Raw genomic sequence first — 144,179 nt, 5'->3', positions numbered from 1 at the left:
TTGTAAGACTAGAATCGATGGAAGTAATAATTTAATTAGATTGGTGAAATGCACGTTATTTGTAGGTCGTGTTTAAGCGAAAATCATCGTTGTCCAAAATGCAAAGCTTTAATTATTCATTATACAAATTTAAATGGTAAAATGAGGTTTACCAAGAGTGGAGTTTGTTTAAAGTGTAATAAAACTAAAGCTGAAGATGGAATTGATATGTGTAGGATAGATCCTTGTAATCATTTGGAGTGTACCGACTGCGTTAAAGACGCAACGCATTGTCCTTTTTGCGAGCGTAGAATTTGTTACTATAGAAATTTAACAACTAGGGAGATTACTGGCGGAGCGCCTACAGAAAAAGAAAAAGAAGAAAAAGCACGAAAGTATAAAGAAGAAGCTGGAAAAGTAATGAAATTCTGGGCTAAAAAAATGTTAGATAAAAGTATGAAACCGCTTAACGAACAAATGGGGCAAGGTATGAGACTGCTAATGGCGCAAAACTGTAAAACAAAAGCAGACTTAGAATTGTACAAAGAATATAAACAGAAGCTTCTGAATCGTATAGATTAATAACGATTTGCGGGGAATATAAAAAAAGACTAATTTTTGTTTTATTGTGTTAATTAATTAACGTATAAAAACGTTATTTTAATGTGTTTTTTTTATTTTGTATATATATATATATATATATATATGTGTGTGTGTTTGTGTGTGTGAATATATATATGCTAACCTTTGCTAAAGAAATAATAAATCTAAATAACTTTAACTATGTCGGCTAGTGTTTTAAAAGACGAGTTAATTTTAATTAAAGAAAAACCGAATGAATGCTACAAATGTGGGGAAGTTGATTTTACTGTCGCAACAGATGGCTATGTCGGTGTAGTCTTTAGGTGGCATGTTTGGCGAGAGGTTATTATTCGAAAAATGATGCGAGAAGATGCTCTATACGAAATTTACGGAACCGTCACGCACTTACCTTTATGTTGGGATTGTAACCTAAAATATACCTATTTTCAGCGCAAGAGCGAAGATATCATAAATAATAGAAACAAAATTTTGACGGAGAATCCTCATATAAAGTTATACAGCGCTTCGTTCGTAGGTACTGTCACTTAGCGCAACCACTTAACGACGTATAACGTTAACACCGATTTATTCGATTTAAACTATTTTAACTCGCAAACCAGATGTTACGGGCAATTAGTAAATGAACTGATTGAAAGGGAAAGACACTTTTTGTCTTATTGTGTACCGCAATATACTTTACTAAAAAAAATCAAAAAGTCAAAATACCACAAGGAAATTTTATTATACGAAGTTTTTATTTTTAAGACGATCAATTATAAAAGAAGAAAAAACGATGGACGTAAACACTACAAACTTATGGTTGATATGGGTAGTTTGCGCGAATGCTTGCGCGAAGGCCTTGTGGAATAATTCATCAACAACAACCTTCAAATATAGCGTAAACTCTGCGGTTTACCGTACTAAAAAAGTTGAACGGCTAGGAGGTTGTTCGAGTTTACCAGCGTGTTGCGCGCAACAAAATAACTCTTGTGTAGCATTTCCAATTCTAGACAATGGAGAATATTCTTCGAAACCTTGTTTTTGTGATTCAGCGTGTAACCTGTATAATGATTGTTGTTCTGACTTTTTAGAAGTTTGTAATCCTAGAGATTGTGTTATGAGCAAATGGTCGTACTGGTCTGTTTGTAACAAGTTATGCGGTACTGGTAGACAACATAGAACTAGAACCGTTTTAAGAAATTCATTATTCGGAGGTAAACCATGAGAAAAAACTCGACAATTAAGAGGTTGTGTCGGAATGAAGTGTGATAGAACTTACACGATTGAAGAGGCTATAATTATACAAAACTTTAAAACAAATTCAACGGATTATAGCTATTTGCTCAGTACTTTAAATGCTAAATCTACTAAAAATGCTTGGCAAAATAACAACCTTATAGAAGAAACAGCTCCTTACGCTTCTGTGTTTAAGGTTTCTGAATCTTGTTTTTCTAAAAACGATAACATACAGAAAGGAGAGTTGGTTTGTGTCAAATGTCGAAAACTCTCAATGGTATCCAGTTTAAAACGCTGCGTTGGAGACGGAGAAATGCACAAGACTACTAAATATAAGAATTTTGGTTACGCCGGAAAATGCAGAGGATCGTGGGTTTTATTAGCTAGAACAAATTCTTGTGAACAGTTTAAACATAAATTTTATTTTATTTAAGCTTGTATTGTTAAAAAAATTGTTTAATATGTATTTGTAAAAATAAACTATTTACCATTTAACATTATTTTGTCGCTTGTTTTATTATTACGTTTCATGTTTTTAGATATATATAACCAGTTTGAAAAATATGGCCCAAAGTGAAGAAATAATAAAAAACTTTAATTCTTTGATCAACACTAAATCCTATTCATTTAACCACATTATTAATGATTTACCGGATAACACTAAAAAACAGATAGAGTTATTATCAATCATCAACGAATTCGCTACAGCTTCACAACCGCCGCCTATACAAACAAGGAAAACATTAACTCGACTCTCATTACAAACGTATGAAGAATATCAGCGTGACTGCGTACGAGTGTTGGTGTTAAGACAATCTTTAGAAAATGATGAGACAAATTTTAAAGTAAAAGGGTCGCTCTGTACTACTAATCACGATAATTTAAAAATTAACGGAAAACGTTTTTCTTCTGTACAAAGCTATGTTGATAGTATAGTTAGCGAATTTGATAACCGGGTGAATACTAACATCAATACTGGAACTTTAGTTATAACAGACAATGAAAATTGTGACTCTTTGGTTAGTAAAACTGTTCACTCTAACACAGAAATTGAAAATTTAAAGGTTACAGATTGTATGCTGAACCACATTAAGAAAACAAACTCCAAATATAAGTACAAACCAAAAAAAAACAGCAGACGTTTTAAAAGTTAACAGTTATTTTGTGGACGAACGAAAATGCGAAGCGATGGAAAAAGCATACTACAAAGCTTTTGTAGCTAAAATAAAAAATGGTTTATACGATGAATTATATAAAGCTTTGCATTGTTATAACGCTGGTGAATCGTTTGAGTTTGTAGTTCATATAAATCCAGTCAACTTAAATTATGGAAAACTAAAAAAAAGTGTAGGTTTAGCTTTTGAACATAAATTTATTACCAGCGGACAACCGTTTATAGACATCTTGTCCAGACGTCAATTTAAATCGCTGTATATTAACAATAATGCTTTAGGTAAGGCGCTGACTCGAGTTAAAACTGATATTATAAATAAATAAATAAATCCCTCTACTGTAAACGTTACAACCATACCTAATGAATATTTTAGTCCTACTACTACTGTTACAAGAATTATTTCTGATCCTAGAAGAGAAGAAGAAGAAACGAACGAAGAAGAAGAAACCGCTTGTGCGACTAAATCTAGTAAAAGTAAAAAAAAACAATTTAAAAAATGCAGTATCCAGCTTTTTACAGGAAATTAAATCGTCGTCACACCAGTCCTACGATGAACAAAATGAAACACCGGTTGTGCTTAAATCGTTTACGCAAAACCGCAGAAAAGGTACTAAGAGAAAATCCAGTACCTTAATACAGTCTTCGTCTAAGCCAACAAATGAAAAAAAGGACGAACAAAACGATTATATTTCGAAAACTAAACGTTCTCGCACAAACGATTTAGATTTACCGAAAGATGTACCAGAGTCATTGATGAATAAAGTAACCGACTGGTTTAGTCGACAATTTAATTAACAAATTAACGTTTTTTTACAAAAAATAGAAACTATACTTTATAAATTAACGGGTTTTTATGTTAATTTTAAAAAAAGTAGTATTTATGTTTTAATATTTTAGCAACATATTCACTGCGAGTTTTTCTCTTTACTCTTGCACACACAAACCAACAATGTCTGACAAAAGCGGAGAAGTACCTTCACTGAAAGTTGAAGCTCTTAAACAGTCTGTAGGCATATACGACTCCGATTATGTAGGATACGTATGCAAAAAGGAAGATGTTTTTAGCGTTTCCAACATTGTAAATTTCAAAATGTATACGACTGTAATGTTTCCAGGCTGCACTTCAGTTATGTACGTACCGGTCGCTACCTTACTACCAAAATGGGTAAAGTCGACTATGTTGGGCCTGATTGATAAACCGGGACAATCGTTTAAAACTGGACAGAAAAATAAGAAGAAACAAGTTAACAACAATATATGTCCCTACACGATAATCATTAGTAAAGATGATTTAACGCCTGAATACGAAAAAATAATGGGACAAGATACTATTGCTATGCAATCTGATTTAGAGAAAACATTAATTCAGCACTTAAATGGGGATTTTGTAAATCCAAGAGAACAGTACACGACTAAAAAACCATCTCCTAGCTCAAAGTATATTACTCGAGTACTAGGTGACGATGAAGTTATGTTACTATACGTTACTTATTTAGGTTTTTGGTCTTTGGTAATTGATAAAAAAACATTTAGGTTTAACAAGGACCCTTTTTACTTGGACGGACGAGAGAAAGACTTTCCTAACCAAATCGCGTGTCATCTGCCAATCAACGTTTCGGCTATGTTATGTTCGGCTAGTAAACCTTCAAAAAACGAACAACAAGACGGCGCTTCGCGCAACGAAGAACTCCTTTTAACCGCTAACGACGACATAGTTAGGTTTTTAATAACCCACGAACGAATGTGTTTTACGTTAAGCGATAGTATAAACAGCCTATCGGACCAAAAAATGGCGGAGCTTTGTTATAACGCCAACATGTGTATAGGCGTAAACGGAGTTGACCATGGAGATATTGAAGCTAATTTAAACGAACTAGGTATCAACATAAATTATAGGCTGAAAAATTGTATGATCAATCGCCCAATAAATATAGACCTGTATCTAAAAACGGCACCAGGTGGCAAAGAAGCTGTACCTACTTCGGTTAATGATAACGGTATATGCGTGGCTATGATGATGGCTGGAATGGTGTTTTCTCCTAAAACGGCGGTGAATGTTGGTGTTCCTAAAAAAATCGAAGCTCCTTCTTGGAAAAATAACAAAAGCTTGGTCACCGTACACAATTCAATACCAGGCGGTTCGGCTTCTGTTTTACTAAAACACACCGCTTGTAACGACGTGAAAATGGCGGGTTGGCTTTTATACTTACTTTATTTAGTCACCGACAAAGTGAGAACATCTATATATACACGTTGCGCGAAATGTAAACGCGATAATATCAAACTATGCTTTGAGACTCTTATGACCAAAGCAGCTCCCGGCTTTAAAAAAGAAACAAAAGATAACAATGCACCCTACCAACCTGTAGGAATGCTTTTTCTGTCAAACATGAACACTTCTGGTTCGTTTGCTGGGTGTTCAAAGGCTATAGTCGAAGAGTCTAAAAGGGTAAAATGACTGGAAAAGAGTACATGGATTCTTTGTACTCTGGAAAAATCACAGACGCCTACACCCTATGCGTAAACTCGTGCAACCTAGTGTTGGGTATGAATAAAGACATGACTTTTGTTAATATAGTCAGAAAGTTTTGCGAAAACGTAATTTTTTTTAAAGAATATACCGTCAGAAATATAAACGTTCCTACGTACGAAGACATAGACGGGAACAAATTGGAAGCCATGTGGACTGGTAAGTTTAATCCAGAATCACAGATGTTAGGACCTCTATGCTCGTTTCTAGAGAGATCGTCCATGTGTCGACGACTGCAAGCATGCGTAACAAAATACAACGATTCTGTGAGCGGACAGGAGGTTTTTCCTATTTTGCTCGATCCAGTATCCACAAAATACTTCACCATGAGAGTTAAGCCTATGAGCAATATGGCTAAAGAAGTGAAATGCTCAATTTTCAAATTCAACATGAAGCCTAAGCACGAGACAAATTCTCTTCAATCCGAAGATTCTGATGATGAATCTTCGGCCGAAGAAAACTGGATTACTTTAGGCACGCCAAAATTAATTCAAATGGATCTTGAAATAGCGAAGGAACGTTTGAGCGAAGTTTTCGAAAAACAAAAGTTTTTAATGGCTATATTACCCGATAAAGACAAACACGAAGTATACGCGAGCATGGACACAAAAAGTGGAAGAATAAAGTCAAATAGTCATTCAAACTCCGAAGAGTCGGCGGTTAGTACTCACGTTCAACAACTGGCGGATAAAATAGTCATCATGTTAAAAAAAATACGCAAAAGACCTAGGTTGTAAGGATATTTTTAAAACTTATAACGAAACCTTATCTATTGGCATGTGTAATTTTATAAGAGGCAGCGAGTTGTTTAACTTGACCAATTTATCGTCGGGAGTGGATTTGTCTACTCCCAAAAGACTGTTAGACGCCTTGTCCTGCTGTACTGTCATGAACATGTCTGGCTTAAAACCTGAGTGGAATGAAATGTTTAAGAGCAAAATAGCGAACTACGTTCATTATAACAAACTGACAGGCAACATTTGTTCAGACGCAAAATACAGCCACTTAATATACGCGGACAATGGTATGTACGACGTGGATATGGTTGAAACGCACGGTTTACTGTCTTACACGAGAGTAAACACTTCGTTTTACTCCGTGTTAGGTAGTGACGGTGAAGAGAATGTTTACGTTTCGACTGTAAACAACTACAACAATACGCTCGATTATATGTGGTACAATATCGGTTCTAAGATCGAGAGGCATAACAATTGCAAATATATAAAAGGCGCTATATTTGCTGGCCCACTGACCGAACCCGTAAAATACACGAAGGACACTGGCAAAATCAGGGATAGTATTCAAGATTTTTCGAACGAAGTCCATCGCGGTAAGAGCGTATTGGAAATAGTTAACAAAATATTTCAGGGAATGCACAGTACAGATCTATTTGACCACATAAATGAGATAATGTCTTACGATGAATGCGAAGTGGACGAAAATGGTGAAATAATCCAGCAAATTTTGACCGAAATAAATGATGAATATATTACCGCTTTAGCGAAAAAAGTTACAGATTGCCGATCTGCTAGATTTTGATTCTGTATCTTATGCGCTAAAAGTTATATTGTTAAAACAAAGTCCCGAAGACGAATTATACAAAAAGACAATGGCTATAGCTGAAGAAGAGTCTTTAAAATATGCCGAAGATGGACAAAATAATTTTGAAGATATATTTGACGAGTTTTTAGACGAAAACTCTGCAGAGCATTATAATAAAAGAGGTAGTACTGTGTCAACGAACGAAAGCGAAAATGAGATGTCATCTGATGAGGATCAACTAATTGAAGCTAATGAAAGTGAACCAGAGTCAAGGAGCACCGGTGAGGATAAAGACGACGAAGAAGAAGAACATGCAAGTACATCTGTTAAACGTAAATCGGGGAATCACGAAGAAAAATCTAATAAGAGTGGTAAACGCTCTAGAGTGAATGTGATGTGAACTATATAAAAAAAAACGGACTAAAACTAAATTTAACCTATAATTTTACTATAATTAACCAATAGTTACAAGAGGTGTTTTCTTAATATTTCACAATACTTATGTATATACTTTTATGTAAATTGATAAAAATAAAAGATTGTACAACTTTTAAAATTTTGTTTTGTTTTAATTGTTTATTAGAGTAACAGGTTGGTAAAAGATGTAACTGCTAATGTTGTTAATATATATCAAAACTAGTATAGCGGTGAACCAGTAAAAGAATAATTACATCCACCACCAGTAATGGTCAGATTACAACCACCATCAGTAGTGATACTGCGACGAAAGACGTAAACTCTCTAGTTAGAAAAGTAAACGTTTCGATGATGGACAGATCGTCAGCCCCACCTTTATTTTCGGTCATCGGTAAATGTTGTAATTTGTTTGTAGCATTAACGTTAATAATATGTTATATTTAGACTAATAAAAAAAACGAAAACTATAGATTTCGCTTTATATTTATTCTTTTATTTAACGGAAACATTTTTAGCGAAACGACTGGTTTTTTTAGGTTTTTAATATAATGTTAGTAGCAAACAAATTCAATTTATTACATCCGACACTAGTCCAACAGCACCATTGAATAGTGATACTTCAACGAAAGATGCATTCGATTTTAGTTAAACTAGTAAACGTTTCGACGGTACCCTAAAGTTCATCAGCATCGGCCTCATCTCTATTTTCGAACATCAACAACAAAATTCGCCATTTGTTCGTAGTTTTATCAACATTGATGATGACTTTGTAAAATATGATGCATTTTAGAATAAAACTCGCAAAAATAAAATATACGTGTTTTGATTTTTGTTATATTTTATTATTTTTCCTTTAAGTTATAACAGTTTTTTACATTTCACAGCTTATAAAACTACAGAAACAAATCGTTTTTAAAATTTTTCGACAACTGCGCTAGTCAATAAATCCAAGTTAGTTTTCAGGCGACTGATCTCAGAGTTTTTTTTCTTTTATCGTTTGTCTTAGCGTATTGATTTCCGCTAAACAGTTCGCGATCGTAGTTTTTTGCTTGAGTCTGTGTTTACGCGAAGCCCTTTTGTTTTGTTCTCTTCGGATTAATAGTCTGGCAGTCTCATCCTGAGACGCGACATCCTGGTTGTTTTCGGTAAACTCCACGTTCAGTTCAGGTTTTCCATCGCTTTGTCTTTTACATTTAATAAACGACGACAACTTCGATTTAATTTCGAAGTTGCATGACATAAGGTTTTCGCATTCCATCGGGGTTTCAGGTTCGTTAGGCTTTTCGCATTCATTACAGTTTTCACATTCATTCGGCTTTTCGCATTCATTACAGTTTTCACCTTCATTCAGCTTTTCGCATTCATTAGAGTTTTCAACTTCATTCAGCGTTTCACCTTCATTTAGCTTTTCACCTTCATTCGGCTTTTCACATTCATTCAGCTTTTTACCTTCATTCGGCTTTTCGCATTTATTAGGATTTGCATTTCCGAGTAATAAAGACGAGCCAAAACTTTGTATATATCGCTCGATTTTACTTCGTCCATCGCAATCATCATCATCATAATCGGAGGTGGCGCTGTCAGTCAAATCATCGTCAATTATTTCGTCAACATGCTCGACAGCCTCGTCCACCGTTGTCGGTAGGCTCATGCTATGGCTCTTTTTTTTGTTCCTTTTATACAATAATTATTTCGTAAAAAAACGGCTTTGTCATCTTATTTATATTCCAGCTTCGTTTTAACGTTATAAAAGGTTAAATACGTAACAAAAAACGCAGAAAGTTGAATATTTTATTTTTTTAACGAGCTTTAAATAATCCAATGAAAACGCTATAGCAAACAAACTCGTACATAGAACATTCACCGGAAAACAGTTTTTAGTTTTTTATAACATAGAACATTCACCAGCAAAACAGTTTTTAGTTTTTTATAACGAAATAAAAATTTTAGTAGTCATACACACACACACTCAATCTTCATCACCATCACGCACATCGTTCGATAGTCTAGCGCCAGCAGCAGCCAGACACGTGAAGATTTCTTCGTGCCCACGATCTTTAGCGAAATCTAAACAGGTGTAACCGCTATAAGTCTTCGCGTTGATCTCGCACACTTTGGATTTCAATAAATGTCGAACCAAATCTATTCTCCCGTCAACGCAAGCCTGGTGAAGAATCGTCCGACCAGTTTTACCATCAGGCACATTCACCGCGTAAGGGCTGATCGCCAACAGTAGTTTAACCATATTCATATTACCTACGATAGTCGCGGAATGAAGGGCCGTTAAGCCATCGTAGTTTCTAATCTTACATTCGCTAGGTAAGCTCGTATCGCGAAACGTTTTAGAATTGAACTTTGCCCCGACGAAAGGTCTCAGTAGAGCTCTCGCGCAATCCACAAATCCCAATCTCGCCACCAAATGAAAAGCCGTTTCGCCGTTCTCATTTTGCGTAGTAACGGTCACCCGCGAACCGTACGTTACCAGACTACCCACAATAACCGACTGATTGGTAACGATAGCCAAATGCATAGGCGTTTGACCGCTATTGTTTTTTACGTTTAAAAACTCTGGTGCTACCGATTCTATGATACTCAAAGCCTCAGCCTCGTTCCTAAACACTATAGCCGCGTGAAGGTAAGTGTCTCCGAACTCGTCCCTATATAACTCGCCGTTTTCATCCAGCATACTAAAACTCATTTTTAAATTCGTTCCCTTACGGGGTTCGTCCTTTTTTTTTGGTTTGGTTTTCTTCTTTTCTGATTTTTAACTAAAAAATTATTATCGAGCGTAGTTTCATGTATTCTAAAAATATTATGTCCTTTTTGGTTGTTTCTTCTTCTTTTTTTTTTGATTTATAACTAAACAATGATTATCGAGTGTACATCGCAGTGTTGGTTTTTTGTCCTTTTTGTTTTTTTGGTTTTTAACTAAAATTATTATCGAGAGTTTGTCCTTTTTGGTTTTTTGTTGTTCTTTTTTGATTTTTAACTAAAGAATTATTACCCAGCGTAGTTTCATGTTTTCATGGTAAATGTAGTTTTATGGTTTCATGGTAAATTATTATCGAGAGTAGTTTCATAATTTCATTTCACGGTTTCATGGAAAATTATTATCGAGCGTAGTTGAACGGTAATGTACATACACCGAAAAACGTTCTAACCGAAAATGCGGGTCGGAAATATTGTTTAAAAGTGAAGTTGACAGTAAACTCGTTTAATTGATTCTAGATATTATAAACTTTTAAACGATAGTGCGTGTATATATATATATATATATATATATATATATATATATATATATATATATATATATATTAGCCGGACAGTTTTTGTAAAAAAACGATAAACTACGTTAATTAAATACATAACCGAACACAAAATTGTCGTAAACCTCGCGGTTATTCGGCAAAACCGATTGAAATAATTAAACCCTTATGAAATTCATCCGGAGAACCAACCAGATAATTGAACTCTTATGAAATTCATCCGGAGAACCAGCCAAATAATTGAACTCTTATGACATTCATCCGGTGAACCAGCCAGTCTTCTTTATTTTACTAGCATTCATTTTTCACCGAAACTAAGTTTTTGTTACTATAAATAGAAATCGTTTCATTTTCAGAAAATGGGTCTTATAATAATCGACGCAACCAACCAAAAACGCGCAGCCAAATTTTTTAACGTTCGTGTGTTTAATGGTTTTCCAATAATAAACGTATTTAGCTCATTTATTTAGGATTTCCAGTTAAAACCTATATTTAGTAACAAACCATTGAACTGCAAAAACTGCATCTTAGCGGCAAACCTTCGGCAAATAGTTTTCGGTTCACCGGCTGAATGATACTTTCTGTAAACTCGTTCACCGTAAAATATGAAAACGTAGAAAATAAACTTGTTCATTCAGCATTTTATCGATTTTCTATTAAAATCTATATTTAGTAACATTGAACTGCAAAAACTACATCTTAGCGGTAAACCTTCAGCAAATAGTTTTTCGGTTCACCGGCTGAATGATACTAGCTGTACAAATTTAGTTTTCAGTTCATCTGCTGAATGATACTAGCTGAACAAATTTAGTTTTCAGTTCATCGGTTGAATTATACTAGCTGTACAAATTTTTTAAACTGGTTCACCGTAAAATATAGAAACGTAGATAACCAAACCCGTTCATTCAGCATTTATCGATTTTCTATTAAAATCTATATTTAGTAACATTGACTGCAAACCCGGAAGTAACTCGAACAAAACCAGGGTTTTTAAGTTTTTTTAGGTTCACCGGCTGAATGATACTAGAGGTAATAAGGCTTAACACGTTCACCGGCTGAATGATACTAGATGTAATAAGGCTTAACACGTTCGCCGAAAAATGGATACACAATATTAGCGAAGTGTAAAAGATTTTCTCGTTTCACACACAATTTATATTTTTTCTTAATTTCAAACTATATATATCGTAACGCGCAAGTACTCCTCATTTTAGTTAGTTTCGGCGCTTTTTTACTATGAAGTAAGTATGAATTTTTAGATGAACGGCTAGGAAGGTCTAACTTCTGGTTCCTCCATATTCGTATACATGGCGTAGGTCTATAAAAAGTAGAAAAAGAAGTAGAAGTAGTAGAAATGCAAACACCCGAATTGGAAAAAATAAGAAATAAGGTATACGTTTTCAAATTTTTTATTTTATGTACAAATCGAAAAATCATTTTAACACAAACAACCACTCGCTTCATTTATACAAAAACTAAAATCTTGATTATATACGATAATGACTAGTTTTATACACTCAAAAATGTTTCACGTATTTACAAAAATCAGCTGCCATTTTGCTAAGAGCTATCTTGTTTTTACAAAAATCAAAATAGATTATCTTAAAAAGTTTCATATTATTCGTTGAATATACAAATGAGACAAACAAACACACACTCGCGTTTTTTTGATACAAAAAAAAATAATGAACTTAAAATTAACTAAAAATTGTTTTTTTTTTTAATAATGTATGGAATGAACTTAATGATGAATATTTTATATACAAAAACATGAATCCAAACATGAATAACTTAAAATTAACTAAAAATTGGGGTTTTTTTATGAATAATGTATGGAATGAACTTAAAATGAATAATTATATACAAAAACATGAATCCAAACATGAATACAACATGAATCCAAACATGAATACAATTAGGTGATAAATTTTAAAACTCGTTGGTTTTGTTAAAAAGCATTTTTGTATGATTTCATAGCAGAACCAATAAATTAGCTTAAATTTGAGGTAATAGTTGTAGTATAACAATATGCTGTTAGTTCTAGTAGTAGATAGTTGTCGGTAAATCTTGTAGTAGTAGATATATATAGCGTTAATTTCTTGTAGTAGTAGAATTATATGTCGTTAAATTATTTTAGTAGTAGATATATATAGCGTTAAATTCTTTTAGTAGTAGATATATATAGCGTTAAATTCTTGTAGTAGTAGAATTATATGGTAGTAATTCTTGTAGTAATTATAAGCAGAATGTTAGCTTTTTTTTCATTCGTCGTTGTAATGGTACAGGAGGTTGTTTTTGTGTCAATAGTTTACAACAAATGATCGAAACACTTTTTTCATCGTAGTTGAAGTATGAAAGATTATGCGATGAATATGAAGATTTATATACATATATACATCTTGATTTTGTTCCATGTATCAGCAGCAGTTTTTGTGTGGTTTTCATTTCGACGGAGAACAGTATGTGTAGAAATCTTCATTTTTACCAAAAACAATTTAACGTCCTTTTTAATCAGATTTGGTTTTAATGAAAAATTGGTGTACGTTTTGCGTAAAATATGTTAAAACTGGCGGCAATATAATTCATCAGTTATACGAAAAATGATCGCTGATATTCGTATAATTCATCATTTATACGAAAAATCATCGCTGCTATTCGTTGTTGCGCCGCATTTAGCCGTCGAATGGATGTTCTTTTTTTTAAAAACTTATAAAAGGAATCTTCTTCATTTTACGACATAAGGGAATGAAGAGCTTACGCCCTTCATGTTCTGTAAAAAAAAGTTAACTGATAAATTGTAATAAGCTTTTGCTTTATATACTAATAGTCTTAAATTAACGTTTATTAACGTTAATTTCAAAAGTTTTGGTTATCATTAACGTTAATAGCGTTAATTCCATAGATATTTATTTTATTATTTTTTTTGGTCGAACATACGAACAAAAATCATTTTTTAGTGCACGCGAGATATTTTTCGTTAGTTAAAAACTAGTCTTTAACGATTTTAAACGTTAAAAACATAAAAAGTTTTTTGAAAAGTATATTTGTAGTTCGTTGAATCGTTAGATGGTAAAAAGTTAGAGTTATTATATAAATACAGCGTTTTTTCATAATTTTTCTGATGAATAAAAGAGTAATTTAATTGTAGTACAAGCTTCATCAGTTGAATGGTAACAAATAAAGAAATAACAAGTTTTGTGTCTCTCAAATTTCTAACAATTTTAGTTCCGTTGATGCTGGTGACGACGACGTTAACTCGAGGTATATTTGTTCGTATTGACGAATACCTAATTTCTGCAAAACAGAAAATGCCCTACACGCATCGATTAAGTCCCATTCTTCTTTATCCTTTTGGCAATACGGGTAGTATATAATAGTTTCAGCGTCCGACGAATCAGATTTATCCGACGAATCAGACATATAATCCAAATCCTGGCTATCGGTTTTTCCGTTCACGAACCATTGAGCGCACGAATGGCACATCTGATTACCGTAATCCTCATAGTCGGCACACTCCTTACACAGAAAAAACGTGTCATTACTATCAGGACCGTAATATAAGCCTGTAAACGGAACATCTGGTTTGATGTCTTTGAGCGTCCGCAAAGTGTCACCAGACATCTTGCTGGGTATGGTCGTAATGGTGGTCGACGAGTTGAAAAACTGAGCCACCGTCCCAACGATAGTCTCACAAGCCGTTTCTTCGCATTCAGTTAGTTCGCAGGGTGACGGGTAAACCAAACCCGATTTATTTTCAATTAATGCTGAAAACGATTCCGAGTGTATTTCGTATTCACCGTATGATGAGGATGATGAATCTGTAATAATAATAATCGGTTCATCAGGATTTATGTTTAGTTCGAGACAAACGTCTTTTCTAGTCTTAAAGTTGAGAACTGGTTCGTAGAACGCCGCCAAATATCTGTAGTATTCTAACGGTTGAGGTCCGGTGCATTGTTCCGTACGTTTTAGTATAAAATAAAGCGTGTCCATCGTTACTGTATGTTTTGTTGCTAAGTTACTGCGGCTTTAGTGTTAAAAGAAAAACGATATATATAATTTCAAGAATAAAAAAAGAGATTAACGTTTAGTATAGTTAACTGCAATGAGTTTTACAACGCCAATATTAAATAGCGAACCTTTTTGATGAATAAAAACACACCAAAAACACTTTATAGTCTAAATAACAAAAAATAGAAAAATAAAGCTATAAAATGCATAGCAAATTGTTTGTGATCGGCTCAAAAGTGGCGGAGTCGAATGTTTCGAACTTTGTTACTCAATTGAATGAAGCGATTCAAGCGCTTTCTAAGACTGAAAAACATAGATTTACTGTTTACCAATGTAACGAAATGACTCCCGTAGACGAGATCGATCGTCACTTGAAGAACGCCGATTTTGTATTCTACGTCGTATCGGAAACAGCTAGACAAGATGTTTGGCCGCTGGTCAAAAAATACGCTAAAGAACACACGAATGAAAACGTGATGGAATTCGTACATTACGAGTTTAGCCTAATTCCTACGCCGCCAGAGTTATTGTCAAAGTCGGGTTTAGGGTTAGGGTTAGGGTTAGGGTTTTGCACGGGAATATGCAGTCCGAAACGGGAATATGCAGTCCGAAACGGGAAAATGCAGATTTAGGCCCTTTAGAGTTGGCAACCAGCTGCCAATTGGCAGCCAGTTTACAGTTGGCATCCGGCTGAAAATTGGCAGCTGGGAATTGGCAGCCAGTTGACAGTATACAGCCGCTTTGGCAGCCGCCTTGTGAACGGCTGCCAGCTGGCAATTGGCAGCCAGCTAACAGTTGGCAACCAGCTGTTAACAGCTAACAGTTGGCAGCCAGCTGGCAATTGGCAGCCGGCTGACAATTGGCAGCTGGCAATTGGCAGCCAGTTGACAGTATACAGCCGCTTTGGCAGCCGCCTAGTGAACGTCTGCCAGCTGGCAATTGGCAGCCAGCTAACAGTTGGCAACCAGCAGTTAACAGCTAACAGTTGGCAGCCAGCTGGCAATTGGCAGCCGGCTGACAATTGGCAGCTGGCAATTGGCAGCCAGTTGACAGTATACAGCCGCTTTGGCAGCCGCGTTGTGAACGGCTGCCAGCTGGCAATTGGCAGCCAGCTAACAGTTGGCAACCAGCTGTTAACAGCTAACAGTTGGCAGCCAGCTGGCAATTGGCAGCCGGCTGACAATTGGCAGATGGCAATTGGCAGCCATTTGACAGTATACAGCCGCTTTGGCAGCCGCCTTGTGAACGGCTGCCAGCTGGCAATTGGCAGCCAGCCAACAGTTGGCAACCAGCTGTTAACAGCTAACAGTTGGCAGCCGGCTGCCAATTGGCAGCTGGCAATTGGCAGCCAGTTAACAGTATACAGCCGCTTTGGCAGCCGCCTTGTGAACGGCTGCCAGCTGGCAATTGACAGCCAGCTAACAGTTGGCAACCAGCTGTTAACAGCTAACAGTTGGCAGCCGGCTGCCAATTGGCAGCTGGCAATTGGCAGCCAGTTAACAGTATACAGCCGCTTTGGCAGCCGCCTTGTGAACGGCTGCCAGCTGGCAATTGACAGCCAGCTAACAGTTGGCAGACAGCTGGTAGCCTGTTAACAGCTAACAGTTGGCAGCCAGCTGGCAATTGGCAGCCAGCTAACAGTTGGCAGGCAGGCAATTTATTCTAAAAGCAAAATACACCTAGGGTTAGGCTAGGGTTACGGACATAGATTTTGTAAAAAAAAAGTGTATCCAGCGTACATTCCAAAATCATCGTTAGACATTAGTGAACATATTTGTATAGTGTACTTAACTAATGTTTGGCAAAAAAAAAAACGATTTTTTTTTAACATGCTTGCCTCCTGTGGTTTATTCTGTCTGTCTGTCTGTCTGTCTGTCTGCCTGTTAGGGTTAGGGGTTAGGGTTAGGGGTTAGGGTTAGGGTTAGGGCTGTGGTTACTGGTATTTTAGGTGATGAAATAAACAGTCAACGATTCTTATGTCGCTCCTTCGATCTTCGATTGGAAAACATTACATCTTTGGGTATATAAAACAACACAAATGTCTACAACTTGGAAACAGTTTATTTTAAAGTGTGCGTATTCTAGAATGTGAACCATTTAACAGATACTATTTCGATTACATAAAAACAAATCACATTATATCAAATTGCACTTAGGGGCCACCTAGTGAAGTTGCCGTCGCGTTTCCAGGTCCAACAAAGGGAGCCCGGCTTCGGCACGGGCTCTTGGTCTATCTTTGTATTTCGAAACAAATGTTTGCCTGCGCCATGTAGGGGTCGAAGTGTATATAAGGGCGACCAGATACACATGCGGTTTAGACGGTTAGCTATTTACGTACTGAGGTTCTTATTCATTTTATTGCGACAAAACGTGCATATATGTTGAATGCAGCGGCGTGTGATCGCTGACGACTGGCGGCTCACTCAGGGACGCCCTGGGCATTATTGTTTGCTACTCTTCATTGACACGAGCGTACATCTACAGTGATACGAAACAGAATTGAGATATCTCTTTTTGTTATCGAGATAACACTACTTCCGGTACGATGGCCCGCCACTTTGGCGCGCCGGATGTAGTTTTTTATGGTAGATTGAACGGGTGAACTACCGTGTACCTGTGTGGGGAGCTCCGCGCGGCGGCCAAACGATATTGAAGTCCAAGAATTGATCTCCAAATTTTTACAGCGGAGAATTATACAGTAAAAATGAAAATAAAAATGAACAAGAGGTAAAGGAGTTAAGGCTGGTGAGTGTTTAGTGGTAAGTTTTCACGCAGAATTGAAATCCGAAATCCGTTTTTCGATATCTGTATTCCTTCTACCCGAACCGCTGGGGTCCGGGGTGGCAGAAAAGCTGTGCCTTTTCGCTCTGAACATTATTATTTTTATTTTTATTTAAGATATGGCAAAAAGGACCTCAGATTTGTATTTAGAGCACTAATTTACCCCATAATTCATATATTATAGTCGGTATTTTAGTAGAAATTTATTTTTACCCCGAAATGTGACCCTTTAAAAATGCTTTTAACCTTTATAACTTTTTGAATAATTTAGATATCGAAAAACGGTTTTCAGATTCGTACTCAGGGCACTGATTTACTCTAGAAATCATATTAAAAGTCGGTATTGTAGTCCGAATATTGAATCCCAAAATTTTGGCAGAGCCCCTTTAATATACTTTAAACCTGAATAACTTTGTTAATATTTGAGATATCGAGAAACGGTTTTCAGATTCTTTTTCAGCGCACAAACTTACACAACGTATCAAACTATCGGGCGATACTAAAATCCAAAAATTTTAACCCAGAATTTCACCAAATATATCTACCATATCTCCAAATAGGTCTGTGGTTACTGGTATTTTAGGTGATGAAATAAACAGTCAACGATTCTTAAGTCGCTCCTTCGATCTTGTTAATCGATTGGAAAACATGACATCTTTGGGTATATAAAAGAACACAATGTCTACAACTAGGAAATAGTTTATTTCAAAGTGTGCGTGTTCCAGAAAGTGAACCATTTAACAGATACTGTTCCGATTACATATAAACAAATCAAATAACATCAAATTGCACTAAGGCGCCACCTAGTGAAGCTGCTGGAGCTCACAAGCCCGCTCCACGTTCCTCGCTACGTTCACTGTGTTCACTGCCTGTGAGGGCCCGGAACCGAGGTCGTAATAACGCCTCTCCGTTTCGCTGCTATGCCTGAGCTGGCGCGCGACCGCATCCCGCATGTCCGGCCGGAAGTCTGCCATTAGGGTGGCGAAGCGTTTCCTATTTTTCGTACTGCTGAAATCCCCGTACGCAGCCTGGCAGCCAGTCTCGCGCCACGCTTCTCGTAACTCGTACCCCACCCTACTGCTAGGAAATGGCCGTCCGGTGCTCGACACGAAGGGGTGGGTGGCCGTGGGTGTACTCTCACGGACGTAACGACACAGTGCCAGTGCTGCCAGGTGCCACCGCTCAAGTGCCGGTATAAGAAAACTCCCCAGATTGGCCGTCTTGTGGTTAGCGACGGCAATCACGTAGTAGACGGTGCCGTCCACGGCCACCTCCCGTCTGGCCGCCTCTATCTCCTCGATCGTCAAACCCTCCAAGACGCCGCTTCGCGCCCCAGAGGCGAGTAGGAAGTTTGACATAATGTATCTTCGGGCGCGGTTTACATTGGCCGGCCCGACTCCGTCAAGCACCGCGCGGTCTATTGTCGCCGTGTTCGTGCTGTGTTCGTAGAACACACTCAGGTTTCCGGGAGCCACGACTTGTTCTCTGTCCTTTGCGGCTAGTGTCAGCCTACGTCTGACCTTCTGCTTGTTGAGCGATCGCTTGGTACCCTCGAGCGAGGCGTTGATCGCGGCGAGGCGCTCGGCGGTCAGGCGACCCAGGTAGTGGAGGCAGCTGGCGAACAATAGTAGTATGGTCAGCCGGCTCGTGAGCGTTCCCGGCGCTAGCCCCTCACTTTCGCAGTGATCAAGGTAGTCCTCAACGTTGTGCCGGCTCAGCGCGACCTCACCGGGGATGCCCTCCCCACAGTAGTCAAGGAACTTCTGCGTAGTCCGTGCGTACTGTTCGGCTATATCGGCTGTCCGCTGCCCCCCGGCGCGACGCTGGAGGTGCCGGCGGAACTCAAGTGCGTCCGCGCCCAGCTGCACACGAGGACGGCCGGGTGTCGCGCCTTGCTCATCGCGGTCCGGGCTGGATCCTGAGGTTGCGGCGTCCCCTTCCGCTCCAATGACTGGCTTGTCAGTACTGTCTCTAGGGCGGCCGTCTGTAGTCGCAACGGTCAGCTCATCGTGCTGGTCCTCGGATCGGTCGGCCACCTCGGCGGGCATTGGTCGCCCGTCCTGGACCATCTCCATGTCTGGCATCTCGTACCTGCCGACCGGCTGCGCATGGAGCCGGCGTATATCATCAGTGTCGAGCGCGTGCTGCCTCCGAAGGTGAGCGGTAATGAACCGTGTCACGGCTCCGCAGCCGTCCACCAGGCATATCTTGTACAGGCGGCCCCGGTAAGCCGTGCGCCCTTGGATGTTGCCGATGTTGGCGACGATCTTCACCTGCAGCTCGGTTAGCCTGTAACCGTGTTGACTTCTTACATGTGCCCTTAGACGCTGCACGATGCTCGTGCAGAGTGGGCATCTCTTCATGTTTCTATGTCCTGGCATTGTTTGTGATATGAACAAGTTCAGTGTGTGAATAGTCAAGATAAACTGTGGCTGTCTCAGCGGCAGTGTCCGATTATATACGAACGCCCTAAATTGACTGGCATTGCTCATGAACAGTGGCACATGCCAGTAGGGGCCCATTGTACCCACACCGAGCGAGGTGCTAAATGACACCTTATTGGCAGGCAGTGGCCTGTGTGGGGAAGGGTCGTTCGCACCTCGCGTGTCCGCCTCAGAGGCGTGAAAATCTAGACCGACAGGCCCTTGCGCCAGCACTGACATCCTGGTGCTCAATAATTACGTGTTGTTATTTTTTCTCAGTAACATTGTACACGGTGAATGGTTGGTACAACACCGAGAGATAACATGATTTTGTCGTGCATTGTAAACATAAGACGCTAAACTTCAGAACGCCCTTCGAGCCCAGACCCCGGGACAGTCCAAGCTACGGGGCTAGCGCGGTCGGTTCGTTAAGGTATCGTCGAGCCCTATCCAACAGTACTTCAATCGCCCGGATCGGCCCACTGGCTGCTGAGGAACGGTCGTTCATAATTTATCCAGCCACACCCCCACCCACCCCCACCCCCCAGCCTCCGTCTCGGCGACTTATTACCTCCCTTTGATTATTTTGGTTCAGGGTTTATCTCATTTTCCAGTTATTTGTCAAAACGCTACGAGAACAGTGTCATTTTTACATTTCAAAACAAATGGTGTGCCTGCGCCATGTATGAGGCGAAGTGTATATAAGGGCGACCAGATTCACATTCGGTTTGGACGGTTAGCTATTTACGTACTGAGGTTCTTATTCATTTTATTGCGACAAAACGTGCATATATGTTGAATGCAGCGGCGTGTGATCGCCGACGACCGGCGGCTCACTCAGGGACGCCCTGGGCATTATTGTTTGCCACTCTTCATTGACACGAGCGTACATCTACAGTGATACGAAACATAAGATTAACACGGTGGTCATTAGCGTTTCAGCGCGCGACTGGCGCGCACGGGCACAGGAACGCTTAGAACACGCTTGCCCAAGCACTGTTAGCTGGGGGACACGTTAATGGCTCTCTTTCTTTATATGAGCATTTAAATCTGTCGCATTCCAGTATACGGGCAGTAGCATGCGCATTCATTTGAATGTTATAAACGCCGCCGTCTGCCGCCCCCACCTCGCCTCTCGGCTACATGCACTTTAGAAATACGGTTTTTCGAGAACATCTTAACTGGGGACCCGTCTACCTAGCTGTGTGCAAGGTTTTGTAGGTGTACACGGAATAATAACGTTTTAGTGCTCAAACATTATGTCTTAATACGGCTTTCTTTCAGCAAACTGCTTATGTTGACATTCACCAGCATGCATGGACAGAGGATACCCAGCACACCCGTGCTAAGTTAAAATTATTTCTCTGCTATGGTTACACGGGCAGTACATAGGCCTTCATTGTCTCGAAGTTTCCACACCCTGTTCGCAATAATGAATTTTAAATGAATTAATGAAACCAACACGCGCATACTATGTTATAACCCGTATGACACACGGCCGCCATCCTGCCGTCGACCCCACCTCCCGTGCGGGTACTTGGGCTTTAGAGATGAAGTTTCACGAGCACAACGTAACGGGGGACACGTTTACCTAGCTGTGTGCAAGGTTTCGTACCTGTATTCGGAATAATAACAGTTTAGTGCTCAATACTTATGTCTAAATACGTCTTTTTCCCAGCAAATTGTTCCTGTTGACAATCACCATCGTGCTTCGCCCGACGATCCCCAGCACACCCGGGGACCAAGTTGGAATTATTTCTGTACCGTGTTAACACGGGCAGGACATTTGCCTTCATTGACCCGAAGTTTCCACGCCCTGTTCGCAACAATGATTTTTTAAGGAATTAATGAAATCAACACGCGCATTCATGTCTATGTTATAACCCGTCATTGCGAATGTAATTTAAGATCGGGGCGAACGAGCTACCGTTGTAAGGTCTCGGCGAGCTGCGTCCATAGCCGTCAAGTTCGCGGCCGGGCTCGAGCCCGGTACCCGCGGACGGACGGGTACCTGCTCGAACGCGATACCTTGACTGCTAACAGAGTTGCTATTGTATGATTTTTAGGGCATGCAGAACACAAATCTGAAATCAGAATCGTGATATCAGATTCGGTTCTCAAGATGGAGCGACATCCGGTTTGCCGCCAGCCAGCTTGCAGCGCCGGAAATTGATTTTTTTGGTAGATATTGACCAAAGACCATTAACAGCGGAGTGCCAGGTGCATCTGCTAGTGAATATATGAACACGCAAAGCTCTCGGGTCAATTTACGGGCCGTTTTACCTGTGGTGATATTATGTTATGACAAAATTACCCGATATATAGCCGAGGAAACACCCATTTGTTTGAGTTATAACCATGCCCTAGACGGACATGTGAAAATCAATGCAATAAACGACGTGTGTCCGCCTGTCTGGGACCAAAAGTGCCATGCGGGCCGAGTTTCACATGTAATTAAAGAAGCGTCCTGGTTTGAAATTTGTCTCGTACCTTTAGTTTTTGTGCAATGCTTTTGAAATTTCCTCATTATCTAGTTTATTCTATACCTGTTTTAACACAAAAAGAATTATGGACATATACTTGTTCGTTCGCCCGTACGAGGTCGTGGGGCGATACAGGCGAGAGAAATGTGCTCTCTATAGAGTCCGCGCGATATGTTTTTTGGTAATCACTATTTTGTCTTAAGAGGTATCATATTAAAACTTGGACAGGCGCCTAGGGAAAAAAAACCGCGTCGAACGGTGTACGACACTTTGGTGTTTCCAAGTGCGTTCGTCCGTACGTGGGCGAATGGCCATTTTTGGGTGGCTAAAAACAACAACATATTAATCCATTTGTTCATTCTGTGAGATTTTCTTTAGAAAAAAGTTACTCGCCAGGTTTCGGGGTACTCTGAAAAGGAATCTGAAAACAGAATTGAGATATCTCTTTTTGTTATCGAGATAACACTACTTCCGGTACGATGGCCCGCCACTTTGGCGCGCCGGATGTAGTTTTTTTATGGTAGATTGAACGGGTGAACTACCGTGTACCTGTGTGGGGAGCTCCGCGCGGCGCCCAAATCAACCCGTGTGTGCACGCTGCGCTCATTAGCGCGCGCGCGCCGGGCACCGGGGACGCCTCCGTGCCGGGGCTCCCCTTTCATTTTTTTATATATGAGCTCACAAAGTGCTGTGAACCAAACGGGCTAACTTACTGGTAGTTTAACCTGTGGAGATATATTCTGACAAAAATACCTAGAATATATTCAAGGAAACCACCATATATGTTAGGTATTAGAGAAACTTAACATATATAGTTTAAACTAAACTAAACTCTATATGTTAGGTATCTCTATTACCCTCTAAATGTTTTGCTTTATTGTGGCAATTACTGAATAGAGGCGCTTTGCTTTTTGGGGGCAATTGCTGAATAGGGGCGCTTTGCTTTTCAGGGGCAATTGCTGAATACGGGCGCTTTGCTTTTTGGGGGCAATTGCTGAAAAAGGGCACTTTGCTTTATAGGGGCAATTGCTAAATAGGGGCGCTTTGCTTTTTGGGGGCAATTGCTAAATAGGGGCGCTTTGATTTATAGAGGCAATTGCTAAATAGGGGCGCTTTGCTTTTTGGGGGCAATTGCTGAATATATGCACTTTGCGCTAAAGTGGCAAATGCTGAATAGCGGCCTTTTGCTTAACAGTGTCGTTGTTGAATAGTGGCATTTTGCAAATTGGTGGCCTTTGGCGCAGTCGACCTGCTTCAGAGAGGGTTAGGGTTAGGGTTAGGGTTAGGGTTAGGGTATAGGCAAAATGACGAAATGGGCCACTTGAAATGGGCCACCCTGACCCATTTGAATATCTTTGAATATTTTTAACTGCATGAAGACGAACATTTGGAAGATAAGTTATAGAACAAAAGTTGTGTAGAATTACCGCTTCAACAAAGTGGAGTCAAGTGTTGCGGTCCTGGACTTCCGGTTGGCTCGACACTGAGGTTCAAAAAGGTTCGAACCTGAATTTTAACTGTTTGAGAGAATAGTATAATAGTATAATATCTTCAAACATGAATAACGGCACTAAGACGTAGATTTGGAAGATAAGATATAGAACAAAAGTTGCTTAGAATTGCCATTGCAACAAAATAGCTTCAAGAGTTTGCGCCCCAGACTTCCGGTTGCTTCACTTGGGGTGCCAGCAAGATTCGAACCTGGGTACATGAATAACTGCATTAAGACGTAGATTTGGAAGATAAGTTATGAACAAAAGTGGCTTAGAACTGGCGTTGCATTTTTTTACATGCATTGCACAAAAGTCTAGAGTAGGTGGTCGTGCTGTGGGTGGTGTGTTAATATGTGTAAAAAACTGCTTTGCGAAATATGTAAAACAGGTTTGTAATGAATTTACCCATGGCGTAATACTTGTTTTAGATAAGGCATTATTTTCTTTTGACAAAAATGTTCTGTATGCTAGTATATACATTCCACCAGAGAACTCTGCAGTGTACGAAACTTGTAGAACCTCAGTTCGTCAGCAATTAGAAGATATTTTGAGTGAATTTGACTTATGTAACCATGAACTATTCGTAAGTGGAGATTTTAATGCTCGTACTTCTGATAGTGCTGACTATACTGTATGCAATGAAAAATATATCCCCGAATTTAGTGACCTTATTGATATTCTTGATGGGGATATTGGTAATGATAGAGTGTCACAGAATACAATAGTCAATAAGGTCGGTCGTGAGTTTATAGAATTTTGTAAAACTTATGGGTGTTACATATTAAATGGCCGTTTTGGAAATAAAAGTGGAGACTTTACATTTATTTCACAGAATGGAAGGAGCATTATTGACTATTTTATTGCAACTAAATGTATTTTAGATTCTGTTGGCAGTTTTGATATAAGGTTAAGATCGGAAAGTTGTCATTTGCCTCTAGGTGTTAGCGTCAAGGTGCGAACTGAGTCTCAAGGCAGCGATAAACATGCAAGTGAAAAGTGTTATTACAAAATAGATGATGCAAGTCTTTATAGTGATATTTTAAGTGTAAACGTACTAAATGGATGTTTTAATAATGTTGATAAATTGTTAAATGATCCTGAATCCTGTGTTGATAGTATAGTGTTTGAGCTAGAAAATGCAATACCAGAGAGTAGCAATATATTTAAAAAAGTAAAACGATGTCAAAGCGAGAAAAAATATAAGACATGGTATAATGGTGCATGTCGTGCTGCCAAGCTGCATGCCAGAAGGTGTCTTCGTGATGTTCGAACTTCAAGATCAGATGATAAGCTACAGATTTGTATTGGAAGTAAACTACAGTACAAACGCATCTGCAAACAAACAAGATTTGAGTTTAATAAACAAAGCCTTTATTCCTTAGAATCAAACCTTAATAATTCCAGGTCGTTTTGGCAAGACATCAAATGTTATCTTGGGTAACCACGAATGGAACCCACAATACCACTTGATGACTGGTATACACATTTTAGCAACCTTTTGTCAGATAATACAAATGATGACCAGATTGATAACGTTGAACTAGAAGCTAACGAACACAGTTTGGACGATACTCAGGAGACTATTTTGAACTCCGAAATAACTGATACTGAAGTCAGAGATGGTATTAAATCATTAAATGTAAATAAATCTGTTGGAGGTAGATTGTTACCAAAACACTTAGCATATGGTCTGAATGCACTACAACCCTTTATCATAAGAGTTTTTAACAGGCTTTTTGAACAAGGTATCTTTCCTGAGCAGTGAACTGTGTCTGTTATTGTTCCTATACATAAGAAAGGTGACGTTAATTGTACAAATAACTACAGAGGAATTAATAGATGTTTTGAGCAAAGTTTATATTTCTATTCTGACAAAGCGCCTAACATTTTATACCGAAGTATACGACAAAATATGTGAAAGTCAAAGTGGTTTTAGAGCTGGTTATTCAACAATTGATAACGCCTATATATTATATTCTATAGTAACAAAATATCTGAGTATGACAAGAAAGTCTTTATATGTTGCATTTATTGACTTTCAAAAAGCTTTTGACTCAATCGATCACAGACTTTTATATCATGTTTTGCAAAAGAATGATGTTCATGGAAATATTTTTAAAGCCATACAGTCTATATACAATCATGTCAAAGCATATGTTAAAACTAGCTCTGGAATTACAGGTGTATTTGAATGTCCGATTGGATTACGACAAGGCTGTAATTTAAGTCCAAAATTTTTGTTATGTTTATAAATGAACTGTATACAATGCTTTGTGCTGAAGATATACGTGGTGTGCAGTTATTTCCTGATAAAGTTGAGGTTTTTCTTTTAATGTTTGCTGATGACATAGCGCTGATTGCAGATACTGTCATAGGATTACAAAAACAGCTTAACGTTCTACAAAATTATTGTCAAATGTACAAAATTAATGTTAATATTGCAAAAAAAAGGCGGTGGTGTTTAAAAGAGGTGGGAGATTAGCAAGCAGAGAACAGTGGACGTATAGAGGCAATAAGCTTGAGGTTGTTAGCTTTTTCACATATGTGGGCATTAATTTTACCAATCGTCTTTCACTGTATAAAATGGCAGAATCTACCTCTGCTAAAGCAAAAAAGGCCGTGCTTTGTCTTTTCAATTCACTGCACCAGTTTCCATGTTTGCCATTTAAAACGTTCTTCAAGCTCTTCGACTCTAAGATTTCCACTATTTTGTTATATGTATATATTACGCCAAAAACGTCACATATTACGTAATATATTATTGTCGACCGTTTTGACAAAAAATATTCCCTTAGTTTTAATTAGATAAAAAATGAACAGCATATATATGGTCAGCGGTATTCGGTGTGTCATTTTTTTATTTATAAACATTAACGTAATCTGAATAGACGTTTATTGTTGACGTTTATGGCTTTTTTAAATGACGTTAATTAACATTTTCTACGTCAAAATTTAATAACCCCAAAAAATTGTTAGACTGCATATTCCCGTTTTTCTTGAAATAAGTTGTTATAGTTTTTTGTTTTAAAGATATCAAAAAACGGTTTACATCTATGAATTCGTCATAATTATGTGTATTATATATATTATTTTTATTATTCTATATCATTTAAAAATATTTTTTTTTTAACCCCAAAGTCGGACTGCATTTTCCCGAAACCCAAACCCTAAGTATTTCAGATGCAAAAACACGAAATAAAAGCATTAAATTTAGGTTCTTTGTACTTTGCATTAATAATAAACACTATTTAAGTTATATTCTATAACATTTTGTTAGAAAAATGTGCTTTTGACCAAAGATTTTCAATTTTTTTATTTATACTATTTATATCACATATATATATAAGGGGGTATATAATAGTAAGGTATTATATCTTTCTTATTCATCAAGGGTTAACATTAAAACTTTGCTACTTTATAGATATTTGTATTCTGAAGACTGTACAAGCGTTTAAAAAATTATCAGACTGTTCATCCGTCCGTACGTGAACGATATTTCGACTATAGGCGCTATTTTAAGCCTAAAAAAACATTAATCTCATGGTAAAGTGCTTATTTATTTCTTATTCATCGAGGGTTAGCATTAAAACTTTGCTACCTGATAGATATTTGTATTCTGAAGACTGTACAAGCGTTTAAAAAATTATCAGACTGTTCATCCGTCCGTACGTGAACGATATTTCGACAATAGGCGCTATTTTAAGCCTAAAAAAACCATTAATCTCATGGTAAAGTGCTTATTTATTTCTTATTCATCGAGGGTTAGCATTAAAACTTTGCTACTTGATAGATATTTGTATTCTGAAGACCGTACAAGCGTTTAAAAAATTATCAGACTGTTCGTCCGTCCGTACGTGAACGATATTTCGACTATAGGCGCTATTTTAAGCCTTAAAAGCATTAATATCATGGTAAAGTGCTTATTTATTTCTTATTCATCGAGGGTTAGCATTAAAATTTTGCTACTTGATAGATATTTGTATTCTGAAGACCGTGCAAGCGTTTAAAAAATTATCAGACTTTTCGTCCGTCCGTACGTGAACGATATTTCGACTATAGGCGCTATTTTAAGCCTTAAAAAGCATTAATATCATGGTAAAGTGCTTATTTATTTCTTATTCATCGAGGGTTAGCATTAAAACTTTGCTACTTGATAGATATTTGTATTCTGAAGACCGTACAAGCGTTTAAAAAAATATCAGACTGTTTGTCCGTCCGTACGTGAACGATATTTCGACTATAGGCGCTATTTTAAGCCTTAAAAAAACATTAATATCATGGTAAAGTGCTTATTTATTTCTTATTCATCAAGGGTTAGCATTAAAACTTTGCTACTTGATAGATATTTGTATTCTGAAGACCGTGCAAGCGTTTAAAAAATTATCAGACTTTTCGTCCGTCCGTACGTGAACAATATTTCGACTATAGGCGCTATTTTAAGCCTTAAAAAACATTAATATCACGGTAAAGTGCTTATTTATTTCTTATTCGTCCAGTTATAATATTGAAACTTACCAGTTCAATAGATATTTATATTCTAAAGACAAACGACGCATTGAAATTATTATACGGCTGTTCGTCCGTGTGAACGTAAACGATAATATGGCTATACTAGCGTGTTTAAGCCTTACAAAACATTAATATCATGGTAAAGTGCTTATTTATTTCTTATTGGTCAAGTTATAATATTGAAACATACCAGTTTAATAGATATTTATATTCTAAAGACAAACGAAGCATTGAAAACATTATACGGCTGTTCGTCCGTGTGTACGTAAACGATAATATGGCTATAATAGCGTGTTTAAGCCTTACAAAACATTAATATCATGGCAAAGTGCTTATTTATTTCTTATTGGTCAAGTTGTAATATTGAAACTTACCAGTTTAATAGATATTTATATTCCAAAGACAAACGAAGCATTGAAAACATTATACGACTGTTTGTCTGTCTGTACGTGAACGATAATACGACTTTAGGGCTATTTTTCAGCCTTACGAAACATTCATATTATGGTTAAGTGCTTATAATTGTTTTATTCGTTTAGTTATAATATTTAAAAATACCGTTTAATTATGTATTTACATTCCAAATACAATGAGAGTATTGAAACATTATACGACTGTTCGTCTGTCTGTACGTGAACGATAATACGACTGTAGGCGTTATTTTTAAGCCTTACAAAACATTTATATTATAGTAAAGTCCTTATTAATTTCTTATACGTCAAGTTATAATATTGAAACTTACCGTTTTATAAGATATTTTTATTCCAAAGACAATGCAAGTATTGAAAATAGTATACGACTGTTCGTATGTCTGTACGTTAACGATAATACGACTTTAGGACCTATTTTACGCCTTATAAAACATATAAATGGTAAAGCGCTTATTATTTTCTTATTAGTCAATATATCATATTCAAACTTACCGTTTTATTAGATATTTACATTTCAAAGACAATGCAAGTATTGAAAATATTATACGACTGTTCGTCTGTCTGTACGTGAATGATAATTTGATTTTAGGCTCTATTTTAAGTCTTATAAGGTCTCATACAGAGGAGATTTTTTTTTACTCTATGTCTATATTGAAATAGTTAGGGTTGCAAAAGTGGGAATATGCAGTCCGGCAAAGAAAATCAATTTATGCTATATAGGGCTGTTTCTCATGGCTGTATTTGATTTATAATATGTAAATCAATTAGATATGTATGTATTTGTATCAATACCATTTAAAAAATAACTGTTTAGGGGTTTTATTACTGTTTAAGTGTCGGACTGCATATTCCCGATTTCATTACCCCAAGTATTTCAATATAGACATATAGTAAAAAAAAATAAACCTGTAATAATTCCTGAAATGACATTGAATATTCAATGCAACCTGTATTTCTGTGCAGAGGAATGCTATATCTGTCAGCAATGTGAAAGGCATACTTATAGGCATGTCTTCAAAGTCTAAATTGGTCATTTAATATTTGTTGGTTTTATGAAAATTTGATACATCTTCATAGTATTTGACTGTTAAAAAGTATTTCAGACTTATCTCTGTCATTCAATGTGTTATAACTGGTAAGCACTAGTCCCAATCAACATTTATTCCAAGTTTTAACAAGATTAGTCATGTTTTAATAAAGTTATAAAACAAATGAAGTGGTAAGATGTACCGGTTTGATGAAAAATTCATAAAACTTCATAGTAATTGAGAGTTAAAAAATATTTTAACCTTATCCTTGTCATTGAATGTGTTATAACTAGTAAGCAGTAGTTCCAATGAACATTTATTCCAAGTTTTACCCAGATTGGATATAGTTTAACAAAGTTAGGATATTTTTTAAGTGTTAAAATATACCGGTTTGATTTAAAATTCATAAGTTTTCATAGAAATTCAAAGAAAAAAAATATTTAAAACTTATCCAAGTTATTTTAAGAGTTACTAATAGTAAGAACTACATCCAATCAAGACTATTTCCAAGTTTCAACCAGATTGGACATAATTTAACAAAGTTAGGATTTTTTTTAAGTGTTAAGATGTACCGGCTTGAGGAAAAATGCATATATTGTCATTGTAATTCAAAGATAAAAATTATTTGAAACTTATCCAAGTTATTTTCAATGTTACTAATAGTAAGAACTAGTTCCAATGAAGGTTATTTCCAAGTTTCAACAAGATTAGACATTATTTAACAAAGTTAGGATTTTTTTTAAGTGTTAAGATGTACCGGCTTGATGAAAAATGCATATATTGTCATTGTAATTCAAAGATAAAAATTATTTGAAACTTATCCAAGTTATTTTCAGTGTTACTAATAGTAAGAACAAGTTCCAATGAAGGTTATTTCCAAGTTTCAAGCAGATTAGACATTATTTAACAAAGTTAGGATTTTTTTTAAGTGTTAAGATGTACCGGCTTGATGAAAAATGCATATATTGTCATTGTAATTCAAAGATAAAAATTATTTGAAACTTATCCAAGTTATTTTCAGTGTTACTAATAGTAAGATCTACATCCAATCAAGACTATTTCCAAGTTTCAAGCAGATTGGACATTGTTTAACAAAGTTAGGATTTTTTTCAAGTGTTAAGATATACCGGTTTGATGAAAAATTCATATATTGCCATTGTAATTCAAAGATAAAAATTATTTGAAACTTATGCAAGTTATTTTCTGGGTTACTTATAGTAAGAACTAGTCCCAATGAAGGTTATTTCCAAGTTTTAACCAGATTGGACATTGTTTAACAAAGTAATAAAAAAATAAGTGCTTAGATGTACCAATTTGAAGGAAAATTAATAAATCTTCATAGTTTTAAAGAGTTAAAAATATTTCCGGCTTATTATTATGTTGTTACCAGTAGGAAATACCATTTAAATGTATTAAAACATATGGCAGATGCTTATTTTTAAAGATTTTGAGGTCTTAAACAAAGTAGATTTTTTTACTCTATGTCTATATTGAAATAGTTAGGGTTTCAAGAATGGGAATATGCAGTCCGGTAAAGAAAATCAATTTTATGCTATTTAGGGCCGTTTCTGATGGCTACATTTGTTATACAATACGTAAATCAATTAGATATGTATGTATTTGTATCAATATGATTAAAAAATACCTTGTTAGGGGTTTTATTACTGTTTAAGTGTGGGACTGCATATTCCCGATTTCATTACCCTAAGTATTTTAATATATACATAGAGTAACGGCGAAGGAAATCACTATTTATGACCGTTTTTAATGTGATATTTAATATGTAATTGAATGAGTGTGCAATAATTAAGATATTGATATACTTTCATTAGCCTTATGTTGAGTATTTAAGCTTAAAACAACGTTTTATTCAGTTGGCGCCAAGTCTATTTTTAGTTCGCGCATTTCGCGCACCTGCTGGTGTTTTTACCAATATTGTGGCCAGGTTGTGGTCATTTCGACCTATAATAGTTCGTAGTAGTAAGAAATAAATTATATTCTATAACCTTCCATAGTTGTTTTACCTCAAAATCATTAAAATTGGACAAAAAACAATGTTTTTCGTTTTCGCGCCAAGTGTTATACTTTGGGTACTGAAATCGGGAATGTGCAGTCCGAGAATAAAACTTAATTTTCTTCATAAATTCCATATTTTACGTACATAGAAACTTGTATAAATATATTTAGAGATAGAATTAACATGTAAACGGTGGAAGATATAAGACTTAATGACAGATGTAGTCATAAAACGGATTTTATTGTCGGACTGCATATTCCCGTTTTCAGTAACCTAACTATTGCATAACCCAGATACAAAAAAAATACATTTCCAATGGTTAAATCATGAATGCGAGTATTTATTTGAATTCAGATACATTATATATCCCTACATTCTAAATTTAATTTACTAATATTTATTTTTAAACGAGTATTTTAACTTTGTACTTTTCCCCTATAGTAATATATAGTAAAGACGTTAACAAGTACCACTATGAAAACCTAATTTATTTTTCGAGTTGAGCAATGAACTTTATTTAATTTTAAAGAATGATATGTTGCAAATATTTTTAAGTATAGACTTTTCTTAATTCCGTCCCAAATTTTTTTAATCACTGATCCAAATACCCCACCTGAAATGTATATTGACATAAATATAGCACCATTTTACCCCTATGTTTTGCATTAAAATTATATTTCAGCATAACTTTTTTATGTTAATGTGGTTTAAATCATCAGTATCTACGATCATGTGAAGTTATATTAAAATAAATGCAGAAATAAAAAAAATATAATGATTTTTTCTAATTATTTACCCCAACCCTATGTAAAATCATGACTTTGAACAACCGGTTTGCAACGATATTATAACGTACAAAATTTTTGTTTATATTTTTAAATACAGCTTTCAAATATGAACAAAACAAATGGGGGTTGTGAGCTAAAATTTCAAGAAATAAAAAAACTGTGCTCTTTTATCCGAAATGTGTACTGAATCTCTGGAAAATCCGGATTTCGGATGTTCAGCAAAAAAATGAACATTTTTTTATATTGTGTTTATTTGATATATATCATTCAACTTAGTATAAAAATGTGTGTTTTATGTCAAAAAATTATTCACTAACTAATAAAAATAAAAAAAAATATTTGCATCCTAAGTCGAAAAACTTACGATTTAGGTCCTAAGTTTGGGGGGATGGAAAGTGTCTTAAACGAAAAGACTCAACTGTAAAATTTTCAGAATCCCTACAGAATAGTACAGACTTGAAGTAATTGTTATAATACCTTTTAAATTACTTTGCAAAAAAAAGATTTTTAACCCCCAAGTATTGTTGCAATTATAGTGTGTTTTTTTAAAATTCGAATAACTTTTTTATTTTTTATTTTTTTGAAATATTTTTCATATATATGGATAGAAAACGTTAAATTCTTTTAAAATATGTGTTTAAAAATTAATTATTGTTAAAAAAAGTACCAAACCCTCGAAAAATGCCCGGACTGCATATTCCCGTTGGTGGCCCAAAATGGAAAAAATTGGATTTTGACCTTGACCTTGACCTTACAGGGGTGAAAGTGACATGGTCTTGTAGGTCTCGTCATTCCGCATCCATAGGTACCAAAACCTTCCATATCCATCAAGGAATAAAAAAGTAAGAGCTTTTAAGTCGGTTTGAGTTGCTACAAGTAGGTTCGTGGGGATATCCCAAGACCAACCGATTTTTTGACAAATTTCAAATCTTTCTCCTAACTTTTTTATGTTTGTTATAGTAACTGTTATAGTTAGACATAAGATGTAAGCCTAAAAAAAACGGCCATAGTCGTACAGAACGCCAGAAAGGACTAACTTTTTAACGGGAATATGCAGTCCCGAAGTAGACTTGGAATATCTCGGTAAAAAGTTAGTCCTTTCGGGAATTTGTGATAATTATGGGTAGAGGGCCACTAACTACAGCTTATGTGTGAATTTTATCACTCAAATCCTAACAATAAATTTTATATTAATTTTTTAATCTCGGACTGCATATTCCCGTGGTGAACTATAATTAGGGCTGTAGTTAGGCCTTATGTACGGCTGACAGTTGACAGCCAGCTAACAGCTGGCAGCCAGCTGGCAGCCTGTTAACAGCTAACAGTTGGCAGCCAGCTGGCAATTGACAGCCAGCTAACAGTTGGCAGCCACTTTAAACTTAGCCATGAAGAGCCTAGCTCGACCTTTGGCAGCCGCCTTGTGTACGGCTGCCAGCTGGCAATTGACAGCCAGCTAACAGTTGGTAGCCAGCTGGCAGCCTGTTAACAGCTAACAGTTGGCAGCCAGCTGGCAATTGACAGCCAGCTAACAGTTGGCAGCCACTTTATACTTAGCCATGAAGAGCCTAGCTCGACCTTTGGCAGCCGCCTTGTGTACGGCTGCCAGCTGGCAATTGGCAGCCAGCTAACAGTTGGCAGCCAGCTGGCAGCCTGTTAACAGCTAACAGTTGGCAGCCAGCTGGCAATTGACAGCCAGCTAACAGTTGGCAGCCAGGCAATTTATTTTAAAAGCAAAATACACCTAGGGTTAGGCTAGGGTTACGGACATAGATTTTATAAAAAAAAAAAAAGTGCATCCAGCGTACATTCCAAAATCATCGTAGGACATTAGTGAACATATTTGTATAGTATACTTAACTCATGTTTGGCAAAACACTTAAAAAAAAAAAAAAAAAAAAAAAAAAAAAAAAAAAACGATTTTTTTTTTAACATGATTGCCTCCTGTGGTTTATTCTGTCTGTCTGTCTGTCTGTCTGTCTGTCTGTCTGTCTGTCTGTCTGTCTGTCTGTCTGTCTGTCTGTCAGGCTGTCTGTCAGGCTGTCTGCAAAGCTGTGATAGGACATGGCTCAGTGTTTGTCAATTTGCTCTACAATGGCATTTGATGAATAGCGGCATTTGTTCAATGGTGGCCTTTGCGAAACAGGGGCAATTTGCTTAACGGTGGCCTTGGCGAAACAGGGGCATTCTGCTCAATGGTGGCCTTTGCGAAACAGGGGCAATTTGCTTGATGAGGACGCTATAGGGCTGTGGTTAGGCCTTATGTGCGGCTGACAGTTGACAGCCAGCTAACAGCTGGCAGCCAGCTGGCAGCCTGTTAACAGCTAACAGTTGGCAGCCAGCTGGCAATTGACAGCCAGCTAACAGTTGGCAGCCACTTTAAACTTAGCCATGAAGAGCCTAGCTCGACCTTTGGCAGCCGCCTTGTGTACGGCTGCCAGCTGGCAATTGACAGCCAGCTAACAGTTGGTAGCCAGCTGGCAGCCTGTTAACAGCTAACAGTTGGCAGCCAGCTGGCAATTGACAGCCAGCTAACAGTTGGCAGCCACTTTATACTTAGCCATGAAGAGCCTAGCTCGACCTTTGGCAGCCGCCTTGTGTACGGCTGCCAGCTGGCAATTGGCAGCCAGCTAACAGTTGGCAGCCAGCTGGCAGCCTGTTAACAGCTAACAGTTGGCAGCCAGCTGGCAATTGACAGCCAGCTAACAGTTGGCAGCCAGGCAATTTATTTTAAAAGCAAAATACACCTAGGGTTAGGCTAGGCTTACGGACATAGATTTTATAAAAAAAAAAAAAGTGCATCCAGCGTACATTCCAAAATCATCGTAGGACATTAGTGAACATATTTGTATAGTATACTTAACTCATGTTTGGCAAAACACTTAAAAAAAAAAAAAAAAAAAAAAAAAAAAAAAAAAAACGATTTTTTTTTTAACATGATTGCCTCCTGTGGTTTATTCTGTCTGTCTGTCTGTCTGTCTGTCTGTCTGTCTGTCTGTCTGTCTGTCTGTCTGTCTGTCTGTCTGTCAGGCTGTCTGTCAGGCTGTCTGCAAAGCTGTGATAGGACATGGCTCAGTGTTTGTCAATTTGCTCTACAATGGCATTTGATGAATAGCGGCATTTGTTCAATGGTGGCCTTTGCGAAACAGGGGCAATTTGCTTAACGGTGGCCTTGGCGAAACAGGGGCATTCTGCTCAATGGTGGCCTTTGCGAAACAGGGGCAATCTGCTTGATGAGGACGCTATAGGGCTGTGGTTAGGCCTTATGTGCGGCTGACAGTTGACAGCCAGCTAACAGTTGGCAGCCAGCTGGCAGCCTGTTAACAGCTAACAGTTGGCAGCCAGCTGGCAATTGACAGCCAGCTAACAGTTGGCAGCCACTTTAAACTTAGCCATGAAGAGCCTAGCTCGACCTTTGGCAGCCGCCTTGTGTACGGCTGCCAGCTGGCAATTGACAGCCAGCTAACAGTTGGCAGCCAGCTGGCAGCCTGTTAACAGCTAACAGTTGGCAGCCAGCTGGCAATTGACAGCCAGCTAACAGTTGGCAGCCACTTTATACTTAGCCATGAAGAGCCTAGCTCGACCTTTGGCAGCCGCCTTGTGTACGGCTGCCAGCTGGCAATTGGCAGCCAGCTAACAGTTGGCAGCCAGCTGGCAGCCTGTTAACAGCTAACAGTTGGCAGCCAGCTGGCAATTGACAGCCAGCTAACAGTTGGCAGGCAGGCAATTTATTTTAAAAGCAAAATACACCTAGGGTTAGGCTAGGCTTACGGACATAGATTTTATAAAAAAAAAAAAAGTGCATCCAGCGTACATTCCAAAATCATCGTAGGACATTAGTGAACATATTTGTATAGTATACTTAACTCATGTTTGGCAAAACACTATATGTTTAGAGTTATTGCCCTTTGTTAATTTTCAAGCTTAAATTTTGTCCGGGGCATTTCTCAAAAACTATAAGAGTTATCAACTTGAAACTTTATAGATAGATAGATTTTATTGAAGGGGATCGCAGTGCACAAGTTTATAAATGAATAAAATGCCAATCTAACAGCTATAATGTCGACAGTAAATAATTCGTCAGGGGACACATCCGACTCGCGGAGTTCTAGTTCATATTTACAATGATTAATGCACCAGTCATTTGTAACCACGCCCCCCCCCCCCAGGTCCGGGGAATAGCAGGGACTTTGACTTTCGGTCCAGCCAACCCCGATGGTAAAATCCCCACCAAATGCCCCCTCACCCCAGGGACCCTAGGTAAGGCCCATTCCCCGCTATATTTTTGCCAACACAAAACCACCACATTCACCCGGCACTGCTGGGCCACCTGGAAGGTAAAAACAAGGCCCATTTCCCGGCTATCCCCGGTAAACCCCCGGACCTAACGGGGCCGTGGCTACAATTGACTGGTGTATTTATAAACAAAGCTGCACTCTCACAGATTGAACGTTTTTGACAAGTTTTTTATTTTTTGCCTTGGAATGAAACAATTTTGCGCAAATCTAAGGAAACCAGTTAAATAAGACTGCTGACAAAAAATAAGATCGCATAATTTTTAATTTAAGTTCAAAAATTGATGTTCTATGCATTTTTCTTACACCGTTAGTAACAGATTAAGCTAAAACATTAATTTTTGAACGGAAATATGAAAATCTACCATCTGATTTTTTGTCAGCAATCCTATATTATTGGTTTGCAGATATTTACCCCAAAATATGCTCTTTCCAAGACAAAAAATAAAAAAAGTTGTAAAAATGGTATATCTGTGAGAGTGCAGCTTTAAATATACAGTACCACTTATTAATAATATTAAATAGCAACGATAAGTAAAACATGAATTGAATCGAAAATAATCGATTTGACATGTTTGATATCGGATTTGAATCGAATCAAGCTTTTAGTGAATTGTTGCAGCTCTACTAATAATTGTGTTTTATAACATGCTGATTGACCATAACTTGCTTTGTTCCTGAAGTTAAATAGTGAACAGAGGGGAGGAGGTCCTTGAGAGGACCCCTTGATAAAAATAGAAAATCATGACGTCACAACAAGTTTGCATATGGGCGTAAATATAAATGAACGATCGGGGAAATAACAAAATAATATTGGATTCATTTGAAATTGTGCAAGACTTGTACACAGTAACAGAAAGTTCAATTTGGATACTGACTATTAATACATGCATTGCAGGCTAGAATACTAGTGGACGTTTATTCATCCCTTAAACTATAATGAGTCATTGAAACATGTAAATATCTACTGTGTATGTGCATTGAGGCAGTATTTATTTACTACGATGTTGAATAATTTTATAAATGGCATTGTTACGATTTTTATGTCCCGTGGAAGCCTGTTTACTACCATATTTGAATGTCTATTCGAAAATGGTATGTACCATAATACCAAACTAGTATATTTTTCTACTAGTACTAGTATCAGCAGAGATAATGACCCTACATCTAGTCTATGCAAAAACCAAAAAAAAAATACTTACAATCCAAAAAATGTTAATTGACTGAATTCTGTACCTTATGGTATTATTATAAGTACCTTGCATGTAGGGTTTTAAAGAGTTTGGAAGGGGCTGCACCCTGTCCTTTTTTTTGAAGAAACCTTCTGCCCTTATTGAGGCCAACATGGGCACCCTTCTGCCTTCATAGAATTAAATGCTTAAGACTGTCAACCATTTCTCTTGCACAACAAAATTCCTTCCATTTTCTGTTGAAAACATAATGTTCATAATGTTCAGTCCAATACATTGCGCCTGTCTTTCCCTTTGCATCTTTTCCTTCTTTTGAAGCCAATCAGATTGCATGGTAAAATAACCATTGGCAATATATTATACAAATAAATGGAACTCAACTCAACTCAGTTCTGAATTTAATTAAGTTTGATTATGGATTGGCAAAGTTCTATAAAATCTCTGAAAATAATTGAATTCATTTTTGTATTAATCAATAAGTGAAAATATTACCGCCAAGTGCAAATGTTTTGAAATGTATTGGTGTTTTTTTATGCTCCCCTTTGAAGAAAAGGGTGTATATTGCTGTGCACATGCCGGTCGGTCAGTCAGTTGGTCCGTCGGTAAACAAAAGCTTGTCCAAGTGATAACTTGACAATTCCTTGACCTATTGTCATCAAACATGACATGAAGGTTTGGCCTGACCAGTAAATGACCCCTATTAATTTAAGGGGTCATCAGTTCAAATGTCAAGGTCAGAGTGACCTTTAATTGGGAAAAACTATCAAAGCTTGTCAGAGTGATAACTCAATAATGCCTGGACCTATTGTCATCAAACTTGTCATCAAGGCTGGGCAGTGACCTTGAACACAAAATAGACAATTTCTGGACGTATGGTCATCAAACTTGACATGAAGGATTCGCCTGACCAGTTGATGACCCCTGTTGATTTTAGGGGACCATAAGGTCAAAGGTCAAGTCACAGTGACCTTGAATGCAAAAGGGTTGTTCGAGTGATAATTTGACAATGCCTGCAACCATGGCCCTCAAACTTGACATTTAGGTTGTGGGTGACCAGAAGATGATTGTATGGATTTTGAGGTCATAGAGTTAAAGGTCAAGGTCACAATTCATATTGGTCATTAAAATTACATTACATTTATATATTTTCTGCTGCTAAGAGGATACAAGTTTATCTGCAAATACCAGTCATCATCTGAACATGATTAAAAACTGTACCTACTATACCCACACTTTGAATTATCATAATTTCAAAACTGCCTCAAAGGCATCCAATGTCAATGACAAATCAGCTGTCATTTCGGTCCATGCATATTTCGTTCAATTGTCCAAATATTCTTGACAACATGGCGCTCATGGGGGGCCATAGTGTTTGACAAACATCTTTTGTAAAGCTAAGTATTTGTGACCCAAATCCAATGGCACCAATTTGCTCTTTGTGTTATTTAAATCTCATGAATAATTTTGTGCTGTGTAATCAGGGGGTCCAACGTGAAATGTGTTCGCCGAATTTTAAGTGAGGGAAATTGTGTGAAGCCGAATAAAATGGCGGCGTTGAACTGAATTTTGGTGTTTCAAGGATGTATTTTCACCTGGTAAGTAAGTTATATCACCTTTCTCGCAATATAAATACCCCTACCCGGAGACCACACGTGTAAGCGTCTCTCGGTTTTTTAACCTATGTCTCTAGAGGCATTTACAAAAAAGTTTTTGAATGTATAAGCTGAACGATTGATTGTTTACAAAGTGAAAATAGAAAATTGCGTGACTTGAAACTGTGTTTTCGGCCCAAGTTTACCATTCTTGTACCTGTTTTAGCTAATTGTTATTGAATATTTGCATTATTCATCTTTTCGACCGCTACTGCACTTACATGGGTATTATACGGCCGATTTTTTCATGTTTAAACACCTTTTATGTTGGGCGACGAAGTTTTATGCAGATTTTGTGTGAAGCAGAATCAGAATAAGCGTGCATTTTCACAGATTAAACAGTTTGACAACTTTTTATGTAAGTCCTGGAACGAGCCATTTTTGTGAAAATCCATGGAAGCCCGCTATATAAGACTGCCGATAAAAATTATATTTAAATTCAAAAATATTTATGCATTTTTTTTTAAATCGTTAGTAACGGTTTAAGCTATAAAACCTTATTATTTATATTTCTGCGATCTGATCTTTGATTAACAATCTTTTAATATCAGTTTACTATTAGTCTTATGCAAATAATTGTACCAAGACACAAAATGAAAAAAAAAGTTGTAAAAACAGAATATCTGTGTGAGTGCAACGTTAATAGCGTTCTTAAGACACATTTTAATATTATTAATAAAAGAAAATGTGGTACCCAATAAGAACATGCCACGTGTTTTTAATGCAAAATTACACACCAGATACACCTGTGTACTATTTTAGCAAGATTGTAAACTCTAAAATTCACCATTTTACACTGACCGAAGATAAATTTATCGTATGGGAAGACCCCACAGCCTCTTTTAATTAGACGATGTTGAGGGTATAAACACTTCACTGCGGTCAATAACTTAAGTTTACTGAAATACGTGTACCAATGTTAAGGTAGTCTTAAAGGGTCTAGAATAAATAGTTGAGTGGGTTATACATTTGCGTGAAATTCCACTATCTATAATCCTGCGTTGATAAGAATACCATATACTCTTAACAAATTATTTTAGACCAGGTTAAACAACATAAATATCAGTACATTTCAGTGAAAGTAAGTCATTGTGCTTTATTATTATTTTTATATCATATTATTTATTTCATACATATATTTTGTTATTTAGCGTTGTACCCAAAGATCCATTGCAAGACAACTGCCGGGGTAGGTGGGGTTGGGTATTATGGTATGGGTAGACTTAAACTGCTTTAAAACGTATTTCCGTTGGTAAGATAAAATTAGACTGATAACATTGCATTCATTGTATTTGCTGTATTGCGGGACATTCGTGTTACATCAAGAGTTCTTACATTTATTAACCGAGTAATAATTTGATTTCCGAGTTCATATAGATGAATTGCTGGAATACTATACAAGTAATTTTGCATAACAAATACACGGTTCGTTCAAATTTCCTTTTGTTATAATTATTAACCCTTTACTTCATGTAAACCTAAGCCATTTCAGGCTGCCAGTGTATGGTTTATCAGTTCATATCAGTATCCCTACTTCATAGGAGATTATTGATATTATTGGAATTTTAACCCTCATGTATTACAAACCTATACTAAGTCTTAGTATTTCTTTTGGTTTAATCAATAAGTCATGACATGTAAAGTTTATAGAGATTTAAATTTCCAATCCAGTCATATAAATTTTATTTTGTTATCTAAATTATTTACGCATGATATTCATAAATAAGCAGAAAAATATGTCAAATTTGATGAAAATTAATTTTTATTTCACTTTTATTTATCAAACATAACACAAAATATTATATAAACAACATGTTTTTATAATTCATTTAATGCAACCTGAATTGAAACAAAGATGGACAGAATTAAAAAATAATTCACAACAAAGAAGCACGGTATATTTATATATATGAAACAGAAGAAAAAAAAGTTGATCAACAGTCACAGTACGTATAACTTTCGGTTATTAAACAATGCAATGAACAAATAAAGTTATTATTCAACTACTAAATGAGGCCTGCATGTTGTTGTTTTCTAAATTTATATTGTTTATTGCATGTCCAGGTATTGTCATTTGGGTTTGATTTTAAAAATCCTCATTTCTCGTATCCTTGGGTGTGTGACGCTGAGGTCCGAATTCGCCATCTCGATGTCGTACTCAAACTAATTTTAATCGAAGCCAGAATGTTCTGATTCGTCAGACAAACACTGAAATATAAATGACATTATTCAGGAATGTTGTTTTAAACAGCTGATCGATGTTAAATTGGGTCATGTCAAAGTTTAACAATAGGGATAGTCATTATTTTATAACACATTTGTACTTACTTTCAATTTGTAGAAGCAGATGCACATTTTTATGACCGGATTAGCGAAACAGAAGTGGCACATATGTCCCATATAATGATTTATGGCCTTTGTTTATACAAGCCAGATGATTTTTTGTTTATCCAACATGGCCGACATTTTGACACGTTTTCGAACCATGACCTGTGACGTCAGGCGCGTGATCAATAAAATATAGTTGTATTATTGGTAGTTAATTATAATTTGCAGTATTGTGTAAATTTCCACGAGGAAAACGAGACAGGAATGCCCACAAACCTGCGCAGTCAACGTTTTACCCATCTTTGATACCAGTGACCTTAATTCGCGATTTTCCGAAATTCTTTAAATAGTAACATAGTTTTTTTTTTAGTGCATTGTATTTATCGATGTTTATACTTCATGAATATGAATTCATAGCGAATAAACAAGCATCAGGTATGAAAATAAATGCCCCTACATTACGATTACTTAGGATTACGTATCTATTAGCTATGGATAAAATGTTAAGATCCATATCTATGAAGCTATTGATAGATAAGTAAAATTGCGTATCTATGAAGTAAAGGGTTAACATGTGTTACCGCTCATGTCTTAATTAAACTGATTCAGCTTCACACAAAATCTGCATAAAACTTCGTCGCCCAACATAAAAGGTGTTTAAACATGAAAAAATCGGCCGTATAATACCCATGTAAGTGCAGATAAATAATGCAAATATTCAATAATAAATAGCTAAAACAGGTACAAGAATGGTAAACTTGTGCCGAAAACACAGTTTCAAGTCTCGCAATTTTCTAATTTCACTTTGTAAACAATCAAACGTTCAGCATATACATTCAATAACTTTTTTGTAAATTCCTCTAGAAACATAGGTTAAAAAACCGAGAGACGCTTACACGTGTGGTCTGCGGGTAGGCGTATTTATATTGTGAGAAAGGTGATATAACTAACTTTCCAGGTGAAAATACATCCTTGAAACACCGAAATTCAGTTCAACGCCGCCATTTTATTCGGCTTCACACAATTTCCCTCACTTAAAATTCGGCGAACTTATTTCACGTTGGACCCCCTGGTAATATTATCTCTTTTCTTAAGTTGAATTGAAATACCCCTGGAAGAATTCTTAAAGTGGAAATGGTTGTTATCGTCCAACTTCCTTGTTCTTGTCCCATTTAACTGTCAACTTGTTTCATATTTAATTTGAAAGTAGATAAAGGTACTTGTAAATCTTAGTTGTTTGTAACTTAACTCACTAATGGGAAGAAATATAAGAATTGATACATGGTCAGTAAAATGATAATGCATTAAAAAAAATCTAGAAGCTTTATAGGTCAATATTTTTAAACTAGTTTGACTGGTTATTTTATTTGGTTAATTAACCCTAGCCTAATAACGAAATAAATGAAAAATAGGCTTCCAAGCTGACCAAACAACCGCTATCATTGTGATCTGTGTGTTATATGATTAGTTAAGAGCTTGAATTTGGTGTAAATGCAACAATTTGTATCTTAATACCTGTATAATTAATCAATTGATATTGGTAGCTGGCACCATGACCCAAACAGAGTTGGACTGTGATGTTAAAGGGAACGCCATTGATGAGGAAGAGAATGTTGGGGCAGTTGACACAGACTCATTTCTGCCAGTTCCAGAAACTGAACTCAAAGGTGTAAAAGGTGAGGTACAGACAATGACAGTTTACATAACACTGCAGATATATATTGAGGTACAGACAATGACAGTTTACATAACACTGCAGATATATATATAACCCTAACCCTGCAGATATATATGGGCAGATTCAGTCTTTATATACGTTCAATTTTGATGTAGACACTAGCTCGAGTATGTAGACACTAGCTCGAGTATGTAGACACTAGCTCGAGTATATAGACACTAGCTCGAGTATGTAGACACTAGCTCGAGTATGTAGACACTAGCTCGAGTATTTAAACACTAGCTCGAGTATGTAGACACTAGCTCGAGTATGTAGACCCTAGCTCGAGTATGTAGACACTAGCTCGAGTATTTAGACACTAGCTCGAGTATGTAGACACTAGCTCAAGTATTTAGACACTAGCTCGAGTATGTAGACACTAGCTCGAGTATGTAGACACTAGTTCGAGTATGTAGACACTAGCTCGAGTATGTAGACACTAGCTCGAGTATTTAGACACTAGCTCGAGTATGTAGACACTAGCTCGAGTTTGTAGACACTAGCTGGAGAATGTAGACACTAGCTCGAGTATTTAGACACTAGCTCAAGTATTTAGACACTAGCTCGAGTATGTAGACACTAGCTCGAGTATTTAGACACTAGCTCGAGTATTTAGACACCCGTGCAGAAATTACCAAGACATTCCTGAGAATTTCCTGGGAATTTCCTGAGAAAAAATCCTGAGAAAATCCCAGGAAATTCCTGGTTTCCTGGGACCCAGGCACGGTATTGGAACAGGAATTTTCCAGGAACTCCAGGATTGAAATTTCTTCAAAAAAATCCTGGGTCCAGGATTTTTTCAGGATTTACCCAGGATCTCTGAGAATTTCTTGGGACCAGGAAATTCCTGAGAATTTCTTGGGACCAGGAATTCCTGGGAAATTCTTAAGGACCAGGAATTTCTTTTGAGAGGGTAGTTTTTTTCTTGTCCATATTTTATCTATAGTTTCATTAAAAGAAAACCACAACTTCAATTTCATTCAACTTCTTATTGAATAATATTTACAAACAAACGATGATTTCAATTTTGTTATTTGCTGGGTAAGTTCCTTTGGCATATGATCTCAAGGCATAAGCCAGTCGCAATTTAGATGACACTTGTGTTCACACCGAACCTTTTGTGCTCCACATCTGAAAAAAATATGAAAATTTCTATATTTTATAATTTCTTAAAATAGGCCACATCAAATTAGAGAAATTGGTCAAAGGTCATTGTTAGATTCTACGTTAAATTTCATTTGTGTTATATCCAATTCAATTTATGCAGATAAATAAAAGGTACTGACTTAAAACAAAGGTTTAAACTACATATTTACATAAAAAGGGTTCCTATAATTCGATATTAGCATATTCATGCTCAAACTTTGGTAGTGCTAAACTGCATTTTACATGCACAAAAAATTTAAACTTTCAATTTGCAATTGCATTAAAGAATTGCCCTAATATGCTTATTGCCATGATCTATTATAAGTTAATTATATCAGGAATGTAATTGTTATTATATGATTAATAGATCTACTGCTTCACATTCTAGTTTGAAAACTAAAAACTAAATTCAATAACAGATATTCATCAACCTACCATGTGGTTGAGCAGAGATTGCCATTAATGTTCTTTAGCTTTCCAACTTTCCCATCATATCTTGTTTGATCACAAGATCCTCATCTTTGCCACAGACACAACATTGGTCATCTATAATATTAAAATAATAAAATAATGCATATATACTCACCAACATGATCATTAGTAATAAATGAATGATAGCTCAATTGTAAAATTGTAAAACTAATTTAAAGAGAATATTAAGTTACATGCAGCTTATACTTTCATGTTATAGCACTTGTGCATATATTCATATATTAACACACAAGACTTCAAAACATCACAACATTGTGTTAATGGAGGTAAAACAGAGCATAACATGTAATGTTTAAATCAGATAATGAATTGCAAAAACATTAACTTAATCACTAACCATATTGTTTTTATGCTCTTTTTACTGTGTAATAGTATTAAAGTTACATGTTGAAACTGTTCTTACCTTTTAAATAATTAGGAAAAAGTTTTATCCATCCAAAATATGAAAAGCTTCAGAAACCACCATGTTTACTTTCTTCTCCATATATTTGAATTTCCTACACAAATGAATGTTAACCTGATGCTGATTGGCCAAGATAAATCTCTGCCGGAAGCTTTCTGCCTGACCTTTCAATGGGCTGATAAGCCCAGGATGTGAAACACCTGGACTCATGAAGAGTGAAAAAATTCTTGAACACAGCAATAATAAATCTTTCAGCAGTATACTTTCTGTTAATTTAAATATAAATGTTAATTGCCATAAATGTATGATGGAACAAAATGCATCATGATTTTATTTAGGAATAATAGTCAATAAAAAACAGTAACATGTATTATATTTTTATAAATATATATATATATTATAGTTTGAAATGATTTTGGCAGTATTCTAAATTAGTTATTAGTTATATATTAATATTAATTGTATTCATTAGAGTATTTCTGAACGAAACCTTCTTTTTGAATTATGCCTGCTATTGCAGGAAAAACAGGAATTTTACTTTTAAATGTTTCCTAGCTACCAGGATAAACAAGGAATTTTGTTTTGTTGCTGAATTTTTGACAATTTAACTAAATTCCTGACTTTCAGGATAGTTTGAATGTAAAATTCCTGGTGTTGACTGATAAATTCCTGGTTATCTTATTTTCTAAAAGAAAAGTCCTGGAATATCTTGGAATTGTCCTGGTCCTTGTGGCTGGGTAACTAAAAATTCCTGGTGTGCCTGGAATACCAGGATACTGGCTCCAGGAATCATGAGATTCTCAGGAAATTCCCAGGATTTTGGGAAGACCAGGATAAATTTCTGCACGGGCACTAGCTCGAGTATGTAGACACTAGCTCGAGTATGTAGGAGTATGTAGACACTAGCTCGAGTATGTAGACACTAGCTCAAGTATTTAGACACTAGCTCGAGTATTTAGACACTAGCTCGAGTATTTAGACACTAGCTCGAGTATGTAGACACTAGCTCGAGTATGTAGACACTAGGTCGAGTATTTAGACACTAGCTCAAGTATTTAGACACTAGCTCGAGTATGTAGACACTAGCTAGAGTATTTAGACACTAGCTCGAGTATTTAGACACTAGCTCGAGTATTTAGACACTAGCTTGAGTATGTAGACACTAGCTCGAGTATGTAGACACTAGCTCGAGTATTTAGACACTAGCTCGAGTATTTAGACACTAGCTCGAGTATTTATTAAACAATTGAAATTAAATAATCTTTTAGTATTTTGATATAAACGCTTACTTTTTTTCTTTTGTTTTTCTAATAAACATAGAAAACAGTGCTAATCAATCAGTTAGACAAAGGCTGTTTGCAGCATTTTGAGTATTTTGACCTGTTTATTGTTTTCCCAGATGAAAATATGTATATCACAAGTTTTATATATGCATTTGTTGTTAAAGACTGACATTGGTACACCTCGTATTCATAAAGCACCTTAAGTCATATCATAACATTTTCTTAAGTTAAGTATCTCACTCATCATTTGCTATAATTACGTCATTATATCTGTAATAATTTATAATCATTGATCTGATTCAAAATGTATACTTTCATGGAAAAATCACTTATACCTTTTTTATTTAGGAAATTGACTTTTAGTTAAGAAATGTTTTATGAATACCTGAATGGGGATAACAACTTTTGACTGACACTATTGACCCAGGTTAACCTTTCAGTGATCAGCTGCAATGGCCAGAAAATGTTGATTATTTTTTCTCTAGAGACTTTTTATTATTTTTATTATTTCCAAGGAATCAGTCAGATAGCCTATTAAAAGTTTGGGTTGGTGAGACTATATCAGCACTTTCTACACAGAAGCCTTTAGGATTGTTAATCAAAACTGGTTCTCCAGAAGAACCAATGTCAGTCTTTAAACTTGGTTTTTGTCATAGTCGCAGGCCCCAATTTCTTGAAAATTCATAAGCTTAACATGCTTTAGTAGCTTATATCAATTAGGCAAAGTACATTCTTTGGAATTTGATTAATAAAAAAAAGTTTAGTGTGATTATCATAATGATAATTTCCATCTAAAACATAAAAAATTACTTAAAGAAATAAATATTACACAAATTATTGAAAGACAACTACAGTGAGCTTAGCTTAATCCTGTTATAAGAGACTAGGGAAGTTTTGGGAAGTTGGGGCCAGGTGATGTTCTAATTAATCTAATGGTCTATTGTTACACATATGGATTTAAGTTTTAATTATTATAAACAGCACTGAGACTGTCTCTTGTTAGTCGTTATCTAGTCAGCCACAGAAAGGTTTGATAGATTTTTGTTTTCAATTTTTGAGAACAGTTTCTATAATCATGGTTTTAATCACTTGTTTCAATTTTCTTTTCTGGAATGGCATTTATCAGCAGAAAACAGTATGTTTTTTCAAATTATAAAAAAATGCAATATGGATTTTGGCATATTGTTGAAGTCTTTCCAGGAACCATAACTCTGGATTCAGTATTTTTAGTTATTGCCCGTTGTTAATTTTCATACTTAACTTTTGTCCTTAACATAACATGAAAAGTTTATATTATTCGCAGGGTTCTAAAAAAATTTGGTTGAACTATCATATATAGTAAATTAACTGACCATTTTTTAAGTTTATATATAATTAAATATAAGATTTTAGTGGTCAAACAGGAACCTGTTAAATAAGATATATTTTTCCTAAGCTTAACTCTTTTAAGAGAACTCAGGGGACATTGGTTTGGTTACAGCAAAATCTATGTGATAAATGTCCTAACAATATTTTTATTGAAGCGCAATTTACATCAAAAACAGGGTTATGCCTGATATTAACAAACTAAACCTTACAATCCTCATTGAAAGTGTGCCGAGGTGATCAAACGAGTGGGTTTACATGTTAGTGATGAATTGTTATGCGGCCATAGTCATTCAAGTTTGTTTTACAGACCTGCTATCCACTGTGCCAGATGATGAAGAGGCAGTTGACTACAAACAATTAGATCTCTGTCATCGACTCCGAGTTGATCATCTCTTCAGGAGACGATTTATCCATTCATTTTGGCTGTTCTGGTCATGTTTTGGACTGGTAAATTATTGTTTAAACTTAATTGTCATGAAAGTTTTTTGGAGGCTATATTGGGAGGATAACTTATACAAGTTAAATTGTGCCATTTGTCCAGAACCTATGGAGGGAAAAAGTTGATGCATACTAACAGAATTGAACAGACATCGACAAAAGGTTTTTGCCTGTGGTTTGTCCATCACCCAGGTAACTGACTCAAGTTCCATCACCCAGGTAACAGACTCAAGTTCCATCACCCAGGTAACAGACTCAAGTTCCACCACCCAGGTAACAGACTCAAGTTCCATCACCCAGGTAACAGACTCAAGTTCCATCACCCAGGTAACACTCTCAAGTTCCATCACTCAGGTAACAGACTAAAGTTCCATCACCCAGGTAACATACTCAAGTTCCATCACCCAGGTAACAAACTAAAGTTTCATCAACCAGGTAACAGACTCAAGTTCCATCAGCCAGGTACCAGACTCAAGTTCCATCACCCAGGTAACAGACTCAAGTTCCATCACCCAGGTAACAGACTCAAGTTCCATCAGCCAGGTAACAGACTCAAGTTCCATCAGCCAGGTAACAGACTCAAGTTCCACCAGCCAGGTAACAGACTCAAGTTCCATCAGCCAGGTAACAGACTCAAGTTCCATCAGCCAGGTAACAGACTCAAGTTCCATCAGCCAAGTAACAGACTCAAGTTCCATCACCCAAGTAACAGACTCAAGTTCCATCAGCCAAGTAACAGACTCAAGTTCCATCAGCCAGGTAACAGACTCAAGTTCCATCAGCCAAGTAACAGACTCAAGTTCCATCAGCCAAGTAACAGACTCAAGTTCCATCAGCCAGGTAACAGACTCAAGTTTATTCAGCCAGGTAACAGACTCAAGTTCCATCACCCAGGTAACATACTCAAGTTAATTCAGCCAGGTAACATACTCAAGTTCCATCAGCCAGGTAACAGACTCAAGTTCCATCACCCAGGTAACAGACTCAAGTTCCATCACCCAGGTAACAGACTCAAGTTCCACCACCCAGGTAACAGACTCAAGTTCCATCACCCAGGTAACAGACTCAAGTTCCATCACCCAGGTAACACTCTCAAGTTCCATCACTCAGGTAACAGACTAAAGTTCCATCACCCAGGTAACATACTCAAGTTCCATCACCCAGGTAACAAACTAAAGTTTCATCAACCAGGTAACAGACTCAAGTTCCATCAGCCAGGTACCAGACTCAAGTTCCATCACCCAGGTAACAGACTCAAGTTCCATCACCCAGGTAACAGACTCAAGTTCCATCAGCCAGGTAACAGACTCAAGTTCCATCAGCCAGGTAACAGACTCAAGTTCCACCAGCCAGGTAACAGACTCAAGTTCCATCAGCCAGGTAACAGACTCAAGTTCCATCAGCCAGGTAACAGACTCAAGTTCCATCAGCCAAGTAACAGACTCAAGTTCCATCACCCAAGTAACAGACTCAAGTTCCATCAGCCAAGTAACAGACTCAAGTTCCATCAGCCAGGTAACAGACTCAAGTTCCATCAGCCAAGTAACAGACTCAAGTTCCATCAGCCAAGTAACAGACTCAAGTTCCATCAGCCAGGTAACAGACTCAAGTTTATTCAGCCAGGTAACAGACTCAAGTTCCATCACCCAGGTAACATACTCAAGTTAATTCAGCCAGGTAACATACTCAAGTTCCATCAGCCAGTTAACAGACTCAAGTTCCATCAGCCAGGTAACAGACTCAAGTTCCATCACCCAGGTAACTGACTCAAGTTCCATCACCGAGGTAACAGACTCAAGTTGATTCACCCAGGTAACAGACTCAAGTTCCATCAGCCAGGTAACACACTCAAGTTCCATCAGCCAGGTAACAGACTCAAGTTCCATCAGCCAGGTAACAAACTCAAGTTCCATCAGCCAGGTAACAGACTCAAGTTCCACCACTCAGGTAACATACTCAAGTTCCATCAGCCAGGTAACAGACTCAAGTTCCATCAGCCAGGTAACATACTCAAGTTCCATCAGCCAGGTAACATACTCAAGTTCCATCACCCAGGTAACAGACTCAAGTTCCATCCCAGGTAACAGACTCAAGTTCCATCAGCCAGGTAACAGACTCAAGTTCCATCAGCCAGGTAACTGACTCAAGTTCCATCACCCAGGTAACATACTCAAGTTCCATCAGCCAGGTAACAGACTCAAGTTCCATCAGCCAGATAACAGACTCAAGTTCCATCAGCCAGGTAACATACTCAAGTTCCATCACCCAGGTAACAGACTCAAGTTCCATCACCCAGGTAACTGACTCAAGTTCCATCAGCCAGGTAACAGACTCAAGTTGATTCACCCAGGTAACAGACTCAAGTTCCATCAGCCAGGTAACACACTCAAGTTCTATCAGCCAGGTAACAGACTCAAGTTCCATCAGCCAGGTAACAGACTCAAGTTCCATCAGCCAGGTAACAGACTCAAGTTTCATCAGCCAGGTAACAGACTCAAGTTCCATCACCCAGGTAACAGACTCAATTTGATTCAGCCAGGTAACAGACTCAAGTTCTATCACCCAGGTAACAGACTCAAGTTTATTCAGCCAGGTAACAGACTCAAGTTCCACCACCCAGGTAATAGACTCAAGTTCCACCACCCAGGTAACAGACTCAAGTTCATTGAGCCAGGTAACAGACTCAAGTTCCACCACCCAGGTAACAGACTCAAGTTCCACCTCCCAGGTAACAGACTCAAGTTCTACCACCCAAGTAACAGACTCAAGTTCCATCAGCCAGGTAACAGACTCAAGTTCCATCAGCCAGGTAACAGACTCAAGTTGACTCACCCAGGTAACATACTCAAGTTCCATCAGCCAGGTAACACACTCAAGTTTTATCAGCCAGGTAACAGACTCAAGTTCCATCAGCCAGGTAACATACTCAAGTTCCATCAGGCAGGTAGCAGACTCAAGTTCCATCAGCCAGGTAACAGACTCAAGTTCCACCACTCAGGTAACATACTCAAGTTCCATCAGCCAGGTAACAGACTCAAGTTCCATCAGCCAGGTAACAGACTCAAGTTCCACCACTCAGGTAACATACTCAAGTTCCATCAGCCAGGTACCAGACTCAAGTTCCATCACCCAGGTAACAGACTCAAGTTCCATCAGCCAAGTAACAGACTCAAGTTCCATCACCCAGTTAACATACTCAAGTTCCATCACCCAGGTAACAGACTCAAGTTCCATCACATAGGTAACAGACCCAAGTTCCATCAGCCAGGTAACAGACTCAAGTTCCATCAGCCAGGTAGCATGCTCAAGTTCCATCAGCCAGGTAACAGACTCAAGTTCCATCACCCAGGTAACAGATTCAAGTTGATTCAGCCAGGTAACAGACTCAAGTTATATCACCTAGGTAACAGACTCATGTTCATTTAGCCAGGTAACAGACTCAAGTTCCACCACCCAGGTAACAGACTCAAGTTCCACCACCCAGGTAACAGACTCAAGTTCCACCACCCAGGTAACAGACTCAAGTTCATTGAGCCAGGTAACAGACTCAAGTTCCATCAGCCAGGTAACAGACTCAAGTTCCACCACCCAGGTAACAGACTCAAGTTCCACCTCCCAGGTAACAGACTCAAGTTCCATCACCCAGGTAACATACTCAATTTCCATTAGCCAGGTAACAGACTCAAGTTCCACCACCCAGGTAACATGTTTAAGTTCCATCAGCCAGGTAACAGACTCAAGTTCCATCAGCCAGGTAACAGACTCAATTTCCATCAACCAGGTAACAAACTCAAGTTCCATCAGCCAGGTAACAGACTCAAGTTCCACCACCCAGGTAGCAGACTCAAGTTCCATCAGCCAGGTAACAGACTCAAGTTCCATCACCCAGGTAACATACTCAAGTTCCACCACCCAGGTAACATACTCAAGTTCCATCAGCCAGGTAACAGATTTATATTCCATCACCTAGGTAACAGACTCAAGTTCCTTCACCCAGGTAATAGATTCAAGTGTGAGTCATATCAGTGTAGAGCATCTTTAACTGATAACTAAAATATTTTTTTTTTCTGACAGGGCTGGATGGTTGGACTGTATGGTCCGTCATTTGCTGATTTGCGCCAGATTGTAAACCAGGACCTTGAAGCTGGTTCCTGGCTTTTCACCACTGCTGGTATTGGCTACCTGGTTGGCTCCTTGCTTGGAGGTATGTGATTGATGTAGTGCTTTCAACTTTTTAGCTCGACTATTCGAAGAATATGGAGAGCTATACTACTCACCCAAGCGTCGGCTTCGGCGTTGGCGTCGGCGTTGGCGTCACACCTTGGTTAAGGTTTTGCATGTAAGCAACTTTAAGTCATTATCTAAGTAAACACATCATGTATAGCATTGAAACTTTAGATATGTATTCCTAACTATCTAACCTACTAAATCAATGAAGTTAGATAACTCTATTTTGCATTTAATGCAAATAAAGGGCCATTATTATTTGACTAAGCAATTCTGGTTAAAGTTTTGCATGTAAGCACATATAGGTTAATTTCCCAGCAACTACTTGATCTATTGCATTAAGACTTTATACAATGGTACGCAACCATCCAACCTACTTAATTAACCAAGTTAGATAACTCTAGTTTGCATTTAATGCAAATAATGGGCCTTTATTATTTGACTTAGAAATTCTGGTTAAGGTTTTGCATGTAAGCACACATAGGTTAATTTCTCAGCAACTACTTGATCTATTGCATTAAGACTTTAGACAATGGTACTCAACCATCCAACCTACTTAATTAATCAAGTTAGATAACTCTAGTTTGCATTTAATGCAAATAAGTGCCCTTTATTATTCAACTTAAAAATCCTGGTTAAGGTTTTGCATGTAACCACATTTAAGTCAATATCTCATTAAATACATCATGTATTGCATTGAAACTTTAGATATGTATTCCCAACTATCTAACCTACTAATTTAATGAAGTTAGATAACACTTTTTGGAATATAATGCAAATTATGGGCCTTTATTATTTGACTTAGAAATTCTGGTTAATGTTTTGCATGTAAGCACACATAGGTTAGTATCTCAGCAACTTCTTGATGTATTGAGACTTTATACAATGGTATTCAACCATCCAATCTACTTAAATAACCAAGTAAGATATCTCTAATTTGCATTTAATTCAAATTATGGCCCTCTTTTTATTCGACAATTAAATTCAAATACATCATGTATTGCATTGAAACTTTATACACAGGCTCCCAACCATTCAACCTTCTTAATTAATCAGGAAAGATAACTCTATCTTGCATATTATTTAATTTTTGTCCCTTTATTATACGACTTAGAAATTATGGTTAACGTTTTGCATGTTAGGACATATATAGGTTAATATCTCAGCAACTACTTCATGTATTGCATTGAAACTTTATGCAATGGTACTCAACCACCCAACATACTTGAATATCCAAGTTTGATAACTGTATTTTGCAAATAATGGCCCTTTATTATTGGACTTAGAAATTCTGGTTTAAATTTTGCTTGTAACCACATTTATGATAATATCTCAGCAAATACATCATGTATTGCATTGAAATCTAATCTAAGTTTACAGTGATCCATATTTCGCCAAAACGTTTCAATCCTTACACTGAAAAGCGGCGGAATAGACGAGCGCGCTGTCTCTGTGACAGCTCTTGTTTGTAAAATAAATTATGTTATTTTGCCATTTTGAAAGAAGGCTAGGCTAGATTTTATGGACCAGTGCTCTTTTTGAAGGATGCATTGACTCAATTCAATGCATTTTTATATGCAAATGATCAAAATCAAATTAGTTGTTCATGATTTTACTGCATATTTACACAATTTCATTTCTTATCTGGAACTATTTTCAAACTTTATAAATCTTAAAGATAATGAGATTGAACACTGAAGTGAACTGAGTGAGTAACCTGTGATATTATTAACAGTGTGTGTATACCACGTGATAAATTGTGTCATAAAGGATAAACAGCTGGCGACTGACTAAACAGCTGGCGACAGACCAAAGAGCAGCTTGGTGACAAACCAATCAGCAGGTGGTGACAGAATATATATTGGTGACATTCTTAACTCCTGGTGACAGACTAAACAACTGTTGGAAGACCAATCAGCAGCTGGTGATAGACTAAAGAGCTGGTGAAAGACTAAAGAGCTGGTGACAGACAAACAGCAGCTTGGTGACAGACTTGAGAATTGGTGACATACTAAACTCCTGATGACAGACTAAACAGCTGGTTGCAGACCAATCAGCAGCTGGTGATAGACTTAACAGCTGGAGACAGATTAAACAGTTTGTGACAGACCAAACATCAGCTTGGTCACAGACTCAACAACTGGTGACAAACTAAACTCCAGTTGACAGACTAAATAGCTAGTGGCTGACCAATCAACAGCTTGGTGACAGACAAATTAGCAGCTGGTGACACTGCCAGACCGATCAGAAGCTGGTGACAAACTAAACTCCTGGTGACAGACTAAACAGTTGGTGAAAGACTGAACAGCTGGTGACAGAACAATCAGCAGCTTGGCGACAGACTTGAGAATTGGTTACATACTAAACTCCTGATGACATGCTAAACAGCTGGTTGCAGACCAATCAGCAGCTGGTGATAGACTTAACAGCTGGAGACAGATTTAACAGCTGGTGAAAGACCGCTCAGAAGCTGGTGACAGACCGATCAGAAGCTGGTGACGGACCGATCAGCATCTGATGACAGACAGATTAGCATCTGGTGACAGACCGATCAGAAGCTGGTGACAGACCGTTCAGCATCTGGTGACAGACCGATCAGAAGCTGCTGACAGACCGATCAGCATTTCGTGCCAGACAGATCAGAAGCTGGTGACAGACCGATCAGAAGCTGTTGACAGACCGATCATCATCTGATGACAGACTGATTAGAAGCTGTTGACAGACCGATCAGAAGCTGGTGACAGACAGATCAGAAGCTGCTGACAGACTGATCAGAAGCTGGTGACAGACCGATTAGAAGCTGCTGACAGCCCGATCAGAAGCTGGTGCAGACCGACCAGAAGCTGGTGACAGACCAAACAGCAGCTTGGTGAAAAACTGAACAGCAGGTGACAGACAGATCAGAAGCTGTTGACAGACCGATCAGCATCTGGTGACAGACCGATCAGAAGCTGCTGACAGACCGATCAGAAGCTGCTGACAGACCAATCAGCAGCTGGTGACAGACCAAACAGCAGCTTGGTGAAAGACTGAACAGCTGGTGACAGACAGATCAGAAGCTGGTGACAGACCAATCAGAAGCTGGTGACAGACCAAACAGCAGCTTGGTGAAAGACTGAACAGCTGGTGACAGGTCGATCAGAAGCTGGTGACAGACTGATCAGAAGCTGGTGACAGGCCGATCAGAAGCTGGTGACAGACCAAACAGCAGCTGGTAACAGATGGATCAGCAGCTGGTGACAGGTCGATCAGAAGCTGGTGACAGACGAAACAACAGCTGGTGACAGACCGTTCAGCAACCATGTGACAGACCAATCAGAAGCTGTTGACAGACCGATCAGAAGCTGGTGACAGACCAATCAGCAGCTGGTGACAGACCAATCAGAAGCTGGTGACAGACCAACCAACAGCTTGATGAAAGACTGATTGGCTTGTGACTGACCAATGAGAAGCTGGTGACAGACCCGATCAGCATCTGGTGACAGACCGATCAGAAGCTGTTGACAGACCGATCAGAAGCTGCTGACAGACCGATCAGAAGCTGCTGACAGACCGATCAGAAGCTGCTGACAGACCGATCAGAAGCTGGTATTAGACCAAACAGCAGCTTGGTGAGACACTGTACAGCAGGTGACAGACAGATCAGAAGCTGTTGACAGACCAATCAGCATCTGGTGACAGACCGATCAGAAGCTGTTGACAGATCGATCAGAAGCTGTTGACAGACCGATCAGCATCAGGTGACAGACTGATCAGAAGCTGCTCACACACCGATCAGAAGCTGCTGACAGACCAATCAGCAGCTGGTGACAGACCAAACAGCAGCTTGGTGAAAGACTGAACAGCTGGTGACAGACAGATCAGAAGATGTTGACAGACCGATTAGCATCTGGTGACAGACCGATGAGAAGCTGCTTACAGACCGATCAGAAGCTGCTGGCAGACCGATCAGCAGCTGATGAAAGATCAAACAGTAGCTTGGTGAAAGACTGAACAGCTGGTGACAGACCGATCAGAAGTTGTTGACAGACCGATCAGCAGCTTGTGACAGACCAAACAGCAGCTTGGTGAAAGACTGAACAGCTGGTGACAGACCCATCAGAAGCTGCTGACAGACCGATCAGCAGCTTGTGACAGACCAAACAGCAGCTTGGTGAAAGACTGAACAGCTGGTGACAAACAGATCAGAAGCTGGTGACAGACCGATCAGCATTTGGTGCAAGACATATCAGAAGCTGGTAACAGGTCGATCAGAAGCTGGTGACAGACTGATCAGAAGCTGGTGACAGGCCGATCAGAAACTGGTGACAGACCAAACAGCAGCTGGTAACAGACCGATCAGAAGCTGGTGACATACCGATCAGCATTTGGTGCAAGACATATCAGAAGCTGGTGACAGGTCGATCAGAAGCTGGTGACAGACTGATCAGAAGCTGGTGACAGGCCGATCAGAAGCTGGTGACAGACCAAACAGCAGCTGGTAACAGACCAATCAGAAGCTGGTGACATACCGATCAGCAGCTGGTGACAGGTCGATCAGAAGCTGGTGACAGATGAAACAACAGCTGGTGACAGACCGTTCAGCAACCTGGTGACAGACCTATCAGAAGCTGTTGACGGACCTATCAAAAGCTGGTGACAGACCAATCAGCAGCTGGTGACATACCAATCAGAAGCTGGTGACAGGCCAACCAACAGCTTGATGAAAGACTGATCAGCTGGTGACAGACCAATCAGAAGCTGGTGACAGACCTATCATAAGCTGGTGACAGACCAATCAGCAGCTGGTGACAGGCTAAAAAGTTAGTGAAATACTAAACAGCTGGTGACAGACCAATCAGCAGCTGGTGACAGACTAAAGAGCTGGTGACAGATCAAACAGCAGCTTGGTGACAGACTGATCAGAAGCTGGTGACAAACTTAACTCCTGGTGACAGACTAAACAGCTGGTGGCAGACCAATCAGCAGCTGGTGATAGAGTAAACAGCTGGTAAAAGACTAAACAGCTGGTGACAGATCAAACAGCAGCTTGGTGACAGACCAATCAGCAGCTGGTGACATACCAAACAGTGTTATGCATCAAGAACATTATAACTTCATGGAAGCATTTCCATAATGGTCAGAATTATATAATGATTTTCATGGGGATTTATCGTCCTTGAAATGTTTGTTGATAATTACAAGGATGACAAAATTAATGCATAGCATCTAGTTGGCGCAATAAATCAGAAGGAAAACGTGCATGTAGATAACCAGGTTTTTTTTAGCTCACCTGTCACGTAGTGACAAGGTGAGCTTTTGTGATCACTCTTCGTCCGTCCGTCCGTCCGTCCGTCCGTCCGTCCGTCCGTCCGTCCGTCCGTTCACAATTGCTTGTGAACACAATAGAGGTCACAATTTTGACCTAATCTTTATGAAACTTGGTCAGACTGATCATCTCTATAAAATCTAGGTCAAGTTCGATATTGGGTCATCTGGGGTCAAAAACTAGGTCACTAGGTCAATTAGTATAAAAACCTTGTGAACACAATAGAGGTCACAATTTTAGCCTAATCTCAATGCAACTTGGTCAGAATGGTCATCTCTATAAAATCTAGGTCAAGTTCGATATTGGGTCATCCGCGGTCAATAATTAGGTCACTAGGTCAATTAGTAGAAAAACCTTGTGAACACAATAGAGGTCACAATTTTAGCCTAATCTCAATGCAACCTGGTCAGAATGATCATCTCTATAAAATGTAGGTCAAGTTCGATATTGGGTCATCCGCGGTCAACAACTAGGTCACTAGGTCAATTAGTACAAAAACCTTGTGAACACAATAGAGGTCACAATTTTAGCCTAATCTCAATGCAACTTGGTCAGAATAATCATCTCTATAAAATCTAGGTCAAGTTCGATATTGGGTCATCCGCAGTCAATAACTAGGTCACTAGGTCAATTATTAGAAAAACCTTGTGAACACAACAGAGGTCACAATTTTGACCTAATCTTTATGAAACTTGGTCAGACTGATCATCTCTATGAAATCTAGGTCAAGTTCGATATTGGGTCATCTGGGGTCAAAAACTAGGTCAGTAGGTCAATTAGTAGAAATACCTTGTGAACACATAAGAGGTCACAATTTTAGCCTAATCTCAATGCAACTTGGTCAGAATGATCATCTCTATAAAATCTAGGTCAAGTTCGATATTGGGTCATCCGCGGTCAATAACTAGGTCACTAGGTCAATTAGTAGAAAAACCTTGTGAACACAATAGAGGTCACAATTTTAGCCTAATCTCAATGCAAATTGGTCAGAATGATCATCGCTGTAAAATGTAGGTCAAGTTTGATATTGGGTCATTCACGGTCAATAACTAGGTCACTAGGTCAATTAGTACAAAAACCTTGTGAACACAATAGAGGTCACAATTTTAGCCTAATCTCAATGCAACTTGGTCAGAATGATCATCTCTATAAAATCTAGGTCAAGTTCGATATTGGGTCATCCGCAGTCAATAACTAGGTCACTAGGTCAATTAGTACAAAAACCTTGTGAACACAATAGAGGTCACAATTTTAGGCTAATCTTAATGCAACTTGGTCAGAATGATCATCTCTATAAAATCTGGGTCAAGTTCGATATTGGGTCATACGCAGTCAATAACTAGGTCACTAGGTCAATTATTAGAAAAACCTTGTGAACAAAATAGAGGTCACAATTTTAGCCTTATCTTAATGAAACTTGGTCAGAATGATCATCTTAACATAAGCTAGGTCAAGGTCCATATTGGATCAACCCAGGTCAAAAACTAGGTCACTAGGTCAATTAGTAGAAAAACCTTGTGAACACAATAGAGGTCACAATTTTAGGCTTAACTCAATTCAACTTGGTCAGAATGATCATCTCTAGAAAAATATAGGTCAAGTTCGATATTGGGTCATTCGCGGTCAATAACTAGGTCACTAGGTCAATTAGTATAAAAACCTTGTGAACACAATAGAGGTCACAACTTAAGCCTAATCTAAATGTAACTTGGTCAGAATGATCATCTCTATAAAATCTAGGTCAAGTTCGATATTGGGTCATTTACCGTCAATAACTAGGTCAATAGGTCAATTAGTAGAAAAACCTTGTGAACACAATAGAGGTCACAATTTTAGCTTAATGTTAATGCAACTTGGTCAGAATGATCATCTCTAGAACAATATAGGTCAAGTTCCACATTGGGTCATCCGCGGTCAATAACTAGGTCACTAGGTCAGATAGTAAAAAAACCTTGTGAACACAATAGAGGTCACAATTTTAGCCTAATCTTAATGAAACTTGGTCAGAATGATCATCTTAACATAAGCTAGGTCAAGTTCCATATTGGGTCAACCCAGGTCAAAAACTAGGTCACTAGGTAAATTATAGGTCAGAATGTTCACTTTATTTAGCAAAGCTACAGGTGAGCGATACAGGGCCATCATGGCCCTCTTGTTTAAAAGATAACATGGCTGGCATCAGTGACTTTTTGGTGCAATATATTGCCTTCTAATGGCTGTTTCCCCTTGCTAAAAAATGTCCATTTTGTGGGGTTTTTTCCGCATTTGATAAATGTAGACTACATTAATGAATAAAAAAGCAATACATTTCTTGAAAATAAACACATTTTTACTTGACAATACTAACTCTTTCACACGTTATGTATGCATAAAAAAGAAATAATGTATATTTGACATTATATTAGCTATTTTTGCCTGATTTTGTATTTTTCTCAAAGTCAGCATTTTTCCCAATTTGCAAGGAACAGGCGGTTAAAAAATAATTAAAAAATAATCATGTATGTCCGAAAGACATTATGGTTGATAATATTGTTACAATAGTTTAAGAGTGGAATTATAGATATTCTGGTTTTCCCCCAAAAAATTATACCAAAAATATACATACGTTTGACTTCAGAAATAATAGAGTCAATGGTCTAATACATGAATTTCAATAGCATGAAATTCACCTTTTATTTGTACCGGCATGTTATGTGAATCGCGGGCTTTATATAGACTTTATCAGCCTTACTGATGATAGCTTGTTTCTGGTCCATATCTTAGTGATACAAGGTCAGATTGAAAATGATTTCGTATTTCAACATTTGGGGTCAAATTCAATGATTCATCTAGTTACATGATTATTTAATATAGGTAACACAAATAGTTCTTAGTACTTGTTAATACAGTTTTTATGAAATTACATGAATAAGTGTTTGTTAATTGAAAGTGTTCTACAAGTTCCACTGATTGATACTTTGATCACTCTGCCAAGCATTATCATTATGTGCAACAAGTTAAATATTTTGATATACAGTGGGCACAAATGTGATATTTATATTTAAAGCATGTGTTTTCTCTTTAAAAGCAGTGAAACTGTCGCTGCTATATGAAAAACAAGTACCATGGAGAACCGATAAAATGTACAAGCAGTATTTGTGTGATAAATGTACTAACAATATCATTGAGCTGCCATTTATACCCAAAATGAGATTTAGCAACTAGAATTTTACGTTCTTAAGAGGGCTTAAAAGTGTCAGCCTTATTTAAGTGACCCCCTACCCCTCAAATCAGTGTACAGTACACAATTTGTGTGTATTGCCTCTGCGATGTATCAGATCTCAATTCTATATGTTCTGCTGTGCAGTACTGAAGGTTTTATTATAAAAGTGAATAAAACATCTTGTCTTATAGACAAGGACATCTCTTATGTTGTAAGTTGACTGCCCAACTTTTACATGTAAGTAATTTTGTTGTAAAGACAAAGTTTTTCGTCATTTCTTCAACAATTTATTATTTTGTCTACTGAATTTCCTTTTTCTGATGCATTCTTTTTGTTTTATATTTTTTGTATTTTACAAGGGATGTGATTTGTTCACTGACTTGTGGTTGTCAATGGACTCAAAAAAGGGTTTATTTTTTATGGGGTTAGAGGTGCTGATTAAAAACTTAACTGGTGGTTTTGGGTAACTTCTAAAAATGCTTTTTTTGCTTCTTGAGGAGAGGGCATTGCTCCGTTCGACCCCTATTGGGAGCCTATAAAAAGCAGCCCCAAAAGCCCAACAAATTGGTTTCAGCCATTCGCCTTTGGATGTGAGGTCAATCAAATTTAAGTTAATATTCCTTCATTGTTTTTCATTTTATCTAGTTGCCGAAATCATCGAAAGCTTGCATGTTCATTTTACTTTTCAGTGAATTTTTACGATGGTTTTGAAGGATGTGTTTTTTCTCCTTCATTAACATGTTTTTGAAAGTAAACTTCTTAATCTACATATAATAATCAATAATGTTTACCTTTTACCAAAGCTTCATAAAAAATCTAAGGTCTGCCAGTGCATGTCCTAGAAGCAAAAAGATAAGGAGCCCTATGATTTCAGGAATGTTAAGCAGTATGTAGTTTGTGTGTAGCTGCATCTTGTAAGTCAAGAGTGATGACCCTTGACTTATGTTTAAGAAATAACCATAGCATGCATTATTTTTTCATGTGAAACTCCATAATAGTGTGAGCTACTGTCATGAAGGTTTATCAGAATGGTAAGTTGTGCACCAGAGATTCTGTTAAATGTGATGAAGCCCAGATACAGCATAGTTACTGACCCTTGTTTAAATTATTACAAAGCGGTGTTTGGAGAAAATTTTCTTTTGAACATTTATGGATGAAATCATTTCAATTTTTATTTTGGTGAAACGGTTTTACAGTTTTTATTTCAGCATACATTTGAGGACTTAAGCCACATAGTATTGACACTATTCTTTTTATACAATAATAGTTATGAAAATAAAGGGATGATATATTGTGTAAAAAACTAATATCTAATGTGTTTTGGGAATCAATACCATTGTGCCTACATGTTTGTTTGTTAAAAGTTTGCTGTATAATCTATTATGTCTCTGACAATGACTGACCCAACATTCCAGAAATGCTCTCTAGGATTGTAGCATCTGTTTGCAATGCTCATGTTGTAAGAAATCCTTTAAAGAAAGAGATGTTAGTTGTAATGGGACCATATTTCCATGTTTCAGGGATCCTATTTGACCGCTTTAACAAGCTGCTGATCATAGGGGTTTCCTGCGTCACAATGGCGGTGTTCACTGGGTTCCAGCCGTGGTGTAGATCATACCCACTCATGCTTGCACTACGATTCCTGTCAGGCCTCGGAGGAGGGGGCCTTGATACTGGTAAATTCTATACTAAAAGTGTAGTTCGATATTCTAAGGTAGACTGTGCTTTTCAAGATAAAAGACAGGTTAATTTCAAACATTTTGTTGCAATGGCTTCTCATTTGGCATACAAAAGTTTTAAAGCTGCACTCTCACAGATTTACCGCTTGACAACTTTTTATTTTTGTCTCGGAATGAGAAGATTTTAATGGTAAGTATCTGCAAGCCACTGATATAAAAATATATGACTGCTGAAAAAAGATCAGGCACAAATTTCTCGAAACTTTTAAGTCCCTTATAACAGGATTAGGCTAATCTCACTATTTTTGTTGTTCTATAGAATATGTTATATTTACTTCTTCAAGAATTTTAGAAATTATGTATGAATAACCTGTATGATTATCAGAATATACCATTTTTATGCCCCCGAAGGTGGGCATATTAAAATCGCACCGTCCGTCTGTCCGTGTGTCCAGCTCAATAACTCGTGTCTGGGCTGTAATTTTCCCTTGTATGGACAGATTTTAAAATAACTTGCCACATGTGTTCCACATACAAAGACGATGCGTCACATGCAAGACCCATGTTCCTATCTCTAAGGTCAAGATCACACTTAGTGTTTATTCACAATGGAATGCTGAATATAAGGTCATAAGAGAATAGGTTGTCAAATATGGGTAGTATGTTTTATGTTCAGAGGCAATTTAAAATAACTTGCCATATATATTTGACATGTAAAGGCAAGATCAACTTTTCATGTACTGACCTTGTTCATAGGTCAATGTCACATTCGGGGGCATTTGTCACATATTGTGACAGCTCTTGTTTAAAGCTGCAGCAATGATATTTTGAACATGTGTACAGATTTGCAAATTAACATCAATGTGGTCCTCGGATGACCTTAACTTTGACTTTTGACCAACTTTTTTATTTTTAGAGCTACAGAAATTTTGACAATGAATACAGTTTTGAATGCATTTTTTTCGTCAGATGACCTTTACTTGGCATATATTAAAATACAATAGTTAATGCAACTAATCTGCTTACAACACATTCTGTCCTCAGATGTTGAACGTGCAACGTTTTCAGGTAATCCAAACACAAAACGTGAACTATATGTTTGTTGCCTTTTACCCATATATACATGCTCTGGATTGAAAATGATCACAAGAGCCATGCCAGTAGAGCATAGGCCCTTTTTGGCCTCTTCTTTTTAAGTTTTCAGATAATGCTCATCCTGAAAATATTTCCACTGACAACATAATTCTTATTTCTTCTACCAGGTGCCAATGCTGACATGGTCTCTATATGGGATGAGGAAGGTCGGCCTTACATGCAGGCGATGCACGCATCGTTTGGGGCTGGTGGTATCGTCGCGCCACTTGTGATAGAGCCATTTCTCTCGGAAAAGATACTGGAAAATGTCACCAATGGCAATACTTCAGGTTAACATCTTTTGTCGAAGAAAACAGTCAGTGTTACAACCTTGATGTTGGTTTTGTTAGTGTCAATGCTCTTGTACAATTTGCCCACAGTGGAAAACATTCTAATTTTAAATTAGATGAATTTTTCTACTGAAAGAATAATATACAATCATTTATGTTAATTCTGCTGTGCTCTTGGGATCTATAGCAATTTTTGCTGATTTAAAGGTAACACAGTTCATGTGGTCATTCTCTTCCATACTTTTTTCATTTTAACCTATAAGAACAGTCATTTTTGATTGCATAGCTTCGTTTCACGAAAAAGTGTTCAGGGATGTGATTTGTCCGTGGATCTGATTGCTCCAGGGTCCATTTTTATGAAACCCGTGAATCTGGAAAAAAATGGGGTGGGGGGGGGTACAAGTCTCTGAGCTTTTTACCCGTTACTGCCTGGGTTACATCTAGAGCCAATGCTACACATCTTCTTATTGGTTCAAGCCTTTCATCTAGTCCAATCAAATGGCTTTTGATACTGAGAAGCCAAAACAATACACACTTTATGTATTTTGTAACAGAATGGAAAAAACAATCAAGTGGCGTCAGCCTTTAGCGGCCCAAAAACCCTTCCCTGAAATGCCTACCAGGTCAATCATATCCCTGAAGTTGATGTCATAGATGATGTGCAATGAAACTGTACACATTTGCAGTTCTCATAACTATGTATCAATTACAGAGCTAGTGACAGTGTATGGAGAGACCAACATCCACTCTGCCTTTCTGATAAGCCTTGCTGTTATCCTCACTGGCGCTCTACCATTCTTCTACATGTACTTCCGAATCTGCTGCTGCGGCATCAGTCACAAGATGGCGGCCAAGAAAATTGACCATAAGCGTCCTGCGAAATTACCGGTGGGATTAAAGATTGCATTGTGCATTCTTTTGTGTGCATGTATGATGTCTTATTGCGCTGTTGAGGACACATTTGCAGGTTTTCTAGCCACCTTTTGTGTAGACTATTTACAGTGGGATAAAAGTACAAGCAGCTATGCTACCAGCCTTTACTGGGGCGCTTTTACTGTAGGTAGATTTACAGGAATTATTTTGATTAGGTTTTTAAGACCAGTACAATTACTTTGTGGGTATTTGATATGCCTGATTCTGGCATTCATCGGCTTGTTCATAGCATCTATAACCATGACTGAACCAGCTGTCTGGGTGTTTATACCGGCACCTGGATTTTTTATGTCTGTAATTTTCCCATGTATATTTACTTGGACCGAAGAAAGTATTCTCGAAGTGACAGGAAAGATATCCTCAATGTTTCTCATATCAGCCTCCACAGGGACGCTCTTGAACCCGCTATTCGTCGGATATTTAATGAAAAACATTGCGCCTATATCTTTCCTTTACGTTTTATTGGTAGAAAGTTTCCTTTGTTTTTCACTGTTTATAGTCATTTATTGTCTACTCAAAGTTTACATTAAGACAGGCTCAAGATCTCAGACCTTCGAGATAGTTATTCCTCCTCCAGAGGAAATGACAACACTTAGTGTTCAAGAAAATCCATAACAAAACTATTCCCTTTTTTGTGTCCTTTAAAAAGTTTTTTATATGATTTACTATTATGTAAATGACTGCATATACAGGTATATGGGTGATACATTTGTTCAGGTTTTGTTACACAATGCTAGTCTGTATTTTTTTGATGACATAAAACATATCTTTGTGAAAAGTACACAATTGAATTATGATTGAAATTGTGGTATAATGCAGAGGCATATCGTTACCTAATGTCTCGGTAATAGGGATTCAGCTGCAGATTACTATGAGTTCATTGCACACTGCTCTTGTGGGCGATCAATTGCACTCTTCTGACTTCTTTGGATTGAATGTTTGATGTAATGAAATAGTTTCTGAGTTTTATAAGCAGAAGGATTTTTGGTGGTGTAAATAAATTATTTAACATGATGCAAAATATGGTGCTTAATATTCATCAGTGTTTTTTTCAACATTTTTTTTTCTTTATTCACAACCCAAAAAGTATATTTTTGTACTAAAATTGACTATAATTTTTTATCCAAAAAGAGAACAACACTTATTAAATAACAACAAGTCAAGTAGTACAAACATGTTAAGATAGAAGTTTTATTCTCTTAAAATTTTGCTCTAATTCTTTGTTTGATATACAATAAATGTTAAATAAACATATCTAAGCATTTCATTGCTTGGGCCCTTGGCCCAATTCACACAAAATGAAAAATCAATGTGTATGTCTTTGAAAGGAAGTTTCAATTTCACCATTTATTGGGTTTTGTTAACTATATTTGTATTGAACACTTTGTTTAAGGTCACACAGAATCTTATTTACCACCTTTGTGATTTGATTGGAACATGTAGGGTAATTATTATTTTTATCACATGAATAGCTATACTAAAGATTTGAAGATCATTCTCATTAGGCCGTTGGCTACAGTACACCCCTTACCAAGAAATTATGCTATGACAGTCACTGGTTAAGATAATACATTGTTTAAGTGTTAGACAGCACTAATTCGTCATATAATGTCATTTATCAAATTCATATACAGAAGTGTGAATAGTTTAAACTCTTGATTTCAGAAATGTATACGAGTCAGCAGTGTTGTATACCAATGATTGAGCAGTTTTGTGTAGGACTTATGAAGTATACATAGGGTTGTTTCTTGAAGCTTTGTATTGAATACTTCAATGTACATATATAGCAAAATATTTTCTCACACCAGACTCCATACCAAATTGCCTTCTGAAACATAAAGTTAATACTAGTATCAGGAGATCTCCTGCAGCTTGTCAACTACACGGTTGTTTTTCTTAACTTGACATGATTTTGATTGGTCGTTTTGCAACCAACCAGGTATTGCTTAACCTCAGTTCATGTCCTTATGGCCAAGTGCCTCTTACACATGGCCCTTTCCCATAATTCAGCACGGTATTAAGAATGTGGTGCGATGAATTCGCTTCCATATGCTTACGCAGATCATCCATACAATAATGCCTTACAACAAGTACTTACCCCATACAACCCACATTCCTTTATGGCCCCTGTTGGCAGGAAGTTGTGCTGTCTCTTACCCCTAAACACATGAACTCCTACTTGAAATCTATTGGATCTTTACATGTTAAATGTTTAAATATATTTAATAGTGTTAAATATTTATATATAATCCTGTAGTATGTATCCATTATCAATATTTTTACTCTCATGTAAAACATGCTATCATGGGTATTGCATAAAATCATCATAATTGTAATATAAATTAAACCTACAAGCCCTCCTGCCCTTGGCCAGCAGTAACGCGTGTTTGGCGTTAGATCATCGCTGGCTATCAGCGGTTTTGCTAATACTTGCAAAATCATAAACTTCCTACTCTGCTTTCGGCGTTGATGCCCCTTTACTCTACACCATCAAAGGCTACGAAAGGCTATCCATGGGGGCAGCATCCGAGTCAGCAATTCTACCATATGCCATGACCTTGTCGGATACCAACCCGAGAAAAGACTTACTTCCTGATGCAACATCGAGATGGGGTTGCCCGTTTGCAGCCTACTAATATTGTGGTACCCCTTTTTAAGTGCTACTTCTTGTTTAAATAAGCATGCCAACAACAAATAGTCAGTGTATAAACACTACATTTTAAAGCAAAACACATAATTTCAATCGCATAATTAGTATTTAACAAGACAATATCTATTTTTTTGGTTCTACAAAATATTCATTGCTCACATTCACATCTTCCATTCATATTCAATACACTTCTCCCCTGCTGCTGCCCTAGCCACTTGTGCCTTCTTTTTGCTCTCTTCGTAGTGGTCAATAAGTCAAGTGAATGATGTCTTGCTGATCTTCAGCCTTGTCAGCAGACTTGACAATGAAACTCCTTTATAACAATGATTCCTACCAAAAGATCTAAGAAAACGTCTTGAAACAAGAAATAAATCATTTTTTTATTAAAGTGAAATAAAATAGCCCTAGTCCTAAAAATTACAAGATAAAACACAAATATAATACTGCCAACCCTGAATTGTCTCATATCGAGGATGGACATGTTACAAGTTGCAGCTGTTCTCCTTGATCATTCCCGCTCACGCAACCTGTATATGATGGCGTGTCCTGTAAGAAAGCAGATCCTGGTGCTCCTTTAAGGAGAGTAGTTCGCTCTCTTTAGTTTGCGCTTCAGAACAGGCTTTACTTTAATTTCAAGGTTTGTGTGATTATACAATTTTCATTTGGGCTCTTATACACAGTTGTCATTGGCTCAGTCAGCAAGTCTGGGCTTCCGTGAAGGTTTTACGTTTAAAGTGGGTGTTATGTTCCAGTTGTTTTTGAAAACAGTGATTTGAGTAGTCAAAATGTTATATTATATTTAAGATGCACTCTTACTCCCAAAAAAGATTTACCACGATTAATATTATTGTTTTAATATACCAAAACAGATGGATAAATGTCGAAAACAATGGTTTTAATTATGGATACCGCGTTTAATTTGAAAGAAAGATGCAGAAAACACGGTATTTCTACCTTATGGAACGATAGTATATCGCAGTAAATCCTTTAGCATTCACCAATAATTTAATATTTTGGCGTTTTCTGCTATTAAAAACACTGCTACAATCTTGTCATCAGTAATTAATATTTTCCTTAAATGCATTATTTAGTAAGTAGTTTAAGGTTTATCACTCAAAATTTATGTTTGTTATACATGTGTATGTATTGATTTTGAATAAGAGTGTCAAACAGCCAGAATATTTTAACAATTATTAAAACTAAAAATTAACAGAAATATTTAGAAATAATTCCGATTATTTCAGAAGTAGTATAAAGCAAAGAGATAAACGACACTTGGAAATATTCAAAGTATACTTTTAAACAATTGTAACAAGTTAAAAAGTAGCAATAATCTAGACAAATGGCTATGGCAAGACAGGGTTCTCAAAAATGAATGATTTGAGGAGCAAAAGTGTCCAGCTTATACTCCGAAACATACTGTTTTAGAACTTATTTGTTTCTTTATCATTGCTTTTAATATGTTCAATGCCATGGATGCCGGATCCCTTGACTTTCAGTATTTCCACGTTATCCAGTGTTGCACCCCAGACATCTGATGGTATGTCATACTGTTGCGCACAAGGATAACTGCATATTTTGGGGTACTTGATAACCTGCATTGGTTTTGTTCGATCCGATACTGAAAGTTTAACAAACTAGATTTATAATATTTATTATTATCTTTTTCATTGATGTAAATAATAATAAAAAACACATGCACTGTAAAAATTAAACTGTTGACTTTGTAGTGCTGGTTAAGGAAGGACTAAATCTTTCGAATCTTCCTAACCAGTCTGTCACACCGGTCTTTAGCATCGACATCACAACAAGGACGCTCCAATCTCCCTAACCTGTCTGCCACACCGGTCTTTAGCATCGACATCACAACAAAGACGTTCCAATCTCCCTAACCTGTCTGTCACACCGGTCTTTAGCATCGACATCACAACAAAGACGTTCCAATCTCCCTAACCTGTCTGCCACACCGGTCTTTAGCATCGACATCACAACAAAGACGTTCCAATCTCCCTAACCTGTCTGTCACACCGGTCTTTAGCATCGACATCACAACAAAGACGTTCCAATTTCACTAACCTGTCTGCCACACCGGTCTTTAGCATCGACATAACAACAAAAACGCTTCAATTTCCCCAACCTGTCTGCGTCATACAGGTCGTAAGCGTCGACATTACAATAAAGAAGTTCCAATCTTTCCAATCTGTCTATCACACTGGTCGTAACCTCACAACATGGATGTTCCAATCTTCCCACGGGACGTATTGATTTATAGTGTTCCTCTATGGGTGCCGTTGTGGTCCATTCCGCTGCATGTATCAGCTTGTCTCCGCTTACGTCCAGCAAATGGCTTTGATGAACGTCCGTTCGTAGACGCTGCATTTATGTTTCTTCCTGTCTGTTTACCTGTATCAGTCTGTACAAATTTACTACCTGATGAAATATATTCACTACCCGTATTTCCTTTTTATCTGTATGTTTTGTTTCCACTGTTCAGGATTTCTTTTCTTTTTTATGGCTTGAAACTGTTTTCTTTGGACTTTGATAAGCTGCAAGTTTATGTGGTGCTGTTTGATGTAGTCATCTTCAATATGATCAGGCAATGTTGGTGATTCTGTTGACATGTCATCGTGTGCCTCCTTCCCCAAAGTATTGCCCACCCTATCTACGGCAATATCATGTGCATATTGTTTTGTTGCATAGTGCTGTTCTCTTATTGCCATGTATACCTTTTCAAATGCGATTTCCGGCCAATAACTGGTGTAGATAATGAATTGGAGAATATACGAACAGCACATTTGTAGTAATTTGCCAAAGGCAAAATATCACCTACGCTGAAATTCAATTGCCCACTGGTTTTTAACTTTTCACTTGATTTGTGATTTTGCTTAAACAGAATGAAATATAATGCTGTTTTCCGACATAAAGTTACACAGATTTGTATATGTTTCTGATACATCATAATCAGTAATTAATTTATTTCCACTCTCTCTCTGAGTGCACTGAAAAAGCAGTTTCCATCTCCACGTACGTTAACTCGCTTAAGGTCGTTGCTTGCAAGCAAATTATCCAGTCGTGATATGTGTGACCATCGTACAATTGCTTACACTGTATGTATATTTTTACTTATACGCATTGCTCTTTCCAAGGTGCTTGAATCACTTGTCTTTTTGAGTCTCTTATTTTGGAAGAGTTTGATTCTATTCATTAGTTATTGATGTACATCTCTCTGTGTTTTATCGCGTCTCTCTTTTATTCCAGTTTTAATCTACTTGGTTTTGGTTTGTTCTGGAATTATCTTCCATGCCTTTTCTCGCTGAAATCTGCGTTTTCCTGTTTGTTTATTTTTTCCTAATACAATCTCGTTTTCTGATTCAGTGGACATTATAAAGGACAATGGTGAAAATGCTATATTATGACCTATTAAAATCCATTAATAATGGCCTCATTGTTTTAATAAATAAGTATTTAAGAAAATGAAATATTTCAAAAGCATGATATTTTTGTTTTAGATAATGTAAGGAATTAGTATAGTGTTTTTACAAACGGTTTTTTAGCTCGACTATTCAAAGAATAGGTGGGCTATACTACTCGCCCCAGCGTCGGCGTCGGCGTCCGGTTAAAGTTTTAGGGCAAGTTGGGATTTTCACTTATAAGTCCAATACCCTACATTTAATTGACTTCATACTTCACACAGTTGTTCAGGGCCATCACATGATGAGGTAAGATAACTCCATATTATTCTTTACACAGATTATGGCCCCTGATTGACTATGGAACTTAGGTTAAAGTTTTAGGGCAAGTTGGAATATTTATTAATAACTTCTATATCCTTTGTTTAATTGACTTAATACTTCACACAGTTGTTCAGGACCATCACACAATGAGGTTACATAACTCCATATTATCCTAAATACAAGTTATGGCCCCTGATTGACTTAGGTTAAAGTTTTAGGGCAAGTTGGGATTTTCACTTAAAACTCCAATACAATTCATTCAATTGACTGAATACTTCACACAGATGTTCAGAGCCATCACATAATGAGGTTAGATAACTCCATATTATCTTTTATACAAATTATGGCCCCAGATTGACTATGGAACTTAGGTTAAAGTTTTAGGGCGGGTTGGGATATTGTTTAATAACTTCTATACCCTTCATTCAATTGACTTAATACTTCACACAATTGTTCAGGACCATCACACAATGAGGTTACATAACTCCATATCCTTAATACAAGTTATGGCCCCTGATTGACTTAGGTTAAAGTTTTAGGCAAGTAAAAGTTAAGGGCAAGTTGGGATTTTAATAAAAAAACTTCTATACCGTTCATTAAATTCACTTAATTAAATTCAAAGTTATTTATGACCATCTTACTACAAGAAACGTAACTCCGTTTTAAGCCTTAATACAAATTATGGCCCTTGATTTTTTTTATTTTTATTTTTTTTAAATTTCCTTTGAAAGGCATATTTGTATATTCTTAACCACATTTTCATAACGGGAAATCAAGTTATTTGAATGACTTGCGTCTTTGTTTGGGCGGGCTTGTGGGAGGGCAGCATCAAAGTCACCTTATGTATCGAATAATTTTAGTTGGGTTTGACATAAAGAGACCAAACTTGGTATTATTTCATCGTTATTGTATTCTAAATCAAAGCGGCGTAGTCGAGCGCGCTGTCTTACGACGGCTCTTGTTTATTGCTGTCGTATCTTTTAGCCTTCCAAATGGATGAAGAACTTAAATCAGCATAATAATATCACACATATATATACATATATGTACACGTGACAGAGCAATTGCTCATTTATTTTTTAAATAAATAAATGCAACAATACATCATAAGAAGCTTACATGAAGCAATTAAGATTGAAGACAACTATATTCTTATATAGTATAAAATAATGTAATACTTGTTTGAAATTCACCATTACAATAGAACTAACAACTTAAAAAATGCTAGGCTATAAAAGATGGCATAAAATTTAGATTAACAATAAGAAAATAAAATACTAGCATTATAATGTAAAAGTTCATGATGTTATAACAACAACAGAACAAAAAATAAATGTTTCATATACGTGTGTATATATATATATATATATATATATATATATATATATATATATATATATATATATATATATATATATATATATATATATATATATATATATAAATGGAAAAAAACAACAACAAATGAATTGACATTTTTAAGAGTGGTCATAAACAGTTAAAAAAATATGAGCATGGACTAGAGCATAAATCACTAACAAATCAACATTGTACTGAAAAAAACAACAATTATTGTTTATTTGAAGAAGGTACTTCAGTTTTTAGCTCGACTATTCGAAGAATAGGTGGGCTATACTACTCGCGTCGGCATCGGGGTCGGCGTCCGTTTAAAGTTTTAGGGCAAGTTGGGATTTTCACTTATAAGTCCAATACCCTACATTCAATTGACTTGTGAAGAAATGTTCACCCTTGGAGGCCATAAATCTATGGGTTAAATTGGCCTCTCTAAAATAAGGAATGCTGATACATGAATGCATGTCCAATTTACATTTCAGTGAATGCATGTCCAATTTACATTTCAGAGTTAAATTAGAAAGGCAAACTGGGTCTACAAAAAATCACATAGCTATTTGATGCATTTTTAATTAGTGTAAATGTTATATGTATGAACACAATTTACAGCAATATACTGATCAACATCCAATGAATTAGTTTCTTGGTTATAGCAACATTTAATTGAACATATGTGGTAATATTGAAAGAAAAAGAACATTAACATGCATACAATCTTTCATGATACATTTTATTATAAAAGAGACTCACTCAAAATGTTTAACTTTCAGCATTAGTTTTAAGTTATTTGATTAACTTGTAAGAACAGACCGTAATCAGTCCAGCAGACACATTTTTATAAGCTCGACCTTTGTAAGAATAAAGAGGGCTATACTACTCGCCACAACGTCGACAAGTTGGGATTTTCACTTATAAGTCCAATACCCTTCATTCAATTGACCTAATACTTCACACAGTTGTTCAGGGCAATCACATAATGAGGTTAGTTAACTCTATATTATCCTTTATACAAATTATGGCCCCTGATTGACTATGGAACTTAGGTTAAAGTTTTAGGGCAGGTTGGGATATTTATTAATAACTTCTATACCCTTTGTTCAATTGACTTAATACTTCACACAGTTGTACAGGACCATCACACAATGAGGTTACATAACTCCATAATATCCTTAATACAAGTTAAGGCCTATGATTGAGGTTCAAGTTTTAGGGCAGGTTAAAGTTTTAGGGCAAGTTGAGATTTTCCCTTATAAGTCCAATACCCTTCGTTCAATTGACTTAATACTTCACGCAGTCGTTCAGGGCCATCACATAATGAGGTTAGATAACTTCATTTTATATTTTATACAAATTATGACCCCTGATTGAATATGGAACTTAGGTTAAAGTTTTAAGGCAGGTTGGGATATTTATTGATTACTTATATACCCTTCATTTAATTGTCTTTATACTTCACACTGTTGCTCAGGACCATCACACAATGAGGTTACATAACTCTCTATTATCCTTAATACAAGTAATGGCCCCTGATTGACCAAGTTTTAGGGCAAGTTGGGATTTTAATAAAAAAAAACTTCTATGCCTTTCAGTCAATGCACTTACTACTTCGCAATATTATTGACGACCATCTTACAACAAGTAACATAACTCCATTTTAGCCCTAAATACAAATTATTGCCCTTGAATGTTTATTTTTTTTTTTTTTATTTTAACTTGCTTTGAAAGGCATATTTTTAACCACATTTTCATAAATGGAAAACAAGTTATTTCAATGACTTGCGTCATTGTTTGGACGGGCTGGTGTTAGGGCAGCGTCAAAGTCGTCTTATGTATCGAATAATTTTAGCTGGGTTTGACATAAAGAGACCAAACTTGGTATATACAAAGAGTTTATGGAGACCTTTTATGGGAATGTGTTTGAGGCCCCTAGGATCAAGGTCAAGGTTACTATTAATAGAAAAAGGTTGGTATTGAATAACTTAAGTTAGGGTCTTCATATTGTTACCAAATTTGATATATAGGAAGAGTTTATAGAGACCTTTCCTGAGATTGTGTTTTGGGCCCCGAGAGTTATGGTTTAGGTCAAGGTCAAAATAGAAATATGGTAAGTACTGAATAACTCAAGTAAGGGTTGACATAGTGTGACCAAACTTGGTATATAGGACAAGTTTATGCAGAGCTTTCATGGATTGCCTTTTGGCCCCTTGTGGTCAAGGTCACTGTCACTAAAAATGGATTATTGTTTTAGTTATGGTTGACATACTGTGACCAAACTTGATATGTAGGAAGAGTTTATGGAGGTCGTCCATGGGATTGGGGCCCTTAGGATCAAGATCACTGTTACAAAAAATAGAAGAAAGAGTCGAAACTAAATCTCTTCTGCCAATCATTAAAAACCTGGTTTTGCACATTGCGATTCTTGTTCACTTTTCAATTTGATTGTTTTATTGCTTTTGACAGGCACATCTTACATCGTTATTGTATTCACTTCTAAGTCAACGCGGCGTAGTCTTACGACAGCTCTTGTTAAATTTTGTAAATCGTATTGCAAAACAGTTCGTTAAATTGTTTTACTGTACATATTTTAACTCAGTAAGCTGAAATATATGCTGCTTCAATCACGAAGCCAATTTTTTTTCTAAATCACTTTTTCATGAGATAAATTTTCAATTAGATATGTCTTATTCAAGTCTGAATAAGTACCTTTACTTTAAGTTTGTTGAAACGAATATACATTTGCGTCATTATAATATGTAAATGATATATTGTTGTTAAACTACTGTTAATACATTATGTTACTTTTAAATGCTACAAACTAGTGTATATTCAGTGTCATGTTAACATGTTAATTCTGATATCACACTATTGTCAGCAGGATGTCCGTCCGTTTTCCCTCTTCGAGATGTCGTGGCAAACCACTGCAGCTACCTGGGTGACAATATTCAAAGCAACCGAAATTAAAATGAATATTATATGCATATAATGTGTAGTAAGAATTGCACGGAACTCAATACAATGATTGTTTATTACATATTTATAATTTCTAAACCTACATCCTACATCCAACGTACATTCTGGTAGATTTGGTGTGCGCAAATTTTATTTTAATCGGCAATTCGTTGTCAATGGGTGTTTATACATATATGTCTGACATATATGTCTGACATATATGTCTGCCGCTCATGATTCTCAAAGTCTGAATAAAAAGTTCACGCGAATGCCAATTTACTATGTTAATGAAATGAATTCAGCTAAGAAATGAGGTAGTTCGTAAGGCAAACTGCCTTATTTTCTTTGCATATACGTGTTATCATAAAGGTATTATTTATATGATTTTAAAACTGAATACCTAGGCGTTGAAGAAGCCTGTGGTCTGAGTTTTCGCCTACTTCCTCTCTGTGGTGCTTTATCCTGTCTCCTTTTGCCACCTTTCTTCAGTCTAAGAGCTAGCACTTCAGGATCTGCGTGGTGATCACGTGCGTGTCTGGACCAAGATCAAATTATCTGACTCCTGTATCGGTTTGAACCAGACTGCCAGAAAGTAGAAAATTTGGCATTTGTTTTAAATGGCCACCAGCAGTCAAATAGTAATCCAAGAGACATCGGTCATTCTTAGACATGTTTTCAATGGCACTTATTGGTGGCATCCAAAGCTGTGGGTTTCTGTAATCCTCAAACGACTTTGCATTCAGTGACAGTATCGGAAACTGCCTTATATCATCATATCTAAATACTTAAGGTGTTAACTTTTTAGATTTTAAAACTTTCAGTTTTGTGCAGTCCGGTTCGGACTAATATGGTTTGGCAAGCATTCATTTCTGAACTCGGGAAATGAAGGCGCTAGTCTGTCTTTTTTCGAGATTCTTCTCTTTTTTCCCGTTATATTTTAGTCTGATTAGCAAGTTTTCAGACATTCGTTTTATTGTGACTCACATTGTTAATTTAACTTTTTGCTGCAGCAGTTTTGGCCCTACAACATCACTTATATCGGGTTTGTCTGTTTTAGAAACGTTGCACAATCCTTCCTGTGCACCATACTTTAAAAGAAAAATCCCCTCCCATTTTCATCAATGACAATTGAGAGATCTTTTAAAATAGGGCTATTGAATATCATCTTGACAAATGTTGTTTTTAGATCTGAAAGAACAATAAGCATTATATAAATACAGCCAACTATTTGATGATGATGATGATGATGATGATGATGATGATGATGATTCCTTCAATTAAATTCTATAAGGACACACATTTACAATTGTATTTAAACGCTAAAAGTGCTCTTAAAAGTACTAGATAATAATACATAATTATTTGTATTGTATTAGGATAGTACATGAATTGAAATATATATTTAAATAAAACAATGATTACGTACCTTTTTATACTGGGTCCAAAATGAAAATAAATCACATTTACATACTTAATTTGACCGTTCACTTTCTAGAATCCTAAATCAATGGCCATTAATTATTTGAATGTAAGGTTAATGCATGCACTATATAAATCACTTGGCAGCAGTTCATTTTCACCTTTCAATGTTTTTGTTTTAAATTACTAACATGCTCTTGAAGAGTATTTGAATTGCTATCAAAAGTCATGGAAAACAACATGGTACAAAAATGTGACGTGATCTTCAATTTGAATTATATACCTGTACTATTTTCCCTGTTACTGTTGAAGGGGATGTCCCAGCAATTGCCTCATTAAAGGGTCTTGTTGAGATCTTGATTTCTTTTGGAGTTGCTGCGCTGCATCTTTAACATTGTCTGGCATAATAATATCCATACAAGGACGAATATTTGTTGTTCCTGGACAAAAAACTATGCAAAATAAAAACTACTGTAGTAAGACAAACCAGAATGGCGGTGCTCAAGATTTTCTTAGAATTCCTCTCAACAGAAGGCTTGTTTCGGCTGGAAACTGGATAATCTTAGGCACCTGGTACACCCTAAGCAACGCACAGTCTGAAGAATCGCCAACCAGGCAGGAAAAGTATGACTGCTTAGTGTTTTGAGCATTAGTGTATGACTGGACACTTTCCACTTGCAGCACTTGTACTGCCATTGTTATCTACATGTAGGCATCTTGAGGCATTTTCAAGGCCTCCTTAACAGAGGTGACTTGAAGGCTTTCCATTTCCTGAAAAACAATTTAAGTGAGAAGTTGTAAATGGAAATGTTAAATAGAGCAGCAGACATGTATTCATATATCATAATGTATCACATATATTTTCTGTGCCTGTTCTTTTGAAACAATCGTTGACTAGCTTTTTAGCAGTTCTGCTTTGGCATTTGCAACAAACTTAATGCTCTTGATACAGAGGAATGTTTGGTATTCTGGAAATAACAGACCAATTGTTAATGTCAGGCTCACTATGACACACTTTATGAACATTATAACTATATTCATTGTACATGATTTGCAAAGTCATCAACTCTTGCATACTTTTTTCTGAACGTGTTGTGCTGAGGAAGTGTGAAAAAATATTAATATATTGCTCCTAATATTTTTCAAATTGATCTAATAGTTCTTTTTTCTTCGTTTCATCAAGTTCTCTAACAGACTAGATACTATCAATAACTTGGGTGAAATTGTTTATTTTTTCATAATAAAAACTGCGTTTTCGCTCGAAGAGTTCATCTGCAGCTGGTGTTAGTTTTCGAATCCTCGTCCCGAGTTGTTGAGTGCCTTCACTCTCGATGGGGTGCTCTAGTCCCTCTTTCCCGTCGTCAGACATTGTTAAAAGATAGTTGTCTATTGTACAGTCAGATGTTAAAAAGTTAGTTTGGCCGACGCATCAAATACAAACTGAAAGTACACAAATATGTGGCATGTTGAATACTAGTACAGAAATAGTCAACCTGTTTCTTTTCTTTAATGATATGCACATCGGGTTGTTATTTTCTGCAATGGCTTTATTATGGTTATTTTTAGTTTATTCGAGGTGTGGAAGGAAAATAGTTCTTTCAACACCTTAATGACACTTGGGTTGCTAAGCTAATTTGCCACCACCTTTGGGAAAGTCCTGTTCAGCGACCACATGTTGGACATGTCACAAATCTCGTGACATAAAACACATGGTGCTGTAGTGAACGGTCTATTGATAGAGTGTAGGTAGAATGTTTGTTGGGTAAAAGAATAATTTATAATTGTTAAGTTTTGTCGGAATTAAAAATATGTATTATTCAGGTAATTTTATATAGGATTTATGTATGATTTTGAAAAGCATTTTGTTATGTCATTACTTTACGAGTATGCCCTTTATGTTTTATTTATTTAACTGCAATAAAACATTCCATTTGGTTTCATCAAATGTACACATGTTGTTTTTTTGTCGATATTGCATGTAGAATTATGCTACCATTGTCTGTGTTTACTGTACGAAATAGTTCAAGTTTGCATCTAGATAGCATTGTTTTGTGTTGAAGTACATGTACCTTAGATGTTGAGCACTATTGCTGTTTTTGTAGAATATCAATCACTTTTTATTTTTAAATACGATTTATTCACTTTGAAAATGCACGTAGTATGATTCTCTTTGCCATGATTGTATTAGTTTATGTAATACATTAAATGTACCTAAACCATTACCACATGAGTACCACGCTCCCTGTATATCTTTGTTGACCATGTGATTTGTATTGTAGAAAAGTGAATTTATTTTTGTATTCTTTTTGTGAAATAGAAATATAATATATGGTTCGTTTTATTTATGATATATGTATACTTGTATATATCATGTTTGCTAAATAATAATTATGATAAGAATGAGCTTGTGCCAATCCTACAAATTGTTTTCATTAAATCTAAAAAACAAACATTTTACTTGTGTTTTACTTCATAAGGAAGTTTAATGTTTTATCGCACTGAAATGCTTGTCAGCAGGATTTTTCAATGAAAATTACTGGCTATTAGATGGGCAAAACCTGGCCGCCTGTTGTACGGCGGGCGGGAGCTGCCATAAATAATTTTGCGTTTGAAGTTTTTATTCCATGTTACAAAGTCAATATCTTTTCATCCAATTTGTATAAAACATTGACACAAAACTAGACTCTGCATAGTGTCTTTAACACTTGTAAATATGGGTCAACTCAGGTCAAGCACAAGGTCACTATGTCTAATCTTATGAAATGTTTTCCCATGTCATAAAATCATTTCTTTTTTACCCAAACGTTATGATTCCGTGTTAAAATTCTTAAGAATATGGTTCACCTAAGATCAAAGACTAGTTAGTAAGGTCAAATATTAGAAATTAGTTACCAAATGTCATAATTAAAACAAATCATGAAACTTTTATATTGTTTTTGTTTGCAGGATAGCTTGGGCACGTCAAAGTAAAATATAATTTTAACCAAGAGAATGCTGTTGTTTTTTTCTGCAAGATATTTAAAATAATATCTTGATTTGACATTTGGTCGGTTTACATACATACTCGTACATGCTTCATACTGGCACATACGTCATTCACCCGTCAGCACCACAGTCAATGATTTATTTTCCGTCAGCACCACAGTCAATGATTTATTTTCCGTCAGCACCACAGTCAATGATTTATTTTCCGGATCTATAATTTGCTTCTTTAGTGTGTCATCTAGGGTCAAAAACTAAGGTCCCTTGGACTTAAGGAAAGTTGATGTATGCATAAAATGTTCATTCTCCCCACACAAATGGCAGTTCCTGTTGGTATTCATGAAATTTAAACAGGTTATTTGTTTGAACGATTTCTCTGGTAAAAACAGATACGGATTTTCTTGGTTAAAAGGCTAGGTCACTTGTTTAGAATTACGTCGTCAAATTAAAAATCCGGCTTAAATGCGGCATTGGGTGAAAACAGTGTGTATGTGATTTCACTGCTCTATGTTCAAGGATATAAATTGTGGCAAACTTTGTGGGAACCCATTGAAATTCCTTTTTCGAAATCATTATTGGCTTCAATTATCCATTGCACAAAGAAATGAAACTTAAACCAAACAACTCTTTTGGCCTCAAATGTGATACCAGTTAATTGGAAATAACAGCTGATTCATAAGGATATTCTATTGATTTTATCAACATCGCGGTATAAAACTCGGGTTTCCTTTACCAATTTAGGGGTTTGAATATAATTTCAGAGAATTTTAGTGGTTCTTCTAATAATGGTGATGGCAGAAAGAACCAAGATTTTTTATGTCAAGAAAACACTCAAGATATTGTCCTGGATATCGGCAGTAGCGGAATCGGCAAGGCCAATACAATCGTCAAGTAGTCTGTGTACGCTTGATTGTATTTATGAAGTAAAGGTCAAGTAAAATTATGAGTCACGCGGTCATACAGTTCACTACATCCAATGCTTGATCATGGATCTCATCTAGTCTAAAATAACACCTTCCACACGGGATTCATTTTATTCCTAAAGATTTCACTTATAAAACATCGTAAAAATCCGTCCAAGTCAATAATTTTCTCTAGATTTTCAACATCTTTAGGCTTGCCTTTTTCTCAAATTAAGTCTTGTTAAAATCCTGCCAACTTGTATGTGCACAAATGTTTTCAACGAAAAGATACATAATATTTATACATGTGTATGTAGATTAAACGCCAAAGTTACTGTAAATGTCAATTTTAAGTATTCTTGTAGTTTTGGTCGTCCTGCTTGTACCTTTGCCATTCATTGTTGCAAAGTAATCTTCCTTTTTCCTATTGATTTCCTTCAAAAACGTTTGTACATAACAATGCTTATATGAAAACCTACAGAAACAAGCTCAGTAGCCAAAGGTTTAAACATAAACTCTGTTTAATGACACAGGGTAAAAAAAATCACAAACAAGAAACACAGAACAACAGCACAACACACCATCAACAACGTTTTGCATATATACTTTATAAAAACTAGGTGTGTTTATAATAAGTGTGTTTATAAAAACTAGGTGTGTTAACGATCAGTAAAATAAACTTTTTTTAAACCCGTTTGCGTGCACAGCCTCACTCTTATCCCAACAATCCTGAACAAGTAAAAACGTAAATCTTATCAAAGAGGAATCTTAATAATTAAAGAAATTATAATAAACTAATAGGTAAACGCCAAATATGTTTGAAATTATGAACATCACACACAGTCTGCCTTAGCAAATAAAAGGTTTTAAACTGTGTAGAAAGCTTCTTTGTACTAAAATCGGGAGCAAACAAAGAAATGTTGTAAAAAATAAAAAGGACTTGTATTAGCTAAACTTTACTTCCAAATGATTACCTAATTAATATTTTAAAAGAGAGACGTCACATGCTGGAACATCCGTAGCCAGCAAAAAGCGGCGTTAAAGATAACATGACTCTGCAAATTTTTGTAAAATCAAAGCACTGAAAGTTTTGTAATGTATGGACACCATATTCAACCTTATATCATTATAAGGAATTCATCATCAAAAACAAGAAGGCAAGAACTCTTCAAATTATTTCCATTATATTCACTTGTAAACTTCTAAATGGAAATGATTAACATTGAACTTAAGTGAAGAAATGTCCCCATGTATTATTTTAAATCATCAAAAGTAACTACTAACAAAACATAATTTATGACATTAGCTCTTTGTTTTAAAAACAATTCATACTAACCATACTTGAGTTCTACCCAACATATCGCGCCATGTCTTCTATGTTTCACTATCATTGGTATTAAATAGTATTACTGATCGCTCTAAACATTTGCTTTTTAATGACTAACAAACACTCGATGTTTTATTTTTCAGCGCTTAAAGAACTATATTTCCATATGCAACTACAACTTCAAAGTAAGCAAATACCAGCTTAACATCTTGAAGTTATGCACGTGACGTGGATGAACTCAATTTGTTTGTTTTTAGTTTATCAAGGTCTGCCCTGGTTGTTGCATTATGACCTGACCTCGCTGTTACGCCATCACGCCTTAAGTCGTGTATTTAATGCAATAAGTGTTCCCAGTCATTACATGAAACACTACAAAAACAAGCTCAGTAGCCAAAAGCTTATACTTTGATAAGATTTATCTTTTGCGTTTTATCTTTATTAAGAATTGTTGGGATAAGAGTGAGGTTGGTGCACATAAACTGGTTTAAACCCCCAGTAAATTTACATTTTACTGACCGTTCCAAGGCGGTACCTAACAATTCTTGATAAACATACCAATTATTTATATATATATATATAGTATTTATGCACTGTGCTGTTTGTAGAGTTGTGTGCTGTTCTATGTTTCTTGTTTGTGAATTTGTGTTCTATGTCTTTGGCGTTGCCCATTGCCACTAAACCGGGTTTATGTTAAACTTTTTGCTACTGAGCATGTTTCTGTAGCTTTTTGCATATATATTTATAGACAAACCCCGTTCAAAGGCAAAATTATACTAAATACTCACTCGTAAGTGAATACACGTTTGAGGCACTTCTTTTGCTGATCGTCAACAATGCATTAACAGATTTTGATCCGTATCACACAGGCGACGTTGATCTACAACACTTTCAGTATCCGCAACACGACAACATGATGTAAAAATACTGCCGACCATCAATGGGTATCATGTTTTATGCGTAATGTATTCAAACATTAAACATATTGACGAGCAATTTTAATTTTAATCTGTTTTGTTTGCGGTTACATTTACAGTTATTTTGTGACAAGTTTTACCCTTAAGCAATTTTAGGCAAGACACCCGATCATATGTAAAAGTGTTCTCTTACCATTTAGCGTGCGATACCAACTGTAAGATAATAATTCTTGGTTACGTTGTATTTTTCTCAAATGATTTTCGATGACTGTTTTTGTTTGATTTCATAAATACATTAATACTACGTTATCTAAATCAAATATATTAATTGACTTAAAATACCTGGTCATGTTTGCGGGACCCTGGCAAGTTCGAGGTCTCTAGGCCCCAGCGTTTTTCAAATATTGATAGGAAACTGCGTATTAAGCTTACGATCACAGCGACCTTGACCCACTGATATCAAATACAATATGGTTCATCTGCTGGTCACGACCAACCTGCCTACAAAGTTTGATGTCAAAGCGATTTTAATAACTACCTAACATTTGGTTCCCTGATTGAATACACCTTAGTTTGCCTTCTGAAGTTTGGCTGCGTTTTTCATATAAATATTGACTAAAATTGTATTTAAATGCAAAACAAAAAGTGATATGGGTAACCGCAATTTCAAGGCACAAGTAATATCAGCAGATGTAAAGAAACCAGAGTTAGGTATTAAGAAAAAGGCAGCGACACCCTAGCTCTTTTTACAATATATCTCCTGATATCTCCTGATTCTTCAACGTGCTATGTAAAGCACCGATTTACCTTAGAGAATTTTCCGAGGTTTATCCAGTACGGTATATTTATATTTTCAAGTTTAACACTATTTTGCCGAATGCATTTCAATGAAACTTCTGGTACCTTTATTACGTATTTCGGAATCACAGGATTTTGGATAAAACCCGGGACCTTCCGTACCTAAAACGGACGCTTTTACGGCAGTCGTCTGATAAAACACTATGCAAGGCGCTTATACACACATTCCAGTAAGATGTCTTCGTTCTAAGTAAATAGTGTTTGAATAGTTTCGATGAACATGCAGACTGTTAGAATTTCATTTGCTTTATTACATATAGTTTATGTACAGGTTGGTATAAATCCATTCCAAGTTGATATCTTCTGCCTTTCACTGAAAAAGAAAAATGATACAACATTATTAAAACGCATGCATAATCTTTGACTTAAAGATACATCTTGTTTTTTTATGAAACTAAATATTGACTGTGCATAGTTCGTTATAAAAAAATCATATACGAGTATGGTAATTAAGCATTAATCAGGGAGTGCTAATTAAATATACTTTATGATGTTATAAGGAAATAGTATGCAAAATGTGTAATGTGGTTATTAAAGCCTGAACAAAAAATGTTTCTTTCCCAAAACGGCTATCAAGATTATAAGCTCGATTTCTCTTTTTTTATAATAGACTGAAAATGTGCTTTTATTTTTAGTTCCATTCTTTTACGCGCAATATGTTGTTCTAGTGTAACGCTATATATCAGCATTCAAAAGGTTATCTTATTATTGCGATATTTGATATAAAGAAAGCGTTCCCTTTTTGAATGTTATTGGATATATATATTTCGGATATGCTGTCAAGTTCGGACAATATATATGGAAAACGGATCTGACTCGCAATACAAAATCAGTTGACTTGTTAATAACAAGAGCCATCATTGATTCAGAATATTCCCCGACCGATAGCGTGGTTTGAAGGGATGAAAATGGAAGGCATTTTAATGTCAACATAAAATGGGATATGCAGTAAAAATTTAGCTCTTTGATCATGAACATTTTCTCTGAGATATTTAAATTTCTATTCAGTATATAACTGCTTATTTCCTACAAGCTTACTTTATGCAAAGATTAATGAATGGGAATTAATTTTGACTAAACAGATATGTTTAAAAGTATTGTATAAAAGAGTTCTTGCACTGTTGCCAAAATCATAATGCCGTACATCCGAAGCAACAGTACACCAATATAATTTTCTATAGCATAGTATATTTATATATATATAGGAATTCGTTTGGGATTTATGGCTCAAACAGTGATTGTTTAAATACATCTTATTTACACTGTTCTCTCTGGAAATGTTTAATAAAAACAATCGTGTTGTCAAGGGAGCCAATTTATGAATAAAGTTCATATTTCCACTAACCTATCTTTCACTTTTCATTCACTTTGTTGAAATAAATAAATGACGCATTTGTATCATATGAAGCAACCAGCAAAGTCAATCGAAAGCTCTCCAATGAAAACGCTTCTTACATTCAAGACAAAACAGAGTGCGCGGTCAAGGTCAAAATTGCAAGATGGTGATTGAAAGTGATAGAAAATTTACCACAACAAGAACACTTTTTTTTATAAAACTCTAGTATATATATATATATATATATATTGACCAATCTCGGTACGGTTGGGAACATTTTTTGACAAAAATGTGGACAAAACGACCTGCAACAATAAAATCATGACGTCATTAAAAACAAATGTCTCTTCCCGATATAAAAGAAAGCAAATTTTACCAATACTGTAATTTCATTGCAGTTTTTCATTGCAGTTTTTGTTTTATTTTCAAAAGAAATTGAAAACAAATTCATCTATTGTCAATTTTAAACTCTTCCGGGTATTTCTGCGATGCATGTAGCTTTATGATAATCAAAATGAAATATTTTTCATTTATCAAAATTCAATTTAAGTACGTATTTGGGCTAATAAAATAAACAACTTAAGCCTGTTAGGCTTAAGAAGTTTCGAGCTATTGCGGCCAGGCGATAAGCGCATGATTGAGGGCAACAACCAATCATAAACCTATTAATAGTGTTTAATAAAGCCTGAAGTAGTCTGAATTGTAAATCATCGTTATTTATGATGTGTGTATATTATTTGAACGGTCAAGTTTGAACAATTCATCAACGAATTAAAGGCTTTGCATTATTAATGATATATATTTACCTTCACGGTATCCCAAAGAGAATTGTGTGCCTGTTAAAGATAAAACAACATTGATTAGCATGTTTAACTATAACTTATTAAACTCACGTTTTACTTATTTTACACATTTGATCTATTCAACCCTTTTTTCCGTATATATTCAAATGTTTTATGCAACATTTATGTGGGAACCATTTAGTCCGCAGAATGCCAATTAATAAATACGTGACAGCTATGTGTGTGATAATACAACTAGGTTAGGACACTGATGTGTCGAATAATATATGTCATAAGCTAGCAACTTATTTGTGTGTCATGACGATAAATAAATTGATAAATAAATAAATATTTATAAAAGGCGGTAATCCCCAGTCCCGTCATAGCGAACAACGTCATAATTGTGTTTAATATTATGTACATAACCCATACACAATAAACATTATCTTTCAAATGTTTACAAGAATTGAAGCTGTTATCAATTGATATTGTCAAACGATTGTGTTTTGGACTACGAATCCAGTTTGAATCCTACCGCCGCTTGACTTCTTTTTATATTACTATGTAGCCTTTTAGTTTATGGTTTATCTTTCATGTTATGTGACATTTTTTCTACAAGTTATTTAACGATTTATATTTTTAAGCCGAAGCAAATGAACCTTTTCAATAATATTGGTAAAACACATGTGAATGTTGTAAGGTGTACAACACCGAAATATGTTATTCTGGGGGCAAGTTAATTATCCAATAGTGGCGTAGTGATGGCTGTGCTTATCGACCTGTGCATCGTTTAATCGCCATTTCGACGGAAACATTCGATACACGATATTGGGTTATATATATTCATTGGTTTACATAAATCAACCAAACACAATGGTACAGTAACAGAGCGGTTGCCAAAAGCCACATGTTCTTGTTTTTGGTACTGTAGCTATATATGTAAATTTCAAAATTTCTGATCGTTTTTTTAGAAGACATCTTAAGAAAAACAATACATGTTAAATCATAATTTTATTGCACTTCATGTTGCTGTTTATAAAGATAAAAGACAAACTTACAATTGCCTACATTTTGTCTGAAAAAAAGAAGATGGCAGTAACATTGTGATATTGGATAAGATGCTTTTACTGGGAAGTTTCACCTTTCATTTTTTTATTTAACAACTACAAGACATGTTTAAACTCAAGGAGCAATTTTCCAACATTTAACTCACACATTCTGAAGATTAGTTAGAAATACCTTCACTTATTTTCGGGCTATACATTAGTACATTTCCAGAGAAGACTTCTTCAACAACAACCTTTGTTTTTTTTAAATCAATTTGTGTGATGCATATTGCTTTTATTATTAAAAATGAAAAAATATAAGTGAAATAATCTTTCCGTTTTTTTTAATTCCGTGGTCACACATAAGGAAATGTTACACAACATGCATGACTTGAAATAATATTGCCTTTAAATGCACAAAATAAATTTCAAAGTAATCGGATATAACAGTAATCCTTGACCTTAAGGTTAAGGTTAGGTCTAGTAATTATGAAATAAAACATATATAACGAGATACAAAGATAGGCTTATCCTTCAACTCAAATAATATTTAAGTCATTGTTAAAATTACCTCCATCGTTGTCACTTTTGCCGTTATCACTGTTGTCAGCGGCCTGCACCACGGAAGTGGTCGCCAAAGCGAGACTAAAAACAAGCAGCAACGTGAGCAGCACGGCCGCCTTCATCCTCGATATCTGAGGAAACAGGAAGAATGTAGTTTGTATATATCAGTCAAGAAGAATAGTGAACCTTTTATTTTTAAGTGTGTTTCAAAAAATCCGTCAGTTACCGATATATGGCGGAGAGATACGATTGCCGGTAGTAATAATAGTAATAAGCCGTTTTCATTAAAAAAATAAGTATATAACTTATGTCGATTTTATATAATGTGTATTGGCAAGGGACAGTTATTTGTTCACTTTGAACATTTGTTCAGTCTGTAAAACGTTTGGAATTTTTAAGGTCTGCGTGCAGTTTTAAAGAAGAATTAAAGAGTCCAAAGGTTGTGGGCATTTATCCTCATCATTGAATGCGTCTTTCCACAACTCAGAGAAGAGAAGAAATATTGGTGTGCACCATCTTGGTTCAGTTGCAATGAATCACCCCCTTTGCGATGAGAGCTGTTTTATTCGAGTATTTTAAAACCGTTGTTTGATAATTATCTTTATTTCATTAATGAACGTGTTCAAATTATAACCAAACAATGGTTTTAATCAATAAATACCCATACTTAAAGTCTAACATATATGAATTGTGTCGATGTATAGCATATATATATTTATTTAAAGTAAAAGCGGTAGTAACCCAAAAAAACGTTTCTGAATTCAACGGCAAATAATTCATCTCAACGAACATTTCTTGAAGGAGCAATGTGTTTAATTTTCTTAAAAGATAGACCGAAAACAACAATTTGCTTTATACTGTAAGTATTTGATGAGATTTCGTGAATAATGACAAATTTATGATCAGTACAGTGTCAGTGTGTTGATATTTCGAGCAATGAATTTTACTGAGAACGTTCGGCACATGAATAAAATAAGAATAAAATACAAATCACATCTGATTGAATTTTTAAACTGAGGTTTCATGTTTTCCTTGTCAATTTCATTTGTGAAATATGCATTATGATCTGAGTGATTCATGACAAAACTCCATTTCCTGCCGAAAAAAAACATGAGTCCATTGTTATTTGTAATACGACTTGATTATATTAATAATATCTGTCATGTGTTCCCGTTCCGGATAAAAAAATCCGACCCGTGGGCACCTGCGTTGCCAGGTAACGAGGCTTGCCGAGTTACCGGCTACGCAGCGTGCCCGAATGTCGGATTTTTCTATCCGGAACGTACACACATGATAGATATTTTTTTGAGAAGAAAATACATAAGAAAGCGCGTTTTTGTACTTTTCTCCAAAAAGCGCGTGCGATGATGTTTACTGACGTCATGACGCGCAGTAATTTGTATTCACCGCATACGTCAATAAGTTCCTTCGAAATCACGTCTTTTAAGGGTTATTTTGTTTTGTTTTTAAGGAATATTTTTGTAAAGTTAATCGAATTCATCTATTGAAATCCTATAACTATGGTTACATTAAGTGTTTAATAAAAGAAAATGAAATTATTACGTCACAGCGCGTGAGTCATCTGGCATGGGGGGATGCCAGATGGAGTTTTCCAGCACGGCTGAATTCACCGGAAATGCCTATCCGGTGTGCTAGAAATATGTAGTGTGTTGATTGTGGAGTTTTGTGTTGTTTTCAAGTTCAAATTAAGAATTATACACTTTGGCCATGTTTGTTCAAATTTGTAACATTATTGTAAACAACAAATGTAAATATCATCAACAAAACCGCAACTTATTTATATCAAGCTTTTAAACGGCGAGGATAATACATTTGCATGTTAATAAATGACTTAAATAATGATATGCTTAATTATGAAGATAATCTTAGCAACCCATATAGTTTGCATACTTTTCTCCAAAATATTATACTATATGTATTCTGATTTATTGGAAATTTCACCACCATGCTTGTTTATTCAGTGTTATGGTAATGTATTTCATGTATTTGCCAATACAATATTGACTTGACTGACTTGACTTGCCAAATTTACAGATTTATATCATTGGTTTATAAATAACTAAATATGCATATGCAACATGCTCAAGACTCTGGTATAAAACTAAACTCTGTAACGCATTCATAATTATTTTATTTATACACGATCCTTGATTTACTTAATGTTCTAGGAACTACGTTTATGACAAACAATATAAAACGTGAGCACAATTGCTTAGATCATCAGGGTCAACGAAATATTTCCGGTTACTCATGTCGAGTAACCGAGGTTATCAACAAGTGAAAGGTTAGTTGTTATTAACCGAAGGTCAACGTAGGGTCAATTCGCATGAGTTGTTTATCGCTCTTCTAAATTTCTATTGGTCAAGTAAATTCTCGCTTTACAAGTAATAATCCTTTGTGGTAAAGCTTTCTTTCGAATCAAGCCATCGTCAGTACAAGGTGTGTTAAAAGTTATGGAATTAATTTCATCGTCATTTAAAAAAAAAAATATGTATATATTACAACTATTTGATATTAATTATATTGCTTCGTCAAAATTAATTTTATAAGTGATATGTTATATTTATCGGCTTCACATTATTATTGGTTTTCATATGTCTAGTCATGATCGATATTTGCTCAGCTGTTTTTGACAGAGCGCACGTGGTCACCGGTAACTATACCTTGGTTTGTTACTGTAAAGCTGTATGGTAATGATAGCTCCCGCTTAACTATCTGAGCTGAGAGGACGCGTTCTGTCATTCGGGTTTTTGTTTTCAATACTTGACTTCAATATGCATCTTTTCAGCTCAGGGGAAATTAAAATTTATAACTGTGTGGGACAAGTATATTTATTATGCAATAGTGATTTAGTGGCTCCGGCCTTGTCATAAAGTAAATATTAACTATAAGAACTGTAAGTGATATAAGCTGTGGTTAAAATAGATTTACTCGCTAATGGTTAATCATGCTGTCATTTCCTTGTTTACTCTTCTTTTCGATTTATTGACATATCTGAGACGGATCTTCGCGATATCATACACGAGCTGCAGACGGCCAAGCGCGCCAGGTTCGAGACGGCCACGCCGGTAACAGGGACACAGTCCACGTGCACACAGGTGAACACCATGAACGCACCGCCTGCCAGCCACGTGGCTCAGCCGTCAGGAGCACCGACAAGCGCCGCGACATTTAGTGCCACATCATACAGCGACGCGCTACCCATGAGGTATTCGGACGTGCAGGCCGCCCAAAGCCAGAGCCCGGAGTTTACTACGCCCTTGGTGAATCAGGCACATTGTGAGCAAGGTATAACCCCCATAGTTAATGTACCTTTAGAGCAGGATGCAACCATGTATATGTCGCCAAGCATACACAGCCATTTGGGAGACTCAGTGTCGGCTTCCATTAAATCTAAGATTATTTCTGGTAGCTATGTCGATTTTGCTCAATTATTAGACCAAGATAAACCCGTAAGCGCTCTAGATGATGTGAAACAATTATCAATAGGCCCGAACGGCGAAATTGCGCTTAGAGCCAAACCAAATACGTCCAAAATATCAAACATTGAACAATGGACCGACGCCTTTTTTGTATATAGCTCTTTATTCTTAACCGCTCACCCTAATAAAACCCAAGAGTTGCTGAAATACGGGCGAGATATAAGGCTGGCAGCTAAGAAATTTGCTGGACTTGGCTGGCTCGAATATGACCAGCAATTTAGAATGCGCCTCTCATTTGACCCATTGAGCTTTTCATTTGGTAAAATTGACAATGAGTTGTTGCTTTTGTCTATGGGCCCGTCACTCGCTGTCGTGAATAATGTAGGAAAACAAAATTCCACCAAATGTTTTGATTATAATTACAGGCAATGTTACAACACAGCATGCAAATATCAACATTCTTGCCTGATATGTAACAATCATCACCCTTCTAGGTACTGTGCTTCAAATGGAAGAGGCTATAGTCACAACAGTGGCCCAGCACAGTTCCGTGGCGCAGCCTACCACGCGCGGCCCGCTTTCAACCGCGGTTACTTCCGCTCCGCCTTTAAGCAGTACTCTCGCTTCCCCCAATCAGGCAGACCACGTTATTGAATATCAAAAGTTAAAATCCCCTGGCTACTCACCTGTTAATGTTGAACAATTATCGGTTTTTCTTTTACAATACCCAAATAGAGAGCACGCAAAGTTATTAGAAAATGGTTTTAAACATGGTTTCGAGCTAGGATACTATGGAGAGCGGAAATTCTTTGACTCAAAAAATCTAAAGTCCGCTGAAGTTAATCCGGCAATTGTTTTAGATAAAATTAATAAAGAAATTCAAGCAGGCAGAATGGCAGGGCCTTTCACTGAGCTACCCTTTTCAGATCTCCATATTTCGCCATTAGGGCTCGTCCCAAAATCGGACGGAGGGCACCGTCTTATTACCCATCTCAGCTTTCCGAGAAAAACCGGTGGTATAAATGGGGGTATTAAAGATAAAATTAAAACTGTGTCGTATACGTCATTCGATAAGGTGGTTGATATGATTCTCGATTTAGGCCCAAATTGCTTATTGGCTAAAAGAGACATAAAATCAGCATTTCGGCTATTGCCTATTAATCCGTGTGATTTTAACTTACTGGGAATGAAAGTACAAGGGGCAATATACATCGACCTTAATCTTCCGTTCGGTGTCAGCTGCGCCCCTTTCTATTTTGAGGTTTTCTCAACATTTATCCATTGGCTTGTAAAAACATTATCAGGACTACCATCTCTTGACCACTATCTAGACGATTTTATTTTTGGCGGGCCCGATGAAACAAACGATTGTGGTATATTACTAAAAACATTTCATACAATTTGCAACGGAATTGGTGTCCCGATAAATGAAGAGAAAAGCGTAGGACCCACAACTGTTTTAATATTCCTTGGCCTTGAGATCGACTCTTGCAAAGTTATTATAAGGATCCCACTCGTTAAAATTGAGGAATTGAAGTCCTTGCTGTCACGTTATGTTAACAAGAAAAAAATCACATTAGGTAATCTTCAGTCATTGGTAGGAAAATTGTGTTTCTTTGGCCAAGCTATTCGCTCGAGTAGAGCTTTTTTACGGCGCTTTTATGACTCTATGTCTGGATTGGAAATTAAATTTTACAAATTAAGGATAACGCAAGGCATGCGCGAAGACTTTCTTATGTGGCTTAGTTTTTTGTCAGAATTTAACGGCCTTTGTCCCATTTCTGAAAAGGATTGGTATGAAAATGAAAACTTGCAACTCTTTACCGACAGTGCGGGTAGCGCTGAGTTGGGCTGTGGGTGTTTTTTCAACGGCAAGTGGGCTTTCTTTCAATGGCCCAAGCACTGGATAAAAGATAATGTCATGAAGGACATCACATTTCTCGAAATGGTCCCAGTTGTTTTAGCCGTTTACTTGTGGGCGCCGCTGTTGGCAAATAAGCGAATCATTTTTCGTATAGATAATTTAGCGCTAGTCTCTATAATAAACAAGCAAACAGCAAAGTCAAAGCGGGTCATGAAGCTAGTGAGAAGATTTGTTTTGAAATGCATGCAGTTTAATATTTTCTTTAAGGCAATGCACATTGATACACATGCAGACGAAATTGCTGATTCCATTTCACGCAAACAGTGGCAGAGATTTTACCGGCTAGCACCTTTAGCTACCCGCAAAGAACAATTGCCAGAAAATTTTCTGTCGCTGATCTCAGAAATGAAAGTAGACGACTAATATCGTCGTCATTGTCAGTTAACACACTGGAGTCATATAATGTAGGGCTTAAAAGGTTTCGGGATTTTCGATTTATGTATCAATACCCGGATACTTGGCCACCGGAGGTCGATCATATTGTCATGTTTTTGTCATACCTTTCTTTAGAAAAGCTAACATACAATACCATTAAGCTCTACAAATGTGCGGTTGTATGCCAATGCAAGCTTTTCGGTCACCCAGACGCCACAGAAAATTACATTGTTAATCGCATTTATTTAATGGCATCCAAAAAGGCAAACCGCCCTCTAGAACAAGGCTGCCTATAACGTTGGGCTTGCTAGAAAAAATAATTGGAGTATTACCTTTTGTTACCACCAATCATTATGAAAGTCAGTTGTTATCCGCTGCTTTCAGCTTAGCTTTTTTTGGCTTTTTCCGGGTCGGTGAAATCACTGTTACAACACAAGAGCTAACAAATAGGGTAGTTGCAATTGATGACGTGTTTTTGGCCTCGCCAGAAAATGCTCTCATTGTGAATATAAGGGGTTCCAAAACAGACCAAACATCCCGTGGCCATAGTATAAAAATCCCGAAGGCTACTAAGAATACATGCCCTGTGTTGGCCATGAGGCAGTTTATTGCTAGACGGCCCAAAATCAGAGGCCCCTTGCTCTGTCATCTGGATGGCAAACCATTGACACGCGGTCAATTTTCAGCTATATTGAAAAAGTGCCTCTCTACATTAAACATTGAGTATTCTAAATATAATACACATTCATTTAGAATAGGTGCAGCAACAACCGCCGCTTTGGTAGGCTGCCCTGTTGACATTATTAAGGCCGCGGGTCGATGGAAGTCAGAGGCTTATAAATCATACATCAAAACCGGCAACACACAGTCATTGCCCTGTTTAAATTAACGTTTTAATTTAGTGTGTAGTAATAACCGCCGTTCCGTTAGGCTGCACTACTATCTGGCATGTGAAGAAGTTTAATGGGTTTTAATAGTACATGTATACTGTTTCATTAGAATTCGCAGTACCTATGATTTGATCATTTCTCTCATATCGTTGATTACTTTCAATTGATCGGAAACAATTTTTAAGTTTGTTTGTATATTCTTTCATATTTAGGTTCTCCTAAGCACGGTATGGGTTGTGGGGTCATCTATCGTCAGGAACGCGTTCATGCATGCGTGGATGTCTGATCCTAACTTGAAAATGGAGTCATGCAAGTTGTGGTGGCAGGGTTACGGGGGCTTAGGCATTAAGGAAATGGAAAGAAAGATTAACCTTCTGAAACGCGTAAACATGTGCCAGCCACCAGCCATGATCATTATGCATTGCGGCGGGAATGATATTGGAAGGATAAAAATTTCTGAGTTTATAAAGCATTTTAAGATGCTGGTAGATAATATTGGCAACATCTTACCTGGTACCATAGTTGTGTTCTCGCAAATTTTACCTAGATTAACATGGCGCTATTCAAAAAATCACATTGCTATGTATAACGCTAAAAGGCGCCTGAACAGCTTCTGCAAAAATTACATTTCAAAGAAATGGGGGTGCTTCTTTGCCCACAATATTTCAACCAAGTATCTATTGCAAGATGGCGTCCATTTAACAGACGATGGCAACGAGTTATTCAACCAAAATTTGGCAATTTGTATCAGAAACACGCTAAGCTAAAACTCACTTTGCCTGAAATATAACAGTTATATACGAACTGCTGCTTAGTAGAATAATGCGGATCATATTGAAAGCTACCATCTCGTATCAAGAAGGCGGGGCTCCCCTTGTGCTGCCGCCCCAAATTTGTTCTTTGGGAGTTCAGCTCAGATTATCTTCGCTTCACATTGGCGCTCGGCAGCGCCTTTTCTAACCAAATCTTAAGCAAATTTATCATTAACCATTTTAAAGTGCTTTCCGAACATTGCTTTTCCGTGACGGAATTCACTTACATTTGCTAAAGAATGAATACTTGTAATTGATAGTTGATACTGATTTGCATATTTGCTGAGCCTGAACTAAATTGTATTGTTTAACTGCTGCAATAATTGATTGCTTATTTTCAACCCTGAGGCTTTGGGGTAGGTCGCCATGGAAGACGCCAAAGTTTGGCAGGTGACCAGTTGGCCTTTAATCGGGTCAACATTTTCGGACCATTTTATTTCAAAATTCATTTTGGGTCTAGTGGGCCCAAAATTAGTTTTTTGCGCTATGGCCATTTGGGCCTAAAAAATTTGTGCTGTGGTCAATTTGACCCAGATATTTATATATGTGAAAGGGGAGTCTCGCCAAACATTTTAAACCTTTTAAATGTAAATGAACAAAAATAAATATGATGAAATGGACAGCTAAGTTGTTTTTCTTCGTTTAAGAAATTTAATGTGTAACATGGAAATAAAGTTAAGAAAGCGTCGCCTTATTCAGGTTTAGGAAGAGTATGGTGTCAAATTAAATTGGTTTTGGTCAACTTTGTTGATAATTCCGGTTACTCATGTCGAGTAACCGAGGTTATCAACAAGTGAAATGTTAGTTGTTATTAACCGAAGGTCAACGTAGGGTCAATTCGCATGAGTTGTTTATCGCTCTTCTAATTTTCTATTGGTCAAGTTAATTCTCGCTTTACAAGTAATAATCCTTTGTGGTAAAGCTTTCTTTCGAATCAAGCCATCGTCAGTACAAGGTGTGTTAAAAGTTATGGAATTAATTTCATCGTCATTTAAAAAAACCCACCCTACCCCCCTGCATATTTTAGGCAGCCGAGCGGTACGCTTAATATACAAACATTAGCATAAAACGCATTATATAATCATTTTTCGATGTAAATAGTTGCTCTCTTCTGTTGTGTTGTTCGAATATTTCAGTTTTGCCATTACCATCGCTCTATTGAATGACGTAAAACCGGGGAAGCTGGCGACCCAGTGCAGAAAGTTCAATGTGCGCAACGGCCATTAGAAGTTGCCAGACGAATACCCCGAAGAATCCAAGTCCGGCGAGGCTCCCATAGACTATATGAAAAAATGTATTTTGTGTCTCCTAAGCAGAATGTGTAAATTATCATGATACCTTGCTTTTGTTGAAAGGGTTTTGTACGTTGAACACCGCGTCAATACCCGTTGTACTAAGTACGCCATACTTCTATTGGTTAGCGCTCGGCAGCACCTTTTCTATCCAAATCTTAAGCAAATTTATCATTAACCATTTTAAAGTGCTTTCCGAACATTGCTTTTCCGTGACGGAATTCACTTACATTTGCTAAAGAATGAATACTTGTAATTGATAGTTGATACTGATTTGCATATTTGCTGAGCTGAACTAAATTGTATTGTTTAACTGCTGCAATAATTGATTGCTTATTTTCAACCCTGAGGCTTTGGGGTAGGTCGCCATGGAAGACGCCAAAGTTTGGCAGGTGACCAGTTGGCCTTTAATCGGGTCAACATTTTCGGACCATTTTATTTCAAAATTCATTTTGGGTCAAGTGGGCCCAAAATTAGTTTTTTGCGCTATGGCCATTTGGGCCTAAAAAAGTTGTGCTGTGGTCAATTTGGCCCAGATATTTATATATGTGAAAGGGGAGTCTCGCCAAACATTTTAAACCTTTTAAATGTAAATGAACAAAAATAAATATGATGAAATGGACAGCTAAGTTGTTTTTCTTCGTTTAAGAAATTTAATGTGTAACATGGAAATAAAGTTAAGAAAGCGTCGCCTTATTCAGGTTTAGGAAGAGTATGGTGTCAAATTAAATTGGTTTTGGTCAACTTTGTTGATAACATAGATTTTATCGAGTCTTGAAATGACAATTTTACTAAATAAGTTATCATTCTTTAACAATAACCAACGTAAATGCTATTCGTTCCTTTCAAGTCAATGACTATATTTGATTTAAATAACGTCGTTTTCATATTTTTATGAAATCAAACAAAAGCAGTCACCGAAAATCATTTTGACAAAAATACCACTCTAAATTTAAAAATGTAAACAAGAATAATATTCCTGTTAAGGTAATATCGCACGGCAAATGGTAAGCGAACACTTTTACATATTATGATCGGGTGTCTTGCCTTATATAGCTGAACCACAAAACAAATAATATATATATATAGTTGCTCGTCATTACGTTCAATGTTTGAATACAGTACGCATAAAACATGATCCCATTTGATACCCGTTTTTACTAAGCCCAGAGCCGGTATTTAAGAAGAATCTTTTACAACTTAGTTTAACAAATTGATTGATTTGTAAGATAACGCCAGTTACATGAAACTATTCAAGAAAGACATCCTAATGATTGAATTCGATGTAAAATAAATATGGGTTATTATGATAGGATGTTTTTCTGGTGACCTGTATCACGTCGAGTTGTGATGCAGGTCACCAGAAAATAAGTTTAATCGTAATATTCCATTTATTATATAACTGCCTATTTAATTATTCCTTTTTATTTTTCGGTTTCAATTTGAATTTACCGCCATCTGTCAAATGCGCGTATGAATTCGAATGTGTTACGTAGTTTTGTGTAATGAAGTAAAGGGTGGCTACCACAGCGAAACGAAGTCAGAAGTTATACAGAATTCACTTTATTGAGCAAAACAAGAACAAAATATTTTTGTTTTAGCAAAATTAACAAATTGTGTATACGAAAACAATTATTAAATGTCACAGCACAAAAAAAATCAAGAAAAAACGGTACTTATTTTACGAGTATAGACTAATCGTCATTTCCTGTAGACGTAACGCGGCCATTTTTAACAAAGTAAATATTCTTAGGATTTTGTTGACGATAATAATATGCAGAATTGAGGGAAGTTCGTAAGTTAATCGCTATTTCTATCGATGACGCGAATTCGCCCTTTTCTCTGTATTGGCTAGCTGCTCATATGTATGATAATAAACATTGATAATGGAGCAATTTATGACCTTCGAAATGGCAAACAACTAGTTCACTGAAGTAGCTGTCTAGATAGCTTGGAAGTGTTCTCTGTCTCGTGCTTATCCTCATGGTTCTTTGAAGAACATGAGAACCATGTTCCTGAATATTTACATGCTTCTGAAGCGTGAGTAAAGTTAGACAATGGACATTGGCAATTAATCTACCTCGTTAAGAGTGTTCCTGAATACAGTTCCTGGGTAGTAGTTTTAAGTTACAGCATTTTTGCATGTTAATTTTGACTTTCTTAAATTAACAATTACCAAACCATTGGAGCCATGCACACTCTATACCTGATTTTGAGAGAAACTATATATATGCACAATATAGCTGACATTTCTGCTCGTGCATTAGTACTAATTGAAGATAATAATATGGTGGATAAATACTGATATTTTATTTTTTATAACAGCGGTGCAATCGGATAGCGATAGCATAACAATAAGTCACATTACAGACAACAGTGACTTTTTGGCTACGATTTAGTTTGTTAGTTTTACTGTTTCTGTCATGCTTTTCGATGAAAAATGAAGTATTATCAGTGAAAAAAACAGTGTAAAAATAAATTTGATATTTTCACTGCAAAATAAGGAGTGAAAATGTCAACGTTTAGAACAACTTTTAAAATTCTGGGTAGTAACTTCCCCTTTATCAAAACAAAACACTTCCCTTTGAATAATAAAATGTTGTAATCCCCCCCCCCGCATATAGTTATGTATTCTATTGCACAAGAGACTCATATATTCAATGGTTACAGACAAGAATAATTCACAAAAAACTACCAACAAAATCGCTGCTTTATAAAATGAAATTAGTTGATGATAAGCTATGTTCTTTCTGTGAACGCTGCGAGGAAACTCTGCTTCATCTGTTTGGGGATTGTAATAAAATACAAGCTTTGCTACAACATATTTTACAAAAAGTGTATCCCATTGATTCAAATATTGTCGTACTTAGTATGTTTGTTTTGTTAGCGTTTGGAAATAATAATTTCAGTATTTAAACACAAAATACATACCATTGTAAAAGAAGTAGTTGCAACAGTGCCAGGGTTTGTATAAAGCCTAAGACAGTTGTAGAACGTTTTTTACTGTAACTACATTTATAATAGTATTGTAATAGAATGGTAGTTCAATATAATTACGTTGACAATATGTGATATGATTGCATGTTTATTATTTTTCTCTTTCCTATTTTTCCTTACTTTGAAATCATGGATATTTGTACAGTACCTATTTTAACGACACAGTTAAAAACGTATGTATGAATGTTACGTTGCATGTTTTGTGATTGTTGTTGTACCTACTAAGTGAATAACCGAAAATGTCCAAAAATAAACAGAATAATCGAAACAAATATTAAACTTGCATTAATATCTGTAACATGTATTCGAATTTATCTGCAATATGACTGAGATCCGTGGTTAAAAAAGAACACTACAAGCCTTTGAAGGCTCTGAACTCAAGATGGTCTCAGTAAAGACACTTAATCTATACAATGCGGCTATTTCAAAAGAAAAAATCCTTATAAGTTAGGTTTTAAAATGTCTTCTTTGAAAACATATTGTATAATAAATTACGATAAGGTCACAGGTAGACCGCCTGCGGGAGCACGTCAAGACAGATATGGTACCTCCTCCACAACCGCCACCACCCGACAATAAGGACAGTGCCCGCTCGTTGAATGAGGTAGAGTTGAATCTCATATTGTTTTTAGATGTATGAAAGGCTAACGTCATCCTATTTCATTACAGTTTCAGAGAAACAATTTGCAAATGCCAAAACTAATAAACTGTTATCATATACTCTAAAGCTACTCCATTCAGTTGTCGTTCAATGTTATAACGTCGTTCTCCTCTATGTTGTATGTATGTGTATGTATTTCTTTTGACCTTGCGGTCAAGGATAACCCGTGAAAGTGCAAGCACTTATTTCCAACGGGGTCCTTTGTTTTTGCTGAAGGGACAGCACGCTGTAGAGACAGTGGTGGGATACAAGGAAGTCCGGGTGCGATACCCTAGCTCTTTTTCGAAGAGACCCCTTGGTTCTTTTACGTGCTCGGTGTAAAGCACCGATACACGGGGTACAACTTTCCTGGGTTGAACCAGTACTGAGTACACCACTTTTCCAAGCACTACCCTTTAAATGCCAAGCGCCAGGCAAGGGAGCTACTTGTACCAATTTTTAACGTCTTTTGGTATGACGCGGCCAGGGATCGAACCCACGACCTCCCGCTCCGTAGGCGGACGCTTTACCACTAGGCCACGGAGACGGTTAAAACAGTGTGCGTGCAATAAAGGGAGAATGGTTAAGAAAATTAAAAGTGAAACATGTCAATCTGTTGGAGCTGTATTATCTATAGGTTTAAAATGATTTACTTGCTTGTAGTATAACAATGAAACAGAGTCATAGTTAACAGATACAACGTCTTTCTAAAGTAAGGACTGTCAGTCTGCGATATCATCATACCTTTATTATTACTCATTGATTTTTAAAACCTTAAGTCCGCAAAATATTTCCTTCGTTGAGTTAATATGCTGACTTTTTGTCATTATAATTTTTTATAAGCATACTAATTTCCATCGTCTTAGATAGAGAAAAATGATGATTTGATCCATGGTGTTTGATAGTTCTTTACCACAAATTCCTTTCATTTAGCCGAATATGTATATTGGTGAAATAAGGTCTAATTAACAAACCAAACCCTATCCTTTCAACTTCAAATATAATGCTGATTTCCCTTTTTAATACTCATGAAGCTGCACTCCCCTGTCCAACCTATACATTGTTATCAGTATGGGTATAACACGTGATGAATAACGTCATAAATTCTACAACGAAAGCAATATTTTGCTTCGAATGAAGATAACTTTTGTTTATCTTTACCATTTTAAATGAAACTATGGTCAGTTTATGCCGCTTAAAGAGCCCCGTCTTCGTTATATTACTGGAGTTTGATAAAGTTATTAGTTTTCTCAAACACTTCGACAAACATGTTTCCAAAATAATGTTTTGCCAGTGCTCCATCAGGTGGCGGTTTTGTGAAACGGTGTTTTAAGAATACTAAATCAAAATCTTGTAAAATAATGCGGTGCTCTTTAAGCGGCGTAGACTGCGCTAGGTTCCATTTAAAATGGTGAATAACTAGTATGTTATCTTTGTTTAAAGCCTTCATTCGAAGCAAAATGTTGCCTTCCGACGTAGCATTTATGACCCAATTTAGCACGTGGTATACACACACTGTTTTAGCTGAAGGCCCAAAGCGGCTTGTGTGAAAAAGGCGAGTGCGATCTTATATGAATCGCGAATAGAAACAAATAAATATTTAAAATATGAGAATATATTTATTTATCAATAAATTCTCAAACAAAAACTATTTCATATTATTTTATTAGAATATATGGGTACATGTCACAAACGAAACGCAAATAGCTGAAAATAAGGAAGAGACCGACAGCAGTGAATATTGCTATAAATATTCGTATTAGTTTTTCCTTAAATAATGGCAAACATTAAAGGTTGTACCATTATCTGCAGAATTTAACCTTCTTGCATCATCTAAGTACGCTTCATGTTGAGATTGTTTTTCTAATTAGATTCTGCACAATAACATAACAGTAACTATAATGTGAATTCCAACTTATACAATTATTGTTTGTGTTTGATACTGGTTTAAATTCTTCCACTTGAGTATGATGTTAAATATTTAGGAAATATTACTCACCACTTCGGGTCATATGACATTATAAGGACCGGTCAGTCAGCATTAGCCTCGGTCCATTCACCTTCGAGGGCTGACTGGCCGGTCCTTATAACGCCATATGACCTGAAGTGGTGTGTTAATATTTCTTATATTTTACCGAACATTTTATAGTACCATTAATTATTTTTAATGCACTTAAGATGTGTTGTATTGAACAAAGCTGATAACGTTTACTTGCGACAAATCTACGTCGTTGCGAAAAAAGCAAGCCGCATCTACCAGTTGCATGACGTCATCGGTCCATATTACATTTTGGGCGAGGTCCGGACCGGCCAAAATATGATATGGACCGCTGACGTCATAAAACTGGATTTTCATAAAAAACCAGTTATATACGGACCGATAGAGTTTATATTTACAAAGAAGGGACGCATTTGTGTGAGGTATAATAAATATGAATATGACCCGATGCAATGATTTTATGCGTGCTTTTGTTAGTATCACAAAGTCAACGAAAACGAGATTTTGTCTCCAACTTATTATAGATGGCATGGTGACAGTGTTCTAAAATTTATAGTTGACGGCTAGGCTAGATGAGTTGTTCAAAAACAGATTTCACACGTTTGGCAAGGTCAGACCACATTATTGCCGTAGCTCCAATACATATGACAATAAAATTGGGTATGCAAGATTTAATCAACACGCCATTAAATACACTCTAAGGCATAAAAGCCCAAATTCCATTAATACATATATTATGTTTACAATATCATAAAATACCATAAATAAGCGACTTTATGCAGTTGACACATAACGATGGAAGCAATTATTATGACCTTTTGAATGTTTCTTGTTATCGCATGGTAATAAAGTTTTATACTTTGTGTTTAAACTATCTATAAAAAAGCAATAACATCGTGTCTTTGCTGTGACCGAGATATTCAAGTTTACGAGTAGTTCTCATCGTGTTTGTACTTTTTGAAAGTACTTAAACAACAATAATATTAACATACGTTCATTTCAGAAATTAAATTTAGATCGCTCTGTTGTTTTTTCTACATTGTCTTGTCATACGGACATAATTCGACCGAGATAGTAAATATGGTCTGAAAACTTTATGACAATGAGTACACTGTATTGTTGCGAACGCTAGTCAAATTTAATGGCTTCTTATTAAGCTGATGAAATGTGTATTCTTATAAAATATTTAATAGACAAATTGTTATTGGTAAGTTGTGCCATGTTCTTTCTTATAAACATTACTAAATGATTGTTTCATATATAGTCAAAATACACGAAAAGGGGCAAACAAGTGTAGGGTAAAAATGTTGTGTTTAAACAATTACATCACAATTGTGTTTGTTATACCCCAAGGCGATGGACCGGCGGATGGGCAAGTGGCAGTTCGGGGCCCTCCTCAAAATGTAAGCCCTCTAGTCATGCTTCTTCAATATTTTACAAAATTTCTTATCAGGTGTCAGCCTTGACAATTATCGTTATTCATCACTACAATTTTTTCAAGATGGAGCTGGCTAAGGTTGCACGGCGGATCCAGAGGGAACGTCGCGAGGAGATGCTGATGATATACAAATGAATTCAGCGTGACTACCTGGCGCGCACACAGGCACGGAGCAAAAACGAGGACTGGGTGCCGGAAGTCATAAACGTTCGATGAGAGGTCAACACGGGCAGTAACCGCCTCCAAGTCTGTCTCCTCAGTACCGACGGTTCCCACGCCAAGAACCTCTTTTGCAAGCGTCCATACTGTCAGGGTTAGGGTTATGGATACGGGTATTTAAATGATGGAAATAACAATTCTTAAGCTGCTCCTTAGACCTTGTTTTGAAAACAGCACATCTTAGGTATATAAAACAACACAATGTCTACAATTAGGAAATAGTTCGTTTCAAAGTGTGCGTTAGCTTTAGAATGTGAATCATTGAACAGATACTGTTCCGATTACATAGAAACAAATCATATAACATCAAATCGCACTTAGGGGCCACCTAGTGAAGCTGCTGGAGCTCACGCTCGCTCCACGTTCCTCGCTACGTTCACTGTTTGCACTCAGCTTGTGAGGGCCCAAAACTGAGGTCGTAATAAAGCCTCTCAGTGTCGTTGGAATGCCTGAGCTGGCGCGCGACCGCCTTCCGCATGTCCGGCCGAAAGTCTCTCATTAGGGTGACGAAGCGTTTCCAATTTTTCGTACTGCTGAGATCCCCGCACGCAGCCAGGCAGCCAGTATCGCGCAACGCTTCTCGTAGCTCGTAGCCCACCCTACTGCTAGGAATTCGCCATCCAGTGCACTACACTAAAGGATGGGTGATCGTGGGTGTTATTTTACGGACGTAACGACACAGTACCAGAGCTGCCAGGTGCCGTCGCTCAAGTGCCGGTATCAGAAATTCCATAGATTGGCCGTCTTGTGGTTAGCGACGGCGATCATGTCTCGCGTCATCTCCCGTGCGGTCGCCTCTATCTCATCGATCGTCATATCCTCCAAGACGCCGCCTCGGTCCCCAGAGGCGAGTACGAAGTTTGACATCATGTAGATAGATAGGTATTCATTATGATATATGACCTCCGGCCCAATCATATTTACAACAAATACATATATCATTACAACAGGTATATCTGGTCATTAAAATTCAAACTTAAGCATTATATATTAGACAAACATACACATATCTAGCAGGACAAGATTGTAATAAATTTAGGTATTAGCTATAGTAAATTTAATAATTATATAGATAGTGTAAGAACATTATCAGGTGCTTATACCATTATCTATAAAATATTCATTTCGCAAATTAAAAGCATCGTATACAAATAAAGCTGTATTTTTTATAATCAATTCATTTTGACATGACAACAGATTGTAGAATGTGTGTAAGGTTGGATAGTCGTAATACAATACAAACTTTGTATGCACTTGACGCGTATACTTGAATACAATGGACAAACAAGTAGGAAATGAAATTCGTCTTCTACAATACATTCACAATATAGGCAATAACGATATTCTTTATCGATTACATAATGCCTTCCCTTTTCTATCATGAGATTATGACATGAACTCCTAAATCTTGCAAAACATCTTTTTTTAAATTCTATAACATACACATAATTTTCAACTTCATAGTTATTTTCAAAGTTAGCATAATGAAACAATTTTCTATTTGAGAAAACCTTTCCCTCCAGTTTTGTACATACTGATCCTTAAGCCTTTGAACATATTGATACAAAAACAGTTTATATTACCCACACTCTGTCGCTCCATACAAATTATTCTTAACATTCGACACCCAAGAGCCAAAGCCTAAATGATCATAGAACTAAAGCATATCATAACATTTCTTAACATACCTATCATTCTTCAAACTCAAAATTCTAATACAATATTTCATACAGCACCGTACATATATATATATCAAATATATGTATATATTATATAGGAAATCTTCCTAGATCAGCTAATACTGCATCGTTACAAGCATTCGGTGACACATTTAGAATTATCTTTATATAAGCAATAACATGGACAGTTTTAAATATTGCATAATTATTCTTGAGTCCCCATAAATCAGACCCATATGAAAGAATACGATTTATTTTTGCATTATAATACATTGAATAAGGTACATAACACAAGTGTTGAAGAGAAGTAGCAACTTGATTCAAAACACGTTTCGCCTTGAGAGCAACAGACTCTGCCATCTTATACAAAGACAGTATATTCGTAAAATATACACCGACATATGTGAAACCGTTTAAAACTTCGAAACGATTGTTACCATAAAACCATTTTCCCTTGATGCAATAATACCACAATTTAAAAAACAACAACAATTTTTGACTTATCTATATTAACAATAAGCTTCAAATCAGAACAATATTCTAGAAGTAAATTGATTTGTCTTTGTAATTCACTAACTGTATCAGACATTAAAGCTATGTCGTCAGCGAACATGAACAAAAGTATTTTGTATAATTTTGAAATGCTGAACTCCTCTAACATCATTATTAGATAAATACTTAGACAATTCATTTAAAAAACATACAAAAAAGACTGAACTTAGGATACAGCCCTGGCGCAGTCCGACCGAATATGAAACAATAGAACATCCTCCATCTGTCTTGACGTATGCTTTTACTAAAAAATATATTGCAGTTAGAGATTCATATATTTATATAAATTTCCTTTAACACCATTATGACTAAGAACGCCATATAACTTTACTCTAACATTTGAGTCAAATGATTTTTGAAAATCAATGAAAGCCACATACAAAGGTTTCTTCATGATATACGCTAATAGGGCAAATGCATTATCAATGGTACTTTAGTTAGTTCTAAAACCCTCTTGAAATTCCAAAAGTTTTCTACATACATCAACATAAAATGTTAAACGGGCAGTTATAATTGATATGTAAATTCTGCTTTATACATCTACGAGTACAATACCTCAGTAATTCTTGGTGTTATATTTATCTCCCTTTTTATGTACAGTTATAATAATAGACGCTGTCCATGCAGTCGGTAGTTTACCAGACGAATATATTCTATTAAACAATTTACCAACAATGGCTTCATACCATTAATAAATTGTCTTGGCTTCATTAGCGCACCAACAGCTTTTTCTGCTTTAAGACTTTTGACACTTTCAATTATCTCAGTTTCTGTAATTTTCGAATTAAATATATTGTCTGTGATATCGTCAACACTTTCTTTTCGTCTGGCATCTTCCGGTAGCGCGTTACAGTCGATTGTACTGCTAGAGAATAAACGATTGAAAAGCTAATACCACGTGTTCAATGAAACAATAGAGCTGTCAACAGAATCACTGTTTGATAGTCATTGGAGTTATTTATGTTCCGTTGCAATTTGTTTGTGAATACCTTTTCATATTGGTATCGGTTTCTCCTACAAGGAGTTTATCATTTTTTTCTTTAACATATTCGTTAAGATGAATTTGACTTTAACCTTATCTAAAGCTTCGCAAATACTTCCTCGTCGTTCTATTAGCTATTAGACATTTGCTATCAAACCAAATATACGTTTCTTCTTTATGGCTTCAGAAATGTGTCGCTACCTTTTAAATAAGATCTTCAAATGTCTGTTTATATAGGCTTTAGAAATGTTGATATGTTCTTTCTCACAAATACAGTTACTTCACCACCCATACATCTTCCTCCGACATTGGACAACTTTGCATTGATACAAAATAAGTCATGATTTGATATATATTGCGTTCAGTAACTGCTATTAACATCCCAAGTTTCTACAAAACTATTAGATCGTACTGTGATATGAACGAAATAAACTCTGTAATAGCACATTTTGATCGAAGTCCTCCAATATTCCAAGTTAAGAAAGTTGAAAAAGTACTTGTATCACTTGTCTGCCTTGGTCCTTGGCGATATCCATATTTATCATAATACGTAGCGCCAGAATGTTCTATTTCAAGGTTTGAAACATGCATCTCCGTTTATTTAGTGCTTTCAGTGGTATTCGGTAGTCGTCGATTCACTCGCCGGAAAACTCGACCGCCCTCAACGTTTAATGTATTGTTTTTTTCTTTATGACAAGCTCACCATTTTTACCAACATGACCTTGTTTGTAAATGTCTTTTAGTTGTTGTCTTTGGGAGAATGACAGGTTATTGGATATGCGTATGCCGTTAGCTGGTAAATCGTTATGGTATTTAAACAATCATTTTCTTGGCAAGAGGAGAACAGTTTATCACTGATAAAATTTGGTAAATCAGTATTGTCACCTTCATTTTCAGGATCCACGAATACTCTCAAGGAACACTTAAGTTTGTCTGCATCAAGTCTATTTAAATGCTGCTCTACTCTATCAAGCCTTTCAAGATTTTTCTCATCGTTTATAGACATTAGCCCCCTATCAGTTTGCAGTACACATGTATTATATTCAATATTTTAAACATTATCTTTAACTAAGATTATTTTCCTGTTAGCATCTTTGAGTATATAAAACAACACAATGTCTACAACTAGAAAATAGTTTATTTCAAAGTGTGAAAGTTCAAGAAAGTGAACCATTTAACAGATACTGTTCCGATTACAAAGAAACAAATCACATAACATCAAATTGCACTTAGGGGCCACATAGTGGAGCTGCTGGAGCTCACACGCCCGTTCCACGTACCTCTCTACGTTCACTGTTTGCACTGCTTATGATGACCCGAAACCGAGGTCGTAATAACGCCTCTTAGTGTCGTTGAAATGCCTGCACTTACGTGCGACTGCCTCCAACATTTCAGACCGAAAGTCTGCTATTAGGGTGACAAAGCGTTTCCTAGTTTTCGTACTGCTGATATAATCGTACGCAGCCGGGAAGCCAGTCTCGCACCACGCTTCTCGTAGCTCGTAGCCCATCATACTGCTAGGAAATGGCCGCCCAGTGCTTTATACTAAGTGGTGTGTGGTCGTGTGGTGAATCTCAAGGACGTAACGACACAGTGCCAGTACTGCCAGGTGCCGTCGCTCAAGTGCCGGTATCAGAAAATTACCCAAATTGGCCGTCTTGTGGTTTGCGACGGCGATCTCGTCTCGCGTCACCCTCTTGTCCGGTCGCCTCTATTTTCTCGATCGTCATACCCTCCAAGACGCAGCTTCGCTCAACAGAGGCGAGTACGAAGTTTGACGTTATGTATCTCCGGGCGCGGTGTACATTGGCCGGCCAAACCTCCTCAAGCACCGCGCGGTTCATTGCCGCCGTGTTCGTGCAGTGTTCGTAGACCACACTCAAGTTTCCGGTAGCCACAGCTCGTTCCCTGTATTTTACGGCTAGTGTCAGCCAACGCCTGACCTCCTGCTTGTTAAGCGATCTCTTTGTACCGCCAAGCGAGTACTTGATCGTGGCGAAGCGTTCGGCAGTCAGGCGACCCAGGTAGTGCAGGCAGGTGGCGAACAATAGTAGTATGGTTAGCCGGCTCATAAGCGTTCCCGGCGCTAGCACCCTGCTATCGCAATATATGGTATTGCAGATAGTGCAGGCTCAGCGCGACCTCCCCGGGCATGTCCCCCCACAGTAGTCGAGGAACTTCTGCGTTGTACATGCGTTCTGTTCGGCTATATCGGCGCAAAGCCGGAGTTGCGGGCGGAACACAAGTGCGTCTGCACCCAGCTGCACACGCGGACTGTCGGGTATCGCATCTTGCTCATCGCGAAAGCCATCGCTATCAGGGCACGTCATGTGGTTGCGGCGTCTGAGTCCTCTTCTGCTCGAATGAATGGCTTGTCGGGACCTTCGTCGAAGTCATTCTCATCGAGCTTAGTACTGCGTCTAGGGCGGATGTCGGTATTCGCAACGGCCAGCTCATCGTGCTGATCCTCGGTTCAGTCGGCCACCTTTGCGGGCATTAGGCAAACGCCCTGGACCATCTCCAGGTCTGGCATCTCGTATCTTCCGACCGGCTGCGCATGGAGCCGGCGTATATCATCAGCGTCGAGTACGTGCTGCCTCCGAAGTGTCACGGCTCTGCATCCGTCCACCGGGCATATCTTGTACAGGCGGCCTCGGACCGCCGTGCGCCTTTGGATGTTGCCGATATTTGCGACGATCTTCACCTTCAGCTCGGTTAGCCTGTAACCGTGTTGACTTCTTATTTGTGCCATTAGACGCTGCACGATGCTCGTACAGAGCGGGCATCTCTTCGTGTTTTTGTTGCCTGGCATTGTTATGACATGACAAGTTCAATGAGTGAATAGTAGATCAGTTCGTCAAGCTAAGGGGAGTGGAAGGAAATGGTGTTATCATCAGCATAGTTATGCAGAGTGCCTTGCCCTATAAAATAGAAAGTATCATTCATTTAAACGTTCAAAAGAAATGGTCCTAAAATTGATCCTTGGGGAACACCTTTCGGTGTATCTGCCCATTAACTAACAATATTACCTATCTAAACTTGTTGTTTTTTATCAGTCAAATAATATTTTAACACTCTGATAGAATTCACAGAGACGCCATAAGCAGACAATTTGTGTTAAAAAATATCATGAGTCAAAGGCTTTAGATAAATCCATAAAAATGGCAGCTACATACATGTGTTCAGATTTCTATTCCTCAAGAAGCCATATTAATGTGTGTGCTTTTCTAAAAGCACATAGGAAGTCATGAAATATTACTAAAATATAAGGACATTTGCTTACCTAGTACTTTCTCAAAAATCTTAGAAGGAATTGGCAATATGCTAACATGTCTATAATTACACTTATCCATAGGGTCTGGGTTTTCTTTAAGATAGGAGTGACTTGTGTGCATTTACTTTTTCTGGGAAGACACCAGTACTGATTGACATATTTACAAGAGAAGTAAGATGCGGGACACCAGCCTCTTTGCCAGCTTTTAAAAATTTAACTGAACTCCCGTCAACTCCTGAGGCCTTCTTATGGTCAATTTTATTTATTATTTTACAAATGTTTTTATTTTGTTTTAATCAGAATGCTTAAAAGCATTTTTTTGCAAAGATTTTTTCATGAATTTTAGATAAACTTGGGTGACTGTCTGGTTCAAAAACATAGTCTTGAGTGTGTGTCCAATTTCTTTAGCTACATTTGTGAAAACAAATCATTTAAAAATTCTACAACATCAGCATTTTCGGTAACAATGTTTTGTTTTTTCACTTAAAATAATCTTATTTTGGTTGGCGTTTTTTGATTTCTTAGATACACATGTTAGTAGGACTTAGTTGCTCTCCAGAAGTGGATTTGCTGCCGCCGACACATCCATCTCTCTTGAAAATATGTGTTGATATACTTTTTCTTTATATTGGTAACCAAGTTTCTAGCAGCTCTGTATTTTTCCCAGCTTTTAGAGTTTTTGTTTTAAAGAAACTTATGATAAAACATTTTCTTTTGATAAATAGCCTTGCGAAGAGCTCTATTCATATATGGTAATTTTTCGTTTTGTCCATTCATTTGTTTCTCCGGTACATATTTATTTATTACTAAAGTAAATTGGATTTCAAATGAGTTGTACACAGTGTTTATATCGTCTGAATCGTGAATTTTAAGTTTTTTTAAGATCTGATATGTAATCTTAAACGTTTAGATGTTTCAAACATCTGAAGGTGTACTTATTTTTTTTTCTAAGTTTGGTATGGTATTGTTTATCACAGTGCTGATAATATTTTGGCAGTCACTGACTCCGGTTGCAAAGTTTAAAGTTTTCATACACAGATTTATTTCTGTTGGTAAGAATTACGTTTACAAGAGATGGTTTCATGTTCACATTTGATTAAATTTCCAAGGTCTAAGAGATCAATAAGATCAGAAAGCGGTTTACATCAGGAGGCAGGAGTGGCGGATATGGTAAAAAACATAATATTATTGTCAATAAATTGGTTGCATGTTACTTTTGTTGTGGAGTTTGTAGAACAAGTCCTGCCTTCTGCAGATGAAACTGTTTTGGGTTGATTTATATACAGTGTGCCAGTCTGTTCGATGCTGGGTTCGACTCTGTTCTAAATGGTGTAGCAACGAGCCACATGGACAGGCAGGTGATTGAAATTGCCAAACAGTTGGTTCCCAACAATTTTGGTGATGTTTACATTAACACCGTTTAGTCATTGTCCATCAGACGTCCTGGTGGTGGGGGTTTAGCGTTCAGCAATCCAGACCGTTGAAGAAAAAATGTTAAAACACCATTATTTGCCTGTGTTGATAAAAGGCATGAATTAAGAAACGTTCAAAAGTTTAAAATAATTTAAATAAAACTGTCCAATGTGTATAAAACAATTTGTTAAGCCAAAGATTATAACTTTATTGAGTTGGAAAAAAGTGCGTAATCACCACGTAGCAGTCAACAGTCAATCGCACTTCGCTTGTCCGCATCAGGCGTGAAACTCTAGACCGAGCGAACTTTGCGCCAGCACAAACATCTAAGTGCTTAATAAAAACATGTTTTTTGTCAGAAAAATTGTATATGATGAATGTTTGGTACAACACCGAGAAAAAAAATATGATTTTGTTATGTTTTGTAAACATTACACGCTAAATTTCAAACCTTTTAACCTGTAGAGACTATGTATTGTGTCGAAACGATATGTTTCATATCAACGAACACACTAGATATGTTATGTATATCTGTGCCCTACACAGTCACTTAAAAATATGCAAAATCGCTTCCAAGAGTTCATATTGCATGAACGCATATAAAATAAGAATCAATCCTATATTTACATTTTTCCTTTTTATTTTTTTTTATTTTTTTGCTCTTATAATGTGAGACCAATTCTTTGATTACAACAAAGGGGAACAAAACGTGTAGATCGAATGTAAATGGTTAGAGCATTTGTCGTCCTTTTATCCCCCGCATAATAAATAGTCCATAAGTAATTTGCAGAAAAAAATAAATTGTCAAAGATTTTTCTTTTAATCATCTGGTAGTTTCTGTAAAATATGTGGAGATAATAACGATTATGTTGTAATATGTTTATTTTAATCAAGAGTATTTTCAAAACATTTTAACTCATATGCATGACCCATGTGAGTGGGCATAAAATGTGGTCATGTTGATTGAATACTATCTTTCTACGATAGAATTAGGCGATATCTTCGTTTACATTTAAATGCATGAAATGATACGAGAATGTCAAAGTCTCATGTATTTTCGCGAGTTTGAAAAAACCCTCTTAATATGGACAATTCGAGAAGAATAGCGAATCACAACACTTTAATATATATGCAAAAGTTAAAAGAAAAAAAAAAAAAAAAAATTCTGACGTTTTAGTTACCTTGGACAAGAAGTTACCCATTTTCATTGTCTAAATCCAATAATGGATCATACATTTGTCTTAGAAAGAAATCGGAAAACATAAGCTATGTTTGTTTTGACAGTTGTTGCAGACGAACCGTAGTAAAACCCGCGTCAATTTTCATTTGTTTTTATTATTTGCTTATCAAATGCAAAATCAAGCTTTTTCAAATGAAAACGTCTTGCATTTAAATTCTTCGTAAAACAACAAAAGAAGCATGTAAGAGTCATTATATATTTTGGCAACAATTTGAATTTTTTTTTTTTCGAATTTTTGGGGATGTTTACTTTGCCTAAAAATGATCAACAGCGTTTTCAATTATGTTGTATTTTAGTAGAATTTGATCAATTGTTAAGGACTTTACTATCTTGTTTTCCCTACTCTAACACCTACATTTATAAACATATTACATCTTATAAAATGGCTTCGACCGACAGAGCTTTCCATTAAGTTTGTTGTATCACGGTCAAGCTTAGAGAACATGTATTTTTCGTTTTTTCTCTTTATTTGACCCCTAACGATAATAAACAGACTTCTCATATAATAGCTCTAACCAACATGCATTGGCAACGTATTGTTTTATAACATTATATCACGTGTGTGGTAAAGTTCAAAGTTTATTGTTCAAAAGGCCTCCGGCCCATACACAAACACAATATCATACATATATCAAACAATCATGATAGATAGTGATAATAACATGTTATGATATCAAACTCAAATGTCCATAAAATAATTTCTTACTTCAAATGCATAATAAATAAACATTGCTAAATTACGTATATTCAAAGCATTTGTACTAGACATTAAATTATAAAATCTATCAATAGTAGGGTTTTCTCGATAGTATTTTGCAATATAAACATTCCTTAAAACATTATACAAAGGACATATCAACAAAAAATGGAATTCATCTTCAATATTACATTCGCAGTATGGGCAAGTGCGTTCTTCTCTCTGTATCCCAAAATGTCTACCGGTTTCTATAGAAAGATTATGTACAAAACATCTGAATGATGCACAACATTTACGAAATTTAGCTACATCTAAAACATAAACATATGTTTCAAGTGTTAAATTTGTTTTATATTGAGAATATAATGATAACTTTCTATTCGCTATACATTTGGCTCTCCATATTTGCAAATACTGATCTTTTAACCTATTAGTATACTGGAATAAAAACAACGTAACATTATTGACATGTTGGCTTTCCCAAATGTAGCCAAAGCCGTTACGATATAGATTACAGTAGACACCCAATTACAAAAGCCGATGCTATCATAATATAAAAGCATATTATAACATAATTTAGGGTTTCTAGTTTTCGGCATATTAAGAAGGCGAGTCCAGTATCTAATACAACGTTTAGATGAATATATATATATATATATATATATATATATATATATATATATATATATATATATATATATATATATATATATATATATATATATATATATATATATATATATATATATATATACATAGGATAACGTCACAAGTCACCTAAAACCACATCATTACAAGCGTTTTATTGAACATTCAAGAACCTCTTGCATCCCAACATATGTACATTATCAATGCAAACCGTATTAAGTCCCCACAACTCTGAGCCATATAACATAATTGGCATGATTTTTGCATCAAATACTTTGAAAAATGTTTTATATGGTACTATAACTTAAAACATGCAAAAGTACTCGTTTTGCCTGATATATGTTCAGCCATTTTATACAGAGATAGTGTACTTGAAAAATGAACACAAACATAATCAAAACCCTTTACAACATCAAGTTTACTATTTGCATAATACCAATATTCATGTCTTGATAATTGCCCACCATTCTTAAATACCATAACTTTCGTTTTGTCTATATTAACAACAAGCTTGCATTCATTGCAAAAATCCTGTAAAATATTTAACTGCCTTTGTAGGACTACAACGGTGTCAGATACACATGCAATATCATCTGCAAACATAATTAGAAATATTTCAGTTATATCAGGAAAAAGTTGTAAACCTCTTACATTGTTGTTTAAAAACAAGCTATGCAGTTCATTTATAAACAAGGCAAACACTATTGGACTTAAACTACAACCTTAACGTAATCCTATTGGACAAACACCCTGAGATATTGTTTTTACGTAAAACATCCTACAATAATGAACGGTTAACAGAGTCAAATGCTTTTATAAAATCTATAAAAGCAACATACACAGGCTTCCGTTTCCTTTATAGGTATTTGGTTATAACAGCATATAATACAAATGCATTATCTGTAGTACTTTAATCTTTTCTAAAACCAGCCTGACTTTCTGATAATCTACTTTAAGCTTCAACATAAAAAGTCACACGAGCGGTAACAATAGAAATATAAATCTTACTTAATAAATCAATAAGTGAAATTCCTCTATAATCATTAGGATTAACCAAACTGCCTTTCTTATGCAATGGTACAATAATAGAATGAGACCATTTTTCAGGAAATGACCCTGAAGCAAATAATTTATTAAATTGGTTACAAATAAATGGTAGTAAAATATCAATACCATAGACAATATGCACAGGTAGAATAAACCCTCCACTCGCTTTATTCAGTTTTAGTTTTTTAATAGTATCTATAAACTCTTCTTTTGATATAGGACTATTAAAAAGAATATTTTCCACCTCATCCAAGTCATAAACATTTACGTCTTGTACCCTAGCCTCCCCACCATTTACTCCAATGTCAGAAGAAAACAAAGACTTAAAATGCTGGTACCAAGTATTTATATCAATTGGCGATTCCGTAGGAACAGGCTTTGACATTCTGTTTATTTCCTTCCAAAATAATTTTGAATTATTAGCATTTTTTTTCAATATGTGATAAATATTGCTTCTCATGTATAAATCGTTTTCGTTTACACATATTTTTGAATATATTTTTCTTATGTAAATAACTATGAAGATTAACAACATTATGAGATAAACGAAACTGCCTTAATGCAAATGTTGATTCTCTTTTTGCATTCTTGCACTCTGAATCGAACCAAACCTTATGCCCTGGCTTAACTTTCCTATGAATAATTGTGTATACAAATTTTCACTGCATAGTTTAATAACATGTTCTAATTTATCCACTATATCATTAACGTTATCACTTTTATTAATACAAGACTCTAAAGAATGGAATATGCCATTTTCATAGCCTGCAGATAATTCTGCAATATATTCAGGTTTTGTATCAGTATTTAGGTTATATCGTTTAATAGGTGTAGCATTAATTTCTTCTATATGCTCAAAACACGTCGAATGATACACATATTGGAAAGTGTGGACTTTCTACTCTATCAATAACAGTAAAATTCTCAGCTAAATCAAAAACATTTTTTTGTAGCAATACAGTAGTCAATTACACTACATCCGTTTTGATTAACAAATGTAAATTTATCATATGCTCTATCACAGTTATCTATAAGACGTCGTCCATTCAAAATGAAACAAGCGTACGACTTGCAAAAAGTAAATGTCTTCCACAGTTGTTTACAACAGAATCACACGACTGCCTTTGATATCTCCATCAAGAATATCCCTGACATCATTAAGCTCTGGAACCTCGACAAATGTTATATAATCTGGCAAATTCCCGGTCCTTGCATTAAAATCACCACACAGTAGTAGTTCATAAAACTTTAAATTATTGTCAGCAATCAAATCTTCTAGCCTTTGCAAACATGAGTAATTACTATTAACATTGGGCTTTGACCATCATGCTATAATATATTCTGATCTGAGCCAGGATTTTCGGGCCCATCTGTAGGAAGTGCAAAATTTGGAGCTGAAGATAAGTCCATATCCATGTGGGCACCGCCACTGACAGCGCCAGCATAACTGGGACGGACTGCGCGCTTTATCACCCTTGATTCAATACGAGACTCGTTCTTAGTGGTCATTTTATTGTATGTTGCCAATTTACCGTTTTTGAAATAACCTTGTAGCCCTCTACTATTCAGATCTTTTAACTTTTGACGCTGTAGAAATGATAAGTCATTTGAAATACGTATTCTCTCAGCCCGGAGTCTGTGGCGATATTCAAAAAGTTTGAATTTATCTTGATTATTCTTAAAATCTACAATTACTAATCTTGGTCTATTTCCAGCATTACCGACTCTTCTAGCTCTATCTATGGAGTTAATATCAATACTATCCTCTGGCAGTGTCAAGGAGAAAATACTATCAACAATATTTTTTCCAGAGTAACATCATCATTTTCTCGCTCTTCAATGCCAAAAATTCTATGAGAACATTCTATCACGGTCCAGCTTAGAGAAAATGTACTTTCAAAAGTCGATCCATGTTTGAAAATGTGGACACTATGTGAGACAATTGTTATCCGAGGATTAAAAAACGACATTAAGGTAGTTCAAATAAGATCCTCAAGAATCACCACAGGTTCAACCACCTGTGCAATGTTGATAGGCTCCTCAACCAACTACTTTGGGACAATCTATCCGAACGTAGACGAAAACGCCGTAAAGCTAAAAATCAAAAATCACTTTACCCCTTCTTATCTTTCGGATCAACTCCACCACGAATATGGCCTGCTGACGACGAACATGGCCTGATGATGCTCTTCTACCTAAACACGATGTCCCAACCATTCACACGAGTTTCATGCATTAGTGTAACTCATTTTTAACAAAATGCATGGAACAAACATCATTCTGATAGGTAACTCAACATCATTATCTTTTTACAGCGGTCAACATTAGTATAAGCCTATATATAACGTCGGTGGTCGGTGGAAGCTACAAATTAACTGCTTAAACTTTGGTGCCGTTTTTCTAATAGAGTTTGACATTACCTCTGTAATTGTTGTTTTGTAGAAACAGTTAAAGACGGCCAATGTCTGCCTTCTCTTTGGCAACGAATCAATCGAGCGTATTATGCAAAATACTAGTTCCTTACTCATTATTCCTGATTCGACGTATTGTGCGTTATAAAGTACTTGAAACGTTCCATCCCGCTGACTAAGACAACGCATTTAATCAAATCATTTGCTAAGATCAATGTTCAACTGATTTTTCGTCAAAAAATAAGCAAATTAAGCACTTTCAAACTGAGTATTTTTTTTTAAATTCTGTTCCATATTCGGATTTTGGAGCTTTTTTAAAGTACTTTAAGCACTAAAACTCTATTAAATAGACAATGCATTTCTTTTTTAACGTTTTATGTAGACCATTTCTTCCACATATTTTTTGAAGAAAAGTGATAATACGAGTAAGTTGAATTTTTGACGTTCTCAAGATTTCTGTTCCTTATTCGGAGTTTGGTACGTTTTTAAAGCATTTAAAGTACTAAAACTCTCTTGAATAGACAATGCATTTCTATAAACTTTTTATGTAGACCACTTCTACATAGTTTTTTTTATCAAAATATGTCTTAATTCAAAAGTTGAAAATTCACCGTTTCTGTTCCTTATTCGAGTTTAAATAATGAATAGGGAACTAGTTTCTTATTCCTTATTAAACTTAGTGTGCGTTATTAAGAACCTGGAACACTCCATCCCGCTCAATAAGACAACGCATTTATTCAAATAATTTGATAAGATCAATGTGCAATTGATATTTCGACAAAAAATAAGCATATGAAGCACTTTGAAATTCAGTATTTTTTCGTAAATTATGTTCCCTATTTGTATTTGGAGCGTTTTTAAAGCACTTTAAGCGCTAAAGCTCTCTTGAAAAGACACTGCATTTCTTTAAACTTTTTATATAGACAACTTCTGCAAAGTCATTTTGTCGAAAAGTGATAAAACAAGTAAGTTAATTTTTTCGACGTTTTCAAGATTTCTTCCTTATTCGGAGTTTGGTACGTTATTAAAGCACTTAAGGTACTAATATTCTCTTGAATAGACAATGCATTTCTTTAAAAAAATTAATATAGACCACTTCTACATAGTTATATGAAATATAAAATATCTTACTTAAAAAGTTGAAAATTCACCGTTTCTGTTACTTATTCGAGTTTGAATAAGGAATAGGGAACTAGTTCGATTTTCTTTTCTATTTTCGTGCAATATTTAATTCACAAAGTTGTTGAATTGTAATGAAAATACGAAACACATAACAAAGAAGGGATTTTATGCATATCTACAATTATTTATTTTAAAATAAGGAATAAGACACTAACTTATCGTCCATAATTATTCGCTTGGTAAATTTATCAAAATAGAATCAATACCTTCTACCTACGATATAAGCAACACATATTCTTTGAATCTCCATTACATACAGATGAAATGTTTAATAAACCATTAGCATACTCAAATCAATTGAAGAAAAAACATTGTTACATTAGAGACAAATATACAAATTACGCATCTAATCAATGTCCTTAAAATTATCGATTACTCGCCTGTATTTTTAAAATGATCCGCCATTTGTCAAATAATGTTTTTTGGGAAAGATGACTCCTCAAATGGAGGTTGATATACCGCTTAAGACATGAAGGGATCAGTTATTATTTTGAATAAATCTCTTGTTTTTACATGAGAGTCTTTTAAAAACGTTGGGTACAGATTTTGGGAATCTTTTTTTTTGCTGAAGGGATTGAATAATTGTACCTTTTATATGCATTAACTTTTCAGTCAAACATAGAATCAAGTTGGCAGGGTAATTTTGCTTACATAACTCTTGGCAGTTAAAAATTACATAGCCGGAAATAAACACAAAAAATGACCTGAAGACAGTCAAATTGTGTCATGTTTACATGTTTCAACATGTAAAATTTATGTTTCTATATGTTTAATATATAAAATGGTCTGCTACCAATGTGCAACAAACCATAAAGTTTCATATAAAATCAATTGTTAAAGCTTAATAAGAAGGCTGCTTGAACGCAACTCCTAGGACAGCAAATGTTGCCAAAATGTATAATGACTCGTTAACAGGCAGGCATTCAACAGAGCATGTACCCTGCTATATTTAGCAATAAAGTAAATCATTGTGAGATCACTACGCACGGTCATTCACCAGCGCCTAATCAGAGCGTCGCTTTCTTGACAAACTCCGCTTACAAGAGTCCCGAAAGTTCGACCAGTTCATGCAAAATTAACTTAATTTTTACATTCGGAGCTCCTCGGCCATTTTTATCAAAAACAACCTCGGATGTATGCCGATATATCAGTTGAAGTAGTTCGGATATTATTGAATTATATCATTAATTAAATATAGTGTTTTAAAATTGTATTAATTGATCTAAGTTTAAATTGATTGCCAATGAAGTGTATTTTTGCAAACATAATATTCCGAAGAGTTAAGTCATAAAGTTTCACTGCTAAATAAAATTACTACGCGATCAACTTGCAGCGGACTTAAACGTACCACTTTTTGAGTATGTAAACCGTCCAAATACATCCGAGGTTGTTTTCGATAAAAATGGCCGAGGAGTACCGAATGCAATTTTTATTGTTCAGAAAATCAACTACGGATGTAAATATTACTGATTCATCGTTTAGTCATCAGTATATGTGTGTGGAGTTGCTGTGCAGCTACGAGCGACATTCAAACAATCGTTTTGATAATAAACAAATACCATTACCATGAACGTACAGTTATGGAATAAAAAATGAACGTAACGTAATAAAATGTCTACATGATATATGATAAAGATGTATCCGCATAATATAATAAAAACTGTCATAATATAAGTACAAAACCACAACATATACCGATATACTGACATAACATTGATATGTATATGTATGTTACATGATGCACAATACGTTAAGCACTTGGTACGTAATATAATAAAAACAAACATTTGTTTTAGGACTACGATAGACAGTGCCGGCGTTCCATATACAGTATGTCTATCTGGTTGCTCCTGGATAAACTGGAAGGTACGCGGGTCTACGCTGTTATATAGCAAATGTCAAGCAAACCACACAATATATTCACCAATATATTCCATCCACAATATCACCCCACATATTTCACCCCATATTCCTTCCCTACACAGAAGGGGTCTCTCCTTGGTACATGTTTAAGGCATTGACAGGTCATTTCCTATAGCTTCTATAAATAGCACTCCGAACGCATGTTTTACATATTTTATAACGTAATTTGATTGCACGGAGCAACAACTTGGAATTATAGCAACAACTTAGACTTGAAGCAACAACTTAAAGGCCGACTAACGGAAACGGAGCAACAACTGTGACACGGAGCAACGCATTTATGAAACTGCTTTAACATTTTGTATGTTATTGTTCTCAAATCGTAGCAATTTGTAGACATGCTACGCACTCCGGGGAGTGAATCTCTTATGCTGAGCACAAATCAACTGTTTCAGTACTGAATTATACGACTTTAGTTTTTCCAATAAGAGATTTGAAATACACTTGTAAGTGATAGTTAAAACTTCATAAATTATAGTTTAGAATTGATTTGCCAAGCAGACAGTTCAACAAGCAATGAAAATGATACGCAGCTAATGAGGAATACGCAAATTCTTATATCATGATTTAAGCAAATAGTACCAAAGAACAAGTGTGTATGTACTTGTGATACAGCTCCTATGACGTGTATGTATATGTGAATGTTATAACTATGAAATATAATGTTGTTAAAAAGTTGTTATTAAGTTACCTCACACTTCTACAACGGTTATTGCATTTTGGAAAATGATTACTGGTAGTGTTTATCCAAATATCTGTCATACTAGTCTAGTTGGAACGATTTGTATTAGAAGTATATCATTAACTTTATTACTGTTTCTCTCCTGCACAATGCGATATTTGTACTTTAATTTTCTTTCGACAAATACTTATACCCAAGCGCAAAATCGTACTTTGTCAATATTATAGCTGCACTCACGGATGTACCGTTTTTACAACTTTTTATTTTTTGTCTTGGAAAGGGCAATTTTTGCGTAAATATTAGCAAACCAATGATAAAAGAAAGCTGTCAAAAGATCAGAGCGCAGATTTGCATATTTCCGTTCAAAATTATTGTTTTATGGCTTAAACCGTTACTAACGGTTTAAGAAAAATGTATAAAACATCATTTTTGAACTAAAGTATAAATATTTGCGATCCTATTTTTTGTTAGCAGTCTTATATAACTGGTTTCCATGCACTTTTGCAAAAATCGGCTCGTTCCAAGATAAAAAATTAAAAAGTTGTCAAAACGTGCAATCTGTGGGAGTGCAGCTTAAAAAACTTTTCTAAAACCATTTTTTCTGTGCTCTTTTGTGATGTTCTGTTTTCGCTTATGTCGACAATTACGTTTCACAGGTCACAGTCGCGAACAACACTATTGTTTACTCACATACACACACATTATTTGAGTTCATGCCCATGCATTTTATATAATAATGATTGTATGCATATTTGACTATTTTACTGAAACATATTTAGTTGCTTACGTTTGCTGGGGTCATTGAGGCAGTAGCTTGGCACGGGAATTCGCCTGGTACAGGGGTTGTTGGTTAAACGAAGGTGGCCCAATCACAGCTAGCCTGGCACAGGAACACGCCTGGCACGGGGGTTGTTGGTTGAACGTAGGTAGCCCAATCACAGCTAGCCTGGCACGGGAACACGCCTGACACAGGGGTGGTTGGTTGAACGTAGGTAGCCCAATCACAGCTAGCCTGGCACGGGAACACGCCTGACACAGGGGTGGTTGGTTGAACGTAGGTAGCCCAATCACAGCTAGCCTGGCACGGGAACACGCCTGACACAGGGGTGGTTGGTTGAACGTAGGTAGCCCAATCACAGCTAGCCTGGCACGGGAACACGCCTGACACAGGGGTGGTTGGTTGAACGTAGGTAGCCAAATCACAGCTAGCCTGGCACGGGAACACGCCTGACACAGGGGTGGTTGGTTGAACGTAGGTAGCCCAATCACAGCTAGCCTGGCACGAGAACACGCCTGACACAGGGGTGGTTGGATGAACGTAGGAAGCCCAATCACAGCTAGCCTGACACGGGAACACGCCTGACACAGGGGTGGTTGGTTGAACGTAGGTAGCCCAATCACAGCTAGCCTGGCACGGGAACACGCCTGACACAGGGGTGGTTGGTTGAACGTAGGAAGCCCAATAACAGCTAGCCTGGCACAGGAACACGCCCGGCACAGAGGTGGTTGGATGAACGTAGGTAGCCAAATCACAGCTAGCCTGGTACGGGAACACGCCTGACACAGAGGTGGTTGGATGAACGTAGGTAGCCCAATCACAGCTAGCCTGGTACGGGAACACGCCTGACACAGGGGTGGTTGGATGAACGTAGGTAGCCCAATCACAGCTAGGCTGGCACGGGAACACGCCTGGCACAGGGGTGGTTGGGTTGAACGTAGGTGGCCAAATCACAGCATCATGTATGTACCCTACTACTATTAACAACCTCAATCAAACAGTTATCTGACGACAATATAATAATTTCTGTAACAATTATATATTCAGATTGTGAGACAAAAACCATGAATAGTTTAAGTTTATATAGTTATAACATATCACGAGCATGAATTAGTGCATACATTTATTTCTGTTCATTATTGGTCTCAAGATGTGTAAGTGTTTTTATTTACATAAAAAAATTGTGTATGATCGTTTCATTTGTTTTACATTTCAATTACCTCTGGCGGAAATAAAGAGTATTTATCGAGGGTTTCGACTATATTTGATATTGTCAAAAATATACCTTTAACTTAGGGACCAGAACTTTCAAAATTGTAATGAGTGCTTTTGAAATTTTCAACGTTGCACGTAAAAAGTACAGTGTGCTAAAAAGTTTACCGTGTCTTTGGCGATCTACATGCATGCTTGTTCATGTATTTTTACGTCAACTCAAAAATACTCGGGTATCATCGACACATTTGTAATGCTGTTTAAGACACATGTAATTATTGTTTTTATTATTTATTATTTCATTTATTCATTATTGGCTGAAACAAAAGGATGCTAAACTATTCAGAAATAATAACTCAACTCAATTGATCGGTATTCTTCCATGGACTGTGATGAATAAATAATAAAAACATAATGATTAATAATGACAATAATATACACATGCTTCAAGTATTCAATAATTCAAAAAGCTTTACAACGCTCACTCACAGTTTAACGCAATGATTGTCTTGAGGCAAAAAATAAATGCCGTCTGCATCTATAAACTGGAAGAAGAGGGAGAAAATTGAGGAAAGTTACCAGGAGCGGGGGGGGGGGGGGGGCGAGGATAGAAGAGTGGAAGTGAGTGGAAAGAGGGATGGGGAGGGGGAAGAAAGAGGATGAAGAGAGAGGAGAGGGGGGCGAGAGGGGAAAAGAGATGAGGAGGAGAAGAGGGGGTAGAAAGAGGGGTAGAAGAGGGGGAGAGAGGGTAGTAAAGGGGAACAGAGAGAGGAAGAAGAAGGGAGGGGAGAGGGGATTGAGGGGTAGAGTAGGGGGAAGAGAGGGGTAGTAAAGGGGAACAAAGAGAGGAAGAAGAAGGGAGATGAGAGGGGGATTGAGGGGGTAGTCAAGGGGAACAGAAAGAGGAAGAAGAAGGGAGGGGAGAGGAGGATTGAGGGGTAGAAGAGGGGGAAGACAGAGTGGAGTTTAAGCGGAGCAAAGAGAATGTGTTTAAGGGTAGAAGAGTGAGAGGAGGGGGGACGAGGTTGAGCACAAGTTAAAAAGAAATGAGAGTGGAGAGAGGTGGTTAAGACAGAATAAAAGGATACGTATAAGAGAAAATGTAAGTGTTGGAAAGGGAGGCAGAAATGAGAAAGAATTAACGAAAGTCGAGAAGAAAGAAAGGTCAGATCAGATGAAATAATAATAGTGCTGAAACAGTACCACATATAGACGGACATGGAGGCACAGGGCCACCGCGTAAACTACATGAGGCAGATATTACCACTTACAGGTCGCCACGAACTATATGCATTACAGTTTCCGCCGACAGCCTGTATGCTATGACGAACTGTATTTTTTACCAGAAACCAAAACTATGTGTCTTATTTCATCGATGTCAAGCAGCCTTAATAACATGACCAAGTCGTGTACAAGTGCGGCCTTTACTGTTTACCACCCATAACCCTGCAATAGTTCCGCCGGCGGTCCTGTTGCGAAATCAGAATATGGCTTTTCGTTAAGATCCGGTCGTACAAAACTTTGGTGGCAACACTAGAGAAGCACGGCGTCCTTGTAAATGTGGATGCATCAGACCTATTATGACCTGTAATAACGCACTGTAACGCCGCATAACAGCATCGCCGCATAAACGTGGTCGATTTTGTTTATGTGGTGACTTTCAATGCATAAACAGGACTTTCTTATGTGGCAAAAAGGCACACTTTCGCCGCATAAAAAAACAATTCAAACACATACAAGTACAAAAGTGGTTGATAAAGTTTCATCAAGATTGGACTTAGTTTTTGTGTCCACTTAACCAAGCTTTGAACTAGCCTTTTAGAGACGTAAATTCTGACAAAGATTTAGTAAGATCGGTTTAAATGTGAACCAAACCAATTGATCTTTCTGCGACGGACAAACAATAGCAATCTAACAAACCTCACAGCTCCACATGTGCTCTTTATGCTCAGATGATGAATTATTTCAATGTCAAGAACCACTGGTAATTGTGCGATTGTGAAATTTATTCCCGTCTAGGTCATCAGCGTATATCCTGGTTACCGGGCAACGAAAGGAATGCTTTCGAAAATGATATTGTTTCCAAAAATGTCAACACAACATTAGTTTTGGGCATTTGAACAAGAGGACTCAGATGACTGATATAGGTTCAACATGGACGTCTTTCTTTCATTGATTGTGTTTTATGCACTAGTCATTCGTAAACAAAAATGTAGATGTGAACACTCCAAGGAGAGTAATAATTTATTTTGAACTTTCAATTATGGCTCAACTTAAAAATATTACCTTAAATTTGACCAATTTGTCTACTTTTCCCGTATTTTCTTCAAAATGACAGTAGTATGCTAAGCCCTAATTTTAATCAACATCATAATCAACAACATCAGTACAACCACCATCATCATCACCACAATCACAACCACCACCACCATCATCATCCCCACATCATCATCATCATCATCATCATCAACGTCATCACCATCTTTTTTGTTAAAATATTATTCTGTTGTTTAGCTTTATAATAAATGGTTGAGTTAATCCTCTTTATGTGGCAAAAAGGCACAGATGCGCCCCATATAAGCAATTTCTGCTTTATGCTTTGAGCGTCGCCTCATAAACGTTGTCGCCCTGTTTATGCGTTGAATATCACCGCATAAACGAAAAAACACGTTTATGCGGCGATGCTGCTATGTGGCGTTACAACGCACTGTTTGTTCGCATGCTGTATGTACGGTTCATTCCGATTATTTGACGCCGTCCTGTAAGATGAGGTAAATTCTTGGATACGACATAAATTCTGTTCGTGACATGATTTCATAAAAAAATGAGAATATAAACTCGACAAGAAAGTCTTGCGACATAGGGTATTTTTGAATTTTGTCAAATCTCATTTTATGTTTATGGAAATGTATTATATTGATGATATACATGTTCAAGTATGTATAAAATATAATTTTGGCTAGTTGAAATTATTTATTGTGACTTTAATGAGCCTTTGTCATCAATCCATTGTGTTTGATACCAGTGGTAACCGATATGAGGTCGGTATCACTTGCATGTGTTCATGAGTGTAAAAAGTAATACGTATAACGTAGGATAAAATTATGTCAATAATTGTATTTTAAACAAAGAAAGTGGAAGTTTGTATCGAGCATGCACGTCACAGGGACGTTTCAAAGAGGCCTTCATGTCTGGGAGCACTAAAAATTATCCGTGTTTTTATATGCGCCCAAGCTGTACAGCAGAGCGTGGACCGACATGAAGCGTGTTCCGGGGACGTCTGGGTTGGCGACAAACGGCAAGGCCGTCGATGTGTGTGGCGCGGCACTTCTATAATGTAGATCTGTACAGACTGTGCGACGACCCGGTGACGAGCCTGGTCGATCGGCGTGGTGTGGACGCTTACATGTGGTACCCAGGCCGTATATTTTGGCTTTTATAATATCTTGCTCGCGAAAAAAGAAGGGTTTTTTCTTCAACAAAACAGGCATTGTAAACGGAAGTGTGTGCTATGCTTGATTTGAATAGCAGTTTTATAAAACATTAGAAAATAAGGCCCAACAGCGAATAATAATAAAGCCGCACACGGGAAATGTATGGTCAAAGGGAGGCAACTCAATTACATAATTATGGGAAGCCTACGCGGTAACTGCCCTTTTCACCTGTTAACATGTTTTCAATTACAAGACGGAATTAAGATATCATGTAGGCAAAATATTTTTTCAGGGATCGACCCGAAATCCCAACACTAACTGCAGAACAGGCATGCATATAAATGGAGGTGCATGTACATAACAAGATGTTATTGCGGTATTGACGTACATTGAAAATAATTCATACATATATATTCAGAATAATCACAAAGGTGGAAGAATTGTCTCTGAGAATTGTTTCACCTTTAATGACAACATTACAAGAGGACACATCTTCAAAATTCTAAAGCAAAGTGTGAGAAAGGCTAAGAGACAAAATTCATTCCCAGTACGTGCAATAGATAATTTGAATGACTTGAACGAGAACATTGTTTGCAGTGATGCAGTAATTAGTTTCGAGGCAATGTGGACATATCCTGGTCCAGGAGGTGTAAAATATTTTATATTACAGACATTCACTAGTGGAGCTACATAACATTCATAAATATAAATATATAATTAATATATAAATACAGAAATCCTGACCGGAACCTGTACAGATAACAGGACAGGGGAGGAGTCTACAAGCCAATACTGGCTTAATCTACTCCGAAGAAGGACAAGGTATAAGGTATATGTTTTGAATATGTTTCCATTAGTAATGTTTATCTTCCACGCGGAAATATCCACCATGACAGGGGCGGATCCAGGATTGAGTGTTAGAGGTACGTGCCTTGGTGGAGGGGGCGAAAGTTTAATCATGCGCGCCCGATCCCGGAAACAAAATACATATGCATTAAATATTGATAGGATTTGGGAGTCCTAATACACAAAATCAGGTTTCTGTTGTTGAAGCCCGGAACTGTCTGCCCATCGCCAGAAACAAACAAAAAACAGGCAGCGCCATAAGTCTCTGAAAAGCTTTTCTTGTATGAACTTGATGCATTTGGTTGCATTTACTTTTTCACCGATATTGACATGAACAAGTTAACCTCATATCTGGATACGCTAGATTCAGGGCATATTTAGTAAGCAAAAGAGCTGTATACAGCATCCATGATAATAACTAGTTTTGACATTCGATACGAAATATTTCTTATAATTGTATTGAATTCATTTATATAGAGATCATTTAAAAAAAAATATAAACGAAGTCGTGAAAACATCTATCACCAAATTGCCATTTATAGAGATAAATGGTCGAAGGGAGGCAACTCAGTTATACATCTTTAAGAGAAGCTTGCGCGATAACGGCCCTTTTCACCAACACGAATAATTAACATTAAATATTTATATAACGGAAGCAAAAAATGTTGTATTTACATGGATCTACCCGCAGTCTCAACAGAGAAACCTGTCCATCAAATGAGGCAACATGATACTGTTCAACAACCTCGTCATTTTCGTCCGGAGAATATTTTGAAAAGTCTTTGCGGTATTGACTTCAAACTTCATATACAGATAAATCTCATATAGGAAAAGTGAAGTGCACAAGAACTATAACTTTGCGTGCAATATATTCTGAGTTATTGCCCCTTTGTCAATTTTTTAGCTTACTTTTTTGTCCGGAGCTTGAAAAGTCTTTGAGGTTTTTACCTCAAACTTTATAAGAAACTAGATCTTATTCAGGAGAAGTATAGTGCCTCTAGGTGCACAATTCTTCGAGTAATTGCCTTATGGTTATTTTCAAACGTCTTTTTTTATACAGAACAAAGCTTGGGAAGCCATTGAGGCATTGTCTTGAAACTTCATATACAGATAGAACACATTATGCAATGCACGTGAACCATAACTCTGGGTTGAAGTATTTTAAGTTATTGTACATCATTTCATTGTAATCCTTTGTCGTACTGCGAAGTTGATATTGTTATCAATTCCACGCGGGATATGGTAGTCTGTGACTGTTTTGTTATACTATCTGTTTTTTACTTTCCTCCTTAGCATTATATGTTTTTGTGGTATTGACTTCAACTGTTCAAAATAAAATTTGTTTGGTCAACTCAATTATAAACTGTGCTCTGCTCTTAAAAACTAAAAATGGAATTTTATGCCTTATTCTATGCTATAGGACAATTAACACAATTGATGCCTTCCCACCGACATTTAGGGCATTTAATGAGCGTACAACACTCCCAGTGATACTTCCTATAACAAGAAGGTGGTGAAGTGGACGTATTAATCCACTCCAAAGAAAGTTCTAGTTTGATCCATAGTGTACAGTATATACTAAGATATAATTCCATTAATATGAATGAAAAATGAAACGAAAACTAAAACTGCTCTTTTTGTAGAATGTAAACATTCAGAAACTAATGAATGTTACAGGAAAGCCCGATGCTTTATTTAAATCAAATGGTAAATACTCCAAAATACTCCAATTTATTCGCTAAGCTATTCAGTGCATCCTTTGTTATTTCATGTTTAATGCTTATTCATTTAAATATCTGTCGTCACTCATCAGTTCAGTCAACGAAGAATTCATCATGAATAAAAAAATAATCTCTTTTTTCAAATTTAAGCAGAATTGACACAATAAGTGGTACTTTTATGTGATTAGTTAAGTATAAAAAGATTTGTATAAATGGTTTTCACCATAATGGATATCTTATTGAAGACATTATCTTTTTTTTAAATAGTATGAATTACGTATTCATGTTTCGATTGAACTACGATTAACTTACATCAGGGAAACATCAACGTTTTCCTCTGTTTCTTAGCAACAGTCTTTGAATATAAGTGCGGTAAGAAGCCTATGTACACATCGTAAATATTTAATTAAAATACAGTTTATACTCGTTTGCTCGATATCTCATGGCTCGATATCCTCGTTGGCTCGAACCAGATTAAAGGACCGATTTTTTTACTCTATGTTCATACAAAATTCGATCTGATGGCTCGATATCTTAAGGGTCGATATTTCTCCACGCTCGATGTCATTTCCGCGGGTTCAAGTATGAATCTCACACCTTGATTTGTTTGCTTGGCTTCATTTAGCACAAGGCGCTAATCGATAAAAATCGCTTGATTTTATTATAACTATTATCAATTTTTAATGGTTTAACAGTTTGAATAAACATGCCATCACTTGTAGTTCTCTAATTGTTATCCATGTATACATTTCAATGCATTTTGATATATATGTTTGTTGTTTTCGCATAATTGTATTTTTATAATAAATAAAAAAATCATATGATATTTTCTAAGTATCGAATAAGTCATGTTACGAACAGTACGAAGTGTAATTATGTCCAATAAATACTCTTCTCTTCCCTTGCGGAGATAGCGTAGCCAAAAACAAACGAGGTAAACAAGACTTTTTGTAACGAATACAAAAAAAAACATTCTGTAAGCAATCCCGCTTGGCTCGATATTCTCGAGGCTCGAAGTATTTTGGCCGGTCCCTAGAATATCGAGCCATCGAGTTTGGACTGTACTTATTTAAAAGTATTGAAATGTTTAGTTAAAGCTGCGCTCTCACACATTGACCTTTTTGGCAACTGTTTTTATTTTTTTTGTCTTGGTAATGCTAATGTTTGCTTAAATGTCTAGAAACTTGTGATACCTGACTGCTGATAAAAGATCAGATCGCATTTTTTCACCTTTCCGTTTGAAAACTGATCTTTAATGGCCAAAAGCGTTATTAAGACAAATGAATGTTTCGACAGTGTCCCAAACAATTGAGATGTGTTCCATTGTAAGTTATCTTATATGGCTAAACTGAAGGCATTAATACCAAAATCAGCTGATTCTGAGACAAAATCAAATATCAAAAAAGTATCAAAGCTGTCTAACTGAGAGAGAGCAGCTTTAGTATGTATTTATTGATACATATTGAGTATTGATTTTTTATGATTTGCCTCCAATTTTCACTCCATAAGCCAATGTTTACCCCACGATTGCGCCGTAGTCTATAACATTTCCTATACATTGTTACCTTTGTAAGTAATTATCAGATTTTCAATGAAAAAAACAACATCCCGAGTGCAGCATTAAAATAACTACTTTTTGAGGAAGACCCTGATACCAAGTTAAAGTGTTGCTGTTTTTCTGCCCGGTTGTTGGGTGCCCTCTACGTCAATCCTTGTGTTTGTGATGCGGCCTTTAACGTCTTAACACTTAGTATCTCGTACGCAAGACTTAGTATCTCGTACGCACGACTTAGTATCTCATACGCACGACTAAGTATCTCGTACGCAAGACTTAGTATCTCGTACACACGACTTAATATCTCGTACACACGACTTAGTATCTCGTGCGCAAGACTTATTATCTCGTGCGCAAGACTTAGTATCTCGTACGCACGACTAAGTATCTCGTACGCACGACTTAGTATCTTGTACGCACGACTAAGTATCTCGTACGCAAGAATTAGTATTTCGTACACACGACTTAATATCTCGTACACACGACTAAGTATCTCGTGCGCAAGACTTAGTATCTCGTGCGCAAGATTTAGTATCTCGTACGCACGACTGAGTATCTCGTACGCATGACTTAGTATCCCGTACACACGACAAAGTAACTCGTACGCAAGACTTAGTATTTCGTACGCAAGACTAAGTATCTCGTATGCACGACTAAGTATCTCGTACGCACGACTTAGTATCTCGTACGCACGACTAAGTATTTCGTACGCACGACTAAGTATCTCGTACGCACGACTTAGTATCTCGTGCGCAAGACTAAGTATCTCGTGCTCAAGACTAAGTATCCCGTACGCACGACTTAGTATCCCGTGCGCAAGACTTACTATCTCGTATGCACGACTAAGTATCTCGTACGCATGACTAAGTAATTTGTACGCACGACTTAGTATCTCGTACGCAAGACTTAGTATCCCGTGCGCAAGACTTACTATCTCGTGCGCACGACATAGTATCTCGTGCGCAAGACTAAGTATCTCGTACGCACCACTTAGTATCTCGTGCGCAAGACTTAGTATCTCGTGCGCAAGACTAAGTATCTCGTGCGCACGACTTAGTATCCCGTGCGCAAGACTTAGTTTCTCGTGCGCAAGACTTAGTATTTCTTGCGCAAGACTAAGTATCTCGTACGCACGAATAAGTAATTTGTACGCACGACTAAGTATCTCGTGCGCACGACTTTGTATATCTCGTACGCACGACTTAGTATCTCGTGCGCACGACTAAGTATCTCGTACGCACGACTTAGTATCTCGTGCGCTGAACTTAGTATCCCGTAGGCACGACTAAGGATCTCGTACGCAAGACATAGTATCCCGTGCGCAAGACTTAGAATCTCGTGCGCAAGATTTAGTATTTCGTGCGCAAGACTAAGTATCTCGTGCGCACGACTTACTATCTCGTGCGCAAGACTTAGTATCCCGTGCGCAAGACTTACTATCTCGTGCGCACGACTTAGTATCCCGTGCGCAAGACTTAGTTTCTCGTGCGCAAGACTTAGTATTTCGTGCGCAAGACTTAGTATCTCGTACGCACGACTTAGTATCTCGTGCTCAAGACTTAGTATTTCGTGCGCAAGACTAAGTATCTCGTACGCACGACTTAGTATCTCGTGCGCAAGACTTAGTATCCCGTGCGCAAGGCTTACTATCTCGTGCGCACGACATAGTATCTCGTGCGCAAGACTAAGTATCTCGTACGCACCACTTAGTATCTCGTGCGCAAGACTCAGTATCTCGTGCGCAAGACTAAGTATCTCGTGCGCACGACTTAGTATCCCGTGCGCAAGACTTAGTTTCTCGTGCGCAAGACTTAGTATCTCGTGCGCAAGACTAAATATTTCGTACGCACGGCTTAGTATCTCGTACGCAAGACTTAGTATCTCGTATGCACGACTAAGTATCTCGTACGCACGACTAAGTATCTCGAACGCACGACGTTGTATATTTCGTACGCACGACTTAGTATCTCGTACGTACGACTAAGTATGTCGTGCGCTAAACTTAGTATCTCGTACGCACGACTAAGGATCTCGTACGCAAGAAATAGTATCTCATGCGCAAGACTTAGTATCTCGTGCGCAAGACTAAGTGTCTCATACGCACGACTTAGTATCTCGTGCGCAAGACTTAGTATCTCGTGCGCAAGACTAAGTATCTCGTACGCACGGCTTAGTATCTCGTGCGCAAGACTTAGTATCTCGTATGCACAACTAAGTATCTCGTACGCACGATTAAGTATCTCGAACGCACGACTTAGTATCTCGAACGCACGACTAAGTATCTCTTGCGCACGACTTTGTATATCTCGTACGTACGACTAAGAATGTCGTGCGCTAAACTTAGTATCCCGTACGCACGAGTAAGGATCTCGTACGCAAGAAATAGTATCTCATGCGCAAGACTTAGTATCTCGTGCGCAAAACTAAATATCTCGTACGCACATCTTAGTATCTCGTGCGCAATACTTAGTATCTCGTGCTGAAGACTAAGTATCTCGTACGCAAGACTAAGTATCTCGTGCGAAATACTTAGTATCTCGTGCGCAAGACTTAGTATTTCGTGCGCAAGACTAAGTATCTCGTACGCACGACTTAGTATCTCGTGAGCAAGACTTAGTATTTCGTGCGCAAGACTAAGTATCTCGTACGCACGATTAAGTATCTCGAACGCACGACTTAGTATCTCGAACGCACGACTAAGTATCTCTTGCGCACGACTTTGTATGTCTCGTACGCACGACTTAGTATCTCGTACGTACGACTAAGTATGTCGTGCGCTAAACTTAGTATCCCGTACGCACGAGTAAGGATCTCGTACGCAAGAAATAGTATCTCATGCGCAAGACTTAGTATCTCGTGCGCAAAACTAAGTATCTCGTACGCACGACTTAGTATCTCGTGCGCAAGACTTAGTATCTCGTGCTGAAGACTAAGTATCTCGTACGCAAGACTTAGTATCTCGTGCGAAATACTTAGTATCTCGTGCGCAAGACTTAGTATTTCGTGCGCAAGACTAAGTATCTCGTAAGCACGACTTAGTATTTCGTGCGCAAGACTAAGTATCTCGTACGCACGACTTAGTATCTCGTGTGCAAGACTTAGTATCCCGTGCGCAAGACTTACTATCTCGTGCGCAAGACTAAGTATCTCGTACGCACGACTTAGTATCTCGTGCGCAAGACTTAGTATCCCGTGCGCAAGACTTACTATCTCGTGCGCACGACATAGTATTTCGTGCGCAAGACTAAGTATCTCGTACGCACGACTTAGTATCTCGTGCGCAAGACTTAGTATCCCGTGCACAAGACTTACTATCTCGTGCGCAAGACTAAGTATCTCGTACGCACGACTAAGTATCTCGAACGCAAGACTTAGGGCTAGGGCTGTTGTTAGGCCTTATGTACGGCTGGCAATTGGCAGCCAGCTAACAGTTGGCAGCCAGCTGGCAGCCTGTTAACAGCTAACAGTTGGCAGCCAGCTGGCAGTTGACAGCCAGCTAACAGTTGGCAGCCACTTTATACTTAGCCATGAAGAGCCTAGCTCGACCTTTGGCTGCCGCTTTGTGTGCGGCTGCCAGCTGGCAATTGGCAGCCAGCTAACAGTTGGCAGCCAGCTGGCAGCCTGTTAACAGCTAACGGTTGGCAGCCAGCTGGCAATTGACAGCCAGCTAACAGTTGGCAGCCACTTTATACCTAGCCATGAAGAGCCTAGCTCGACCTTTGGCAGCCGCCTTGTGTGCGGCTGCCAGCTGGCAATTGGCAGCCAGCTAACAGTTGGCAGCCAGCTGGCAGCCTGTTAACAGCTAACAGTTGGCAGCCAGCTGGCAATTGACAGCCAGCTAACAGTTGGCAGGCAGGCAATTTATTTTAAAAGCAAAATACACCTAGGGTTAGGCTAGGGTTACGGACATAGATTTTATAAAAAAAAAAAGTGCATCCAGCGTACATTCCAAAATCATCGTAGGACATTAGTGAACATATTTGTATAGTATACTTAACTCATGTTTGTCAATTTGCTCTACAATGGCATTTGATGAAAAGCGGCAATTTGTTCAATGGTGGCCTTTGCGAAACATGGGCAATTTGCTTAACGGTGGCCTTTGCGAAACAGGGGCATTCTGTTCAATGGTGGCCTTTGCGAAACAGGGGCAATTTGCTTAATGATGACGCTATAGGGTTGTGGCTACTGGTAAGTAGGTGATGAAATAAACAGTCAACGATTCTTAAGTCGCTCCTTCGATCTTGTTAATCGATTGGAAAACATCACATCTTTGGGTATATAAAAGAACACCAAGTCTACAACTAGGAAATAGTTTATTTCAAAGTGTGCGTGTTCCAGAAAGTGAACCATTTAACAAATACTGTTCCGATTACATATAAACAAATCAAATACCATCAAATTGCACTAAGGCGCCACCTAGTGAAGCTACTGGAGCTCACACGCCCGCTCCACGTTCCTCGCTACGTTCACTGTGTTCACTGCCTGCGAGGGCCCGGAACCGAGGTCGTAAAAACGCCTCTCCGTTTCGCTGGAATGCCTGAGCTGGCGCGCGACCGCATCCCGCATGTCCGGCCGGAAGTCTGCCATTAGGGTGGCGAAGCGTTTCCTATTTTTCGTACTGCTGAAATCCCCGTACGCAGCCTGGCAGCCAGTCTCGCGCCACGCTTCTCGTAACTCGTACCCCACCCTACTGCTAGGAAATGGCCGTCCGGTGCTCGACACGAAGGGGTGGGTGGCCGTGGGTGTACTCTCACGGACGTAACGACACAGTGCCAGTGCTGCCAGGTGCCACCGCTCAAGTGCCGGTATAAGAAAACTCCCCAGATTGGCCGTCTTGTGGTTAGCGACGGCAATCACGTAGTAGACGGTGCCGTCCACGGCCACCTCCCGTCTGGCCGCCTCTATCTCCTCGATCGTCAAACCCTCCAAGACGCCGCTTCGCGCCCCAAAGGCGAGTAGGAAGTTTGACATAATGTATCTTCGGGCGCGGTGTACATTGGCCGGCCCGACTCCGTCAAGCACCGCGCGGTCTATTGTCGCCGTGTTTGTGCTGTGTTCGTAGAACACACTCAGGTTTCCGGGAGCCACGACTTGTTCTCTGTCCTTTGCGGCTAGTGTCAGCCTACGTCTGACCTTCTGCTTGTTGAGCGATCGCTTGGTACCCTCGAGCGAGGCGTTGATCGCGGCGAGGCGCTCGGCGGTCAGGCGACCCAGGTAGTGGAGGCAGCTGGCGAACAATAGTAGTATGGTCAGCCGGCTCGTGAGCGTTCCCGGCGCTAGCCCCTCACTTTCGCAGTGATCAAGATAGTCCTCAACGTTGTGCCGGCTCAGCGCGACCTCACCGGGGATGCCCTCCCCACAGTAGTCAAGGAACTTCTGCGTAGTCCGTGCGTACTGTTCGGCTATATCGGCTGTCCAATGTCCCCCGGCGCGACGCTGGAGGTGCCGGCGGAACTCAAGTGCGTCCGCGCTCAGCTGCACACGAGGACGGCCGGGTGTCGCGCCTTGCTCATCGCGGTCCGGGCTTGATCCTGAGGTTGCGGCGTCCCCTTCCGCTCCAATGACTGGCTTGTCAGTACTGTCTCTAGGGCAGCCGTCTGTAGTCGCAACGGTCAGCTCATCGTGCTGGTCCTCGGATCGGTCGGCCACCTCTGCGGGCATTGGTCGCCCGTCCTGGACCATCTCCATGTCTGGCATCTCGTACCTGCCGACCGGCTGCGCATGGAGCCGGCGTATATCATCAGTGTCGAGCGCGTGCTGCCTCCGAAGGTGAGCGGTAATGAACCGTGTCACGGCTCCGCAGCCGTCCACCGGGCATATCTTGTACAGGCGGCCCCGGTAAGCCGTGCGCCCTTGGATGTTGCCGATATTGGCGACGATCTTCACCTGCAGCTCGGTTAGCCTGTAACCGTGTTGACTTCTTACATGTGCCCTTAGACGCTGCACGATGCTCGTGCAGAGTGGGCATCTCTTCATGTTTCTATGTCCTGGCATTGTTTGTGATATGAACAAGTTCAGTGTGTGAATAGTCAAGATAAACTGTGGCTGTCTCAGCGGCAGTGTCCGATTATATACGAACGCCCTAAATTGACTGGCATTGCTCATGAACAGTGGCACATGCCAGTAGGGGCCCATTGTACCCACACCGAGCGAGGTGCTAAATGACACCTTATTGGCAGGCAGTGGCCTGTGTGGGGAAGGGTCGTTCGCACCTCGCGTGTCCGCCTCAGAGGCGTGAAAATCTAGACCGACAGGCCCTTGCGCCAGCACTGACATCCTGGTGCTCAATAATTACGTGTTGTTATTTTTTCTCAGTAACATTGTACACGGTGAATGGTTGGTACAACACCGAGAGATAACATGATTTTGTCGTGCATTGTAAACATAAGACGCTAAACTTCAGAACGCCCTTCGAGCCCAGACCCCGGGACAGTCCAAGCTACGGGGCTAGCGCGGTCGGTTCGTTAAGGTATCGTCGAGCCCTATCCAACAGTACTTCAATCGCCCGGATCGGCCCACTGGCTGCTGAGGAACGGTCGTTCATAATTTATCCAGCCAAACATCCCCCCCCCAGCCTCCGTCTCGGCGACTTATTACCTCCCTTTGATTATTTTGGTTCAGGGTTTATCTCATTTTCCAGTTATTTGTCAAAACGCTACGAGAACAGTGTCATTTTTACATTTCAAAACAAATGGTGTGCCTGCGCCATGTATGAGGCGAAGTGTATATAAGGGCGACCAGATTCACATTCGGTTTAGACGGTTAGCTATTTACGTACTGAGGTTCTTATTCATTTTATTGCGACGAAAACGTGCATATATGTTGAATGCAGCGGCGTGTGATCGCCGACGACCGGCGGCTCACTCAGGGACGCCCTGGGCATTATTGTTTGCTACTCTTCATTGACACGAGCGTACATCTACAGTGATACGAAACATAAGATTAACACGGTGGTCATTAGCGTTTCAGCGCGCGACTGGCGCGCACGGGCACAGGAACGCTTAGAACACGCTTGCCCAAGCACTGTTAGCTGGGGGACACGTTAATGGCTCTCTTTCTTTATATGAGCATTTAAATCTGTCGCATTCCAGTATACGGGTAGTAACATGCGCATTCATTTGAATGTTATAAACGCCGCCGTCTGCCGCCCCCCACCTCGCCTCTCGGGCTACTTGCACTTTAGAATTACGGTTTTTCGAGAACATCTTAACTGGGGACACGTCTACCTAGCTGTGTGCAAGGTTTTGTAGGTGTACACGGAATAATAACGTTTTAGTGCTCAAACATTATGTCTTAATACGGCTTTCTTTCAGCAAACTGCTTATGTTGACATTCACCAGCATGCATGGACAGAGGATACCCAGCACACCCGTGCTAAGTTAAAATTATTTCTCTGCTATGGTTACACGGGCAGTACATATGCCTCCATTGTCTCGAAGTTTCCACACCCTGTTCGCAATAATGAATTTTAAATGAATTAATGAAACCAACACGCGCATACTATGTTATAACCCGTATGACACACGGCCGCCATCCTGCCGTCGACCCCACCTCCCGTGCGGGTACTTGGGCTTTAGAGATGAAGTTTCACGAGCACAACGTAACGGGGGACACGTTTACCTAGCTGTGTGCAAGGTTTCGTACCTGTATTCGGAATAATAACAGTTTAGTGCTCAATACTTATGTCTAAATACGTCTTTTTCCCAGCAAATTGCTCCTGTTGACAATCACCATCGTGCTTCGCCAGACGATCCCCAGCACACCCGGGGACCAAGTTGGAATTATTTCTGTACCGTGTTAACACGGGCAGGACATTTGCCTTCATTGACCCGAAGTTTCCACACCCTGTTCGCAACAATGATTTTTTTAAGGAATTAATGAAATCAACACGCGCATTCATGTCTATGTTATAACCCGTTATTGCGAATGTAATTTAAGATCGGGGCGAACGAGCTACCGTTGTAAGGTCTCGGCGAGCTGCGTCCATAGCCGTCATGTTCGCGGCCGGGCTCGAGCCCGGTACCCGCGGACGGACGGGTACCTGCTCGAACGCGATACCTTGACTGCTTACAGAGTTGGTATTGTATGATTTTTAGGGTATGCCGAACACAAATCTGAAATCAGAATCGTGATATCAGATTCGGTTCTCAAGATGGATCGACATCCGGTTTGCCGCCAGCCAGCTTGCAGCGCCGGAAATTGATTTATTTGGTAGATATTGACCAAAGACCATTAACAGCGGAGTGCCAGGTGCATCTGCTAGTGAATCTATGAACACGCAAAGCTCTCGGGTCAATTTACGGGCCGTTTTACCTGTGGTGATATTATGTTATGACAAAATTACCCGATATATAGCCGAGGAAACACCCATTTGTTTGAGTTATAACCATGCCCTAGACGGACATGTGAAAATCAATGCAATAAACGACGTGTGTCCGCCTGTCTGGGACCAAAAGTGCCATGCGGGCCGAGTTTCACATGTAATTATAGAAGCGTCCTGGTTTGAAATTTGTCTCGTACCTTTAGTTTTTGTGCAATGCTTTTGAAATTTCGTCATTATCTAGATTATTCTATACCTGTTTTAACACAAAAAGAATTATGGACATATACTTGTTCGTTCGCCCGTACGAGGTCGTGGGGCGATACAGGCGAGAGAAATGTGCTCTCTATAGAGTCCGCGCGATATGTTTTTGGCAATAACTATTTTGTCTTAAGAGGTATCATATTAAAACTTGGACAGGCGCCTAGGGAAAAAAACCCGCGTCGAACGGTGTACGACACTTTGGTATTTTCAAGTGCGTTCGTCCGTATGTGGGCGAATGGCCATTTTTGGGTGGCTAAAAACAACAACATATTAATCCATTTGTTCATTCTGTGAGATTTTCTTTAGAAAAAAGTTACTCGCCAGGTTTTCGGGGTACTCTGAAAATGAATCTGAAAACAGAATTGAGATATCTCTTTTTGTTATCGAGATAACACTACTTCCGGTACGATGGCCCGCCACTTTGGCGCGCCGGATGTAGTTTTTTTATGGTAGATTGAACGGGTGAACTACCGTGTACCTGTGTGGGGAGCTCCGCGCGGCACCCAAATCAACCCGTGTGTGCACGCTGCGATCATTAGCGCGCGCGCGCCGGGCACCGGGGACGCCTCCGTGCCGGGGCTCCCCTTTCATTTTTTATATATGAGCTCACAAAGTGCTGTGAACCAAACGGGCTAACTTACTGGTAGTTTAACCTGTGGAGATATATTCTGACAAAAATACCTAGAATATATTCAAGGAAACCACCATATATGTTAGGTATTTAGACGGTATTAGAGAAACCTAACTTATATAGTTTAAACTAAACTAAACTCTATATGTTAGGTATCTCTATTACCCTCTAAATGTTTTGCTTTATTGTGGCAATTGCTGAATAGAGGCGCTTTGCTTTTTGGGGGCAATTGCTGAATAGGGGCGCTTTGCTTTTCAGGGGCAATTGCTGAATACGGGCGCTTTGCTTTTTGGGGGCAATTGCTGAATAGGGGCACTTTGCTTTATAGAGGCAATTGCTGAATAGGGGCGCTTTGCTTTTTGGGGGCAATTGCTGAATAGGGGCGCTTTGATTTATAGAGGCAATTGCTGAATAGGGGCGCTTTGCTTTTTGGGGGAAATTGCTGAATATATGCACTTTGCGCTAAAGTGGCAAATGCTGAATAGCGGCCTTTTGCTTAACAGTGTCGTTGTTGAATAGTGGCATTTTGCAAATTGGTGGCCTTTGGCGCAGTCGACTTGCTTCAGATAGGGTTAGTGCTGTGGTTAGGCCTTATGTACGGCTGGCAATTGGCAGCCAGCTAACAGTTGGCAGCCAGCTGGCAGCCTGTTAACAGCTAACAGTTGGCAGCCAGCTGGCAATTGACAGCCAGCTAACAGTTGGCAGCCACTTTATGCTTAGCCATGAAGAGCCTAGCCCGACCTTTGGCAGCCGCCTTGTGTACGGCTGCCAGCTGGCAATTGGCAGCCAGCTAACAGTTGGCAGCCAGCTGGCAGCCTGTTAACAGCTAACGGTTGGCAGCCAGCTGGCAATTGACAGCCAGCTAACAGTTGGCAGCCACTTTATGCTTAGCCATGAAGAGCCTAGCCCGACCTTTGGCAGCCGCCTTGTGTACGGCTGCCAGCTGGCAATTGGCAGCCAGCTAACAGTTGGCAGCCAGCTGGCAATTGACAGCCAGCTAACAGTTGGCAGCCAGCTAACAGTTGGCAGCCACTTTATGCTTAGCCATGAAGAGCCTAGCCCGACCTTTGGCAGCCGCCTTGTGTACGGCTGCCAGCTGGCAATTGGCAGCCAGCTAACAGTTGGCAGCCAGCTGGCAGCCTGTTAACAGCTAACAGTTGGCAGCCAGCTGGCAATTGACAGCCAGCTAACAGTTGGCAGCCACTTTATACTTAGCCATGAAGAGCCTAGCTCGACCTTTGGCAGCCGCCTTGTGTGCGGCTGCCAGCTGGCGATTGGCAGCCAGCTAACAGTTGGCAGCCAGCTGGCAGCCTGTTAACAGCTAACAGTTGGCAGCCAGCTGGCAATTGACAGCCAGCTAACAGTTGGCAGGCAGGCAATTTTTTTAAAAGCAAAATACACCTAGGGTTAGGCTAGGGTTACGGACATAGATTTTATAAAAAAAAAGTGCATCCAGCGTACATTCCAAAATCATCGTAGGACATTAGTGAACATATTTGTATAGTGTACTTAACTCATGTTTGGCAAAACACTGTTTGTCAATTTGCTCTACAATGGCATTTGATGAATTGCGGCATTTGTTCAATGGTGGCCTTTGCGAAACAGGGGCAATTTGCTTAACGGTGGCCTTTGCGCAACAGGGGCATTCTGTTCAATGGTGGCCTTTGCGAAACAGGGGCAATTTGCTTAATGATGACGCGAGAGGGTTAGGGTTAGGGTTAGGGTTAGGGTTTTGCACGGGAATATGCAGTCCGAAACGGGAATATGCAGTCCGAAACGGGAAAATGCAGATTTAGGCACTTTACAGTTGGCAACCAGCTGCCAATTGGCAGCCAGTTTACAGTTGGCATCCAGCTGACAATTGGCAGCTGGCAATTGGCAGCCAGTTGACAGTATACAGCCGCTTTGGCAGCCGCCTTGTGAACGTCTGCCAGCTGGCAATTGGCAGCCAGCTAACAGTTGGCAACCAGCTGTTAACAGCTAACAGTTGGCAGCCAGCTGGCAATTGGCAGCCGGCTGACAATTGGCAGCTGGCAATTGGCAGCCAGTTGACAGTATACAGCCGCTTTGGCAGCCGCCTTGTGAACGTCTGCCAGCTGGCAATTGGCAGCCAGCTAACAGTTGGCAACCAGCTGTTAACAGCTAACAGTTGGCAGCCAGCTGGCAATTGGCAGCCGGCTGACAATTGGCAGCTGGCAATTGGCAGCCAGTTGACAGTATACAGCCGCTTTGGCAGCCGCCTTGTGAACGGCTGCCAGCTGGCAATTGGCAGCCAGCTAACAGTTGGCAACCAGCTGTTAACAGCTAACAGTTGGCAGCCAGCTGGCAATTGGCAGCCGGCTGACAATTGGCAGCTGGCAATTGGCAGCCGGTTGACAGTATACAGCCACTTTGGCAGCCGCCTTGTGAACGGCTGCCAGCTGGCAATTGGCAGCCAGCTAACAGTTGGCAACCAGCTGTTAACAGCTAACAGTTGGCAGCCAGCTGGCAATTGGCAGCCGGCTGACAATTGGCAGCTGGCAATTGGCAGCCAGTTGACAGTATAAAGCCGCTTTGGCAGCCGCCTTGTGAACGGCTGCCAGCTGGCAATTGGCAGCCAGCTAACAGTTGGCAACCAGCTGTTAACAGCTAACAGTTGGCAGCCAGCTGGCAATTGACAGCCAGCTAACAGTTGGCAGCCACTTTAAACTTAGCCATGAAGAGCCTAGCTCGACCTTTGGCAGCCGCCTTGTGTACGGCTGCAAGCTGGCAATTGGCAGCCAGCTAACAGTTGGCAGCCAGCTGGCAGCCTGTTAACAGCTAACGGTTGGCAGCCAGCTGGCAATTGACAGCCAGCTAACAGTTGGCAGCCACTTTATACCTAGCCATGAAGAGCCTAGCTCGACCTTTGGCAGCCGCCTTGTGTACGGCTGCCAGCTGGCAATTGGCAGCCAGCTAACAGTTGGCAGCCAGCTGGCAGCCTGTTAACAGCTAACAGTTGGCATCCAGCTGGCAATTGACAGCCAGCTAACAGTTGGCAGCCACTTTAAACTTAGCCATGAAGAGCCTAGCTCGACCTTTGGCAGCCGCCT

The 144,179-nt window shown here is 37.6% G+C and overlaps 3 protein-coding genes across 3 annotated transcripts; 1 reads left to right on the top strand and 2 right to left on the bottom strand.

The window, feature by feature from the left end:
• Positions 1-9,429: 9,429 nt before the first annotated feature.
• On the bottom strand, positions 9,430-10,158 carry LOC128205896 (NF-kappa-B inhibitor epsilon-like). The gene has a single exon (XM_052907952.1). The coding sequence runs from the start codon at positions 10,156-10,158 to the stop codon at positions 9,430-9,432; it is 729 nt and encodes a 242-aa protein (XP_052763912.1).
• A 33,546-nt stretch (positions 10,159-43,704) lies between these two features.
• On the top strand, positions 43,705-104,533 carry LOC128205894 (uncharacterized). The gene is made up of 9 exons (XM_052907946.1): positions 43,705-43,828; positions 48,869-49,008; positions 53,074-53,203; positions 63,257-63,412; positions 64,678-64,839; positions 65,552-65,727; positions 91,609-91,897; positions 92,526-92,677; positions 104,414-104,533. The coding sequence occupies exons 1-9, from the start codon at positions 43,705-43,707 to the stop codon at positions 104,531-104,533; spliced, it is 1,449 nt and encodes a 482-aa protein (XP_052763906.1).
• An 18,664-nt stretch (positions 104,534-123,197) lies between these two features.
• On the bottom strand, positions 123,198-124,530 carry LOC128205893 (uncharacterized). The gene is made up of 2 exons (XM_052907944.1): positions 124,506-124,530; positions 123,198-124,036 (listed from the first exon to the last, which is right to left on the bottom strand). Exons 1-2 carry the CDS (start codon positions 124,528-124,530, stop codon positions 123,198-123,200), a joined length of 864 nt encoding a protein of 287 aa, XP_052763904.1.
• Between the last annotated feature and the right edge of the window lie 19,649 nt (positions 124,531-144,179).

This window comes from Mya arenaria, chromosome 10 (assembly GCF_026914265.1).
Source record: "Mya arenaria isolate MELC-2E11 chromosome 10, ASM2691426v1".
NCBI lineage: Eukaryota > Metazoa > Mollusca > Bivalvia > Myida > Myidae > Mya > Mya arenaria.
Note: the sequence above shows the minus strand (reverse complement) of the source record. Positions and strands in the feature narration are given on the sequence as shown.

What these genes read in the sequence shown, in the direction of transcription:
- LOC128205896 (XM_052907952.1), bottom strand. Translation starts at nt 10,158, where the DNA reads ATGAGTTTTAGTATGCTGGATGAAAACGGCGAGTTATATAGGGACGAG.
- LOC128205893 (XM_052907944.1), bottom strand. Translation starts at nt 124,530, where the DNA reads ATGCATGTAGATCGCCAAAGACACG. An exon ending in TGTAGATCGCCAAAGACACG is followed by an intron (nt 124,037 to 124,505) that starts GTAAACTTTTTA and finishes CCCCTGTGCCAG; the next exon opens with GCGTGTTCCCGTGCCAGCCT.
- LOC128205894 (XM_052907946.1), top strand. Translation starts at nt 43,705, where the DNA reads ATGACCCAAACAGAGTTGGACTGTGATGTTAAAGGGAACGCCATTGAT. An exon ending in TGAACTCAAAGGTGTAAAAG is followed by an intron (nt 43,829 to 48,868) that starts GTGAGGTACAGA and finishes TTTGTTTTACAG; the next exon opens with ACCTGCTATCCACTGTGCCA. An exon ending in AGCGTCCTGCGAAATTACCG is followed by an intron (nt 65,728 to 91,608) that starts GTGGGATTAAAG and finishes GACATATCTGAG; the next exon opens with ACGGATCTTCGCGATATCAT.